The sequence below is a fragment of the Akebia trifoliata genome, chromosome 5, assembly GCF_017979445.1.
Source record: "Akebia trifoliata isolate Shusen 1 chromosome 5, ASM1797944v1, whole genome shotgun sequence".
Classification (NCBI taxonomy): domain Eukaryota; kingdom Viridiplantae; phylum Streptophyta; class Magnoliopsida; order Ranunculales; family Lardizabalaceae; genus Akebia; species Akebia trifoliata.
The window spans coordinates 23,189,541-23,333,719 of record NC_141379.1 but is presented as its reverse complement, the minus strand read 5'-3'; the positions used below and the strand labels follow the sequence as shown (position 1 = coordinate 23,333,719).

Sequence of the window (144,179 nt, the reverse complement as noted above, 5' to 3'; positions counted from 1 at the left end):
TTTTGAGATGTACAATTCTCGAGATACAAGTTAAAAAATCAACGATTCTCTATGCATTACCAGATCAGTGCAGTGTTTAACAAATTCTCCACCTAAGGCAAAGTCAAAAAATTAACGAACGTGGACAATTCTTACATGAGTCGTGATGAATGCGTCTTGGTACGCGGCACCCCAAATAATTTTCATCGGGATACGCAGGAAAGAAGATGTGCTGTTCTGTGCCCTGTCAACGTCAGCCGCGTATCAAGATCGCGTGAATTCGTCATTATTCTTCTCACATTGATGATTTTTTTATCAATACAACAGTAAATTTTTACCACTCGTTCGCTAAGGATTCAAAATGACGCTCGACCCGCACAAGCAATGACAAATAAAGGTGAAAAATAGAAGAAAAAAAAAATGGAAAACCATGGACCTTTTGTTAATATATAATAATTCCAAGGGGTTTTTTGTAATTTCACTAAATAATAACCGTCCCCGTATAGGAATCCAGATTCCAGTAATCAAGCGTTACCTGTCTATCAAGGAGAAAAAAAAAAAATCAAAATCTCCGCCCCGATTTTCCTTGCAAACCACATCACCACCTCTCCCGTTTCGATCTAACGTTACTGTGAAATTCCGTGATCTTCATCCTCTGATCTTTCCCTTCTTCATGCATCCATTATTCTCCATCTCCACAGCTTCCAAACGACGCCGTTATCTCCATTAACGGAAATTCCCCTCAACATGCCAACTGTCAGATCCAATTCGGTCAATCGTAGTCGTCAATATTCTTCTCATTCAATCACATTCGATCCTAACAACAACAACAACAACAATGGCAGCAAGAGCTGCAACGGGAGCAACAGCAGCATCGATCATAGCCATCGGATTCAACGGATGGTAGTTCCACAGATGGGTTCCTTGTCTCAGTTACCATCTATGCACGAACATCAAATTTCTTTGGGAGATCATCGAGATGTGAAGATCAACGATTTAGTTGGTAATGGAATCTCTGGAATCCTCTATAAATGGGTGAATTACGGGAAAGGCTGGAGACCTCGATGGTTCGTGCTTCAAGATGGAGTTTTGTCCTATTTCAAGATCCACGGTCCAGATAAGATCGAACTCAATCAAGAAATCGAGAATGGTTCGAAAGTCATCGGTGAGGAATCGATTCGAAGAATCTCTCGTAACAAGAGTAGTCACCCCCAAATTCGTCGCAAACCCTTTGGTGAAGTTCACCTCAAGGTATGTTTCTTAATTCTATGTAAAAAAGGCGGTTTTTTGTTTTTTAATTTAATTTCATATATAATGTTATTAATTGATTTTAATTGCAAAATTATGTTAATTAATTCATTTTGTACGATAAGATCGATTTCTTATTCTCTTTAAAAGGGCAGTTTTTTTTTTTTGTTAATTTAATTTCATATATAATGTGATTGTATCTGAAAAAATATAATTTGCTTTCTTTAATTTAATTTCAGTTTTGTAAAATAAGATCTGTTTCTTATTCTCTTTAAAAAGGCAGTTTTTTTGTTTGTGTGTTAATTTAATTTCAGGTATAATGTGATTAATTGATTGTATCTGAAAAAATTCAATTTTTTGTCTTTAATTTAATTTCAAAAGTATTTTGACTACTTGATTAAATTTGTAAGATAAGGTCTATTTCTTATTCTCCATAAAAAGGCAGTTTCTTTGTTTGTAATTTAGTTTCAGATATAATTTTATTGTACAGAGTTTTTTATTTTTTTGTTATTATTATTATTTATTTTAAATTCAGCTTCAGATTCATTTTGATTGGTTAATATAGGTATCTTCGATCCGAGAGAGCAGATCAGACGACAAGAGATTCTCGGTCTTTACTGGAACAAAGAGGCTACATTTGAGGGCTGAGTCGCGGGAAGATCGAGTGGCGTGGATGGAAGCATTGCAGGCAATGAAGGACATCTTTCCACGGATGTCGAACTGTGAACTCCTAGCCTTGGCCGATAATGTCGTTGTCTCCACAGAGAAATTGAGGCAACGATTGTTGGATGAGGGAGTGAATGAGGAGGTGATCCACAGCAGTGAGCAGATCATGAGGAACGAGTTCTCGATGCTACAGAACCAATTATTGCTCCTCACTCAGAAACAATCTATCCTTATTGACACTCTACGGTATCTAGAGGTATTTATATGTCGATTCATAGATTACTGTCTGTTTGTTTGTTTCTTCTGTCTTATTCAATTTGTATACAATTTTGAAAATTTGTGACTTGGGCACCTCCTTATAAAATATATATGTTTATAATTGGGAAAGAGTGAGTCTTTGAGGTGGCTGTATTTAATTATAGCTTTCATTGAATCAACTAAAAGGCATTTTCCCTAAATTTAGTTATTAATAAAATCTATTTTTTTTTTAAATAAAATATAAATGTTTCAGAATGTATCGATATGTTTCGCTTCCATTCGATTTTTCTAATGACCGGAAACACCAAATGTGAATGGCATTTTGAATATTGGTTTTAGAAACAACTGCTCGAGTGAAACGATTGTGCTTTGGCTTGGGGTTGCACAAAAGTTTGCTTGAGATTACTTCGGGCCCTTCTTTGCTCATTTTGAGCGTGGGAACTTTTAATTTTTTTAAGTATAAATTTTATTTCGGAAAAAGAGAAGAATGTACAACAGGCAGTCGAGTTGACCGACTTAAGAACAAGAAAAAGAAACAAAGAAACAACCTCCCTCGAGCATACAAACTCCCATCTAAAAGAAAAAGTTCTTAAAAAAGAATACCCTTAAACTCAAAAAAGAGCTTAGTTCAACTTTTTAAGATTACAAAAAGAAGGGGGTCCCCTTTACATTGTTGAATCCAAATTAGTCGTTGAAGGTAGTCTACTTCTTTCTTTTCCATTTAATGCGTTGATTAAATAGCCTAATGTTACTTCTATGCTTAGTCATGTTATTAATCTTGGGATTGTTTGTTACACGTTACTACCAAGGTATTAAATTTCGATTTCAGTGTCCATTCCGGTTAGTCATGAAATGGAAATATTTTGATTAGTGTGGAAATGAATACAATTTTTGGAAATGATCGAAATATTGAAGAAATTTTCTTGAACCCATAGGAAATGATAAAATAAGCATTAAAACACACTCATCAAGTCATCAAAATACAATAAACTACTATAAGGAGTGTGATAAATTGCTAATGTTGAATCCAACATTATTATAATATTTCTTTTATTTTTTTATAAATTGCTAATGTATCCAACTAATTGAAACATGGTTGATTGTATGTGTGCTTATATAAATGTACTAATATGCTTAGAATATATTAAAACAAGATGATATGGATAACTAATTAATCATAATTTATATTAATGAATGAATGTTATATGCAATTTTTTTATTACTAAATACTATGTGTAATTTATAAGTTCTTTGTTAAAGCAATAATAAGTTTTTTCAAAAAAGAATAGTTCTGTTGAAATTTACTATTCATTGAAATATTTTGATCAAAATATTGCATTTTTATACCTAAGATTAGATAATTTCGGCCGAAATTCACCATTCATTGAAATATTTAGCAAATGAATAGTGATTTCCACTGAAATATATATACAAAAGTAAACTGTCAGTTAAATTTCATGCCGGAACTTGTGGAAATGGAAATATTTTGATATATTTCGTGGAAATATTTTGATATATTTCAAATTTAATACTATGATTACTACTATAGTGCCCTCTATTACATGACTTACTTCACAGACATTCCGGTGTACTATTATGCTAATTAGTTGGTACTAAAAGGCTAGTAAATGGTTCCTGATTGCTCTTTATTGATTTAATTGCTTGATGATTCCTGATGTTGTCCTATGATAACATACTTCATAGTTCATACCTCACGCTCATAGTAATTTAGTTTCATTCAATAGTTCCTTTCAAAAGAGCTAAATAAAGGATTTTGGCTTTCATACATTTTTTTTAATTTTCTTCTATTCTTGACTGATTGGACTTTGCCTTCGACCATTTAAAACTTTGATTTCCATAGTAAGAGCCGCTCATGTGGAATCTTGCCAATATTAGGATTCATCTCATTTTTATTCCAAAAATCTGTCTGTTTTAGTCTATTTATTCGTACCAACACATCTATCCTTTATAAAGTTACTACAAACAAAATCATCTCACTTCATAATGAATCCCATCTGTGCAGACTATGTTAGTTTCACTACTGATCTCTGACCTTTGTTATTATGTGGTTTACATCTCCATCTGAAAGCATTTAATGGTGTATCACATCCATGGCTATTAAACTGACTTTAACCCAGAATTCTTCTTTCTAATATGCTAAAAGCTACTACTTTCATACTATATTGTGTAGACAGAAAAAGTTGATTTGGAGAATACGCTTGTTGATGAGAGCCAAAGACAATCAAAGACGCATGGGACTTCCCCTAGATCAAGGCAAGACAAATATAGCGGTACGAAATCATGACTCTTCATTTATGGTTCAAGAAAATACTAGTTTTTTTGGTCAACATGACTATTTATGGTGCAGCATGCTTGCATCTGTTTGATATTAAGAGGAACCTTACAAAAAGGAACTATTTTGCCGAACCAAATCTTTGGGATAAGGCTTCCATGGTGATGATTAAAAAAAGGAAATATTTAAGTCAGGTTTGGTTGTGGTTCTTTTATTTTCCCAGTCCTAGAAAATTACTTTTTATCTGAATTTGAAAGTCTAATGAGATAGGTCACAGGCCAATATTCCTTTTGTTTGTGAATTTGTAAGGATTCAAATAGATGCTAATTTCTTTTTCGGTACAATAGATTTAAAACAATTAATATGTTTATGTCCCAGCTTTTATGGCCTCACCTTTAGGGTGTTTGATTGAGTCTAATAGTCTACTTCTTGATACTTTGGCTTTTCCTATCCATTTTGATAATGTATGAAAATCCATTCCTTCTTGATCAAAAGGAATTCCTAGGGATCCAACAAACGAATTAATAAGAACGATGCAAGCAACAAGAATAGCATACAACACTAGCAACTGCAGTGGAATTGCCTGTTTTTTTTTATGTGCAAAGATAGTTTCCAAGAGAAAAAATAGATACAAAGCAAGGTGGTTGAGAGTTGAGACTACCTTTTTCTCTTTTTGATAAGTAAGTGAGACAACCTACTATAATGAAATTACATACAAGGTGAAACAAGATATACATATATATCAAAAGCAATTGAAGAAAATCTCTAACTTCCACCATTCAACACAATCCCACCTAACAAACTAAAACCTCGGAAAAATAAACCTGGAAATCTTTAATAAAGAAGATTGATGTACTACCGGTGCTTTAATTTTATCATAAGCTAGTTTTAGTTTGATTAATTTTTGAGGTTTTGAGTGAAATTTCAGGTCTTTCTTCGGATGCTCAACTTTCTTCTCAATTTGTTGATGTTGGCTTTTGCTAGAAAATCTCTCAAAGTAGAGAAGTCGCAGGACTGATCATATTTATTATATGTTCCAATCTTTCTTCATTTGTGTGTTTCAGCAAATCTTATTCTTTGTTACATTTTTTTCTAGATGGAAGTGCAAGCGAATCAGATGATGACAACGAAAGAAACGATGCTGCAGAGGAAGAAACAGATGACGATGATAACACCTTTTTTGATACACGAGATTTTCTCTCATCAAGTTCATTTAGAAGCAGTGAGTCTGAATTTCGGAGATCATCTTTTGATTCTGATGACGAAGAGCTTTACACAATTGATTCTGAGAATGGTATTGATGATTTCATAAAAGATGTCGGGGTTAACTATTCTTATGTTAGGCGGCGTAAGAAATTGCCTGACCCAATTGAAAAAGAGAAGGGTGTCAGCCTCTGGTCAATGATTAAAGATAACATTGGGAAAGATCTCACCAAAGTCTGTCTTCCTGTTTACTTCAATGAGCCCCTATCTTCTTTACAAAAATGTTTTGAAGATCTGGAGTACTCTTTCCTTATCGACAGAGCATATGAATGGGGTAAAAGGGTAAGTTTGTAATAAGATATTGATGGCATTTGTTTTCCTGTACATAGTACTAATATTAAAATATTTCTATTTCCATGAGGCTCAACAAAAATTTTAATTGACAATTCTTTTTTGTATATATTTTGGTGGAAAGGATGACTTATTTGAAGAAATATTTTGATGAATAATATATTCCGAAATAATCAAAATTAAGGTATAAAAGGTGATTGAAGTATTCTTCGTTGAAAAAATCATCCAAAAAATATTGATAGCATTTTTAAAAATCACAAAGAATATAGTTTACTTGAAGAAAGGACTTGTAAATTACACATAATATTCATTTATTAGTAGATATGAATTATGATTAGTTAGGAACTTTTTTATGTATACTAAGCATATTAGCGTTTTATAAAAGCATTCACATACAATCGTCCACATTTGAATTAGTTGGATGTATCATTAATTTATTTTGTACACATTTGAAATATCTTTACTATTATAATGAGAGAAGGCAGAGTATATTGTAGACACCAACCAAATTCGTAGTAGTTAAAAAAATTAAATTCCAAAAACACCCCCACATTAAATAAATTATTATAATGAAAGAAGGGTGAGCATTGTCGACGCAAATCCATGTTACTTAAATTTCAAATTACAAAAATACCCTTGCTTAACATTAAATGGCACGTGTTATAATACTAGAATATTTATATGAAATTTCCAAAATAACCTTTGAATAATTATAAAGACAATTATACCCATGTAGGAATCCTAAATTTTGCAGATCATGTGGAAACGCACACCACCCATTAGTAAAATATAAAAAAATGTGAATTTAGTACTTAATGTTTGTTCATTAAAACAAGTGTTTTACATATTAAGGTTTATGTAGTATGTGGCAATATTAGTCTCATTTTATGTAAAACATAATTGTTTTTGGTTGATAGGCTCTTAGATCTCATGCTAACATGTAGTGTAATGATATTGATCTTCTTTTCCACTCTTCTTATGGTTTATTATGGTATGAAGTGTGTTTTTATATCTATTTTATCATTACCCAAAATTTCAATGAAAATTTCCTCAACATTTATATATTTTTCACAACATTTCAATCATCTCCAGAAAAATTGTATTAATTTCCACACGAATCAAAATACGTCCATGAAATATTTCCATTTCCAAGTTTGACGGATATACTAGAACAAAAAATAAATGCCTTTCCTGCTTATCAAGTTAATCATTGTTATCCTATTTGGGGAGGATGTAAGAATTTAATGTCACCATTTTGGATCAATTTGATGATAAAGTTTACTGTCATTGGAAGCACAAGGGATAAACCGAGTGAAGAATAGCACTCACCGAGAAACCTAGAGGATGTGCTTTCGAACTCGAGGGTATTAATGTAACCTGGACTCGAGGATTTTTAATTTCATGAATTGGTATTTTAGGAATTTAAATTAATAGGTTTAGTTTTTTCATTTTAATAAATTAAGGAGTAGGATTTAATTGGTCAATCTAATGGTTAGGATTGTCCTTGGATTAGGCTTTTCTATAGAAACTCATTGCAATAGGAAGCATTTTTGTCATTTTGATATTTGGTATTTCCCTAAGAAAAGATCTAGGTGATCCCTCTTTGTAGGGTTCCTAGAATAATTGTATAGTCTGTTGAGGAGTCTAGACTCGATCACCACGCCATGTTGCATTCATTCTTTCACTAGTCATCTGTGATTGAAGATTCCTGCGTTTATCATATCATCTTGTCTCCTGTTGGGAGTGCCCATCACTATCATTGTTCCATTAATATTATTGTTACCATTTTCCCTATCATTGCTCTCTATTATTTTTATTTTCATTTTCACTGTGAAGTCTGTTTACCGTTGATACCATCTCAAAGCAACACGTTCTTTCTAGGGGCAACTTTTCTTTAGTGAAGTGGAAAGTTGTTATCAACTCTGTCGTGCTAGACTCCCATATAGTCGTTGATACTAGGAAGCTATGTAACAATGACATCAAAATGTGGGCTGATGTCTAACATGATGCCTTCAAGAAGCTTGAGACATCAATGCATCCATGCAAATTTATTGTTGTATATTATGATGTTTTAGCTATATTTAACTGGAAAGTTTTTACAAAATGTTACCAAGGAAACAAAATAGATAATACAAGTAGATTATAATATTAAACAATTATGGTTTTTGTTAACAACTAGTAAATTAATGCATGGAGGACAAACACACTAGCTCGCTTTTCAAGTCCTTATTTATAAAGATCACAATATAAATTGCTAATGTTGCAGTCCCTAGCCACAAACCGACATCCACCTAGTTGAACATATGAGTACTTTTATCAAAATAACATGCTGTGTTTGCCTTGCTGTTCTGAATAGCTGCTTTTCTCTCGTGATGTAGATTAAAGCACCACTCCCTTCATCAGCATCTATAAATTAGCTCAATTTGTTTAATATGCATTTCTTTATCAACTTCTTATCAACCTGTTGATATACTTTGGTAGGGTAATAGCCTTATGAGGATTCTTAATGTAGCAGCATTTGCTGTATCGGCATATGCTTCTACTGATGGAAGAAATTGCAAGCCGTTCAATCCACTTTTGGGGGAGACATATGAGGCTGAATACCCAGACAAAGGCCTTCGTTTTTTCTCAGAGAAGGTTTCATCTTTAAGCTAAATACTTTGTTTCAAATTATGTCAATCTAATATATTTTGTACGTTTCAACATGCCAAACATTCTTGTTTACCCAAAATATGCAAGAACCTGCTTTGTGCAATTGACTGCTTAAATTTCTTGAACTAATAAAATAATCTACATATGCAGTTGTGGATTGTTTGGGGTATCATTGTGCTTGTAGAGTGGTTTCTTGTATTATTTCTAGCTTTTTACTAAGCAATAAATTATTTGAATTATGGAACTCATGTCCTATTGGGGCATGTATTGTGAAAATCAGATCTGAACCTTTATTATTATTGAGTTCTACAAAGGAAATTTAGATATGAAAACCAAAAGAAGTGGAATAAGTTTGGCTCATAATGAATTTATTCTACTATCAAAGTTTTCTATAAGCATAATGAAGCCATTCTGATATCGGTGATGCTAAGAATGGCTAGGAAATTTAGAAAAAGGTGTCATTCATATGATGAACAGCATCTCTTAGAAGACTAAATTGACAACTGGTATCCGCAGGGATTAATCTGACTGCCAAAGGGTGTGGGGATACCCTTTTGCATAAAAAAAAGAATAAACCTGTAAAAATCTATTGGACTTATTTCCAATGCACAATACCTTAGAACAAGCTCCCTTAACTTCCGCACGAGGAACCCTAGGGTTCAGATTTCTCAAATAATGTACTCTCATTTATTTACCATAAGGCAGAAGCATGAAATAAGTGGAAATGTTCTTCAGTGGGTTGGGACAAGAAAAAGGGCCATTGTGCAGTGACTTACCATTTGGTTTGTTTATCCTCTGATAGTTGCCCTTCAGTAGTTGTTGTTCGTCTTTTTTCTTATACATTATAGCATGAATTATTCAGACAGCTAGAATAAATGTTTTCATGGATGTGTCATTTCATTTCACTCTTTTCCTGTTATCTCGTTAAATTTGTTGATATTAATAAACATTTTAAGGTTTCTTTTATTCTGGGGCAGGTCAGTCATCATCCCATGATTGTTGCATGTCACTGTGAGGGAAGGGGATGGAAATTTTGGGCAGATAGTAATTTAAAAAGCAAGTTCTGGGGTCGATCAATTCAGCTCGATCCTGTTGGTGTTCTAACCATTGAGTTTGATGATGGAGAAGTTTTTCAATGGAGCAAGGTATGAACAAAATGATTGAGATCACTAAATTAATTTCTCGATATGATAGCTGAACAATGGACTCTTCCATCAGGTCACAACGTCCATTTACAACCTTATATTGGGAAAGCTTTATTGCGATCACTATGGTACAATGCGTATACAAGGAAATCGTGAATACTCATGTAAGCTAAAGTTCAAGGAGCAGTCAATCATAGACAGAAATCCACATCAGGTGCCCCTACTTTTCTGATCTTGTAAATCCTATTTGTTTCCATAGTAATTGGTGAATAGAGCTCTTTTTATTCACATAAAAAAGTGCTTGATTACTTGGTGCTGCTCTGTTGTCACTATTGCAATAAAATTGTATTCCTCATAATTACTTGATAGGTTAGGAAGTTAGAGTAAGATTTATGGAAGCAGATCTCCAAATTCTCAGCCCTCTTACTTTTATTCTTATCTCTTACATCTCTAAGTTTAGAAGAGGACTGAGAAGCAATGCCAGGAAATGCATTTCATGCAAGAGGTGGCTTTTTTGGGAATGTTTTTGGGAAATGGATGGCCTTGGTTTCTTAAAAGTTGAAATGTGTGAAAAAACATGTTGGAAATGCAGGTGAAATGCTTTAGGGATATGCTTTAAAAAAAAAAGCTTGAGAAACAGGTCTACTTAGCAGACTTCACGTGCTTCCTTTGCATTTCTTACGTTTCCCCAAGTGTTTCCCTTTTTTATTTTGATAAGTCCCAAGTGTTTCCCCTTTGCCACATTGAGTAAAATGTTTAGGGGCCATTTTCTGTACCCACTTTTTCTCTTGGGCAATAATTAGAAGTTTACAATCTTCTCTTTTCTTGGGAAATCTGACTGCACTTGCTATTCTGTTATTTATTGTACACCGGGCAGTCAAGATTGTGTCATTGTGTTTGATTTCACTGCAACATTAATTTCTTTTTAATTTATCATGTACTGTAAAAATTTTAACTTTAAATCAAAGGACTAATGGTTTATTCGCTGGTCAATGATATGCTATTTGTATTGCATAGTACTTGCAATATCCATTGGTCTTTCACATTGAATTGTTCAATAAGTTTATCTTGGGTGGGTCCCCTGTTACTTGCCTTTGCACTGGCTTGTAGACTTATCGAGTGAAACAAAAGCTTCATTAAAATCCAAAATATGAGTGAGTCCTCAAGCCTTTCTTTTTTTCATTTTTATACTTTGGAGGTATTGTCACGGCCATTGATATTAATATAAAGATTCCAATGCATTGTTTTGTTACTGGATCTTCACTTAGATTTGAGATTGGACAATGTAAACTTGACAGAGATACTAATACAAGGGTACCAACATTGATTTTTTTCCCCAGATTAACTGGGATCCTTAATTCCTAAAACAAGGATAAGGAAGGCATTTGTACCAAAGCGATCACTTATACTCTCATAGGCCACACATATTCATTAATGCTAGACATGATTTATGCATTAAAAAAACCTCAAAATTTCTTATTCCTTATTATCTCATCATGATCATCATTGTCGTCATCATCATCAGCACTTCGAGAATGTTTATATCTTTGGATGTTCTCATGTAGTGATCAGCTGAAACTATGGGTAATGATTCACAAAGATGTATACCTATTAGAATTTTATTCTTTCTTTCTTAGGAGTAAAATGGAGCCTGTTTGGGTCTTGGCTTGATTTAGATGTGGGGTGGTTGAAAATGTTAGACAACCCCTCATGCTTTGGTGAATATTTAAGATACCCCCTGCATTTAAAAACTGATGAGAACTAACAATGTAATACCTATGTCGAGAATTCAAGTATTTTATACGTCATTTAGTCTAATCCTTTGTAGGAATTACTCGTATAACGAACTTGCAAAATTGATGTGTATTGCAAAGAGATTTGTTCTTTTTGCATCACCTTAATTGTTGTTTGAGACAGTTTCATTTTTTTCTCCAAGAGATTTTTAACCTTGATTATGACAGATGTAGCTGTGGTGCAGGTACAAGGTATAGTTCAAGATAAGAAGGGAAAAACAGTGGCAACTCTATTAGGAAAATGGGATGAGAGCATGCATTTTGTAAACGGAGACTATTCTGCAAAGGGTAAAGGATCAGAATTGTCCGATGCCCATTTACTTTGGAAGCGAAGCAAGCCATCCAAATTCCCGACAAGATATAACCTGACTCGCTTCGCAACGACACTAAACGAGCTCACCCCTGGATTAAAGGTGATGAGTTTAATAGGGGACTTCCAACTCAAAGACCATCTTCTTCTTGTGTAAGTTACCTCTCTTTATTTGTCAATATTAACATTAATTTTATATGCAGGAAAAGTTGCCACCAACAGATTCAAGGCTCAGACCCGACCAGAGATGCCTAGAGAATGGGGAGTACGAGATGGCAAATTCAGAGAAGTTACGGCTAGAGCAGAGGCAGCGGCAGGTGAATTAGCATCCCATAATATTAGTGATATTCTATTGCCACATCGACTTTTGCTAATGCCAACCCCAATTCATATGTAAATCACCAAATAAATAGCACACATCTTGTGTTGGCATTAGTAAAAGTTGGTGTGGCAATAGAAGCTCTCTAATGTTATTTGGCTACCTATCCTTGTTCGTGTGTGTGTGTGTGTGTGCGCGCGTGTTATTATTCATTTCTCCATGAAAAATTATGTAATAGAGCTAATGTGAATGCAGTCGCGAAAGATGCAAGAGAGCGGTTGGAAGCCTAAGTGGTTTGCCAAAGATAAAGAAACCGATGCTTATCGCTACATTGGTGGATACTGGGAAGCTAGGGAACGGGGAAATTGGGAATCCTGCCCTGATATCTTTGGCCAAGTCCCTACAGATCAATCGTCAGACTGAAAAATGTTTGTTTCAATTTTTGTTCTCTTATAACCATTCATTTTCTTTCTATTTCATTCTTTTTAGTAACTGATTGAGCGCTCTCACCATTTCCGAGCTGTTGAGATCCAACATGGTTGACGAGCATGCAATTAATGAAATTTCTATTGTTCCTTTTCTCTCTTGCAATAATCATGTTTAATGCATGGAACCTTGTGAGAATAGAAAATTACCTATATTGCCACACCAACTTTTATGCACCAAATAATGAAATTAAAGATGATTTTGGATGGACATAGTCACTCTATTTTTTAACTTACTGATCCTTTTTTTTCGCATTATTTTGTTCTCGATGCTGCTTCAATTTTGGGTTTCTAATCAGGTGAAATGTGTGGGCGGTGCGTGCCACCGTGGATTAGTCCCTATCAGATATGATTGGAAGTACGGATCGGGCCAGACCCGGTTACGGTCCAATCCGCTGTCAACAGCAATACCATGTCTTAGAAAAAAAAGACTTAACATGATCAGAATCCAAATTATTCACATAGGCATGGGGGATGTGACCTAATCTTTGGCCTGAGTTTTAAAACCTTCAAGGTCAGAACCCAAGTTAATCATATAAGCAAAAGTGGTACCTTCTGATGATTGCTATCCTAACAATCAGCGCAGAATTAGCTTCTCATTGTACAGAACAAGTTATCGAGCTCCTCCCACCACTCCCTATTAAGTTATAAGTATTCGATCAGACGGTGATGATGCATTCATATTCTTTGGAGAAACTATACCTAATTAACTGGTTTGAATTGGTTCAGTATAATGATTTCTGATATTATATACTAAAATTGTATGGTTATAATTGGAAATGATGTTTTGTGATTGTAGCATCTATTAATTCAGTTTGTAATAAAAATTAGTTATCTTTTATGTTTACCCTTAACCCCATCCCCATCCCATTTGGGAGGATTTGGTTCATTCGAGTCAAATTAAGTTAATCACCACTCATGGTTTTAAAACTTATCAAAGACTCAATCGTAGAGACAATCCACTATAACGACTTGTTTAAGATCCAAGATGACCATATCTTCAAAACTTGACCAAGTCAACTATAAAAAATTAAATGCTTGTATTTTAAAATAATATATTGTGATAGATAGATTCAACCAAACCAAAATCGAATACCCCAGTTCCAGATCCCTTTTTAGTGGAACCGATTAGAGCCAGGTCAAAAATAAAACCGAACCGATAAGAAAGTTGTTAGGTTCTATCCAATGGGTACCTGGAACCGATTTATTTTATCATTTTTTTTTCATTCTATAAATGATTTAAGGTATTTTTTATTTCAAAAATAAATGTATGTTATATAAAATTCTTCAATTTTTTTTATAAATTATCAATTGAAACTTAATATGAGTTACTTTTCTAAAAAATTATTACTTTTAACAAAAAAAAAAATTTTTACTTTTGAAAAAAATAATTAATTTGTATCTTAAGTATAACAAATTAAACTAAGTTAACAATTTTGTTGATAATATGTTAATTTTTTTTTATAATGATTTAAAATACGTTTTTTGTCATTCAATTCTTGAGAATTGGAACCAATAGGAACCCGTGATTTTCGGTGGTTCTGATTCCGGTTCTATTTATTTTGGAACCGAATTTGGAACTGACAAGAACCAGAACCAAACTAATATGATGGTTATGGTTCTAAGTCCTTAGGAACCGACCCATTAACACCCCTAGTGATAGATCAGTTATAAAACCATTGAGATCATGTGTTTTTTTTAAAGAAACATTTTCCTTCTTTGATAAGATTTAAGCCTTACTAAGGGTCATTTTGTTCAAATGGATTACCATATCAGCAATCCAGCAACATAAAACTCAAGTTTATTTGAAAATCTTAGATCCAAAAATCAAAAATCAAAAATCAACAAAATCAAAAATCAATTTCTTTTAAGCTTGATCTAAGGTTTTGAAAATGAATAACTACCGAACTTGCACATAACCCTAAAACTTAAAATTGAAATTCGACAGTGAAAAATAACTTTTTTTTTTATTTTATTCTTTTCAAAGTTCGTATAATTTTATCATCTACAACCCTAAAGCATAGGATCATGTTTTTGGATGCCACAAGGTGAGCCCAAGGAGCTTTAGTGAGGGTAAAATCCTTACCAACCTAGTAAGGCTAGTTGGACTTTTTTTTAAATATTTTATGAGTCATACTTCATGAGTTATCGGATCTAGATTCTTGACCTTACAACTTACAGAAGAGTCATGATTTTCTAATGCCCCCCTTTGACACACGCCCCCTGATGTGGCATGGGTTAGAACCACAGATTTTCCCCTTGGCATACACAATTGTACATTCCCATAAATATGTGCAATTGTGTATCTCGAGAAAAATATATATGGTTCTAGCACATGCCATGTCAAGGGACTTATGTCACCGAGGGGGGGGGGGAGGGGGCTTTAGAAAATCATTCTTGTTTATAAAAATAGATTTTAATGATTCTTCATGAGGATTGAGACAAGGCAATAAATGTATTTAAAAACCACGTCACTGATCTGATCCCAAAAGCCCGTTCTTTTAGGCCTTGTTTGATATAGTTGTCAAAATTTGTTGTCTACTGTAAGAAGTTATTGTCAGAAATAGCTGTAAAAAGTTGAAACACTGAAAATTTTATTTGATATAGTCTTGTAAAAGTGTTGTGCTGTTTATCAGAATATGGTAAATATTGTTTGATACAGCTGCTGGATTCTGTTGTATTAGGGTAAATTGACCAAAATACCCTTAATGTTGATAATGCACCTAGAATACACCAAAAATGACTAGAATACCCTTATAAATATATAATTACACTAAATATATATAAATATAATAAATTTATATTAAAAATTTATAAAAATAATTATTTTAATTTAAACAAACTTATAATTCTATAGAAATTTTGGCAGCATCTCCTTCTAAAAATGAACATATGAAATTTTCCTGATAAAGAAAATACTTGCATAATTAATGCACCCAAAATGCATCAAAAATCAATTATTACAAGAGTCAGACTGAATCGAAATGTTGCACATTGCAAGAAATCAGGGTTACTGGAGACAAAGATACGTTAAACCAGCAACAATCAATCCCTACAAGTTACTTTTTGTTCACTAGAAAAAAATTATTTACAAACATACAATTGCGTACACTTAATCCAATGACATGACACTCCACATATAATGGCTAAGGAAATATATCCAAACAATGAGAATTACTCAACATCATGATTTTGTACACCTAATCTCAATTACTAGGTAGCATCCACTTTCTCACGGATCATATATCTTGTAAAGACATATTCTTTTGTATCTTTTTTACTAACTCCATCCATATCATTTTAGGCCATTATCTTATCCTTGAAGAATAGTCACTTGATATTGTGTTTCATTGATATTCTCATGTGCCTTGGCAGTGAGAATGTCACACTACAGCTAAGTTCCAAGAGAGAACAAAAACAGAAGAAGGAGAAAGTAATAATTATATAGGTAAGTCTAAATCAAAGTGTTGCACACTGCAAGAAATCAAGGTCATTGGAAGCAAGGATATGTTAATCCAACATGTATCGCCCTACAAGAAATCAGGTTCATTGGAAACAAAGATATGCTAATCCAATGGAGATCAATCCCTTAAGTTATTTTTTTTCTACAAAAATATAAGGTATTCATACCTTAAGATTACAAGAAGGGGGCATGGGGTAGTAAGAGAGCATCACAAAACCCAATGGCCATGAAAACCAATAAAATTCCTTGCAAATCATGCATTCTCACACCAATCTAATGCCTAAGGTCAATATAAACTTTATTATGGAAAAGAATAGAAAAGCGCTCTCCATTAAAACAATAATATCACATAGGACTCATTGATAACCACTCCTGTGCACTATCACAAAATTTTCCAAAATTTTGACAAATTCACCATACAAAGGACCAACTAAGCCTATCATTGTCTACAATTTTTATCCTTCTTCTTCTTCCAAAATCTTTAGAAAAAAAATCTTTTATTCTTATTTCCAAAATAAGAATCTTGATTTTTCCACAAAATTCCATTGCCTTTGAACTCTTACTTTAGTGTAAAATTTTACCTTAAAGCTCAATCTTTTATCTTCTTCGACCTTCATATTACAAGACAAGATAAGTTATTAGAGACGTTGAAGCTGATGCATTTTTGGGAAGAAACCCAAAAACATCACTTGTATAATCCCCTAAATTTTCCCAAAGTTTTTAATACCAAAATGACCCCCATCAAGTAATTGCCTAATCCAAACTTGATTACTATGATTCAGTTCTTTTCCATCCTCCACATTTCCCAATCGGTAGCTGCTCCAATGCCAAATATTTATAATTCGAATTCAACTAATGTAACTAAATATCAGTAATTTATATATACGAATCAATCATGATTTTAATAGCAATAAACCAGCAACACAACCTGTAATAACAACCACAAAACCTAAGCCCTTATAAATCAAATTCAACCTAAAAATCCAAGTATACCTTCAGGAAGCTTTCGCAATCGAATCATATTCAATTTGATTCAAGCTATATTAGGATTTCAATTTTATTTTTCCCAATTCGAATTTGAAATCCAACGGATATTACAAACTACATCAAAATATCAGGTATTCGATTAGATTATCGAAACCCAATAATATTCAATTATAAATTTATAAATTAGATTATCGAATACCTGATAATATTTGATTCGATTTATAATAAACAAAATTATAAATTTATAAATTAGATTATCGAATACTTGATAACATTCGATTCGATTTATAAAAAAAAAATTATAATTTTTTTTATTTATAAAATTATCACTTAGATTATCGAATACACGATAACATTCGATTCAATTTATAATAATAAAAATTATAAATTTATAAATTTATAAATTACATTATCGAATACCCAATAACATTCGATTATTAATCAACCAAAACCCTTGATTTTGAAGATGAAAATCAAAGGTTTATTTGGCTTAGGTTGAGGAGAGAGAGATGATACCTGAACGATTGTCACAGGTGTGCTGTGTGAGGCTCTGTCGAGAACAACTATGTGTTGTGTGAGGTGTTGTCGAGAAGAGAAGAGAGACCTGTGTCGAGAAGAAGAGAGAGAGAAAGAAAGAGTTGTGCATGTTTGAGCTTTTGTCGACAGCGAAGGAAAGAAGAGAGAGAGAATGTTCCGTCGACAAAGAAGAGAAGATTGGGGGCATTTACGTCTTTTTGCCTGAACCATTTTTTGGTGTTTGCTTCTCTCGTAAACACAAAAAAAAAAGTGGGTCTGAAGAGCTTCTCATATTTGTGTTTAAAAAGCAGATTTTTGAAGTAGCTTTTTTTATCAAACGGTGATTATGGATGAAAACTCAAATTTTCCACTCAAATGCAATAAAAACTGCATTTAAAAACGGTATCAAACAACTGCTTAGCGTTTTGTTTTTCTAAAGAGTCGTGATGAATGCATGTTGGTTTTGATATACGATTGACATGGAAAAGACACAAAATCATAGATCTTTTTCATCGGGATACATGAAAAAGATGTGTGGTTCTATGCTCTTGCCACGTAAGTTGCATATCAAAATCAACGTGCATTCATCATTATTCTTCTTCAAAATCCCAACTTCACCCTAAAATCCAACCTAGATTCGAAACTGTTACATACCTACTTAGATCGGATCACAAAATAATAAAAAAGAAGAAAAAGATTGAAATTGATCTCGTTCGAGGGAGATTGGACCTCCTAAGCCACCAATTCGAGATGGTGAATCTCCAAATCCCAAGGGACTTTTTAATAATAATAATTATCTTCATATTTTCATTAATCTAATAATGAATTTAAATACAAAGAAATACTATCTTAACTACCCACTTATCTAAATTACCTACTCTCCTATTCATTCAAGTAACTATCCCATAATCATAATTCCATAAATCCTACACAATTCGTAACTACTCTTCCTTATTATTTAAGATAAGATTCTTTGACTAATTGAAACTCTAAAACAATTAAAATAAAAAACATCAGGATGCATCAAATCTTGATACAAGATAATAATTTCTAGGCACATACATAAAACCCAGCGAATTGTGCAACTTCGCTTCCCCCAGTCGTCTTCTTCACTCTCTCTGCCAATCACACCCTAACCACATCGAACATGTTCTTCGTCTTATCCAATTGAACACCAACTCGTCGGCAATTTGCTTCTTCGAATGGTCCAAGAGTTTTCTTTCAGAGTCTCAACCTCACCACACTCTCTAATCTTTCTGCAGCTTGGCCCATTTACTACTCTCTCATCGAATGTTTGATTCCACAAGACAAGTCATTGATTGGATGATCTGAGTGTTAGAAATTTCAGATTCGTTTCTCTGCATTTTCTTAGGGTTTTGGTACGTATCGTTTGAACCCTAATATAATTTATAGCTTATTAATTTGAATGCCACTTTTGTGTGAAAATGATGATAAGTCTGTACAGATTTTCGTTAGAATGTCGGGATTGGGGGCTTTGGCATCATCTTTTGCATGCTCAACATTGTAGAATTTGGTTGTTTATTTGGGTCGAATTGATTTGATTTTGAAATATTAATCGCTTCTAACTTCATTTCCTTGGTTTTAGAAGTAGGTTCTAAGCCAAATATGGTAACATTCAGTATGTTGATCAATGCATATTTTAGAGGGTAAATTGGATGTAGCACTTGGGATTTATAAAATATTGATGTAGAAGGGGATTGTAAGGTATTGGTATTGATGGTTTTTCTTAGGTGGGACTTATGGAGGAGGGACATGGTCTTTGGGGGTTCTTTTATATTGCTTGGTCCCAATTAGTGGTTCCTTCCTTCTTGAATCTAGTGATAGTAGCATATGAGCAACTTTTTTCGTGGTGTTCTCTGCGGAAAATGCTCCGATGATCAAGTCGACAGGTGATTTGTTAGAATTTTGATTTAGAAGAATGAAAATTGTGTACTTTTGTCTTTGAAAATTGTCTGTTTATAGTCTTGGGGTCTCTAGTTGTAGCACACACTAGTTTATGTATATCGTACATAGGAGGACAATGTATGCCAACATTTTAGTTTCATTACCATGATCACAAAATGCTAGTTCACATATTATCTCGGTTAGTATATGAGTCTTGTTAGTGGGTTATTGTTTTGTTAACTTATATAGCGTGAGATGGAATGACCTTAGCAAATCATTATATGTGTGGAGTGATTTGATTTGTTGTTCTTAGTGTTAATTGTCTTAGTAAACAACATACAATGTGATTAGCCCGTCTTTTTTTGGTAGATGGGCCCATACTATTTTTTTAAGAAGGCCTTTCTCCCTGGACCATATTCTAAATCCTAATTCAGGTTCGACTCTTTTTTTTTCTATCTCTCACTGTCTCTTCTCAATGACCTTAGATCAAGGAATTAAGTTGGATGTGGTGATTTTCAATCCGATTATGGATGACTATGTGAGATGTGGAGATGTACAAGAGGAAATTGAGGTATGAAGAAGAATGTTAGATGATGAAGTTTCACATAATGTGGTTACTTACACCAATCTTACAAATTGGTTGTGTCAAAAGGGTTGAATTCTCGAGGTTTATGGGGTCTTTTGTATGAATCGTATCTTTTGTCTTATAACAGTCTCCAAGGTTTAAAATCTCATCTTGAGGCAATCTTTTGATTAAGGGAAAAATTGATACTATCTCAACCATTACATTCTCAAAACATTCAATGTTTTGAGGTGAATGTTTCATATTGATCTTGGCTGATACCGATGCTATGGGATGATACTTTTCGATTTGAGATGATATTTTGTACCATGATAGTAGTCTTATTTAAGGCTTTTGTGGTTTGAGAAATTTGAGAGATGGGTTTGGGTTATACAAGTACATGGTGACAAAGGTTGTGTTTTGCTGATGTTGTTTAAGTTGTGCTTATAATTGATCTCAACAAGGGAGGTAGGATGGGTGATGTTCATGCATTCTTTTTAAAGGCGTTGAAGAGGGGTTTGCAACCTAGTTTCATTACTTCTAAGTTCTAATTTGAATTAATCGACGGTTGGTGTAGAAGTAAAAGAATGAGAGGTGTGCTAAACATGTATAAAAAAGGAGACAAACCCTTGTTGTAGTTAAATACATTATGCTTATCAAGGGTGTTACAGATCAATGTGTATTGGTTGAAGCATTGGCTCTTTTCTTCCAAATGATAAAAAAGGCCTCTTGATGTTGTAACATATTATATTTTCCTTGCTGGTTATGCAAGCAAAACAATCTTATGTTTGGATCATGGATGTTCTAGCTAATTATACAAAATGGAGCTTTTCCTGACATTGCCATTTACAACGTTCTCATTGATTGTCTTTCCAAGGAAGGTCATATCCCATGTGGAAAATGCATCCAATATGCTCTAGTGAGTAGCTTAAGGTAACCCATAACTTGATATGGTAATGTACAACACAATGATATGTGTCGACTGTTATGAAAAATAAATTGATAAGACAATTTGTATTTGTGGGTGAGAAAGAAAACGGAGTTGGACTTAAACATGATGGCATAGGGAGAACGGATCTCTCGACAATGTCAAGATGACGAGCCCCTTTGCTGGTAAAGAGAAGGCAAACACGTAAGGTAACATTTATAAAATTGGTCAATGTTAAGATTGAGAAGTTTAATCACCACATGCGTATAATGATTTGTTGAGGTCATTTCACCCCACGTTTTACAGGCTAACAAGACAATAGTCTATAAATAAGATTTGCAAATTAATTAAGATCACATGCAACTTAAAAATACATTATCTTTATGGTAAATTTATTTTTTATGTTGTCATACGTCGTCCTCTTACAAATGATATGTCTAAACCAACATGTGTTACAATTAGAGATCTTAAAGCTATAAATAGAAAATATCAAAGGTAAAGGTACATAATTTTTACGAATCTAAGTCTAAATTTTGCTGAATTATCTATTGATTTGATTGTGGGAGCATTTTTCTTAGGAAGCACCACTAGCTCAAGAGTTCAAGTGCTTTCTCTAATAAGAAAGGTAGACCAACAAGGATGAAATCATTAAGGTTGTGTTTGTTTCCCTCACTGTACTATCCAAACCAAGGTGTAAGATACGCCATCCATAATCTACATTTGTGTGTCACATTATCTATATTTAACTAAAAGAGCGGGTTCCACACATGAATAACGCAAACAAGAAAACCCAAAAATGGGAATCCCACCAAAAAGTTGGGATATTCTCCTCTCCCATGTCTCTTTCATCACCTCTACTTAGGTGAAAAGACTAGAGTCTGACTAGCCTAAGTAAGGATTTCACCCTTACTAAGGGTCCTTGGGCTCACCTATGGCATTCAAAAACATGATCCAATGCTTCAGGGCTGTACAAGAGAATCCTATAAACTCTGAAAAATAAAATTTCAAAGAAAATTTATTTTTACCAATGAATTTTAATTTTAAGTATGGGGAAGGGAATAAGTCTTGATGTAGTAGTTTATGGTATTGTTATTGATGGATTTTGTAAGGTGGGACCTACGAAAGAAGGGGGGCATGGTCTTTGCGTGATCTTTGTCTTAGGTAGAGGTTCCTTTCTTATTGGATCTAGTGTTAATAGTATAAGAAAAATAAATTTGTGGTGTTTCTTCTAGAAAACACTCCAATGATTTAGTCAGTAGGCAATTCTTCAAAATGTTGGCTTAAGACAGTGAAAATTACGTATCTCTTCCTTTGAACGTTATCTATTTATAGATATTGGGTCTTTAGTTGTAGCACATGTTAGTTTGGGTATATTATTCACAGGGGAATGACATATGACAGGATGGAAGTTCAATTATCTTGGTAATCATGAAAATGCCAACTCGCATATTATCTTAGTCAGTGTTTGAGTCTGGTTAGTGGGTTATTGTTTTGTTAGATTATAGAGTGGGATGAGATGACATTAACAAATCAATTTGTGTGTGGAGTGGGTTGTTTTTTTTGTTCCTAGTGTTAGTTGCCTTTGTAGATGGAATACGAGGTGTTAGTTGCCTTTTTTTGATAGACGGGTTCGTCGTCCTGTCTCTATTGGAAGATACTTTCTCTTTGTACCATATTATAAATCCTACTCTTGGAGGTCTTGATTCGGCTTCTTCTTTATTCCTACAATCTTATCTTGATAGTCCTGGATCAAGGGATTTAGATGTGATGGTTTTTCGTTCAACTATGGATGGGTATGTGAGACATGGAGATGTACGAGGTTCAATTGAGGTATAAGAAAGAATGTTAGGGGATGTACATTTTACTCGTGACTCGAAAATCAAACCGAAATTGGATCAAAGATGTTCGGGTTTGGACCGAATCAAACCTATGAAAAATAGGTTCGAGTTCGGTTTTACCCCCCTAAGACTGGACTGAATTCGCTTTGAGAATCGTTACCCTAGATCGAACCCAGTCCGTTATTCTAGATCGAACCCGGACCGACCCAAGACCAAAAACCGATTCTTTTGGGTAAATTTCGGGTTCGATTTGGGTAAACTCGTTTTTTAATATATTTATTTAACTTTATAAAAAGTGGGTTTAAGAAGTGTTGAACTAAGGACTTTTAATACAAATGGAGACAAACCATAGTTCCTTACCAACAAGTCAAGATGCTTATTGTGTTAAGCTTTTTAATTATTAATATTATAATAATTTTGATTTATAAACATACATATAAGTTATATTATATATATATAAACTACAAATGACTATATAACTTATATATATATATATATAGAAAAAATTATTTTTATAATTATATAAACTATAAACTATATAACTTATAAATATACACTTACATAACTTATAAATTACAAATAACTATTTAACTTATATATATTGATAGAACTTAGATATATTTATATAAATAATTTATTTTTGTAATTCTGTAAAATATACACCTATATAATATATATTTATAGGGTCCCTATCCGTGGCCAACAGTTTGGCAAACATTTTGGCAAACACTTTTTCAAAACATGGGTTAGAGGTCTTGGAATGGGCTGATTTTTGGTGAGGATGATCTCTACGGTGAGGAGATCATCCTCACCAAAAATCAGCTCATTCCAAAACTTCTAGCCCCATTTTACAAGTTGAAAAATCGTGAACCGTCCATTTTTTGTAAACCATTTTTGATGAGGTTAGAAGTTTTGGAATGGGCTGATTTTTGGTGATGATGATCTCCTCACCATAGAGATCATCCTCACCAAAAATCAGCCCATTCCAAGACCTCTAACCCATGTTTTGAAAAATGTGTTTGCCAAAATGTTTGCCAAACTGTTGGCCATTGAACGCTACTCATATTTATATAACTTAGATATATTTATATAAATACTTTATTTTTGTAATTATATAAAATATAAAGTATATTGAGATAGAATTCTTCCATCTGTACTAAATGTTGATTTTGAAATCATAGTAGATACAATAATCGTTAGTAGATCACGTGCCATTATAGATAATATGCGATAATGCATATTATAACTTTGTCACCATTTTAGAACATTTAATGACTCATCCCCAATTTCTATGAGATCAAAATCCAAATAACGTTGTAATTTGGATGTTGAACAATTATTATTATAAGTCATAGGTGCTTTTGATAAAAGGTTAAGAAAAGTTGTTTTTGCATCAAAAGATGATAATGCTACATTTTGAGGTATATTAGTATTATTATTTAAATCATATTTATTTTAATAAATCTTAAAAAGTTTAAATAATTCTTTTTTAATTTTTTGTATTTCAATTTCAGCATTAAAGTTAACCACTTAAATTAAAAATAAGTTCTAAAACTTTAGTTTTAAATTTAAGGTCCATAATTGAAGCAAATGCTAAGTCATGTGGAATAGTTTTTCAATATTTATTAAATTTATTATTCATTTGTGTTACATTATTATTATTCAAATTAAAATTTAAAAATTCTTTAATTTGGGCTAATTGCTCACAAAATTCGGCGGATGTAACATATTTTTATCTCGAAAAAGCTTTTGTAATTTCAGCAAGACTTTGAAAATAATTACAAATATTAGATGTATTTTCCCAATCACTTTCTTTTAATTGCGTTTCACTACGTGTCTTCTAAAAATCATTTTATTGGATTTTTATAATGAATCGTGTGTTGCATGTAATACGTGGAATTCCATCGATGTGGCGCGTCTAATGATAATCTAGTTGGTGGTAAATCAAATAATACACAATATTCATCAAATTGTTTTTGTTTAATGTGATACTTTTATAGTACTAATAATTTCTCCAATATTTTCAAAAACACTATTTATACATTGAATACCATCTTGTACAATTAAATTTAAAATATGCGTCGCACAACAAATATGTAATAATTTTTTTTTAAATTTGTTCGTCAAATAGAATATCTTTAAGGCAAGTTACGACATTATTATTACTACTTGCATTATCTAAGGTAATTGTAAATATTTTATTACTAATTTCATAATCTAATAAAATATTTTGCAAAATTTCAAAAATTACTAAATAGGTATGTTTTGCATTTAATAAAGAAAAATATATAATTCTTTTATGTAATTTTCAATTTTCATCTATAAAATATGTCGCAACACGTATATGGTATATCTTGAATTGAAGTCCATAAATCAGAAGTTAAGCATATTTTACTAGGTATATTTTGTAATAAAATTTTAATTTCTATTTTTTTATTTTTAAACATTTTCATTACATCTCTTTAATGTATTTCTAGAAATACTTTCAAAATTAGGAAAATATGTTTTTTGAATAAATTTTTTATAATTTTTTTTTTCAATTACAAGAAATGCCATTTCTTCTATAATAAAAAATTTAACGGTTTCCCATCGCGCCCTTTCAGCATCATACGGCTATGTGTTTATGTTGTCGGTGGTTGATCGACTAAGTAATTTTGACAAATATCGGGTTCTCTTCTTGGACATGCATTTTTTATGTGTTTATTCATTGTGCTCGTTCCATTAGATGTACTGGAATAAGTTAGAATTTTTTCACAATAATTACATTTTATTTTTTCTGTTTTACTTTCGTCCGGGTTTACAACATCTGTTAAGGTAAAATGTTGCCATGCCTCGGATCGAAATCTTTTCGATTTTTTTGGGAGATTAGGATTAGAGGGTTCCAGATCATTACTACCCCTCGTAAGTAAATGAATTAAAATCAAAATTTTGATAATCATTAAGATTTTGAAAATCATCAATATTAATATTTTGAAAATCCATTATATAAAAATTAATACTAAAATTAAAATTAATAGAGGTTGATTAGACTTCACTTGGAAGTAGAGAAAAAATAAAAAGGGGAGAAGCTTAATATAATAATATTAAGAAAAAAAAATTAGAAGCACTACACCTTATGTTGAAAATTTTGATTTTGATTGGTTGATCGTGTCATGTGTTGATTTGATTGATTGATCTTGTCACGTAAAAGAAATTCTTAATCACTTGAAGAAGACTTAGTCTTGATCACTTGATAAAGATTTGATCACTTTGATGATGATTTGATCTTGATCTTATCATGTAGAAGAATATTGATCACTTGATGATCAAATTAATTGAGAATAAATCTCAATTTAATAAAAATGTTAGAGAATTTAGTACAAAATTGTAAAAATAAATTAAAGATATTGAGAGACTTAGAGAATTTTGAGAGAATTTGGAGTAGTGAGAAATGAAATTCATTTTTGGGTATTTATAAAAATAATCCCAACGGTTTAAAAATAGTAATAATTTCGTTGGGGGGGGGGGTTACAAAAATTTCAATTTTTTTTTTAACCTTTTTTTTCAAATAATTGAGTTTTGGGTTGGCCGTTGAAGGGGGTAACGGTAAAAATTTGAAATTTTTTGAAATATGTTTATAAATCAGATTTATTATAATATATTAATAGTTAAAAAATTTAACACAAAAGCTATGCTTGATGGTAAGCAATGGTGGTTTGTCTTCATTAGGTCCTTGGTTCAACTCCTCCTAAAGTCACTTTTTATAAAGTTAAACAAATATATAAAAAAAAATGGGTTTACCCAAATCGAACCCGAACATGAACCTGAAATTTACCCGAAAGAATCGGTTTGGTCTAGGTTCAGTTTCAACATTTGGAATTAGAACCCAGATCGACATATTTCGGGTTGGGTTTGGTTTCAACCCTACCCAGACCGAACCCGAAAATTCAGTTCGGTCCAGTTCGGGTTTACTCGAATGTAAATCCTTATCTGATGTGTTTACTTACACTAATCTTATAAATGGGTTGTGTCAAAAGGGTTGGATTCTTGAGGTTTGTGCTATCTTTTGTATGAACTTTATATTTTAATTTATACCAAGTAGTCTCCAAGGTTTAAAATCTCATCTTGAGGAAATGCTTCGGTTGAGAAAAATAGTATATGTCTCGATCGATACATTCTCGAAACATTCAATGTTTTGTATTAATCTCAATTGCTGTAGGTGCTATCGGCCGACACATTCCGATACGAGATGATATTTTGAACCATGGTAATAGTCTTATTGATGTCTTTTGTTGTTTGGAAATTTGAGAGATGGTTTGGGTTTATGAGTATATGGTGACAAAGGGTTGTGTTAGTTTTGTTGTTTATAAAAGGATCTCACCAAGGAAGGTAGGATAGATGGTGTTCATACATTTTTGTAAAGGTGGTGAAGAGAAGTTTGGAATCCCATTTTGTTACTTTTAATACATTAATTGACGGTTGGTGTAGAATTAGAAGAATAAGAGGTGCACTAAAAGTGTATCAAAAAGAAAAAAAACATAGCCCTCATGTTGTTACCTACATGTGCTTATCAAGGTTTTGCAGATCATGAGTATTTGATGAAGCATTGGATCTATTCTTCCAGATGATAAAAAGGGGCCTCTTAATATTGTAAAACATTGCACTATCTTTGTTGGGTTATGCAAGCAAAAGAATATTTCTTTTTATAAGTACAAGCAAAATAGTCTTATGTCCGGATTATGGATGTTCAAGCTTATTATCTTAAATGGAGCTCTTCCTAACATTGTTTTTTCTAGTGTTCTCATTGATTATCTTTCCAAGGATGGTCATGTGGAAAATGCATTCAATATTTTTCAGTAAGTAACATAATGTGCCTTAGAATTTGATATTGTAGTGTACTACACAATGATGTGTATTGATTATTGTAAGAAAGAAACTGGCTATTTGTATGTATGGGCGATAGAGCAAACCAAGTCTGATTTGGAGTTGGGCTCATAGAGGACTGTATAGGGAGAAAGAACTTACCATCAATGTTAGGATAGTGGGTACTTTCTTTAGTAGAGAGCAGGCAAGCACGTGGAATATCTTTTACAAAGGCAATCAATACTAAGATTGAGAACCTAACCACCCAACGTGTAATGATTTGTTGAAGTCATCCCATCCCACGTACTTCAGGTTGACAAGATAATAGTCTACTAGTTAGATTTGCTCACTGACCAAGAGTTCATGTGACTTGATATGCCTTGATCTTCATGACAAAGAGGCTCCCATACTGTCATATGTCGTCCTCCCACAACTGATATGCCCAAACTAGCATGCATTACAAGCAAGAATATCAAGTCTATAAATATGAAATAATCGAAGGTAAAGGTAGGTAAATTTATGAACCTAAGTCTAAACTCTGTTGGATTGTCTATTGATTTGATCTTTAGAATTGTTTTTGTAACAACATTTCTCCAAACATTGTCAATTGTAACCTCATTGATTATCTTTGTGAAGGGGGTCAAGTGAAGGATGCATCACTTGCATTTTATTGTGTTGTAGAAAGAGGGTTTGTGGCATATGAATGGTTGTGCAAAGTTGGAATCATAACTAAAGCACGATGTTGCACTTAATGGTTTTATACTAAATGCTTGCCAAGTATCATCTTAAAGAGGGACATAGAAAAGTCGTGCAAACTCAACTAGATGCTCTAGGAAGTTGTTTTTACAAATGACTACTTTACTTCCTTGATAGATGGTTACGTGTATCGAGATTGTCACGATGATTAATAGTTTTCTAGTCTTCCCATATATTTTACCTCATCTTGATGAAAATGTTGATTGAAATTTGTAAATTGGCATTGTAGATGAAAAAAATAAATTTATAATTTTGAGACTCACCGATTTGTTCGCAAAGTCCCTTTCTTTTAAAAAGTGAAATTAAAACACGAACTCATAATCGACTTCTTCACCCTAAAATCAAACATAGATTTGAAACTCTAGCGAATAACTTTGCTTTACTTCCCCTAGTCGTGTTCCCACTCTCTCTACCAATCACACCCTAACCACGAAGAACATGTTCGTCGTCTTCTCCTACCAAACCCCAAATGGGTAATTTGCTTGTTCGAATGGTCCAAGAATTTTTTTTAAGAGTCCTAACCTTACCATACTTTCTAATCTTTCTATAGCTTGGCCCGTTTACTACCCTCCCATCGAATGTTTATCCCAAGACAAGTCATTGATCAAAGGATCTGAGTGTTCAGAATTTCAGATTTGCTTCTCTGCATTTTCTGAGAATTTTGGTATGTATCGTTTGAACCTTAACATAATTTATAGCCTTGGTGTCATCGTTTGCATGCTCAACATTGAAGAATTTGGTAGTTTATTTGGGTCGAATTGATTTGGTTGTGGAAATTTTTTGAGAATTATGGATTTATCAAAAAAGGTGAGTAGAAAAGTGTTTGTATGTTCATCAAGCGGTGATTGTGAAAGGCCTCACATTGAATGTTGTTTCGTGTAATAAAATTTTAAGTGGTCTTTGTAAGGGCAAATCATATTTGAGTATCTTTTGATTTCCTTTCCTTGACTGTAAATAGGCCTGAAGCCAAATATTGTTACATTCATTATGTTTATCAATGTGTATTGTAAGAGAAGGGGGGGGGGGGGGGGGGGGAATTGAATGATACACTTGAGATTATAAAATAATGATGGAGAAGGGAATATCTCTTGATAAACTCATTTATGGTATTGTTATTGATGGTTTTTGTTAGGTGGGATATATGGAGGGACATGGTCTTTGGGGTTTATTTTATTTTGGGGTTTATTTTATATGCTTGGTCCCATGTAGTGGTTCCTTCCTTTTTAGATATAGTGATAATAGTATAAGAACAACTTCTTTCGTGGTGTTTTCTGCCGAAAATGCTTCAACGATCAAGTCAATAGGAAATTTGACAAAATTTTGGTTTAGAAGAGTGAAAATTGCATACCTTTTCTTTTGTGCTTTATATTTTTGTAGACTCTAGGCCTTTGATTGTAGCACACGATAAATAGTATGACATTAAATGGTAGTATGGTAGTTTCATTATCATGATCACGAAATTTGCATATTGTTTCAGTTAGTGTACGAGTCTGATTAGTGAGTTACTGTCTTGTCAAATTATATAACATGAGATTGGATGACCTTAGCAAATCATTTTGTGAAGAGATTTGTTTTTTCGTTCTAAGTGTTAGTTGTCTTTGTAAACAAGATACAGTGTGATCAACTTATCTTCTTCAGGTAGTTTAGGTCGAGATTAAGTTGGATGGGGAGGTTTTCAATTCAATTATGTATGAATATGTGAGGCATGGAGATGTGCAAGGGAAAATCATCTTGAGGTAATCTTTCAGTCAAGGTAAAAGTTGATACTGTCTCAACCAATACATTGTAAAAACACTAGAAACCTTGAATGTTTGAAGGTCAATGTTTCGTATTGATCTCGGTTGATACCGATGCTATCGGCTGATACATTTTGATAGGAGACTATATTTTGAACCATGGTGGTAGCCTCATTGATGGCTTTTGTAGTTCAGGAAATTTGAGAGATGAGTTTGGCTTCTACAAGTACATGATAAGGTTGTGTTTTGCTAATGTTGTTTATGTTTATGTTGTGCTTATAACAAGGAAGGTAGAATGGGTGATATTCATAGTTTCTTTTTAAAAATGGTGGAGAGGGGTTTGGAACCTAGTTTCGTTACTTTTAGTACATTAATTGACTGTTGGTATAGTATTAAAAGATTAATGGGCGCACTAAAAGTGTATAAAAAAATAGTCCCAGGTTTAGTTACTTACATTATGCTTATCAAGGGGTGTTGGATGAAGCATTGACCCTCCACTTCCAAATGATAAAAATGAGCCTCTCTTATATGTTGTAACATATTGCACTCTCCTTGTTGAGTTATGCAAGCAAAAGGATCTTATGTCCGAATTATGGATGTTCAAGGGAATTCTTCAAAATGAAGCTCTTCTTGAAATTGCAATTTACAATGTTTCCATTGATTGTCTTTTCAAGGAAGGCCATGTGGAAAATGCATCCAACATGTTCCAGTGAGTAACATAATGTGCCTCACAATTTGATGTTGTAATGCACAACACAATGATGAGTGTTGCCTATTGTGTGAAAAAAATTGATAAGGCTATTCGTATTTGGGGGCGATAGAGAAAACAGAGTTGGACTCAAACAGGTTGGCATGTGGAGGAAGGACCTCCTGTCAATGTTAGGATGGTGGGCCATTTCTTGTAGAGAGCAGACAAACACACTAGGTATCATTTACAAAGGTAATTGATGTTAAGATCAAGTAACCTAATCATCTCATGCGCGCGATGATTTGTTAAGGCCATCTCACCTCACCCTATACGGGCTGACAAGACATAATCTATTAACCAGGTTTGCAAACTGATTGAGAGTGCATGTGACTTGGCATTACGTGATTTTTATGGTAAAAAAAACTTTCATGCTTCATGTGTTTTCCTCTTACAAATAATATGTCCAAATTATCAATCGTTACAACTAGGGATCCTAAGCCTATAAAGAGGAAACAAGCGAAGGTGAAGGTACACAATTTTTACAAATCCAATTTTAAATTTTGTCGGATTTTTTATTGATTTAATCGTCGAAGTATTTTCACAGGAGACATCGTGACCTCAAGAGTTCAAGTTTTGCCTCCAAGAGGAATGGTAGACCAAAAGGGATGAAATCATCAAAAGATCCCATAGTATTTAGGAGGATTTGAAATGCAAAGGGATCCAACCCTACATAATTACTTTCGCTATCTTGGTTGATGCTTTTTGCAAAGAAGGTATAATGGAGGATGCGGTTAGCTCTCTCTTGAATGTTGGAGGGTCCCGCACCTAATATGGTCACATGTAGTTGTCTTCGATATGGTTACTTCATATCTCAAAATATTTAGAACACCATTGAACTTCTTAAAGAGACTTAAGAGCAACATTACTCCAAACAGTGTCAATTATTATATCCTCGTTGTCATTGATTGTCTTTACAAAGGGGGTTGAATATGTTTTATACAACCACCAAGTTAGGATTCATGAATAAGTTGGCAAAGGAAAAAATTCGGTACAATCTAAAGAAAAAAAATATGAAAGAAATTGTGCTAGGCTTAAGTCTGTAATTGTCCATACTAGGTGATGTTCTCATATTATATCACCAAATCTCATATTAAACCATAATAATAAATCACCAAACCTCCATATAGATATCATCCTTGCATCCAAAACAATTAAACATAAGTCCACAACAAATTCAAGGTTGATATTATTCAAAATATAAAAATATTCATGTCATCCTCATTATCTAATGTTTCATCAATAATATGATCACAATCATCTTTATCGTCATCTTCTCTTATTAGTGCTACAATTGCAAAATTCATTTAATTTGATTCAATCTTTAAAGTCCGTGATTAAAGCATGAAGTTTGTAAAAGTCGTGATTAAAGCACGAAGTTTGTAAAAGTCGTGATTAAATTGATGAAGGAAAAATTCACAATTTAATCATCGACTTTTTCAATAATTTGGCGAACTTGGTGAGTATGGTTTTATACTAAGAATGCTTGGCAAATATCATCTTAAAGAGGGATATAGAAAAGTTGTGCAAACAGAACCAAGGGATCTAGGGACAAGATTTTTACCAGATGACCTTTTTAATTTCCTTGATAGATGGTACCTTGACGAGATATATTGCGATGATTGATTGTCGACTATTCTTCTTATGTATTTTACCCTATTTTGATGAAGGTGTTGATTGATTCAAATTGTTTAAATTATCATTGTAGATTAAAAAAATTAAATTTTTGAGTTCAAATCCAATTTAGTTGATTGTTTATAATAATTTTTTTTAATATGTGTAAGTGTGATAAGCGGGGTATAATAATTGTTTTTTATATTTTGTTTCACGAGTTTGAAGTTTGATATTACAATTATGTATGTTTACTATGCCTAATGTTCAAGAGCGTAATAATGGACTCTTGAGTTGAAGTGGATGAGTTGGGTTTTCGAAGGCTCAGTTGAAACTTGATTCTGTTGGAGTATTAGATATATGATAAAATATCTGTTGTGAGGTTTATAAAAATCTCAAAAATTAAGATGCTTTTAATTTGCTTTTCCTTTTGTTGGGTTTTAGTAAGGATATGTTTGATTGCACGAAAAATTAGGGAGAAATTGAAGTTCCGTGGAAAATGACAATTTTCTAGTGTTGGATGTGTTAAAAACTCTAAATTTGCATAGAAAACGATTTGTCAACACCCCCAATTTTCCTTCATTAACGACAAATCATTTTCTTACCCCTCTCCCCCTTGGAAAATGATTTGCTAGCACATGGCAAATCAAATAAAATTAATATTTATTTTATAAATAAAGTTAAACAAAATAAAAAGGAATTTTAGCTAAAAATTCCACAAGTTTGTTTTGTTAAACAAACGGCATTGGTTTGATCTTACTTTAGCAAATCGAAAACTTTGCTATAGTAAACATAATTTCATCCAAAAGTACTTGCATGCACGTTTTTTTTTTTTTTCTTTTCTTCTCTCTTTCTCTCCATACGAATAATTTTTTCTCTGTGTTCTTTTACCAACCAAAAAAGAAAAAAGAGCGTTTTTGTACATCGTCTTCTCCATGATGCCATTGCCTCTTTGAAATCTCGTCATTGCCAATCAAAACTCATCGTTGCCGCGCGTCTTCAACCTCTTCGATTTTCAATTCATCGAAACACCACAAAGTCATCTATTTGGTAAGTTTCTCTTTGTCCTAACCCTCTTCAATTAATTTCTTCGCTCAGTCGAATTGAACTCGATGGATGACTTATGTTTATTCTTAAAGAAAACTTCTTATTTTCTCAAATACGTATTGATGTAGGACATCTACAATTCTAAGTAGTTTTTTAATTATATTAGGATTTATTTCTGTTTCTAGTTCTAGTAGGATTGATATTTCATAGTTATGTTCGGAGTACAATTCCTTGTTAGTTTCTAATTTGTTTTAAATTTGTTTTTATTATTTAGATTATAATTAGAAGTGCTTAGAAGTGTCTAATTTGAGTTCTACTAGGATTAGAAAGTTAGTATTATACTATATATAGGTTTATGAATGTTAATTTTTGGTATTTTAGTAGGATTCGAAGTTGTTATGATGAAATTATCTATGTAAGGAGCTCCAAATCCGAAAATCAATCAATCAATTTAATTATCTTTTCTCTTTTAATTACTTTTTAGTTTTATGCTTTATTTTTTTTCAAGTTATTGTTTGTCTATCAATTGAATCTATTGATTCAAATTGATTTTGAGTGTTCCATTGAACCCAACCTATCAAATCTATTGATTCACACGTTTCGGCTACGTCACGTATCCATGAAATCTAAACTTTGGAGAAATCCGAAATTTTAATGGCAATAATATGGTCTTTTTGACCTTGGAGAAATCTTAAATTTGAATTGTTGAACTTGAGATGCCAATTAATGCATTCTTATAATGGTTGGTGATTTTTTATTTCCTTAACCTTTCATCTCTATTATAGCCTTGCGTTAGGGCTGTGTGATCGAATTAGTTCCATTTAAGCTGCATATCAATGTTTCCATCACATTCTGCTTCCCAATGTCATATGTTGTAGCCTCAATGGAAAAATTGGCAAACATACCATCCTTGGACACTTCGAGACCTTCCAGACAGGGAATGGAAATGGATTATTGGATGGAAAAGTTAATGTCTTTAGTGTTCCTTCTAATCATTTTTATTAGTGTTCCTTAGTTTGTATTGCTGATATTTGTCTCATTAAGCAAGAAAGATACTGATCTGGGTTCCTTGACCAGTTTGTATTTCTTAACATTATTTCCTTAAATGGTTACACATTTCAGCCCAATTCTTTATAGTTGCTAGTAGATGGAAAATAGACGCAAAGGCACACTTTATGGATGGATGTCCTGACTCGCTCAATTTGGATCATTAGTCAAGTAGGAGTTATCTATAAAACAAGTGGCATATTTAAGTTCATTGTACGTTGTATTCAATAGTGTGTTGATGCAAACTTGTAGATGAATTCGTTTACTTTTTTGTAGTATCAAAGTTGAGTTATTTTTTATGTACATGTATTGGCGCTCCCATTGATTGTATTTTTTCTCCTGTTTAACATCTGACAATCATTGATATACTCTAAAGATTTTGTTGTACAGGGTCGTGAAGAATGATCAATTCATGGCATTGATCTCACGTTGTAGATTCGACAACTTCTATTGCTTTTCTTAAAGAGACAATTGATTAGTTAGCTTCTCTTCTAAAATGATTGCATTGATTGGCATCTTAAATAAATGATCTGATGAAGGTTATAATAGAGATAAAATGTTAAAGAAAATAAAAATAAAAAATCACCAACCATGAGAATGCATTGATAGGCATCTCAAGTTCAACAATTAAAATTTCGGATTTCTCCAAGGTCAACGAGACCATATTGTTGCCATTGAAATATTTTGATTTCTCCAAGGCTTGGGTTTCATGGATACGTACTTAGGAAAATAAGAGGTTTTCTTTAAGAATAAACTTCGGTCATCCATCGAGTTCAGTTCGACCGAGTCGAAGAAATTGATTGAAGAGGGTTAGGATAGAGAAATTTACCGAGTAAATGACGACTTTGTGGGGGTTTCAATGGATTGAAGATCGACGAGGTTGAAGATGCGACAACAACGAGTTTTGATCGGCAATGGAGAGAACAAAAGAAAAAAAAATGTGCGTGCAAGGGACAAGGGTATTTTTGAGTGAAATTGTGTTTTTACTGTAGTAAAGTTTTTAATTTGCTATATTAAGATCAAACTAATGCCGTTTGTTTAACAAAACAAACTTATGGAAGTTTTTGCTAAAATTCCCAATAAAAAAGCACAAAAAAATGAAATCAAACAAAATAGTAATTTTATTTATAAAATAAAATTTTAAATTGTTAAAATTTAATTATTTTTATAAAAAAATGTAATTATCTAAATCAAATCTTTTTTTTTTGTATGTAAAATTTTTATTGAATAATCAATTGTTTTATAAATAAAGTTTGAGAGTTGCTTTGGCATCCCAAATTTTAATGATTGCAACCCAAATAAAAAAAGAAAATAACAAGTAAAAGTTGGGTTGCCAAAAGAAACTATCTCATTATTTGCTAGATTTGATCTATTTTTTTGGTTTAGGATTTATATGAGCCTAATCATAATTGTAAACAACTACTAAAATTGTTTGAACGAGTGTTATAATGTTGAGCTTATAATTTGAGCCAAACCTTTGTAATGTTTGAACAATGTGTTTTAATCTTTAATTGGGGTGATAAATACTTTAAGAAATTGGGGTGGAATAATTAAAACATAAGGTGCCAATCGTAGCTCTTTAAAAAAAATTTTGGGTGCGAATATTAGTTCTCTAATAATTAAAGAAATTGGGGTGTAATAATTCAAATCTTTCCTAAAAAAATGATTTTTTCATTATTATTTTTATATAATTATCACAAAAGTCAAATTAAAATAATTTTTTTATTTTTTTATTTTTTTATTTTTTTAAGCAATTCAAACAACAAAAATAATTTTCACAAAATTTTCCATGTGCCAAAACAATAGAAAGGGATTTGCCAACTAATATTTTCCTTACAATTAAACTCGCCCTAAATTATAAAGGTCATTTTGCTTGGTTAGTCAATAGAGGTGGTGGTTGAACCAAGAGCATGGTTTCATTTTCTTCTTATTCCTTTTTTTTTCTTTTTCTTTTTCTGATAAAAAGTGGAGTTTTGCGTTAAATTACTAACTAGTTGGGCAAAATGCATGGATTTTGTCTTCTTTTTATTTTAACATTACTAAATTATGAAATGGTGCAAGGACGAAAATACTCAAACCCTCCATGAGGGATTTTAGTCCATACTTTTGTTGTGAAACTATTAACCCCTCCTTTTAGACGCTTTCAATCAAATACTAACTATTAAACATGTAATTTATTTGCTTCTTATTGAATTGGATATAATTTAAAGTGGGGTTATTTCTATCTACTGTTTGTGATTGTGTAGTTTGGTTTTGGGTTGTCGAAAATTTTAATTTAGGGTGTTGAATAATGGTTGTGACCATATTGAGGGTGATAGTGTGAGGATGATGGCATGATTTTTCTAGTGGTTGTATCATGTTGTGTTAATATAGCATATATTGTGGTACCAAGTTGGCTTGTGCTTATTGACATGATTTTTCAAGTAGATTTTGAATAATGCATTTCAGTTGGATAATCCAAAAGCAGCCCAGCTAGCACTTGGGATTTATTAAATAATGATGGGGAAGGGAATAACTTGTTTATGATATTATTATTGATGCCTTTTTTAAGGTGAGATTTTTTGAGTAAGGACATGGTCTTTGGGATATCTTTGTCCTAGGCAGAGGTTCTTTCCTTTTTGGATCTAGTGACAATAATATAAGACATGGACTTTTGGAGTAGGGACATGGTCTTTGGGATATCTTTGTCTTAGTTAGAGGCTCTTTCCTATTTGGATTTAGTGATAATAGTATAGGAACAACTTCGTTCATGGTGTTACGTGTAGAAAACACTCTGACGATCAAGTCGATAGGCAATTCAACAAATTTTTGGCTTAGAATAGTAAAAATTGCATCTTTACCTTCTAACGCTACTTATTTATAGATTTTTAATATTTGGTTGTAACACACGTTAGTTTGGGTATATCATTTGCAGGGGGATAACATATTAAAGGGTGGAAGTTTTGTTCTCATGATGGTAACGAAATCTAGTTCGCTTATTATCTCGGTTAGTATGCGAGTTTGATTTGTGAGTTACTATCTTGTCGATTATAAAGTGAGGGATGGGATGCTTTTAGCAAATCATTTTTCATGTGAAGTGAGAGTTGATTTTTGGTTCATAGTGTTTGTTGCCTTTGTAGACATAATAAAATGTGATCAATTGCCTTTTTTTGGTAGACGGTCCAGTCAATATATCATTGGAAGATCATTTATCCTTGTACTATAATATAAATCTTGTTCTCTGTCCTAGTTCGGTTCCTTTTTGTCTATCCCCTATAGTCTTCTATTGGTAGCCTTAGATCAAGGGATTTAGATGTGGTGATTTTCAGTTTGATTATGGATGACTGTGTGAGACTGGGGATGTACAAAGGGCAATGGAGGTATAATGTTAGAGGAATAAGTGAGGAATAAGTCTCATCTAATGTGGTTACTTAACCAATCTTAAAAATGGGTTGTGTCAAATGGGTTAGATTCTCAAGGTTTGTGGGGTCTTTTTTTATTAACTTTATATTTTGACTTATAGTAGATTCCAAGGTTTAAAATCTCGTCTTGAGGCAATGTTCTGGTTAAGAGAAAAACAATATTTGTCTCGACCAATACATTCTTGAAACATTCAAATGCTTTGTATTGATCTCGACCCAACACATTTCGATGTGAAATGATATTTTGGACTGTGTTAGTAGTCTCGTTGATGGCTTTTGTAGTTCGGAAATTTGAGAGATTGTTTCGGGTTATATGAGTACATGGTGACAACAAAGGGCTGTGTTGTTGATGTTGTCATTTATGAAGAATCTCAAAGGTGATGCTCATACATTCTTTTTAAAGGCGGTGAAGACGAGTTTGAAATCCAATTTTGTTACTTCAATACATTAGTTGACGGTGTAGAATTAAAAGCATAGGAAGCACACTAAAAGTGTACCAAAAAGGAAAAAAAAACATGGCCCTTGATGTAGTTACCTACATTGTGCTTATCAAGAGTATTGTAGATCACTAGGTATTGGATGAAATATTGACTCTTTTCTTCCAAATGATAAAAGGGATTTCTTACCATTGTAATGTATTGCACTCTCCTTGTTGGGTTATGCAAGCAAAAGAATCTTATGTGCATGTTATGGATGTGCAATCTAATTCCCCAAAAACAGAGCTTGTCCTAACGTTGCCATTTACAATGTTCTCATTGGTTATTTTTCCAAAGAAGACCATGTGGAGAATGTATCCAACATGTTCCAGTAACATAATATGCCTCAAAACTTGATATTGTAGTGCAACACAATGATGTGTGTCTACTAATGTGCGAAAAAACTAATAAGGCTATTCATGTGTAGGTGATAGAGAAAATAAAGCTGGATATGGAGTTGGACTTAGAAGGGATAGTATGAAGAGAAAAGACTTCTTGTCAATATCAAGATAGTAGGCCCTTTTGTTGGCAAAAAGCAAGTGAACACATGAGGTATCGTTTACAAAGGCAATCAATGTTATGATTGAAAAAACTAACCACCTCATGTATATAATGAATTGTTGAGGTTATCTCATCCCATGCGCTACAACTTGACAAGACGTTAACCTACTATTTAGGTTTGTACATTTACCAAGCTCTCAAGCAAATTGACATGTGTGATCTTCATGGCAAAAACTATTCCATGCTGTCATGTATCGCGTTCCTGCAAATGATAGTCCAAAGTAGTATGCATTATAACCAAAGATCCTAAGTCTATAAATAGGAATTAAAGGCAAACGTATGTTATCTTTATAAACCTAAGCTTAAACTCCGTCGAATTGCCTATTGACTTGATTGTTAGAGTGTTTTTTACAGGAAACACCACGAGCTCAAGGGTTTAAGTGTTGTCTCCAATAGGAAGGGTAAAAAAATTGGTTTGACTCAACAACAGATTGCGTAGTATTTATGAGGATTTGAAATACAAAGGGTTCCAACCCAACGTAATTACTTTCAGTTTCATGATTGATTCTTTTTGTAAAGAAGGAAGAATGGAGGACGCGGATAGATTAATCCTGGATGTTGGATAAGGGTTCCACACCTAATTTGGTCACATATGTTTTTCTGCTAATATGGTTCAAATCTCAAAATATCTAAGAGCACCTTTGAACTTTATGGAGACACTTAAGAACAACATTTCTCCAAACATTGTCAATAATTGTGTTCTCATTTATGTTCTATGCAAAGGGGGCTGTATGGAGGAAGAGCCACTTGCTTTTAATTGTGCTATAGACTGAGGGTTATTACATGATGTTGTGGCATATGCATGGACTATGCAAGGTTGGAATAGTAGTTGTCTAACTGAAGCACAATGCTATTTGAACAAATGGTGGCTGATGGTGTCACACCTAATGATTTTATACTAAGAATGCTCACCAAATATCATCTTAAAGAGGGACATAGAAAAGCTATGAAAACTCAACTAGAGGCTCTAGTATGTATCTTTTTTACTATATGAATTTTTTACTTGATAGATCGTACCTTTCACGAGATATGGTGACGATAATTGATTTTACGTTAGTCTTTCAATGTATTTTATCTCTTCTTGATGAAAATGTTGGTTCAAATTTTGTAAACCATCGTTGTAGATTAAAAAAATAAAATTTATTAAGTTCAAATCCAAATTAGTTGACTGTGTATGGTAATATAGTTTGGTGGTATGATAATTATTTTTTATATTTGTTTCACGAGTTTGAAGGTTGATATTATAGTTATCTATGTTTATTATGCCTAATGTTCAAAAGAATGATAATGGGCTTCACCTAAGTTGCATTGACTCGAAGGCTCAGTTGAAACATGATTCTGTTGATATGTTACATAAATGATAACATATTTGGCATGTGATTAATAAAAAAACTTCAAAAATCCAGGGGCCTTTACTTTGCTTCTCCGTTTGTTGAGTTTTACCATATTATAAAGGTCATTTGCTTGGTCAATCAACAGATGTACTGGTTGATCCAAGGGCTTGAGTTTCATCTTTTTTTTTTTTTCTTTTGGTTTTATAAAAACTATAGTTTTGTTTTGAATTGATAACTAGTAAGGCAAAAAAACATGGTGTATGTCTTCTCTTTCTTGTAAAATTACTTTAGTGATGAAATGGTGTTGGGAGCAAAATACTCCAACCCTCCACCTTTTAGAAGTTGAACCATTGACCCACCTTTTAGATGCGCTCTTAATCAAATACTAACCAGAAAAATATAATTTGTTTTGTTTTTGATGAATATTGTATAATTTGAACTTGTCCTACTTCTTTCTTTCCTTCTTTGCTTGAAGTTTGGTTTTAGGTCGTTGAAATTTATAATTGGGGGTGCTTGTAGTTCTAGGTTAGCTTGTGCTTATCGACAGATTTTTCAAGTAGATCTTGTAAAATGCATTACAGTAGGACAATCCAGAAGCAGACCAATTGGGGGTGCTTGTAGTTCTAGGTTAGCTTGTGCTTATCGATAAAATTTTCAAATAGATCTTGTAAAATGCATTACAGTTGGACAATCCAGAAGCAGACCAATTAACACTTGGGATTTATAATTCTATTTAGATAATTTTTCTTTATGGAAAAATAACACTTGGGATTTATAAAATAATCATGGGGAAGGGAATAACTCTTGAAATAATTTTTTTTGGTATTTTTATTAATGGTTTTTGTGAGGTGGGACTTGTGGAGGAAGGACGGTTTTTGGGGCATATTTGCCTTAGGTAGAGGCTCCTTATTGGATATAGTGACAATAGTACGAGAACAACTTTGGTTTTAGTATTTCCCATAGAAAATACTTCAACGATCAAGTCAATAGGCGATTCTTTATAATGTTGTCTTAAGATAGTGAAAATTGCATATCTTTTCTTTCAAACCTTAACTATTTATAGATCTCGGGTCTTTAGTTGTAGCACATGTTAGTTTGAGTATATCATTTGCAAGAGGATTACATGTAGCATGATCCTAGTTTCATTTTCATGACAATCATGGAATGCCAATTTGCATATTATTGTGGTTAGTGTGTGAGTTTGGTTAGTAGGTTACTATTTTATCAGCTTATAGAGTGTGGGATGGGATGATCTTAACAAATCATTTTGCGTGTGGAGTGAGTTGATTTTTGGTTCTTATTGTCAATTGCCTTTGTAAACGGGATACAATGTACAACACAATGATGTGTGTTGGCTGTTGTGAGAAAGAAGTTGGTAAGGCTATTCATATACATGGGTGATAGAGTAAACGAAGTCAGATTTAGAGTTGGACTCAGATGGGATGGTATACTTCTCATCAATGTCAGGATGGTGGGATCTTTTTTTAGTATAGAGCAAGTGGGCACATGAAGTACCTTTACAAAGGTAATCAATGCTAAGATTGAGAACCCCCACATGCAATGATTTGTTGAGGTCATCTTATCCCACGCACTACAGTTGAGAAGATAATAGTGTATTAGTTATTTTTGCACACTAATCGAGAGCGTACATTACTTGACATGCTATGATCTTCATGTCAAAAAAGGTTTCCATACTATCATGTGTTGCCATCCTACAAATGATATGTCCAAACTAGTGTGCCTTGCAAGAAGGGACGCTAAGTCTATAAATAGGAAATAATTGAAGGTAAATGTACGCAATTTTTATGAACATAAGTCTAAACTCCGTCAAGTTGTCTATTGACTTCATCTTCAGAGTGTTTTTTATAGGAAACACTGCAAGCTCCCGGGTTCAAGTGTTTTTCCAAGATGAAGTTTAGAGCAAAAGAGATCAAATCATCAAAAGAATCCATAGTATTTATGAGGATATGAAATTCAAAGGGATCCAATTCAACATAATTAATTTCACTATCCTGATTGATGCTTTTTGTAAAGAAGGTAGAATGGAGGGTGCGGTTTACTCTTGGATGTTGGAGAAGTATACCACACGTAATGTGGTCACATATAGCTATTTGATTTATGGTTTCTTCCAAATCTCAAAATATCTAGAGCACCTTTGAATTTCATGAAGAGACACTTAAGAGCAACAAAATTTTCCTAACATTGTAAATTATTGTGTCCCCATTGTCATTGATTTCTTGGCAAAGGGGGGCGATTGGAATGCTACTTGCTTTTCATTTTGCTATAGATAGAGGGATGTTACTTGTTGTGGCATACGCAAGTTTGGAAGAGTAATTGAAGCACGATGCTATAAAGACCAGATGGTGGCTGATGGTGTCTCGCTTCATGGTTTTTATGCTAAGAGTGTTTTCCAAATATCATCTTAAAGAGGGGCATATAAAAGTTGTGCAAACTCAACCAGAGGCTCCAGGAAGAAGCTTTTTACCAGATGAGTTCTTTACTTGATAGATGCTGCATCTTACAAGATATGGTCACGATGATTGATAGTTTGCCAGTCTTCCCATATATTTTACCTCATATGCAATGGATTATATATATATATATAGGACACGTTTGGTTGCCAAGTCCTAACCAAAGTGTTTTGTCCTATATGAGCTAAAATTTTCGGATGATCTCTATGGTAAGATCATCGTCACAAAAAATCACCAATTCTGAAACTTCCAACCCCAGTTTATAAGTTGAAGAATCGTGGACTGTCAGTTTTTACCGTTAGTTTATAAACCACTTTTGATGGGGTTAGAAGTTTCGGAATGGGCTGATATTTGTGAGGATGATCTCCTCACCATAAAGATCATCCTCACAGAAAATCAGCACATTCCAAAACTTCTAGCCCATATAAGACAAAAAAATTTGACCATATATTTATATAACCCATGCATAAGAGGCGAATTGTTAACTAGTAACGCAAAATGCATGGATTTTTTCTTTTTATTTTAAAATTACTTAGTCATGGAATGGTGCAGGGGACCAAAATACTCTAACCCTCCATGAGGGATATTAGTTCAAACTTTTACTGTTAACCATTAACTGATCCATTTAGATGCTCAAACACTTTTACTTTAACCCATAAACCCATCTGGTTAGATGCTCTCAATCAAAGACTATATTAAAAATATAATTTGTTTGGTTCTTGTTGAATCTGGTATAATTTAAAGTGGTGTTATTGCCGTTTGTGCTTGTTGTTTGGTTTTAGGTTGTCAAAATTTATAATTTAGGGTGTTTTGTTTGTTATAATATTGAGCTTGAAAGTATGAGGACGATGACATGATTTTTTAAGTAAAGTATCATGTTGTGGTAATATAGTATACATTGCAGTATTAGGTAGGCTTTTGTTTATTGACATGTTTTTACAAGCAGATTCTAAAAAATGCATTACAGTCGGATAACACAGACAAAGACCACTTAACATGATCAGGAAAGACTTCTACTATAAAATATAAAAAAACAAAAAACAAAAAGGAAAGACTTCAAAAATATGAAATTAAATCTGAATGCATTCGTAAAATTGTAGTAGAAGACCCCATAGATGATAAACTAAGAGAAAGTTGATTGAAGATAGCGAAGATAATTGATTAAGATGGTTTGATCACAACATCCTTGCTTCGATGATGATGAATCTTTACCAAGGTAGCATTTCCATTTCTGCCCGACAAGTAACACTGGAAGCATGAAGAGCAATTCCATTAATCTCAGTGCTTTGATAGCCAAAAACATGTGGTATCGAAACCATAAAAGAACCCTCCAGGTGAAGTACATCTCTGGTCGAAATGTGTGATTCTGAGGTATGTCCTGTTTTAGCTTTTAAGCTGGTAGAGTATGATTTCAACAGAAAGCAGTGGGGACAAATGCAAGGTAATATCGTAACTCAATGATGAGTTGCTTGGGACAACCAAGAAGCTGGATTCGATCACTGTCGAGGTAGCAGTTTCTTTCATGAAGGTCAGACTATTTCACGTACACTGCTTGTGTCTTCATGGTTGGGAATTATCGGTACATTCTACAATTCCAAATACAGGACCATACAGGTGTAACAGCATTCGAGAAATGTGGTGATGAAATCATGGGTGTTTCAGTGAAGGATTTGTATTATTTGAAATATTGAACTATAAGGAGGGTTTCTCTTTATTCAAGTTGAAAGTGTGATGAGAGATCCTGGTGCTTTTCCTTGGAGGGTGGCACATGTTGTTCTGTACTCTCGAATGGATATCAAAATTTGGGAATCAAATGAGGTACACCTGTGTTGAACTCTCTGATAGCGCAAAGGCTCATTGGGTATGGGGTCATACCTTTTATGTAATGGCTGTGGTGGTAATATTGGCCTCAAAACTCCAAGAAATTGCCCTAGAATCATTAGCAGACAGGGACATCCAATGGGTGTATATATATATATATTTTCCTGGAGCAGGTGCTGGTGGTGCCTCTGATATGAGTCTTACGAATGCCATCAAAGTGAGCATTGAACCCAAGATACACTGTATTTCTGCAGTATACATGTATGTTAATATCTTACTTGGTAATCTCTAGGCTTCTGAACCCTGTACAAAGAAGTCCATGATCTGTCTGTGCTAAATCTCAGGATTAGCTTTTATTAATCATGGGTATGATCGAGATTTAAAATCTGGTCTCTAGACCGACTCCAGGAAATAAATCGAAAGGGTGGTGTGTCAAGACCATCTCAAAACATTTCATGTTTTGGGGTCAATGTTTTGTTTCAGTCTTGGCCACAAAAGTTTGGGTTGTTATGCTTGAGTAGAGTTTTGAGTTTGGAGCACTAGTGGATCTTCCGTACCAGTAATTTGAGCTTAGTTTTGATTATGGTTTCATATGGAGACCCTCCCCCACCACTGTGTGCCCGTTGTTTGTACGAGAATTCCTTATTGTTTAGGGGGTAATTTGATCAACCGAGGAGCATAGAACCAACAGCCTGCCTTGAGCGGACTTTTAACAAGGTTAGCCATCTCTTGGATTGGACTTGTGGCAGGTACAGGTGTCTCAGTTTTTGTCACCACTCCCCTTGCTGTAGTAGCTACATAGCTTGGAGCAATTGTGGTGGTCATAGCCACTCGCATCACAGTTTTATGGCTATTAAGGGCATAACTGTATATCATTTCATTAGTTAGGACAAATCAGAAAGTCTACTTTGAGATGGTTCCATGGAAATTCATTTACTCTTATAATGGTAAATTTATTTTCTTTGTAATTCATGTGTAAGAAATTTATTATTCATACATATAATGCCGTGGAGTACCACTTTTTTTTCTTCATAAAATGGATAAATATTGTAGAACATCAGGAACACAATTGATGGTTGGCATGGAAGATTTTTTGTCCTAACTCCTTATAAACCTGAAATGGTCATAGTTGATTTGTGCAAGATCCTATATCCGTACATGATTACGTTGTGATAAACTTTACTAAGCTTTAATTAGAAGGATACACATACAACCGCATATGTATCAAAGGTAGGGCTAGTATTGGAATGCAAAAAAAAAGGAGACGTCTCAGGACTTCTTAGAAATCATGAGCAATGGTTGCCCCAAGAAAATCTCTATATAAGAGGGCAATATTCCCAATTAAAAGGTAGAAGAAGGAATTACTTATCTTAATCCATTTTTACTTCCTAGTTTGTGTATGATTTGACTAGGGCCCATTGGTGTGTATGAGCGGTACAAAACATGAAAACATTGTATATCAAAATTATATAACCAATCACATATCTAGTGGGAGAGGACTGGGATGATCTTTTGCACAATTCTCCAATATGTGCTAACCGATGCTCACATGCCGATTACTTTACCTGGAAGGAAAAAAAAAAAAAAAAACTTTAATCCGGTGAGAGTCATGAAAAATAATTTGTCCCCAAACTCATTTTTTAGCCCTGGTCAAAATTTGAGGTTTACTAAGATATCGTGTATTTGAATATCCTTAATGGACCTATCATGGTTCAAATCACTTACAATGTGCTTTGGGGTAAAAATATTAATATCTTATGATCTCATGAATGTTAAAACTAGTTGGCCATAATATATAATGATCACATTTATTACAAATTTTGTACATTGAAAAATGTTGCCCACATACCCAAATAAGGATCAATCCTTATGTAGTTCATGGATAAAAAGGGTTGTCTCAAAATACAATCGACTTGGATGGGACAATAATATTAACAAGGAAAAATTACTAAAAGGGCCCTGGTCGAGGGATTTTTTTCTATATAGTCCCTAAGTTTTGGGCTGTCTCTTGATAGTCCATTTAGTAAAATTTTCTTTTCTTAATAGTCCTTGGACCCCATCTCAGATTTATAATGTCCTTGAAATGCCCAAACTACCCTTCTCTTATCTTCTTCACTTAGTTAGATTTTCCATTGGCAATTGCAATCTTTTCCAACAATCTTCGATCATCAATGATGAATAAAGAATGATATTCTCTTAATTTTGAACATTTAGAAATATTTTTATTTATTTATTTTGATATTTTATTAAAAAAATGAAGAACGAAGTTGAGATTCTAAATTTTTATGTTTACATTATAACTTTTGATTTGTAACTATGATATATGTATTTTGGGTATTTCGAGGAGATTTACCAAGTATGAAAGTAACAAAAACGAAAAATAAGCAAATTTGGTTCACATTATAGTGTTGAGTTCACCATTTTTTATTGTCAAACTCACCACTTAGCATCGAGTTCACCACTTTTTTTTTTGGGTCTACTATATCATTTAATTACTTGGCATGGAACTCACCACTTAGCGTCGACTTCACTACTTTTTATTGTCTAGTTCAACATTTAATTACTTAGTGTCGAACTCAATACTTAGTATCAAACTCACCACTTAATGTCAAGTTCACCAATTTTTATTGTCTAGTTCAACATTTAATTATTATTGGGCTTGCCAAAAATTAAATGTTGAACTAGACAATAAAATGTATGTGATCGAGATTTTTTTGTTTTTTTTTTAATCGGGTTTGATACTAGATAAATCTCTTCTAAATACTCAAAATGCATAAATTATTGTTGCAAATCAAACATCATAGCCTAATCATAAAAAAATTAGAATCCCAGTTTTGTTCTTCATTTTTATATGAATCATAAACATAAATTAAAAATACATTTAAATGTTTAAAATTAAGATAATATCATTCTTCATTCATTTGTCATTCATGATCAAAGATCGTCGGAAGTGATCACAATTCCCATTAGAAAATCTTACTATGTGAAGAAGATGGGAAAAAAGTAGTTTGAGTATTTTAGAGACATTATAAACGCAAGATGAAGCCTAAGGAGTATTAAGAAAAGAAAATTTTACTAATCCGTCCAATTTTTCCTATTAACAATAATTAGAGAGAACATTGAAAAGTTTTACATGCCCCCATCAAAGAGAGATTTAACAAAAATCTTGATGTTTTTTTCTACTTACTGGTATTGATCTATATAGACATTAACAAAAAATATTCTTATCTTTATTTTTTAAGAAAAATACTAACAATGCTATACTTGTCCGTAACTGTTTACACATTTAACTAGCCAAAAGGGCAAATTGATTAATCTTGAAACATATTTATCCCATCATATTTGAATAATATTTTGAGTCTTTGGACCCCAAACCAAACTACCATTTACATTTTCTCTCCAAAAGTTGACTCAAATGTCTCTGAACCTTACTTTTCCAACTTGGCTATATGTTTTGGATAAGATTCTACAGTACCATTTATTCTAAAATGATCATAATATCCCTATTTGCAACTTATTGAGAGAAAATGACCACTATTTCTACTACATTGGTACAAATAACCAAGATGCCCTGTTTGCAATCGAAGAACTGGTTCTCTCCTACTTTATTGGTGTTCATTGTGGATCAAAATATTTATAAATTTATAAAATAAAATAAAAAATCATAAAATTCTAAACCCAAACTTGGGTTTTGTGCAGGAACAAAAAATATTGGCTTCCTAGGGATTAGCAAAGTTATTAAATTAAGGCAATCAGATCCGTTCTAATCTAATCCAATCTGTAAACCCAGGTGGAAAACATAGAAGGATCGGCCACCTTGTCTGACCCCCCACCCCCTGCTCTCTCTAAGTGGTTTGATCAGCTTGGCCAACCCCTCTATTTGATCCCACAAGGTGGTTCGACCTCCTTGGCTGACCCTTCTATTAATCCCTTTAGGTGGTTTGATCTCCATGGCCGACCCCTCTATTAATCCCTAAAGGTGGTTCGACCTCCTTGGTTGATCCTTCTATTTGCTTCCTCAAGATGGTTCAACTTCCATGACTAACCCCTCTATTAATCCCTCAAGGTTGTTCGACCTCCTTGGTCGTCCCTTCTTTTTGCTCCTCCAAGATAGTTCGGCCTCCTTGGCGGACCCCTCTACTTGTTTTCTCAAGATGTTTCAGCCTCCTTGGCCGACCCCTCTATATGTTCTCTTAAGGTGGTTTGCCTCCTTGGTCGACCCTTCTCCTCTCCGTGTTACATCTAGGTGGTTCGGCCTCCCTATGAGAGTCAACCCATCGTTCTTATATCATAAGTGGTTTAGTCTCTCCCTCTCTCAAACACTTAAACTAATTCGACCAAGTTTTAGCAATAGTAGCATCTACCTTCTACTACTACTACTGCTACTGCCAAGTTTTGTCAGCAGCAATAGTTGCTACAACCTAGTGACACTACTATTAGTACTACCACTACTATTACTACCACTTCTCCTACTTCGAAATTACTCTAAGGAGATTGATACACTAAGGGAATTGTGTAAAGCTACCCAAATAGCAACACAACAAGGTACTACAACTAGTCATCGTCTCAAATAAAATTACCCAAGTAGCAAAGGTCACTACAACACGTTTTACTGCCAAGGTAAAACATACATGGGGCCCAAAACAACAAACACAAAACTAAACTGAGTCAACCTAGGGAACTGAATAGTCATCAAGTTGAAGCAGTTACACAATTAAGGCAACACCTCATGTAAGTTACAAGAACCACGAGGAGTGGGTTTTCATTATCATCAAAGCATCATGGGCTTTTATTACCATAAATGTTAGACAACATGGTGGAGCGGTTACAACTAAATTTACTACCTCCATTAAAGATCCCTCTTATAAATAAGGAAATATCTCCCACTCAAACCTAAGGCACAAGCTACACAAAATTATCTAACAATTATTATCTTCTCTTTTCTCTACAATTTTCATCAATTACTAATTTGATTGTCAGAGGCTCTTTGGTCGATATCACAAGGGTGTCTTTTCAGGTGAAAGTCGACGGAAAAATGATCTAAAATGGGCAGAAAGAAGCTATCATACATGATGCATGATGTGTTCCTTAAGGAAATTAGTTGTACATTTTAGAAGGATCATTACACGAGCAAATTATTAGGAAACTTCACGGCAATGGTGGTTGACCGCTATTACTGGCCAAAGATGCACAAGGATGTGGAGAAGTTGGTTAGGAGGTGTCAAATTTGCCAATTTGGTGAAGGATATTCACATAACACTGGTTTGTACACTCCATTACCAACACCAGAAGCTCCTTAGGTTCATATTAGCATGAATTTTGTGTCACTTACAAAGGGGCACAATTGTTGTGGTGGACCGCATCTCTAAGATGACGCATTTCCTTTCATGTTAAAGTATTCTAGCACATGTCATTCACAAATAGATGGTTAAACAGAGGCAGTCAACTGAAGCTTGGGTAACATGTTGAGATGCCTTGTTGAGAGTGGTGTGAAGATGTGGGATTCCAACATATACCACAAGCTGAGTTGTTTTAAAATAATTCAGTGAACAAGACTATAAAGAAGACACCCTTCAAAGCGGCTTATGGACTCAAGCCTCAACATGTTCTTGATCTAGTAATGTAACCTTAAGAAGCTAGAGTAAGTAATGATGGAAATACTTTTGCAGCTCATATCAAAGAAGTTCATGAGGTGGTGAAGGCGGCAATCAATGCTAGCTTCTTAAGGTTGCAATATGGAAAGACTTTTGCAGATCATATCAAAAAGTCCATGAGATTGTAAAGGCAACGATCAATGCTAGTAATGAGTCATATGCAACAACAGCCAACCAACTTTGACAAGCAAAGGATTTTGCAGAAGGTGACATGGTGTTAGTACATTGAGGCAAAATAAATTTCCTAAGGACACCTACCATAAGTTGGAGTCAAAGAAGTTTGGACCATTTAAGTGTTGAAGAAAATTAGCTCAAATTTTTATATGTTAGAGTTGCCACCAGATTGCAAATTAGCCATATCTTCAATGTATCTGACTGTATTCATTTGAGAGGTTTGATGGAGAAGCAATTTCAATAACTGTTCAGGTTGAAGAACTTTCAAAGGCATAATCAGATGTCTTTGAAGATGTATTAGACATCAAAGAGGGATAGCCAATACATGTGTATTTTAATGAAATGGTTAGGCAAATTGACAAATGAAATTGAATGGATTGTCAAGAAGGATCTAAGGAAGATTGATCTTAGGATACATGCTAAAGTTGTGAAGACTTTCTTGTCGAAGTCGAGTTATTTCCAACCTAGAAGGATTGATGTAGGAGCATCCAAGAATTGTATAAAAGCCAAGCATACATACTAGTAGGCTTAGTTTGGGTTCTAGTTAACTTGGATTTTTAGTTTTAATATTTTTATTATATTTCTTAAATATTTTATGTTTTATGCTAGTTTTATAGATAGTAGTTATACTCCTAGTCTTTTTAAAATAGCCATGTGCCTGTCAATTGAGTTTTTAAGTAGCTTGAAGGATTATGATCAAAAGGTTAATCGTGTATTCAAGGGCTAGGATGCTAGAACTGTTATAATCCTAATATAAATATTTTATTATGAGTCTTACAATCAGTTTTTTTTTTAGTATTTTCGCCAAAAATCCGATTGTGAACTCGTTTTTGAGCGTCTTTTACCATAAAAACTCATATTTTCTTGTCCTGACCCTTTTGATTTTATTGCTTTCTTATCACGTTTTTCTGTTAATTTATTGTTGAAATTTTATCAGAAGTGAATTATTGATCAAAACAATAATATATCACAGTTTTATGCTTTTCATTTGCACCAAATATAACAACTTTGTCAATAACATGGAACGTTTCACGACTCAATTACAATGGCAACGAGCTAATCTATTGACCATCCTTTCAACATGTTCTCATTTTTTCTCAATTATTTCACATACTTCCTCATAGATAAGCCCCAATGTCACCTCTAATGTCTTTGAGTCAGAGCTTAGAGGGAGCCAACATAGGTCAAAAGGGTGTGGAATAGGTTATGACATACTTTGAGGATTCCCTCTCCTTGAGGGATCCTATGTTCTAGTGCTATACCATTGAGATACGATAACAATAGTGTTCTTATGGACGATCAAAAAGATGTTGGACATATTTCTCTATCAATTTACACATCGAGATCCCCATTTTGATCTTTTCGATCCAAGTCTTCTTCTGTACTTCCAGCTAGTGGTGTGATACTGTAGACACCTTATTTTTGCACTCGCCTGATTAATCAACTCGTCAACCCGATTGCAACGGTTCCCAATGATGGATTGATGTAGGAGCATCCAAGAATTGTATAAAAGCCAAGCATACCTACTAGTAGGCTTAGTTTGGGTTCTAGTTAACTTGGATTTTTAGTTTTAATATTTTTATTATATTTCTTAAATATTTTATGTTTTATGCTAGTTTTATAGATAGTAGTTATACTCCTAGTCTTTTTAAAATAGCCATGTGCCTGTCAATTGAGTTTTTAAGTAGCTTGAAGGATTATGATCAAAAGGTTAATCGTGTATTCAAGGGCTAGGATGCTAGAACTGTTATAATCCTAATATAAATATTTTATTATGAGTCTTACAATCAGTTTTTTTTTAGTATTTTCGCCAAAAATCCGATTGTGAACTCGTTTTTGAGCGTCTTTTACCATAAAAACTCATATTTTCTTGTCCTGACCCTTTTGATTTTATTGCTTTCTTATCACGTTTTTCTGTTAATTTATTGTTGAAATTTTATCAGAAGTGAATTATTGATCAAAACAATAATATATCACAGTTTTATGCTTTTCATTTGCACCAAATATAACAACTTTGTCAATAACATGGAACGTTTCACGACTCAATTACAATGGCAACGAGCTAATCTATTGACCATCCTTTCAACATGTTCTCATTTTTTCTCAATTATTTCACATACTTCCTCATAGATAAGCCCCAATGTCACCTCTAATGTCTTTGAGTCAGAGCTTAGAGGGAGCCAACATAGGTCAAAAGGGTGTGGAATAGGTTATGACATACTTTGAGGATTCCCTCTCCTTGAGGGATCCTATGTTCTAGTGCTATACCATTGAGATACGATAACAATAGTGTTCTTATGGACGATCAAAAAGATGTTGGACATATTTCTCTATCAATTTACACATCGAGATTCCCATTTTGATCTTTTCGATCCAAGTCTTCTTCTGTACTTCCAGCTAGTGGTGTGATACTGTAGACACCTTATTTTTGCACTCGCCTGATTAATCAACTCGTCAACCCGATTGCAACGGTTCCCAATGATGGATGATTATTCCAATACTTTATTTGTTACTAGATATGTTTCAAAAATTCGGATGAGATATCTTGAACTAACAAAACTATAGAAACCACGCTACACTAGGAAAATATAACTCCAACAATATAAAAATTATCATCTTACAGAAAAAAGAAGTTTCACGGTAAAAATCACCAAAAAATGACCAAATTACCAAAATCCCCTAACATTAAAACATCCCTAGAGACTACATTACGCTTAGGAAAACTCTTTCAAATACATAAAACAACAAATTTAAACTAAATAAATCATTTTACCAATTTTTACAAAATTCAACAAAATTACGAAAATACCCCTCATAAAGTTCACGATCATTTCGCACAAAAATTTTCATAAATGATACAAAACAATATTCCCATTGAATTCCTTACGAAAAATCGATTTTAAAATATCCTAGAACATCAAAAATCGATTTAAAACGCAAAAAGTCCTCTCCGAGGGTAAAATGATAATTTTATAATTTCAATAATTAAAAATTCTAAAATTAAAAGTCAAGATCTTAAAGTCAATCAAGTAAGACCAAAGTCAAGATCTTAAAGTCAATCAAGTAAGACTAAAGTCAAAATCTTAAAAGTCAATCAAGGGAGACTAAAAGTCAAAACCTTAATAGAATTCTAATTAAATAATAACTCTATTTAAAACAATCCTAATTAAAATATAATTCTATCTAAAACAATTATAATTAAACAATAACTCTTTCTAAAAGAATTATAATTAAACACTAACTTTATCAAAATAAGCACTTAAAAAAATCTATAAATAGGGGTTCCTACAACATATTTTCGTATGAAAAAATAAATCCTAGAAAAAATAGGTCAAGGAGCCTCCCCAATTTCCCCAAAACCCTAATTTTGAAGTCATAACTCCTTACCTAAGATTCATACCCCAACTTTAACTCAAAAAACACCCAAAAACCCTTCTAAAATACATTAGAATCCATAAAAAAAAATCAGAAAACTCACAGTCAAAAATCAGATCCGGCAACAAAACGAAGTAAGGAATACTGTATAAGAAGTTGTTCTATCAGATCTGAGAGAACAAAATCGTTGCGTTCGGAAAATATAATTATTTTTATTTATTTATTTTTTTAATATTATTATTTAGGTCTGGTTAGCAATGTAGTTTTATTTGGGAATTAGTAGAGATCGGCGTTTGCCGGGCAGGGTTGGTGCTTAACACCTTCCAACCCCGTAATTTGATCCTTGAACTCAGTAATTTTTTAAGTAGATTATTTGTTTTTATCCGTTTAGAGTCAATATTCGATTCCTATACCGTAATAACTAGGTGGCGACTCCCAAACCTCAAAGGTCAAAAGCGGATCCGCGCACCCCGCGGATCAAGGCGCTTTCAGATACCTATCAAAGAGTCTTCAGTCTTAAAGTTAGATTCACATTCTTGTTATGCTAGAATCAAATGAATTAAAGAAAAAATTCTTATACTTCTTTATAGATCTACTTTTACTTATTAGAAAGGTACATATTAATATCAATAGTTGTCAACTTTCAAGAATTTTGTGTTGATGTGATGTATTTTATCTTAAAAATGAGACTTGATAATATGACTCGTCAGGTAGCATACTCAATCAACTTCCTGACATGAAAAATTAAGAAACAACAAATTTGTACTTGTCCAGGATACACAATTGCACCTCCCCATAAAAAAGTGTATCTTGATAAAGTTGTGCATCCCAAGGTGTACAAATCTACGATTCTCGAATTTTTCCATGTCAAGGAGTCAATTGAGTATGCCATAGACTTAAAAAAAATAAAAAATAAAAAATAAAAAAATAATAATTTTCTTATTAATATAATAAGATTTCCAATTTTACTATGGGTCATTTTGCTTAAATGGATTACCACATCAACTATCCGATATCACAGCCCTCTAAGTTCATAAATAAATAAAAAAAGGTTTAAAAAAAAAAAAAAAAACAATGTCTATTGAGTTTGATCTAAGGTTTTAAAAATGGATGGCTACTAAATTTGCACATAACTCCCAAACCCAAAAATTGAAGTTCAAAGGTGAGAAATAATATTTTTTGAAGAAAATAAATCAAAATTCATAGAATTTTGCCTTCTACAAGCTTGAAGTGTCGAATGATTATTTTGGATGCAACAAATTGAGCCCAAGGACCCTTGGTAAGGGTGAAATCCTTAATAACTTAGTAAGGCTAGTTGAACTCAAAAGCAAAAGAGACGGAAAGAAAGAACTCGTCCTCGTTAAGGTATTCTAGGCTTTCTAAATTTGTGCAGTAGTGGGTATAAAAGTAATTTTCTTAAGAATAGAAGGGCATTACTAATATTCTAGGCTTTCTAAAAGAAAGCAATAGTGGGTATAAAAGTAATTTTCTAAAAATGGAAGGGCATTACTAAACTTAGGGCTCGTTAATAAAATATTACAACGAGGTTGCCCTTTTTATTGGTTTTATGAAATCTCGATGAAAATCCAATGATGTGGATTCTAGTTAGAATTTTTGTTTGAATGGGACACCACCATTTAATCGCCGTAATCTTTCGTGATAGGGTTTTCTATTGTTTGCTGCTCTTCCAAGGCTTATATAAAGCGCCCTCCATAATTTCTCTCATCCAATCCAAGAAGCAAAGGAAAGACTCACAGAGAGAGAGAGAGAGAGAGAGAGAGGCTAGGGTTTCTTCGTGACCTCATAATCAAGGTGAGAAGAAGATCAAATCCTCTTCTTGAGTCTACGCTAATCTTATCTGTTTCGATCTTTGATCTCTACGTTTTCTCGATCGGCATCTGGTGAATCTGATCCTTCTTTAAAAAAATTCTTTTTGGATTGATCGGTGTTTTGTTTCCTCTGATTTAGATATTATGTTTTTGTTCGATTCGATTGTTTTTCTTCTTTTTTGCTCTAGATCTGCTGGTGTTTATGTTTTTTATTCAAGTTCTAATTGTATTTGGATGTGTGAGTCTGATTTAACTATAGTCTTCGTTGGTTGAAGATCAGATCTGATATAATTGTTATAAGTTTTCCGATTCTTTAATTTGTTTTTGTGTTGATTTCGGATTATTGTAGTTCTTCCTATTTTGACCGAACATATGAGATGAAAGATTACTGTTGTTTATTAGTCAGGTTTAGTTTTGTTGAATCTGATTCATATTCGAAACAAAATTTGAAGTCGTCGGATATCCTTTGAAGATGGTTGGGTTTGAAAGCTGATTATGGTTTATTAGCTATGTTATGTTGAATCCGGTTAACATTTGAATCTAAATTTGAAGTTGTCGGATCTCTTATATTTGTATCGTCTGTAAGATGGTTGAGATTGAAATGTGACTGTTGTTTACTAGTTATGTTAAGTTTTGTTCAAACCAAACTGTCAGTTTTGAATGTTGTTTCTGCCTGGTATATATTAGTAAAATTGTATTAAATATCTCTTTGGAGTTCTGTGGATGTGGATTTAATTTCTTGAGGTCGTTTGTTCTGTTTAGACCTGTGACCATCGGTTGTTTTATTTGGATAGACTGAAAGGTCTCCATTGTCCATGTGTTGTGAGTCCATATTCGCTTGATTTAGAACTCCTTTCAGTTGAAATAAGGTATTTATTAGTAGAATAGAAACTAAGGGTCAGGTTCCGGTGACTTGTGAATAATGACTCATGAAAAAACTCGTGATCCCGACTGTGTAAACGGGAAATCCACTGGCTGTGATTTATCCTCAGCTAGCCATTGGATATGTCATATTGGAATAGATAGAAATCCCAACGGTTGGGTTTTTTGTTTACACGGTTGGGATCACGCATTTTCTCACGAGTCATTCTTTGTGAGTCACCCTATCCTGGCCCAATAAAGTAATTAGTTTTAATGTAGCTGAGATTAAAGAAAATATGAGAAATCATTGATATTGGGAGGCGAAAAGGGAATAAATCTTTATGAGGAAAAAAAAAGTTACCCTAATGCTGCAGTGTTTTAATGTCCCTTAACATGTGATTCGTAATGTTACTATGTATTTCTCTTATTGTAATAAACTAGTTTTTTCTTCGACACAATCTATAGAGCAAGTTTCGAACACATGTCAATTGTTCATTAATAATATCATTTATTGAAATATTTATGACGGAAACTGCATATTTGTTGAGCCCGAATTCATACGGGCAGGTTAGATTCCTTATAGACACGTTGTTCCTAAATATTCAGTAATATAATTTGTAACTTATTTTGCTATTTAATATCTATAAGCTCACAGTACCATGATTTTTCCTTAATTTTTTTTTCTTTTTTTTTCTTCTTCCTGGTAACAGCGTTGCCATTCGCTTTAGGAAGTTGCAGTGCCATCTATTATTTTATTAGCCAGATCGTCAAAGTGGAGGGCGTAAAGTGTGAAACTTCTTTTATGTCTGAACGGGCCCCTCTGTTTTTGGGATCTATTGGGTTGCTTGGTGAGTACTGTCCTACGTCAAGAAAAAAGAACGGACTCTTGTCTGAGAGAGTTGGCTGTATGCATTTGGTCCCACTTGGTGATTTCACTTGTTCTCGTGGTTGCAACTGGATGCAATCTTTTCCAATTACAAAGGATCAGTCATCTGATATCCAAGAAGGAATCATATTTTCAAAAGACTGTACTACATCCATCTACAACATCTGCCACTCCTGATATTTTCTGCTTCAGTGTTCCTCTCCTTTGAAATAAAAATGGCTTTACAGAACATAGGTGCTGGAAACAGAGATGATGCCTTTTATAGGTATAAGATGCCCAGGATGATAACTAAGATCGAAGGTCGAGGAAATGGCATCAAGACTAATGTGGTCAACATGACTGATATTGCAAAGGCCTTGGCAAGGCCTGCTTCTTATACCACAAAGTATTTCGGATGTGAACTTGGTGCCCAATCCAAGTTTGATGAGAAGACTGGAGTTTCACTTGTCAATGGGGCCCATGACACTTCTAAGCTTGCTGGACTCCTTGAGAACTTCATCAAGAAATATGTCCAATGCTATGGATGCGGGAATCCTGAGACGGAGATTATCATCACTAAAACACAGATGATCCATCTGAAATGCGCTGCTTGCGGTTTTGTGTCTGATGTGGACATGAGAGATAAGCTCACGTCATTCATAATCAAGAATCCACCTGAGCAAAAAAAAGGTTCAAAAGACAAGAAGGCGATGAGGAGAGCTGAAAAGGAACGGTTGAAGGAAGGAGAGGCTGCTGATGAGGAGATGAAGAAGATAAAGAAGGAGGTGAAGAAAAAGGGATCCACTGTTTCAAAGGATGGTACTAAGGGTGCCACAACCAAGAAAAAGGTTGTCCTCTCTGATGAGGATCGCTCTTCACCTGTTGGAAGTCAGGCCGATGAAACTGAATCTGCTGATGTTGATGATGATGATGATGATGATGATGTTCAATGGCAGACTGATACCTCGTTAGAGGCTGCTCGCCAACGTGTTCAAGAACAATTGAGTGCAGTCACGGCCGAGATGGTTGTGCTCTCCACTAATGAACCAGAGAAGGAAAAGTCGAAATCAACAAAAAAGGTAGTAGGGATTACCACCAAGAACAGTAATGGTACTTCAGAACCAAACAAGAAATTCGAGCCAAAGGAAGATGAGAATGGAACTGTGATTACTACTAGCACCCATGAAAGGCTAGTTGAGGAGATAAAAGGATATTTGAAGAAGTCCACTGCAAGTCAGCTTCATAATTTGTTGGGTTCACTAGATGGTTCTTTACAGGAGGTCATGAGTGCTCTATTTGAGGCTCTATTTGAGGGTGTGGAGAAAGGATTTGCAAAAGAAGTGGCGAAGAAGAAAAACTACCTTGCTACTGTTACTCAGGATGAGGGATCTCAGATACTTCTTCTGAGGGCCATCGAGGCCTTGTGTGTAAAATCGAGCCCAGAAGCAGTTAAGGAGGTAGCTTTGGTTCTGAAGGAGCTTTACGATGCCGATGTGTTGGAGGAAGAGTATATCGTACAGTGGTACAAAGAAGGTCTGGTCGGAGGCAACAAGAGCTCTGTCATCTGGAAGAATGTCAAGCCCTTTATTGAATGGCTCCAGAGTGCAGAGTCGGAAACAGAAGAAGAATGATGATGATAGGGTTGGTGAGAGAGCTCTACTACAGTAAGGTACGCTTTTCTTGCCTAGAAAGTGTTTTGTGGCTGCTGCAGGGGGGGTATTAATCATTAGGAATAATAATGTGGTCAGTCCGGGGTTCCGTCTTGTGTTGTGTCTGTGTGTTGTGGTGTAAACGAGTAATTTGAAATAGTGGTGATAGTAATAGTAGTAGTAGTAGTCGTTGTCGTCGTGGTCGTACAGGCATTTGTCCATGCCTGGAAAAATAGTAGAGAAATAATATAATTATCCATCTATCTGTGAAAGAGATGTTGCTCTTGAGTGTCATTGATTGGTGTTTTAAGAATGGTTTGCTGTTTTATGAGATTTTATTTGGTGATATATGAATATTTGTATGAGATTATATTTTGGTGGTATGGATTTTGCAGAAACCTTCTGAGGAAAAGAAAAAAAAAAATTTCTTAAAGAGGCAATAACTTTTATAAGAAAATTGTGATTGATTGACCTTGAATTCATTTCACTGACATATAGTAGTTGTGAAAATAAACATTGGAAACTAGACATGGATCATGGGAAAAAATCTGGATTGGGTCCTATTATAACTGAATTGTGAAGAACATCAAAGCCGCTGTTTTGGTCCATGTTAAGATGTCCCTCAGGTTTCATATTAGAGATACACCCTTATTTAGGGTTTCTGTGGATATTAGAGAGATATCCCTATGTTTTCAAACTGCTTAGGGTTTTTGTTGATATTAGGGTCGTCTACTCTGAGAGAGACGAACTACCCACTAACAAATCACCATAATAAGGGTGCTAAGTGTATTGTTTATGAGATTGGACTAGAAAGAATATTTGAGGTTGAAGATGACGATTTGATTCATTGTCATTTGTTTTCTTATAATTATAATTATTAATAAAAGACTAAATAAATGCACAGTTGATGTTCAAAAGACTCGTCTTCTTGCCTGGCAGGAGTCAATTCCGTCATTCAATCAAATTGATTATTATCTCCAACAAGATAAAAGACCGTAAGTTCAAAAAGTTAACATACAGTCGTTGAAAACACTAATGGAATTCAAGTTGGATTTCTCTTTTATTTCTTGGAGAGCATGTCACAATCACCTAAAAAGCATGCTCCAAAAGTGCAATTGGGTTGATCCAATCTATTTATGCTGATTTCAACACTTTTCTTCCAAAATTGATTGACAATCTCTCAGACAAGACTGAGGTCAAGAGGTGTTCGTTAGTTTAAAAACATCCAGGGTATCTCAAATATTCACCAATCCCCAAAGGGTGAATGCCTGTAGTATCACATTATAAGGGTTGGTCTATTTGCACACACCAAAATGACCAATTGTACTTGCTTACTTGTGATACTCACCTTTATCTTCAAGATAACTATCTACACATACTTAATAAATGTACCTCTCTTTCTCTTTCTCTCTCTCTCTCTCTCATTTTTTTTTTTTTTTCTTCTTTGCATCTAGAAAGATTTCAATAAGGATTTTAAACTTTGATCTTATTTATTTTTTTAATCTTATTCATATGAAAAAGTTTTATTCGGTAAGTACCTATCGAATCTTTTTTGTAAGATTCGATAAAATTCGATAGGTAAGATTTGGTAGGTACCTATGAAATTTATTTTGTAACATTCAGTAGGTAACTACCAATTCAATTTCATAATATTCGGTAAGTATCAATCTATTTGGTAATATTTAGTAGTTACTTGTTGAATTTGCTAAAATAAGTTCAGTTGAACCTATTGAACAAATTCTATAAAAAGTCTCCTCCTTTGATTCAAAATTATTGTTTTGAAGTTTTAATACTGATTTTGCCATCTTCCTTGATGATTAAAAACAAAATAGTAAAAGAAATTTCAAGATTCAAAATTGTGGTTTGAGATTTTAATAGTGATTTTGCTATCTTCTTAGATGATTAAATGCTAAAAAGTTTTTAAAAAAAATAAGATAACTTGAAAAAAAAAACCTTAAAACTTAATCTCCATTAATTCAACATCTCACAAAACTTTGAACAAAATGAAAAATAAGTGAGAAGGAGGAAGAAATGAAGAAGTCGATTTGGGATTTTTTTTATTCGGTAGGTGGTGGTGTGTGCAATAAGCCAAAATAAAAGGGTAATTTTTTTTTATTTTTTATTTTTACAAAAGTCACTTGAGTGGGTGCAAATGACCATTTTGGTGTGTGCAAGTAGACCGACTCGCCTAGTAAGATTTAGGAGCACTATCCATGGAGAATAAAAAGCTCCATAATTTCAATGCTCACATCTGGAAGACTTGCGTGGGAAACTTTGCACAAATCCCAACTATCGATTCTTGGGTTTATTACTTCCCTTAAGGTTGTTCCGATCACTTCCCATCCCCTTTTGATTTCTCTATTTTCTTGACCAAACTTTGGTTTTCTGTCGAATCTTTTATGTTCTACCCTTCACAAATCCAATCACTAATAAGGTTTGTAATGCCTTAAAATTTTAAACATGCATCTCGAGGAAATCATATGTCAACAAATAGGAGAACTTTTGAAGTTGGAATTTTTTTAAATCGATTACACCATTAGATCCGCACTAAAAAAGTAGTCAAATAGAATATAAGATCGCGAAAATCGGGGTTCAAGAAATAAACTTTTAATTAAAACAAAATAAATCAAATAATGACTATTAAATCCTTTTAACATTATAAATACTAGGACCCACGAAAACTTCCAGAATTAGTCATCTATTTCTTACATTCTCTTCTTTTAAAAGAAAATCCTAGAGAAACCTTAACCTCCCTCCATCTTCAATCTAGGTTTTCAACTAATTCAAGCTTCCGTTCGACATCGGCATAGAAGAAAAAAATGATCAAATCGTCACAACCTTCAAAAAGATATAACAAGTTAAAAATGTTAACACATGATACGTAACTTGCTGGAGATATTCTGTGTTCTTGAAACAAATATTCTAAATCTAGAAAATAGATTATAGAAAGTGTAGATTGGAAAGAACTTATCGATTTTGATGTGATTCAGGCACAGAAGAGCGCTGCCCTTAAAATCAAATTCGCACCCCTTTAAGATGATATCCACAGTGCAAAAGGCTCCAACGGTTGATTCTCAAGATTCAACAGTCATAATCATGCTAGTCGTACACTTGAAAATAACATGTCTACAACGAATTCAATCGATCTAATATGAGCAACGAAAGATTTAGAGTAACTAAAACATTAGTGAAAAAGTGAGAGATCAGAATGTTATTTTGTGTCTTAACCTCTAGGGCACACTTCTCTAATATAGTGGAAAGCCCAACGGATTATTGGATTAAAAAAGATAAAGACGTTTAGGCCTTAAATGACTTGTTATTGAACGTTGGAGGATCCAAAAGGTCAACACACATTAATAAACGGCCAAAGAAGTCCAAACGGATTAATGGATTAAAGAACGAGATTTGCACTCCCCATGCGTGCATGTCACACTCGTACACACACATTAAGGTTTTTCGACGGGTTGGCCCCAAACACAATGGACTGCAATCTCATGATGCATTGGGCCCTCATGTGCACGTAAGGCCCACTCTCTTTCTCATCCACATTCAAGTAAGTAAGAAAGTGGGATCTTTTGTTAAGTAAACATCACTCTTTTATTTATCTGATGTGAGACTAAAATTTTGAAGAATTATCTCTACAATTCTCACAAACAAGAAAGTTAAGAGAATATTTGACTTTCAACTTATATAAAAAAAAAACACTTTTAACTTATGTTTCAAGAATTGAGGAAATCTCTACACTTTACAAATACCATTCAAGAGGTCTTGGGTTCAAATCTTGTCCCCAACAAAACATAAGAATAGATTACATGATAAAATTATGAATTTTTTGAACAATTCCCCACAAATTCATAATTAAGGAAAAAAAGAAATGCTTCTCGTATAAAATGAAATACCAGATATCTAATGTGTAAAACCCCGAATTTTCAATTCGTATCTCGAGGAAAAATAAATAGTGTAATTTAAGAAAATCCTTAAAGTGGGACTTAGGGTAAAACTGTACGACCTTGTTTTGATCATTTTTAATAGAATCTGACCTCACCATTGGATTCAAAATGATCGAGAAACATACTTTAGCCTGTAAGCATGCTCAAATGCGAGTCTGAATATAAAAATTGCAAAATCCTCGATTACCGAGTCGGACAAGACTAAAATAGTGACTTTTTGCTAGAGCAAGAATTATTAAGATTAGATTATACAATTGGGTTCGTAAATAAAATTATTAAATATAGACTATTTATTTGTCATTTTTGGACATCAAAAAGTTAAATTATCGTCAGAAACGAAAACGACATCAAGTTTAAGGGCCACCTCAGATCAAAAATGTAAATTTTTGATAGAGACATAATTTGTAGAAATTGACTACACCATTAGATTCGGAACGAAAAATTAGGCGAAATAGAGTATTCATTCGTCATTTTTGGAGTCCGGACGGTTAAGTTATTGTCGATCAAAATAATTGACAAAATACCGAATTCGTCCCAAATTTTATATAAATAAAATTTTAAATTATTTGTTTTTAAAACTCATCTTCTCCAACCATCCAACAGCCAACGAAAATAAAAACGAAAAAAATTAGTTTTTCTTCGAATTTCAACCGCAGATCTACGACAAACGGTTCATCGTCGTCGACCGACGCAGAAGAGAGAAATGTTCGCAGCTTCATTCTCTACAAAACCCACCCAAATTCCTTCCATTTTCTCTTCTTTTTCACCTCGTATCGTCAAAAATCAGTTGTACGTATATACGGAAATTTTGAAATTTAGACCTCAGCTTTCATCCGTTTTGGGGTCAAACCGTCTTCCGACGTAGAAGGGAGAAATGTTCGCAGCCTCGACATCTACAAAACCCACCCACCCTTTCTTCGTTTCACTTTCTATTTCACCCGATATCGTCAAAAATCAGCCGTATTTATATACGAAAATTTTGAAAACTTCGACCTCGGATTTCATCCGTTTCGGGGTCAAACCGTCCTCCGCTGCAAAAGGGAGAAAGAACGACCACATCGAGATCTTTGAAACCACCAGGTCGGTTTCAAAAATCAGTTGCTACAAAGTTTGGTTTGTCTCGATTTCCGTATCGATCACCTCGATTTCCGCGCACACGCCTCGATCCTTTCGCCTAGAGATAGTAAGGAACCTTCAATTTCTATTAATAATCATAAATTGTGAAAATTGCATTTAGGATTTTATCAGAAAAATTTAGATGTATTTCTAAAATATAGAATTCTTTTGTTATTTTAAAAATTCACGCCAGAAATTGCATGTTTGATATGTTTAATTGTATTTTTAACAAATTATACGTGGGTAGGGTATTTTAACAGGTTATTTCAATAAATTGGGTCTTGTGCACTGCTTGGACCCCGTTTTGGTTTGAGTTTTGTATTTTTTCAATGTTATTGATAAAAATAAATTTCATAGTTGAAAAATGTGATTTAATATTCAATGAACTCATATTGAGTTGATAAATATCAGAAAATGGATATTTTATTGAAGAGATTGAAAATTGTAAAAATCGGAAAAAGGGTATGAAACGGTAAAATGTCAGAGTCACACCCGAGGGGTAATGTTTACATTTTACGTTGTTGTGTTGTATGCAGGTTGGTGAACAGATATCCAAGGATAATATTGTTGGTTGCATGTTTATTTACTTTCTGTTAGCGCGAGGCGCTGTTTACGTTTCAGTTATGTTATTTATTTTAGGCCGGGTGGCCACACTTGCATGGTAGGGAACTGGATATCTATTCTCAACCGTGTATTGTTAATTTCTCTTTTGTTTTCAAATGAAAATAATATATATAAGTAGCTATTTTGTGAGCTGTTAAAGAGTTTGTGAATGCTTGAAGGGATAGTGCATCATATCATCCGGAGTGGTGTACTATCCTGGGATGTACAGTAGGGATCACCAAACTCATACGTGGTATGGGACGCGTATGAGAGTGGAGTCACAACTGGAATCTGGGTTTATTCCTCTCTATCTTTACCAGTGAACTTGTAATGTAAAGGTGGTCGTATACGAATGGTTTATATATTTGGGTATCACATGTATGCCTGATAGGCATAGACGAAGATGATTGGTCAGTGATCACTAACAATCTATAGTAGTCGAACGTTCTGACACATCGAAAAGAGACCCATTGCTTACGGTCACGTCAAACGGCCAGCCTGAGCCGGATAAATAGTCAACCAAACGTGGTAAGTGCAGCGACCGGCCACAAAATCAAGAACTATAAGCCGGAGAGAAATTGTAACATCATGTCCCGACTGGGAGCGATCTAGTCGTGAATCCCAACACTCTAATTCCAATACTCCACCATTGTGTATTATGTATCTGTTGTTTTACTATTATATGTAAAATGAAATGCATGTTTAATATTTCAATTTGATCAATTAGATTTGTACATAAAGAAAATGGTATAGTGAGTACTCTTGATTGATGTAATATTAGTTTTAAAATATTTTGTTGCTCATCCCTAGTTATATGTACCAGTTAATCGTAGTTTCTTCTGTAAAATTTTGTTTATTTTAAGATGATTCAATATGCTTATTCGTTCATGTTAGGAGGGGTTATTGGCAGAAATTGTTTGTTTCCCTACTGGGTAACCATTGTTACTCACCCTTTCCTTCTCTATTAATCAGAGTTCGTCACCTGGTAAGTACTAGGGCTATACCCCCTAGTGGTGTCAATTCCCCAGGTAGTTTTATGGATTCTGTCTTGAGTGTTAGGATTTCTGTTAGAGTGAGAAATTTTGTATAATCCTGTATTCTGGTTATTCTTCCGCATTCTGATCTTTCGTACGTTATTAAACGTATATAAGCTTCCGCTAGTATTATATTTTGTATATGTATGCAGGATTGTATATCGTTTATCAGGTGCAGGTTGAACGCCTTGGAATGCTAACATAAATAGAGGAAACCATGTCGAAATTTCGAGGTGCTACATAATACCTCGAGATCTGACATGGGGATTTGTGTTAGCGTTCGGCGGGGCGCCACAGATGGTATCAGAACATAGTATTAGATCTGTATGGGATACTGATATGCCATGTTTTGAAGAGTTGGCTTATACCACAGATATTAGAGCGATAATCATAAAGTGTCACTAGGAATTCTGTATCCGAGCTCATTAGTAATTCCGTATTGGAATTATGAGTTTATCTGTGTCTAGATGTCTATACAGCCTAGTAAGCCTAGGATAGGATTCTAGGTTTGTTCTGTTAGTAATGGAAATGGAGTCCATTACTAAGTTTCAGGCTGCAGTAGTAATTCTTGGTTGCGTAAGAGCAGTTTTGGCCTTCTTCTGACAAGTGCCTTAATACGGATGAACATAAGCGAGAGGAGTGGACGAGGCAGAGGTCGAAACGCAATAGAGACAAAACAAGTTTTGATCAGACCACTGACCTAATAACACAACTAATGTCATTAATGAGACAGATGGCTAAGTCTCATATCAAGTTTAGAGAGGAAATATGAATAATACAACCATCACCACCTCGAAGACAAATGGAAGGAAGGCAATTGGTATTTAATAAGAGAAATAATTATGAAACTAGCAAATTCATAGGAAAAATAACCATACGTGAGGTGTGATATTATAGACATACCAACTCAATGGATGAAAGAATTTTATAAGAAACAACATATACTACTAAATCAGTTGAAAAGAAGAGTTGTGATATATTACGAATGTGGTAAATTGGGATATAAAGGAGAACAATGTTCAGGCTAATATCAATCGATTAAGGATGCGTGCCTCAAAAAAATGCTAGACAAACCAATTGAAGGAACAATAAGGCCACCAGATTTAAATAAAGTTGATATTCGTGCCATCCCGAACAGACAAGACTAGCGATCGGAAATGAGAGATGGTACAAGACTTACCACGATTGTAAGGCACACCACTAAATCCAAGAAATGAGGAAGCGCTGGACTTCTTCATAAAAGGGAAATAATATTCCACCTTAGAGACCATTACCACAAGGTCGTGCCTTTGAAGAATAAGAGAATTCCCCAACCCAAATGACAAGTAAATCTAAGGATGTGGTTGTAGGATTTTCAACGATTACGTCTATCATGATTTGGGAACTTTTTCGATCTCATTGAGGTCAATAGGTGGGTTTTGAAGACCTGAAAGATTTTAAGTACCATGTAGTGCTCGAGAGATCAGTGGGTGACAGTGACTACATTCCAATTGGACGGGGATGCCAGTTATTAGTAACGTTTTGAGATGAATGTATAGAAAGATGGATCATTTGAGTGGGTAGACTTCGAGAGGATGTTTCTCGATAGATTTATATCCAAGACTGCTCGAGAAATCAAGCACTAAGAGTTTTTGAGGGTAGTGCAAGATAATCTATCGATTACAGACTATGGTATGATGTTCAGTAGGTTGTCACGATATGCACCCAAGCTATCTTGACAGATCTATAAAAGGCCCGTAGATTCTTTAGAGGACTATAACCCTATGTAAGGGTCAGGAGGTCAATGATTGAGACTATCAATTATAAAAATGCGATGAGTCGAACTTAGAGGGTAGAGCGAGGGGAGATGGAGATACAGACCTCCAATGGGCAAATTAGTCAACCTTAGATTTTTTTCTTCCCAAATCAGATCCAGCCAAGAGGCCAATGTATTCGAGGCAAATATTCCCTTCATCAGTGTATCCACAATATAAAACTCCTCTAGTACCAAGTTGTAGAGTTCTCCCATCACTGAGTTATAAAGTAGCTGGAATTCCAAAGACGCCAACAAGGCAAAATGAACCAACAAGGCAAGTTCAGAGCATGCAGGCTCCAGTTACCAACTACCTATACCACAAAAACCTACGAAGCCAAGATCGTTGACATGTTACGTATGTGATCAAGTGGGATAAATCAAGAGAAAATGTCATCTATCACAAGTGAGAGTAAGGGTTATGACCTAGGAGAAAGTACCTGTCTCCAACGAAGTTTTGGAAGGTACAGTTTCTAATTATAATATTAGAACGTGGAGTTTTACTCAATATTGGTTTCTCAAGATTATATAATTCTGTGAAGAGTTTGCACACTTGCTAGAGCTAGAAACAACTGACACAGGTCAAGTAATGAAATTATTAATACCATTGGGAGGCCTTGCGAAGAAAGTTAAGATTTTTGGAAGATCATTTAAGGACTTGCAAAATAGGTATTAGAATAATTGTAAAGTGTGAAAAGACAAGTGCAATTTGTAAGGCTAGTGAAGTGACTATGTAGAAAGTGAAAATATGTGTGATGTGGGGAAGATAAAGTTAAATGAATAAGGTTTAATTGATATTACAATGATATTTAAGTAGTATCTAGTAGGAGTTGTAATTTTGGGGGTACAGTAAGAAAGTGTTTGTCTTGCAGAATGATTCTACCACCGCAACTCGAGCAAGCCTTCAAGATGTTCAACGTGTCCATGTTGAAGGAGTATTTGCCAGATCCTTCACACGTGGTTAATTTGCAAGATAATTTATTGGATGTGTTTAAAGAAGAAATGTAGTATCATTCTATTTTGTCAGTTTCGTCTCAACTAGTTAACTCCGACTGATTTCTAATTGTAGATTCGTCAAGTGCTGTTCAATTGGTACGTTAGTCTTTATATCAATAGTTTAGTCAATTACTCGTATATTACGCTAGTAGATAAGCAGGTGTTTCTTGTATATCCTTCATGTCGAGAGCTACTTCCTCGAATATCAACACAGGAAGTTGCGTATCTTTCCTTTTGATTGAAGATGGCTTAACTTTGGGAGGCCTAACGATTAAACTATTAGATAAATCAGCTCTTACTTTACGACTTGAATCGATTCTTCTCCTTTGAAAAGATAGATCATCTTTTCCCTTTTATCTTTCTATCATCGGTGTCGGTTCTAACTCTTCTTTTGCCTTCTCTTTTCACGATTGCCTTCCAGTAGAAGAATTCATTATTATCATTCTCGTTACGTGATCAATGCTTTTTACAGATAATTGTTCACTTCGAGACTTCGATCGTGGCTCCTTTTCACTCCTCGAAACGAAAGCGCTATAAGTAAAGATTATGATTCCGTAGAACCAGTGGCTACCACCTACCTATGCCCACATCCATCCTAAAGAAATTTAGTAGAGTATAAGTTAGGAAGTGGGTCGATGTGAAATATGAGAAAGAATAATCTTGTGACAATGTTGCATTAATGGTGACTTAATGGAACTGTGAGAAAATAGATGTAGGATTTATCCCATCGAGTAAGATTTTAAATTATAAAGGTTATGACAGAGGTTTTGAGGAAATATCGCAATAAGTAGAAAATGTAATATTGAATTGAATATAAAGATAGTGGTGTGTTTACGGTAAGACTATGTATTGAGGAGTAATATTCATAACAAGTATGAGTAAAACATAACAGACGGTGTAATTGATAAGAGAAATAAAGATAAAGAATAGAGAAGAGACATTGGTGGGGAAATGATACAAGGTAAATTGACTGTTATCTTAGGGTTATACATATAATGAATTAGTTGGAGTATGAGTTGAATTAGAGTGATTAATTAATGAATGTATTGGGTTGACGGAATATGGGAGACATAAGGTTATGAATTATAAATGAGATTGCCTTGGGACCAAGAATAGATGATAATCAAAAATATGTATTATTCATTATACATGATGTGTTAGTATGATGATGATGAAGTTTAATAAGGTATGATTTCAATTTCGAGGACGAAATTTTTATTAAGGGGGGGAGAATGTAAAACCCCGAATTTTCAATTTGTATCTCGAGGAAAAATAAATAGTGTAATTTAAGAAAATCCTGAAAATGGGACTTAGGGTAAAACTGTACGACCTTGTTTTGATCATTTTTAATAGAATCTGACCTCACCATTGGATTCAAAATGATCAAAAAACATACTTTAGCCTGTAAACATGCTCAAATGCGAGTCCGAATATAAAAGTTGTAAAATCCTCGATTACTAGGTCGGACAAGGCTAAAATAGTAACTTTTTGCTAGAGTAAGAATTCTTAAGATTAGATTATACCATTGGGTTCGTAACGAAAAATTATTGAATATAGACTATTTATTTATCATTTTTGGAGACCAGAAAGTTAAATTATCGTCAAAAACGAAAACGACAGCAAGTTTAAGGGTCACCTCAGGTCAAAAATGTAAATTTTTGATAGAGACATAATTTATAGAAATTGACTACACCATTAGATTCAGAACGAAAAATTAGGCGAAATAGAGTATTCATTCGTCATTTTTGGAGTCCGGACGGTCAAGTTATCGTCGATCAAAACAATTGACAAAATACCGAATTCGTCCCAAATTTTATATAAATAAAATTTTAAAACTCATCTTCTCCAACCATCCAACAGCCAACGAAAATAAAAACGAAAAAAATTAGTTTTTCTTCGAATTTCAACCGCAGATCTACGCAAACGGTTCATCGTCGTCGACCGACGCAGAAGAGAGAAATGTTCGTAGCTTCATTCTCTACAAAATCCACCCAAATTCCTTCCGTTTTCTCTTCTTTTTCACCTCATATCGTCAAAAATCAGCCGTACGTATATACGGAAATTTTAAAATTTAGACCTCAGATTTCATCCGTTTTGGGGTCAAACCGTCTTCCGACGTAGAAGGGAGAAACGTTCGCAGCCTCGACATCTACAAAACCCACCCACCCTTTCTTCGTTTCACTTTCTATTTCACCCGATATCGTCAAAAATCAACCGTATTTATATACGAAAATTTTGAAAACTTCGACCTCGGATTTCATCCGTTTCGGGGTCAAACCGTCCTCCGCCGCAGAAGGGAGAAATGACGATCACATCGAGATCTTCAAAACCACTAGGTCGGTTTCAAAAATCAGTTGCTTTAATGTGATTGATAAAAATAAATTTCATAGTTGAAAAATGTGATTTAATATTCAATGAACTCATATTGAGTTGATGAATATCAGAAAATGGATATTTTATTGAAGAGATTGAAAATTTTAAAAATCGGAAAAAGGGTATGAAACGGTAAAATGTCAGAGTCACACCCGAGGGGTGATGTCTGCATTTTACGTTGTTGTGTTGTATGCAGGTTGGTGAACAGATATTCAGGGATAATATTGTTGGTTGCATGTTTATTTACTTTCTGTTAGCGTGAGGCGCTGTTTACGTTTCAGTTATGTTATTTATTTTAGGCCGGGTGGCCACACTTGCATGGTAGGAAACTGGATATCTATTCTCAACCTTGTATTGTTAATTTCTCTTTTATTTTCAAATGAAAATAATATATATAAGTAGCTATTTTGTGAGCTGTTAAAGAGTTTGTGAATGCCTGAAGGGATAGTGCATCATATCATCCGGAGTGGTGTACTATCCTGGGATGTACAGTAGGGACCACCAAACTCATACGTGGTATAGGACGCGTATGAGAGTGGAGTCACAACTGGAATCTGGGTTTATTCCTCTCTATCTTTACCAGTGAACTTGTAATGTAAAGGTGGTCGTATACGAATGGTTTGTATATTTAGGAATCACATGTATGCCTGATAGGCATAGACGAAGATGATTGGTCAGTGATCACTAACAATCTATAGTAGTCGAACGTTCTGACACATCGAAAAGAGACCCATTGCTTACGGTCATGTCAAACGGCCACCCTGAGCCGGATAAATAGTCAACCAAACGTGGTAAGTGCAGCGACCGGCCACAAAATCAGGAACTAAAAGCCAGAGAGAAATTGTAACATCATGTCCCGATTGGGAGCGATCTAGTCGTGAATCCCAACACTCTAATTCTAATACTCCACCATTGTGTATTATGTATCTGTTGTTTTACTATGATATATAAAATGAAATGCATGTTTAATATTTCCATTTGATCAATTAGATTTGTACATAAAGAAAATGGTATAGTGAGTACTCTTAATTGATGTAATGTTAGTTTTAAAATATTTTGTTGCTCATCCCTAGTTATATGTACCAGTTAATCGTAGTTTCTTCTGTAAAATTTTATATATTTTAAAATGATTCAGTATGCTTATTCGTTCATGTTAGGAGGGGTTATTGGCAGAAATTGTTTGTTTCCCTATTGGGTAACCATTGTTACTCACCCTTTCCTTCTCTATTTTTTTAGTTTCAGATTAAGAGTTTGGCGAGGCAAGTATAGAGTACGAATGAGGATCATCTGGTTGGTCAGATAGACAATCAAAGTTCGTCACCTGGTAAGTACTAGGGCTATACCCCCTAGTGGTGTCAATTCCCCAGGTAGTTTTATGGATTCTGTCTTGAGTGTTAGGATTTCTGTTAGAGTGAGAAATTTTGTATAATCCTGCATGCTGGTTATTCTTCCGCACTCTGATTTTTCGTACGTTATTAGACGTATATAAGCTTCCGCTAGTATTATATTTTGTATATGTATGCAGGATTGTATGTTATTTATCAGGTGCAGGTTGAACGCCTTGGAATGCTAACATAAATAGAGGAAACCATGCCGAAATTTCGAGGTGTTACATAATACCTCGAGATCTGACATGGGGATTTGTGTTAGCGTTCGGCGGGGTACCACATTCATATTAGTAAGTCTATCAAGTGTGTTTTATGACTATTATACACGACCCAAAAAGGCTATGGACTTTATTAAGAATTTTTATTTTTCCTTAACACGTCATAGATACACACTACTTAACACCATAAGAAAAAGATAGAAAGTTTGTTAACTTTTTTTCACTAGTACTTCACCAATTAGGTCAATGACTTGTTATTACCCATTAATCTACTTCTTATGATCTCTATTCATGTAGATTGGGTTTCCATCGCATACTAATTATTTACATAGGCATTAATCTCATTTTCCTCGATGATTTACTCACTAACCCTCCAGTTAGTAATTTTGTTAACGGATCTGCTAAGTTACTTTCTAACCTCACAAAGTCAATAGCAGTTATTCTATCAATTAATAGTTGCTTTGTAAAATCCTGAGTTTTTAATTCGTATCTCGAGAAAAAATAAATAATGGAATTTTAATAAAATCTTGAAAGTGGGACTTAGGGATAAAACTTTAGAATGTTTCTGATTATTTTTAATGGAATCTGACCTCACCATTGGATTTAAAATGATTGTAAAACATACTTTACCCTATAAGCACGCTCAAATGCAAGTTCGAACAGAAAAGTTACAAAATCCTCGATTATCGAGTAGGATCAGGCTAAAATAATGACTTTTTTATTAGAGAAAAAATTGTTAAGATTCGATCATACCATTGGGTTTTTAACGAAAAATTATTGAATATGGACTACTTATTTGTCATTTTTGGACCACAAAAAGTCAAATTATCGTCAAAAACAAAAACGACATCAATTTTAGGGTCACATCGGGCTAAAAATATAAATTTTTGTTAGAGATAGAATTTGTAAAAATTGACCATACCATTAGATCTGGAACGAAAAATTAGGTGAAATAGAGTATTCATTCATCACTTTTGGAGTCCGGACGGCCAAGTTATCATCGATCGAAACAATAGATGAAATACCGATTTCGTCCCAAGACTTTACATAAATAAATTTTTTAATTTTTTTCATTATTCATCTTCAAAAGCCATTCAAAAACCAGCCAATGGTTTATTTAAAAAAAATTATTTTTCCTTCAACTTTTCAACTCAGATTCGTCGCAAACGGCTCGTCGTTGACTTCCGACGCAAAAAAGGAGAAACATTCGCAGCCTCGTTCTCTACAAAACCCACTTAATTTCCTTCTGTTTTCTTTTTTTTTTCACCCCGTATCATCAAAAAATAGCCGTATATATATATGGGAGTTTCGTAACTTCGACCTCGGATTTCATCCGTTTCGGGATCAAACCATCCTCCGTCGCAGAAGGGAGAAAGAACGAAGGCGTCGTGATCTTCGAAATCACCGGGTTAAATTCGAAAATCAACCGTCTTGAAGTTTGAATTGTCTCGATTTCTATGTCGATCACTTCGATTTCTACGCATGTGTTTCAATTCTTTCGCCTAGAGATAGTAAGGAACTCTCAATCTCTATTAGTAATCGTAGATTATGAAAATTGCATTTAGGATTTTATTAAAAATTTGTGATGTGCTTCTAAAAATAAAGAATTCAATTGATTATTTCAAATTTACGCTAGAACTTGCATATTTGATATTTTTTATTGTATTTTATAATAAATTATACGTGGGTAGGATATTTCACTTGGTTATTTTCGTCAGTTGGGTCATGTGCACCGGTCGGACCCCATTTTGATTTAAGTTTTGTATTTTTTCAATTTTATTGATAAAAATGAATTTCATAGTTGGAAAAATGATTTAATATTCAATGAACTTATATTGAGTTGATAAATATCAAAAAGTGGATATTTTGTTGGAGAGATTGAAAACTGTAAAAATTGGAAAAAGAGAAAAAGGGTATGAAACGATAAAATGTCATAATCACACCCGAGGGGTGATGTCTGCATTTTACATCTGAAAAGATGGGATGTCACACCTCGTGCACGTGTCAAACTAGGCCCGTGATCAGTTGGGATAGCGGTGTGGTAGTAGTGCTACACATGGCAGGCTTCATTAGCTGACACGTGTTTGCGAGTAGGAAATACGGCTAAGGAGTGATGTTTGCATTTTACATTGTGTGTTGTGTATAGGTTGGTGAACGGATATCCAGGGATAATGATTGGTTGCATATTTATTTACTTTCTATTAGCGCGAGGCGCTATTTAATTTTTCCTTCCATTATTTATTTTAGGCCGGGTGGTCATAGTTGCATGGTAGAAAACTGGATATCTATTTTCAACCTTGTATTGTTAATTTCCCTTTTATTTTCAAATGAAAATTATATAAATAGATATATATGTAGCTATTTTGTGAGCTGTAAAGAGTCTATGAATGCCTGAAGGGATAATGCGTCATATCATCCGGAGTGGTGTACTATTCTGGGATGTACAGTAGGGACTACCAAGCTCATACGTGGTATGGGACGCGTATTAGAGTGGAGTCACAACTGGAATCCGGGTTCATTCCTCTCTATCTTTACCAGTGAACTTGTTATGTAAAGGTGGTCGTATATGAATGGTTTGTATATTTGGGAATCACATGCACGCCTGATAGGCATAGACGAAGATGATTAGTCAGTGATCACTAACAATCTATAGTATTTGAACGTTCTGATACATCGAAAAGAGACTTATTGTTTACGGTCATGTCAAACGGCCAGCCTGAGCTGGATAAATGGTCAACCAAGTATGGTAAGTGCAGTGACCAGCTACAAAATCAAGAACTAAAAGCCAATAAGGAATATGAAACATCATGTTCCGACTGGAAGTGATCCTGTCGGGAATCCCAACTCTCTAATTCCACTACTCCACCATTATGTATTATGTATATGTTGTCTTATTTTGATATATAAAATGAAATGCATGTTTAATGTTTTCAATTGATTAATTAGGTTTGTATATAAAGAAAATGTTATAGTAAGTACTGTTGATTGATGTAATGTCAGTTTTAAAATGTTTAGTTGTTTATCCCTGATTATATGTACCAGTTTATCGTAGTTTTTTCTGTAAAATCTTGTATTGTTAAAATGATTCAATATGCTTATTCGTTCATGTTAGGAGGGGTTATTGACAGAAATTGTTTATTTTCCTTACTGGGTAACTATTGTTACTCACCCTTTCCTTCATATTTTTTTAGTTTTAGAGCCTGTAGTTGATGAGGCAGGCGTAAAACCAGCGAGTGGGGACCATCTGGTGGGTCAGATAGACGACCAGAGTCCATTACTTGGTGAGTACTGGGGTTATTACCCCTAGTGGTGTCAGTTAGACCAAAAGTACTATAGATTTTGTTTTGAGTGTTAGGACTTTTGTTAAAGTGAGAAATTTTTGTATAATCCCCTGTATAAATTTCTTTTTCCGCATTCTGAGCTATCCTGCGTTATTAGATGTATATAGGCTTCGCTAGTATTCTATTTTGTATATATATATATATATATATATATATATATGCTGGATTGTATGTCGTTTATCAGGTGCAGGTTGAACGTCTTGGAATGCTAACATAAACAGAGGAGACCATGCTGAAATTTCGAGGTGCCACCTTGTGCCTCAAGATCTGATATGGGGCTTTGTGTTAGCATTTAGCGGGGCGCCACATGCCTGACCACATTATGTCTAAGATATATGTGTCTATTCTTACCATTATATACTTATATATATATATATATATATATATATATATATATATATATTATATATATATATATATATATATATATATATATATATATATATATATATGGGGACGGTTCGAGGGACATGCTGAAAACCAATTGAGAAACTGATTTCTTTTTCCGCATTCTGAGCTATCCTACGTTATTAAATGTATATAGGCTTTTGCTAGTATTCTATTTTGTATATATATATATAATATATATATATATATATATATATATATATATATATATATATATATATATATGCTGGATTGTATGTCGTTTATCAGGTGCAGGTTGAACGTCTTGGAATACTAAGATAAACAGAGGAGACCATGCTGAAATTTCGAGGTGCCACCTTGTGCCTCAAGATCTGACATGGGGCTTTGTGTTAGCATTTAGCGGGGCGCCACATGCCTGACCACATTATGTCTAAGATATATGTGTCTATCTTACCATTATATACTTAATATATATATATATATATCTATATATATATATATATATATATATATATATATATATATGGGGACGGTTCGAGGGACGTGCTGAAAATCAATTGAGAAACTGATGTTTATCATTCGTTGGATTTAGTTAATCTGACGGTTGAAAACGCGTCCCTCGTCAAATCCAATCTAATGATAAAGACTTTATCTATTTTTATAAGACTCCCTCATTTTTTGGTTTATTTCTAACTAAATCCAATCCAACAAAATTGCAAAATGAAATCTCTTTCTGTTTCCCTCTCACTCGACATATAACTTCGTTTTCTTCGATAAACTTCGCCCTTTGAGCCCTTCAACAGGAAATCCTTAAAACTGAATGGGGATAACTCTCTCTTCCCTCTCTCTCGATCTGTGGAAGATTCAAGGGACGTCTCTCTTTCTCTCTCTCTCGATCGCCTTCTCTCTATTGACGGTTTCAAAGGGATTGGCCACCTCAAGGGACGTCTCTCTCTCTCTCTCTCTCGATCGCCTTCTCTCGATGTATATCAGTAGAAATGAGTTGAACCACTTGAAACTTATTGATCTATATGGATTGGCCACCTCAAGCCACAAAAGTCATCTTGGATTGGAAGTTGACATATGGACACCTTAAGCCACAAAAGCCATCGCAGAACTATGTTCCAAAAATATATGGTGTTGCTAGGGGTCTTCAATTGCAGTTTCATCTCATCATGCTTCTTGCTGATGTTATTGATGTTATATTGAACACAATGAGAGAACTTAATTGTTATTGTATTTAGGTGCACAGACGCAAAGGACAACTTGTTTAATTGTTGGGACCATTATTTTGAATTTTCTTAGGTTTTGATGCTTTTCAACATAGGAAAACAATGAAATTAGTTGCCTTTTTTCTTTTTTACTTGATTACTTTTTCTCTTTGGGTCTTTATTGAGTAATTGTGGTAATCTTTTTTGTTTATATAATTATTTCTTGCATAAAATTAAAAAATAATTGTTTGTAGATATTGAAAAAGAGCGAGTGTATGCATTGAAAGGATTTTTTTTATTTATTTGATATTCACAAGAAATATTTTTGAGAGCTGAAAATATATCTGATTGTTTCTCATACCATTTTGTTCTGATTGTTGACTATATTTTGATATCCAAAATGTTCGATGCTTTTGTGTCAATTCCCTTATTATTTATATTTGAAAGATCTATTACTCTGCATTGCATGACAAATGCCTATAATTGGGTTGTTGTTTTCCTTGAATTCCATTGTATTAAGAGTATGATTTACTAATAGGATGGAAGTTCATTATTTGGTTTTCTTTATCGATATTTATAGTTGGAGTGTTGGGGTAGTTGTAAAACTGTATTTGGCTGGAGTCAAATCCAGCAAGTTGGGCCCTTTGGTTGGGTCATTTTAGAATTAGTTTCCTTGTGATCACAAGTCAGGGTATGAGATTCAATTTCCGATTGATTTTAATTTTAGATCTTGTATGACCCTTTTGTCATCTTGAAGAGTGTATGAGGCAACTTGCTTAACATAATTCAATGGTCAGTGATGAAGTTAACATTCCTTTGGATGGAGGGTTAGTAGGTTGGGTGAGGTCCAAGGATGCTTATCACTAATGTGGACGTGTATACCATTCCAAGAGAGGTGAACCATTTGACAATTAACAACTAGTAGCCATGAATTTACAGATTAAACAAGCTAATATCCTTTTTCCTACCTGGCACCATTACAACACCATTTAGAATGAAGTCGGTACAAAAAAAAAATACTGAAATCCAAAGTGGAGATGTTATAATCAGATCAAAGCTATAACAAGGTGACCTTGTTTTGGAAGGTTTGGGATCGTCGGGGAGGCCAGTGCTTACGTCTCAAAATTTTTTTGAATCCATCATACCTAGTCAGTCCATAGGGATTCATGCAGTCCAATTCGGCTTCTTGTTTTAGCCTCGCCCCAAATCAGAGAATCAATTGTGGAGTCCATGTTCCGAACCAACCCTTTTCTTCCTTCCCGAGGGAGACATTTCCAAAGAAAATGCTGCGAGATTAACTCATGAATGGTGCCGTGTAGGTCTTGGCCCCAAATCAGATAAGGTCTTCACCCTCTCTCGAGCATGGAATCCACATATCTTCGTTCTGCATCATAGTGAATCTGCACATGCTTCTCAACCTTCACACACACGCACAAAATGCAAAAATAGATTAGCAGAATATTGTGTAGACTCGGTACTCAAGGCCTACTTGACTTTTAACCCCTAAATATGACAGTTCCCATCACATTGCAAATTAAAAATGAATAATTAACTAAGCAGTGTTTTAAGAGGATCAGACTTCAGAAAGTTTATAAGAAAGTACATACAGAATAGGATTGGACAATCTAAAGTCTAAACCATTACCAAATAGTAGACTCGCATTCACCGCATGCTCAAGAAAAACAGTCGTTATAATCTAACGCACCCATCATAGAACCGCAAATCATTTGCTTCGAGATACACAAGAAAAAAGATTTATGATTCTGCGTATCCTTAGACAAATGATCTACTATTCTGTGATGAGCGCGTAGGAGAACGTATGTCAAAGGGGGTGTATCAGAAAATCATTATTCATAAAAGTAGTGTTTGATCTCTGCTCACAAAGGCTAATAATATTGATATTGAAAATTAATTCAAAGTTAAATTCTATCATAATTTACTGCTAATCCCTTTGGTTTCACATATAAAGGAATAAAGACAAACTACTAACAAAGAGAAAAGCAGGTCATCTAAAGAAAAGGTTCCCAATAACACCAAATTATGAGTCATCACAAAAGAAAAGACATTAAAATTATAAATAAAACCCCCAAACTATAAGTCATCTTCTAAAGACATTTAATAAACCCAGTGTGTCCTGTTGATAGAAGCAACAGATACCACCAAAAAAAAAAAATTTGTAAAGCATCTCTGTGATCAGATAAATACTTATAATAATGTATCATGAATGACAGAAGTTCTAGTTGCAATGGAATTACAAATGATGAATCGGTTGAACAGCTGTTGGCGCCAAATCAATGCTTCTGCGTGGGAACCATAAGGTGATGCGCTTGTGATCGTGCCATTTGCTGCTACACATTCAATATCGTTAGTATTCAAATTAATTTCCTAATAGAGTATTATGTAAAATTAGCCTCCAATACATTGACTAACCATTTCAAGCATATTGTTGCACTGATTGCTTACCAAGTCTATTTTCTGTTCTGTAGCAAGAAAGTCATTTATCGGAGCGACGACGGAGTGGACCTCCAAAGTGTTGGATCATTACATAGTTCAATAACTAAAGAATCTTAGACAAGAGACCATGATCTTTCAAACAAAATATCATGAACACGTACCAGATTTTTTTCTCCTACTTGAGCAGTGGATGCTAAAAAAGTAACAACAACCACCAAGATATGGAGGAAATTTGTGGCTCGAACCTTAACAGGGTAAAATTGAAACCTACTTGGTTTTGTAAATAAAGATCAAAAGCTTAATACAACCAAAAATTTGCTTTTTCATTGTTCTGTCAAAATAAAGAAGCTCCATCTGATTGATACTAAGAGACATATCATCCTTCTACTAATCTAATAATGTAAAATAACATCCCAATTAAACCTACAAGCTTATGAAATCCTTCCTTGACTGAACATACAAGCTTATGGACTGTGCATGGTAGTTTCTACTTGAAAATGCATAAAATTTTCCAAACAGCCATCAAACAATTCATCTGGAAACAACTCAGAACCTAATAACAACAATGTCACAAAAATAGATAAACTCTTCTACGAGAAAGAGACAGAGAGAGACGTCCATTGAGTCTTCTACAAATCGAGAGAGAGGGAAGAGAGAGCTATCCCCATTCAATTTTTAGGGTTTCCTCTTGAAGGGCTCGAAGGGCGAAGTTTATCGAAGGAAACGAAGGGTTATCAATCGAGTGAGAAGGAAACTGAGAGAGATTTCATTCTGCAATTTCGTTGGATTGGATTTAGTTAAATAAAGCAAAAAATGAGGGAGTCTTATAAAAATAGATAAAGTCTTTGTCAGTAGATTAGATTTGACGAGGGACACGTTTTCAGCCGTCGGATTAATTAAATCCAATGAATGACAAACATCAGTTTCTCAATCAGTTTTCAGCATGTCCCTCGAACCGTCCCCTATATATATATATATATATATGTAGACACCCCATTTTTGCATCCGCCTGATTAATCAACTTGTCAACCCGATCGCAAGATTCCCAATGATGGATGTGTATTCCGTTGCTTTATTTTGTTACCAGATGTGTTTCAGAAATCCGGATGAGGTATCTCGAACTGACAAAACCTTAGAAACCCGCTACGCTAGGAAAACACAACCCCAGAAACATAGAAATCATCATCTTGCAGACCAAAAAGAAGCTTTACGATAAAAATCACTAAAAATTGATCAAATTACCAAAATACCCCTGACATCAAAACAACCCTAGAGCCTACGTTACGCCTAGGAAAACTCTCTCGAACACATAAAATAACAAATTAAAACCAAATAGATCATTTCACCAATTTTAACAGAATTTGACCAAAATTACGAAAAATGCCCCTCATAAAGTTCACAATCATTTCACATAAAAATTTTCATAAATGACCAAACCAATATTTTCATTGAATTCCTTACGAAAAATCGATTCTAAAACATCCTAGAACATTAAAAACCAACTACTAAACGTGAAAAGTCCTCTCCGGGGGCCAAAACGGTAATTTCATAATTTTCATAATTAAAAAATTCGAAATTAATAAATAAAACATTAAATAATTAAATTTAAACATTAATGAAATTAATTTAAAATTTTGAACCTAAAAAATCGATCAATCGGGCTCTCAGGCAAAATTGTTGAGGGTTCGTGGGATATTTCTTTAAGGACCCCTCCATTTGGGGGTCCAAAGAATTAAAGAAATAATGGAAGAGGGTTATCCAAAAATCAAAGTAAATCAAGCAAGACTAAGGTCAAGGTATTAAAGTCGATCAAGTAAGACTGAAGTCAAAATTAAAGTCAATTAAGCAAGACTGAAGTCAAGATATTAAAAGTCAATCAATTAAGACTAAAGTCAAAACATTAAAAGTCAATCAAATAAGACCAAAAGTCATAATAGAGATCTAATTAAATAATAACTCTATCTAATAGAGTTCTAACTAAAAAACAATTCTACCTAAAACAATTTGAATTAAAACAAATTCTAACTAAAACAATTCTAATTAAAACACAATTCTACCTAAAACAATTTTAACTAAAACACAATTCTAATTAAAAGATCTCTAATTAAACACTAACTCTATCCAAATCAACCCCTAAAAACATCTATAAATAGAGGTGCTCACACCCTATTTTCGTATTAAATCATAAACCCTAGGAGAGTAGGTCTAGAAGCTCCCCTAGCCCCCCATAAACCCTAGTTTTGGAGCCCCAACTCCTTAGCTAACATCCCTCTTCAATTTTAGTCTAGAAATCACCCAAAAGCCTTCTTTAAAACATCCCCAAATCCGCAACGAACTTGAAGATTTCAGATTCAAAAACAAGGAGATACCTTGCCTCGGAGTCCGAAGTCAAATCGAAGTCAAACAGGAAAACAGAACGAAGCAAGGGAGCACGGTACAAGGAGTTCTTTTTGTCAGATCTGAGGGAACCAAGTCCTTGCCATCGGAAAGGTAAACCTTTTATTTTTATTTATTTTCTATCTAGGTTTTAGCAATGTAATTTACTTGGGAATTTAGTAGAGACCGGCTTTGGCCGGGCGGGTTGGTGGTGCCTAACACCTTCCAACCCCGTAACTTGATCCCCGAATTCAATGTTTTTGGTTTTAGATTAGTTTTTATCCGTTTAGAGTCATTGATCGGTTCCTAGACCGTAATAACTAGGTGGCGACTCCCAAACCTCAAGGGTCAAAAGTGGATCCGCGCACCCCGCGGATCGAAGGCGCTTTCAATATATATATGATTTTTAACCTTAGTTATATAACTTGACTATCACAGTGAATAAATATTGATGGCATTAGTTTCTCCCATAAAAGAATACCTATCAATAGATTTCTCAGTCGTTCAGCCTCAGTTCCCAACTAACTCTAATTCCATTGTAGATTTAGCCATATATGTCTGCTTGGATGATTTACAAAAGAAACCTCCTCCACCTAATGTGAAATATAACCACTAGTGGACTTGAATTCTTCAGATTCTAAGATCTAATTCGCATCACTATACCTTTTTAACATATTTGGGCTTCCATTAAAATGTATGCCCATGTCCATGGTTCCTCTCAAATATCTGAGAATTCTTACTAAATGTTGTCCAATGGTCTTTATTAGGATTACTAGTATACCTACTTAACACCCCACAACAAAAGTTATATCTAGACGAGTACAATTCATTAACTACATCAAACTTTCTATTATATTAACATATTCCTTTTGTGATACACTATCACCTCTATTCTTTTTTAACTTCATGTTCGGATTTAAAGGAGTCAAAACAGGTACACTCTAAAGTACCCAAACTTCTTTAAATTTTTTTTCTACTTAATGGCTTTGAAACAATACAAATCCTTCATTTTTCCTTGCTATTTTAATCCCTAACATGACATCAACTTCTCCTAAATCTTTTATCTCAAATTTTGATTTTAGGAAAGATTTAGTTTCATCAACTATTTTTAGATTTGTTATTAAAATTAACATATCGTCTACGTACAAGCAAATGATTGCACCAGTCTTATCACTAAATTTGCTATATACGCATTTATCACAATCATTGAAAATATATCCACTAGACTTTAACACATAATCGAACTTCTTATGCCATTGTTTAGGTACTTATTTTAGTCTATATAATGACGTTAGTAACCTACACACTTTGTTCTCTTGACCATCAACCACACACCATTCGAGTAGTTCCATATAAATTTCTTCTTTTAAATCACTATTTAAGAATGTCGTTTTGATATCAATTTGCTGAACAACTAGTTTGTAAAACTCTAACAGTAGTCATCCTAGTGATTGGAAAGTACAAGTCAAAGTAATCTATCCCTTCCTTCTATTTAAAGCCTTTGGCAACCAACCTTGTTTTAAACTTATCTATCGATCCATCTGACCTTAACTTCTTTGTAAATACCCATTTGCATCTAATAGGTTTGGTACATTTGGGTAATTCGACCAATTCCTAAGTATGATTTAACATGATTGACTCTAATTCACTGTTAATGACTTCTTTAAAAAAAAACATCATCAAGAGATGTCACCGCTTCTTGATAAGATCATCATCTACTAAATAAGTATATAAATCATCTCCTAGATTGGTTTCTTTTCTAATTTTTCCACTTCTTTTAAGTTTTATTTCTTCTACAACCTCACTAGGATGTATCTCTTCAAGAATTGGTTTTTCACCTTTTTCACATTTTTTCCTTTGTCACTAGAGCTTAAAAAAGTTTTAATCTTCATTGGGAAAATATCTTCAAAAATTCAACATCCCTAATTTCAATGATGTCATTACTATCAACATCATCTTCATTAGATCTTAAGGTTAATAATATATATGAAGTAATATTTTCAGAGTATTCTAAAAATGCACAATTAACTATTTTAGGTCTTATCTTTCATTTTTTTGGTTTCTGAGAGTCCTATCTTACATAGACAACCCCACACTTTTAGGTAACTTAAGTTAGGTGCATAACCTTTCCAAAATTCCTAAGGAATTTTTCCTAATTTTCTATAAGGAATTTTATTAGTAATGTGACATGCAATCAAAATAACTTTTCTCTACAAATTACTAGGCATTCCAAAGTTTATATGTAATTGTAGACACCCCAATTTGAATGGGCCCCTCACTCGAAAGGGCAAAAAAATACTAGTTTTTCAACAAAATTTGTTAACGAGCCACAAAGGCCCAAATCATTAAAAAGCAACATTTTGATCAAATCGAGGTCCCTAAGACCCCCTATGGGCCTAGTGGGCCCACCCAAAAAGATTTGGTGTACCCCCATCTTCACTTCTTCGCTTTCAAAACCAAAAATATCGGATTTCAATAAAAGTCGCCAACGGGCTTAAAAAGCCCAATTTGCCAACACGTGGCATTTTGATTAATCTAATGATTCTAAAATTTCCTAAAAAGATAAAAAATTGTAAAATGAGACTTGAGATACCCATCCTTTCATAACCTTCACCGTTCCGCTCCCAAATCGAAAAATACCTCAAATCCATTTAAAGCTCACAAACCCTCAACTTTCCAAAATCAATTTCTCACCTTACCCCTAACCTAAATTCAATCCCATATCGCTTAAAACCATACAACCCATTCACCTTCAAAAATCCAATCTAAAATGACCCCAACCAACTCCTAAATTCCAAAAACCTTTCATAACCCAAGCCCAATACACTAAAAAGCCCACAAATCATTATCCATATCCAATCCATAACCCATAACTTATTAACCACAACCCACATCAACCAATCATCATTTTGATCACCAAAGATGACACATGTCATCACCCCCTCTCACCTCCCTCATCTAATCACCTACCTCCATCACTTTTCTCTAAACATTCATCTATCCACATCATCTCTCTCCACAAATCACTTCAACCCATACCCTACCTAACTTACCCACCTCACCCTTCTCTAACACCATCAACCACCCATATCACAACCCATACCCTAACTTATCATTTTTCTCTAATCACTCCACCAACTCACATCACAACCTACACCTCCCCTCATCATTTCTTACAAAAATCTATTCTCCTAAACCTAACAAATACTCCTCCTCTTCAATCAAACACCTACCCTCACCAATCAATTCATCTAATCACCCCATCTCCCCATCTTTTTTAACACATGTCATCATCTCATTAACCCTCCCAAAAACTCAAACATCTAATCCCTTACACCCCCTTACACAACCTATTTTCCTAAATCTAAATACCTTACCTCCTCAACTAACCCAATACTCAATCAAATACTTAACACCTTACACCCCCCATTCTCTCAATCACACATCACCCATCTCATCTCACCAACACTCCACTCAAATGGATTGGGTAAGATCTAAATCATTTAGATCCAAACACAACTCACTTACCTTCATTACATAACTACCCTCATTCCATCCATAAATTTCATACCCCTCACCCTTAAAACCTATGTCATTCTCTACTCTCCCAAGAATTCATCCCATCATATCCCTAAAAAATCCTTCCAACACCTATAAATACCTCCCTCCATTCCCCAAAAATGGTTATCAAGTCTTACCAACTCTCCCCTACCAAATCTCATACAAGAAAAAATCTTCTGTAAACTATCTTCTTCTGCTACTCTCATACTCCCATATATTCTAAAATTTTTTACGTTATCATAAGTTACTAAGGAATCAACTCAAGAAGACATAGAAGAAGAAGAAGAAGAAGAAGGAAGAAAAGAAAAGCAACCTTGAAGCTTCAAGGTGGGTCAAATGATCAATACCTCCCTCTATCTCTCTACCCTCTCCTCATCCCTCTTCTATTATCCCCTCATCTCTTTATTTTATTTTTAAATGGACTTAGGATGAATGCTTCCCCTCCCCTAATTCCGATAAATCGAACTTCAGTTCGGTTGAAAGTATAGGGGTTGTAATCCCTTTTAATACAAAACCAATTTTAATCCCAAAAATTATTTTGAGGTAATTAGATTCGGACCCTTCTCAATCCATGAGAATAGACCCCTATCCATTAGCCAACACTTTTCAAAAGTATGGCATGTAAAGGCTACAATTCTATATGAGTCATCACCCTCAATGCAATGTTCCATATAGTCTAGCCGACATTAAATCCCTACTTAGAGAACAAGCCCCCGACACATGGCACTTTATTTTGTTTACAATTTTATTAAAAAATGACCGAGTTGTGTTGAGGTTACTGTCACTTGACGGGGAGAAAAGGGTGCCTAACACCTTTCTTTTTCTTTAAACGAGCCGCTTACCCCGATCTCAAGGTTTGATTAGTACCTTATCCATCGTGAATCATTAAACACCAAAATGTCACTTTTTCGAAAAAAAATGTATATCAGGTGACCATTCACACTCTCTTACAATATGAAGGTGGCGACTCCAAACCTTAGTAGGTGTGGTATTCGTAATCGAGAACCACAAATCTACAGTAATGCATTTAACATTTTCTTAAGAGATCTATTCTTCCTTTCTGTTATTCCATTTGATTCAGGTGAGTATGGAGGCCTGACTTCATGTATAATGTCATTTTGTTCACAAAATTGACTAAGGAGATTATAATCATATTCTCCTTTTCTATCAAATCGTAATCTCTTAATCTTCCTATTTAACTGATTTTCTATTTCATTTTTATATTTCAAATACATATCTTCTACTTCATTTTTACTTCTAAGAAGATAGACTCCTGTAAATCTAGAATAATCATCTATAAAAGTAATGTAATACTTTTTACTTTTTCTAGACTCAAAATTTCTAAAATCTCCAAGATCACTATGAATAAGAGTAAGAAGTTCCGAAGAAATTCTTGATATACTAAAGTGTAGTTTATGTGTAAATTTTGATTTTACACAAATCTCACATTTATCTAATTCCTTAATTTCTAAATTGGGTAAAATACTCAAATTCTTCAATTTTTTTAATTTTCCTATACTGGTGTGACCTAGTGTAGCACGCCATAAAGAAATTGACTCAACATGGTAACTAGAAAATGATGCATTTTCAGTCATAACATTGAGTACAAACAAACCCCCATTACAATATCATTTCCTAGAAATACCCCATTTTTGGTTGACACAAGTTTGTTCGACTCAAGCACAAGCTTTATTCCAGTTTTGTTCAAAAAGAGATCTAGATACAAGATTTCTTCTAATGGTAGGAACATGTAGAACATCTGTAGGTGCTAGTGTCTTCCCAGAATTCAACTTGATAATCACTTTGCCGTTTTTAGCAACCAAAGATGTCTTCAAATCTCCTAAATAGACCACTTCATTTCCCACAAGATTATAAGAGGTAAACATATCATTGTTTTGACATACGTGCTTCATAACACCAGTGTCAATAGCCTACTCCTTAGAGTTTTCCACAAGGCTGACTTCTGAGAGAACTGCAACTATCTTCTTATCATCTATTTTTGTTAGATTCACATGGTTCCTTTTCAATTTTAAATTGACCTTCCTAAATTTGCACTCAGATGCATGATAACCAGGTTTATCACACACGAAATAACTACCTTTTGGCTTCTTGAAGCCAATAATGTTCTTTATAGTCCCTCTTTTTTGAACTCCTTCTTAGGTTTGGACCTAGATGGTTGATGGTCTCCTTCTACAAGATTGGCTTTAGTGACATACTGTTTTACCTTACCATTTTTTTTCTCATTCTACTCGTGTCTTCTATATTAATGTGAACAATAAGATTTTCGAATGACTTTTCTTTCTTTTTCTGTCTCAAATTGGTATTGTATTCATTCCAATTCTCAAGGAGTTTCTCGATAAGAGACAATACTACAAATTGTTTAAGCAATTTAATGCCTTCATGGGTTAATTTGTGAACAATATTCTAAAATTCATTCATTTGGTCCATAATTGATTTTCCATCAACTATTACAAACTCTAAAAAATTTTCACTATATATTTTTTAACCCCTACATTTTCAATTACATATTTTTTTTAAAGCCCCCCATAATTCTCTTGATGTCTCATACATATAGTAAATGTCATACAAGGTAATTATAAGACAAGATAAAATGTAATTTTTACAAAACCATCTATTTTGTTCCAGTTTTGTAGGTAGGGATATGTTTCTATTGATTTTTTTTCCTTCAAAACAAATAAAACATTTAGGACTTAAAGGAAGAACAACATTTTAGGCTCCATCTTTGATAAAATTTTCTGTTATGTGAGCACCACTCTTGTATTTATCTGATGTAAGACTAAAATTTGGAAGAGTTGTCTTTACAATTATCACAAATAAGAAAGTTAAAAGAATCTTTGACTTTTAGCTTATACAAAAAAGGGAAAAACTTATGTTTCAACAATTAAGGAAATCTCTACACTTTACAAATAATACTCAAGAGGTCTTGAGTTCAAACCTTGTCCCCAACAAAACATATAAAACATAAGAATATTTTACATGATAAAATTATGAATTTTTTCAATAGAACCTTCAACCTAACTCGATCTTCCTTGTGCTTCGTAGAATTTTTAGCTTTCAAGGTAGGAAACTTTTGGACCTCCTATAGTCTTAGTTTTGATTTGCATTGCAAATTTAATTTTAAAAATCTAATATTATTTTCATTAAAGTTAGGATAAAAGATATTTTGAAAAGATCATGCTTTTAAATGTATTATTTGATGTTCCATAATGAATCTTTATCTCTTTTTAATGCTCTTGTTGAGTTTTTAGTTGCAGAAAAACTTTTAGATACTCCTAATAGTCATAGTTTTCAATGCATCGTAACTTTTAATTTTAAAATCTTGTATGTTTTATTTTAAATTAGAAAAATATTAATTTATTACAAAATAATGTTTAGAATTGTTTGTTTAGTGTATTTTCTTATTGAATCGATTTGAAAAATTATTATTGAAGAGTATTGATAGATTTGGGAAAAATAGTCGAAGGAGATAACAAATCCCCTTTGCTCGGTCAACCCATCTCGATCGACCGACCTTTTGTCCCATAAAGAACTTGAGGATGAGAAACTTTCAAATTCAGTCGACCCAATACGCTTATTCGATTGACTAAACTACCTCGTTCAACCAATCTTATGTAAAAAGCTCCAATTCAATTTGTTTTCAACACAATTTTTTGCCACCAACTGGTACACTTTTCAACACCTTAGTTTCATTAAAAATATTTAAGTAAAAGTTTTTCATATAGTTTAAGTTATTTAATGAAAATAAGGGATTACCCCTATTTGAAAAAAAATATAGGAATGGTTTAAAAATCCAAATTTCAACAAATAAAAATATAATTTTTAGGTTCAAGAACAAAATGAAATTTTCGATGTTTTTGTTAGATGTTTGACTCCCAACTTTTTGGACATTTCGTTCAAACTAAGTTTTAAAAATTACATAATGTCAAATCTCCTATTTAAGACTTTCCTATTCAAAAATACGTTTCAATTTGAAGAACTTCGAAATTTTACTTTTTCAACACTAAGCCAAATTTTTACCATTTTTTCACAACTTTAACCAACCTTCAATGGTTTTGTACGAATTACCTATATAAACTATCTTTGCCACTTTTGATCATTATCTTCAAATTCTTTTATAAAATGAGTATTGATACTTGAATTTATTGAAAAATTTACTTTTATTTCTTCAAAGAATTTACAAAAATTAGTTTGAGTTGAGAAAGAAAATGTTTTGAATTATTGAAATTCAAAAAGATCGCATTGTAGGTGCGACGTCTTTTATTTTATTTAAAAAAAAAGTCTAGACTCTCATTGTTTACGTGTAGTGGCGAGGGAATATCTGAGTATTGATTTACTTTCTATTATCGCAAGGCGATTGTTGCATATTTATTTATGATTCTGTTATCACGAGGCAATGAGTACTATTTTATTTTTACGGGTTGGGCCATTGCACGCTAGGAAGTTGGATGTCCATTCTATATACTTGTATGTTTCATTTTATTTTCAAAATAAAAGATATCTATATGTAGTTATTTTTTGATCCATTAAAGAATTTGTGAAAGCATTAAGGGATAGTTTGTCATATCACGTCTGGAGTAACATATCATCCTAGGATAAACAATTGTGATGGTTAACTTCTATGTAGTATGGGATGCATAGGGGAGTAGCATTACTACTAAGATCTAGGAGTTTCATCTTTATTTTTACCGAGGAACTAATGTAAAGTAACTGTGAAAAGTGTAGAGATGTTTTAGGGAACCATATTAAGATGAAGATGATTAGTCAATAATCATTAATAGTCTAGTAGTAGTCGAACATATTGACACTTCGTGAAAGGACTTGTACCTTATAGTCACAATCAACGACAAACCTGAATTGGAAAAATTGTCACCCTAGTGTGTTAAGTGTAGCAATCAGCCACTAAATCAATAACTAACGATGAAGTTCCACATCGGTGAAGTTTGAAACATATTTGGATCCTGACTGGAAAATATCCAGTTGCAGTTCTTACGCTCTTGACAAACACACTGCCATTGTTTGTACTTATTGAATCTACTTTATTTTAATTTATAAAATCTGAATTTTATTTTGTTAACTATTTTAAATAGTGATTGTAGTTATAATTCTAACATGTTTACTTTAAGATTAAAAATTATTTCATTAAAAGTTGAAGAACGAGATTTTAAAGTTGAATATTCACAGGTTGATGAAAGGAGTTATTTATTTTCTAAAATGACTTACATTTTGTTTTGAAATGTCTCCTAAGGTTTTGAAGCTCTATATTTTATTTATTATTTTAAAAATAGAGCTAGTAAGTTGACAGATGATATAGATATTTATTACTCTTTAGTTATTGTTTATTTCATAAATTTTATGTTATGTGACATGATTTGCGGTTATTTAAGTATAGGATGATTTAACCATTTTGTTATTGTTTACACGGGAAAACTTCTATATCTTTTCAAAATATTTTAGAATGATTTTTCCCATCTTTTTAGGTGACTGTTAATTTGAAATATTTGTTACCTGTTGGGCAACTCCCTTATTACTCACCTTATCATTTACTCTTTTAGTTTTAACAGATTTCGAAGTTAGTCTTGAGGAATAAATTTTAAATTAGCACTTGTAATTCATTACTGGTGAGTTGTAGCCCTCGTTTACTTAAGGATATTTTAGGATTTAGTTATTTGTTTCATTTTGTTAATGATGTATATTTGGAATATTATAAGTGAATCATAGATTAGAATTGAGGTTGTTTTCGCACTCTGATATTCTTTATATATATTTTTTCCATTGCCATATTTATGTTGATATCACATTTTGGAAGAGTTTTTAGTATCTCAGATTCTAGCGTAAAATCATGGGGATTCGTGCTGAAATTTGGGGGTGCCATAAGGTTTTTGCTAAGATCCATCTTGAACCTAAAACTTTAATGACAGGGGAGAAAAGTTAGAGAAAATTGTATCGTTCGTGAAGATCCTCGCACCTAATGATGCAAACAGTGGTGGTGAATTCTCGACCCTGAGATTCTTTATCGATTCGATCTTTCTACAATTGAATTACAAGTGTTGGGTTTGTTGATACAAAATCACCACATTTCTTTTGTTTCTTGAAGTTGATGGGCTTTACCACTTATGTGGGGTATTTTGCTTTCATTAGCTTATGGGAAATAAAATGGGGTCCATAGATGGTTTTTATTGTCCATAAAAAGGGATTTCTCTGAAAGGGGGGTTTTATTTTTTGTAGAGTGTAAGAAAGCATTGAGTCTCTATGTGTATTTTTCTTCTTTTGTAAAACCTAGAAGCTCAAGGTTCTCGAGGGTGATCTTTCATATTATTGTTATAGGTTTGTGACAATGGAAGTAGGACTGAAATTTTTTGTTTAGGTTCTTACTAGAGTTAGGTGTAGAGATTTCATGGATTTCACTGTAGTATTGGAGGTTAGACCTCAATTGTTGTAATTTTTTCCTTGATTAGTGCATTTTTATTTGTTGACTTGCGCATAGATGTAACTCCATTGTGAGTGAACCATGTAAATCTTATGTTGTAGTTATTTTTCTTTTCTCTATTATCTTTATTGTTACTTGCATTTTCTTTGCAACACATTCTTAGGGTTTGGTTGCTGGAATTAAATAATTTGTTGTTAAAAGGGATTAATTTCAATAATCAATTTTATGTGTGTGGCTTGGAATCTAGCCACAACAAGTAGTATCAAAGCATCCGAGTTGTGTATGCAAGGCGTTTAATAAATTGCTTGTAAGATATTTTTTGCAAAAAAAAAACAAAGTGGCGAGTACTCATTTTGAGGTGGAGAAATTTGATAGGAAAAATGATTTTGAATTGTTGAAGAAAGAAACCAATAAAGTTGAAGAGTTTACAATCAAATTTATGGAAAATGAAGTGTTCATGGCTCAAAGTAATCCCATTTTATTTATTTATTATCAAAATTGGATTTTTGATTGTAGTGCTACGCATCACATATGCCCCTATCGATTTTGGTTTAGTTCATATGAACTGTGTAAAGGTGATTCGGTGTCGATAGGAAATAACTCAAGTAGCAAAATGTTTGGGGTTGGCATGATAAGATTGAGAATGTTTTAGGAGATGGTGAGAATACTTGAAGGTGTTAGACATGTACTGTTGAAAAAGAGTTTGATTTCTCTTTCTGAATTAGACTCAAATGGCTAAAATTTCACTGGGCAAGGTAGAGTTCTCAAAATTGCCAAAAGAGCATTGGTTGTCATTAAAGGTGTCCGAGTTGACAATTTATACAAGTTAATTGGAGAAATGATGGTTAGAGATGCAAAAATGGTAGGAAAAAAAATGATAACTTCTCAATTTGGTTGTGGCATTGTAGGTTGGGCCACATGAGTAAAGAAGGCGTGATGCAGTTGACAAAGGTGGAAATCAATGAGAACTTAATGGATATGATAACGAATTTCAAATAGAGAAGTTGGAGAGGAACTTGAATTTTTTAGGTTTCATGGCAATGTAAGTTTGGTGGTTTGGTAATGACATGCAAGTGATTTTCTATCAAGGTAGAGACGGTTGGGTTTGGTGATATAAAATCTCTGCATTTCTTTTGTTTCTTAAGGTTGATAGGCTTTACCACTTATGTAGGGTGTAGCGCCCACCTTATCTCTCTCTCTGTTTGGGCATTGAGCCTTTCGGTTGAGCCTAACTCCTCTTTAAGATAGGGTCATACCCCATCCAGAGTTTAGTTAAAAAGGGGGTTGTTAAGTATACTATGTAATTGATAGAGTCACCATTGTTCAGGTTTGAGGGATGTGAACAATCACCCATTAATTGAGATGACTCTCAATTTGGTCTGCGTGATCCAGAGATGTGGGTATGCGATTCGATTGAAAAAAGGGAAGGTGTTAGGCACCCCTATCCCCCGTCCTAAGGGGTGACTACTTTATATTTGCTTTGAATAATATCTCATGTTTTGCTTTGCAAATTTGATGGTTTGGGTGGTGAACGAGTGAGATTCGAATTGAATCGTAGTTTCTACATGGGAAAGTGGGTTAATCAAAGTGATCTCGATTGATTGATATGGACTGGGAAAATTTTCGAAGCGGTCCCTAGTCATTTTGTTTGGTCATTCTGAGTGCGTAATGCACAAGGTAGTATTCTAAATTACTCCACCAGAGTAAGAACTAAAACTAGAACTCGTACTAAGAACTCTAACTTATAACTTAAATAAATTATTTATTTACAAATTTGTACATGTGTGCTCAACAAACGATCGAGCAGAACTTCACTATGGTTATACTTTTTAGAATCAGGATTTCGACAATGCTTCTGGAGTATTGGATGAAGTGGGATCGAGAATCGAGCAGAGATTCAATAGTGTCGGGAGAAAGTAGGAAATGGATTAGTTGAATTGGGCCGGATTTCATTAGTATATAAAAAAAATGGGAAATGGTTTGGTCAATTCAGATAGGGTTTTGACTGTGGATAATGGATGAAGGATGGGATGAAATGGTTAGGGTTTTGGGTTCATCAGGTCATCGAAAGATTGAAAAGTAGCAAGAAAGTAGGTGAGAGCTCAAGTCAAAGAAATAATGATCTTAGGGTTTGAAGGTGTGTTGAAATGAGGGGGAGTACCCTTTTTATAGGACAACATAAACTGACCTTGAATCTCGTTCGGTGAGTTGTCTTGTCAACGACATGTTTGCATGCATGCTAAGGGTAGTTTGGGGTGATTGGGATGTCAATTTGGACTAGCCAAACCGATCTTGCAAGTCGATCTGAGCAGTTAATGGTTGACCTTGGGAGTGGTTGGAAAGTTGATTTGGTGGGTAGAGTGGGCTTAAAAGGCCCAATAGATTTGTTGGTGGGACCATTAGGGTTTTGGGAAGCTTCGAGACGATTTCAGAAACTTGAGAAACTCCTAGTTTCTGAGAAAGTTGGGGAATGGTACAAAGATTTTCGAGAACGGTTTTTAGGGTTTGAGAAGGCTGTGGGAAAGTTTAGAAAAGGTTCTAGGCCTTCGAAAGGGTCAGGAATATATCTGAGAAAAGTTTTAGGTTTTCAATTTTGGACGAAGTTTCAGTGTCGAGGTTTTTGGGAGGATTTAAGATTAGGTTTAGGGGTTCTGGGAAGTGTTTTAGGGAGTGGAGTTTTGGCTTCTTCTCTGCTTTTGGACCTCATCGGAGAATTGTAACCCTACCGAAATGCTACCACTTTGTACACACACACACACAAAAAAAAAAAAAAAAAAAACCAAGTACGTAATTTTGGGGTGTCTATAGCTACCCATTTTTCGAGAGTTTCTTGCGACGAATCAAAAAGTTTCTTAATAATATGAAATTATTCACTTTTAGTCGTTCGCCAATCATGCTTGATAGGCTACTGCAATGGCCATTGCATAGTTTGGTTTGTAGGATATATGTGGTCAAACCCCGAGCTTCGACATTTACCCAGAATTCTACCATCCAATTATTGAGCTCTGAAGGGTTGCCTTCAATGCATCAGCATCAATGCATGGAAAAAAACTTGTTTTAAGGTCCCAAGAGGTTGCCCTTGAGATTGACACTTAGATCAAGTTGTGATGGGGGTGTGATACTTTGAAGGGGTGTAATACGTTGCGATAGCTTTCTTAAGTTTGATCTTGAATTGGCTTTGTCTTGAAGAACTGGTACCTTGAAGACAAAAACCATTGTTATAGATTTTGTCACAATTATGAACTGCCCCCTTTATTAATATATTTATTTTTAAATAATTATGATTTTTATTATAAAATATAATAATAAAGTTCAAATTCAATAATTATTCAACAATGATTCAATTCGAATACATTAGGAAAATATTCGTAGAAAACCTAAAACACTTTATGAAATATACAAAATAATTTTGTGATTTCTTATGAAAATCCATCAACTTCAATCCCTCTAAAAAAACCTATTTGGTTCTTGGGATTTAAATGTTGAAAATAAAATTTTAAGGGTAAAATGGTAAAAAATGTTATAACATTCTTAATTGAAGATTTTATAAATTTCTGAAAAAAAAAAAATCCGGAGAATTTAGTGTCTATAGAAAAGGTAAAAATATTTAAATTATTAAAAAACTATATTAAATCAAAAGTTTTAAAAAAAAAAAAAAAAAAAAATCCATTTTCAAAACATATCAACGAGTCATCTAGAAACTCAGAAGTAGAGACAGTGGTGAGTGGTGACTCACCCGAGTCATGTCGGTCTCGGATAATTTTAAAACCATGCTCGGCAGTTGGCAAAGGTGTTTTAGCGGTTGGAGGGTCGGAGCTGTGTAGTAATTGAATTGTTAGTTTAGGATTCTTAACGTCAATAAAGTCTTTCATTTGTTCTTCAATGGCTGTTGCCTTCTCGACTCACTCTCTCTCGTTCGCTCCTCAAATTATTGCTTTTCGAAAACCCTCCAAAACCCTAGAACTCAAATTATCAACCTTCTCAAGCATCCAACAATGTCATCTTCAATCCAAATCCAATCTAGGGTTTCGAATCGTTCCTCGTTGCTTTAAATCCTCTCTTAGAATTGATGATGACCAAGACTCTGAACCAGAGGTACGTTCTCGTTTCTCCTTCTCTCTAGCAATTTAAGTTCTTTGAATTTTATGTGTTTTGTTTGTGAAATTAACTGTGGAACATTGTATGTTTTTGAATTTATGCTCTCTTATTGAAGCCTGGAAGCAAACTCCCCACAAAAACAAAAACAATGTGCAAAACATTTATTTATTTATTTTAATTTTTGGATTATATTAGATGGTCCAACAATCAAGAGAATCCAATTGATGCAGATTAGATGGATTCTTGATTAGTAGTATTTGGGAATAATACTTCCTGAAATTGTTTCACTTGGTGCTTCCTGGACCCGCTTGATGACCATGCACCCTTTGATTCTTGGTTGTGCCAGTCCTTTGAGATATCCACTCCCTTTTGTTTTGTAAATATGCGGTTTTAATATCCAGACTATTAAAACAAAGCGAGAAAATAATCCCCTCATTTATTCTTGATTGTGGGAGCAATATTAGACATCAATTCCCTTTTTCTTTTTTGGTTTGAAAAATATGTGGTTTTAAGATATAAAGTTTCAGAAAAAATGAAGAAAATGTGGGATTTTCTTTCCTTTGAAGGAAGGGTTGGTTTTGTAATTGTGAGGAGTGTTTGATTGGAAAGAGGAGGAAGATATTCTTGCCATCATTTTTAGCATTAAAGCTTTATTATTCTAATGGTCATCTTTATTTGCTGATTGTCGGGATTTGTTTTTTGAGTTCATTATTACTTTATATATATATAATTATTTTATTTTATTTTATTTTTGGGAGGGGAGGGGAGGGGAGGGGGGGGGGGGGGTCGAGATTAGTTTTTATTCTGCTTTTTTTATTTTCTGTAGAGCGTAAGCAGGTTATCATTGTTTTCTTTTTCCATGTATTTCCTTCTGTTCTGGTCTTTGATATAATAGTTCATTAAATGATTTGTAGAGTACTGTCTTGTGATTTTTTTTTTCTATATATATCAGACAAAGTATTTATCTTGTTCTGTATCATAATTGTGAAGTATAACAAATTTCTTTAGACAAGTGACAGGGAAGATTATAGTGAGATTAAATCAGAAGGCAAAGTGGGTCAGAATATATCCAATATGAAGACCCTCATTGAGGTTTATAAGGAGGCTGTTCTGGATGGGGACACAGATACTGTTTCCAATATAGAGGCAATGATATACATTATGGAAAATGAGAAGAATAAATTGGTCAAGAAGGTTGCTGAATTAACAGCAGATATAGCTTCTGGTAAAGAAAATCATATTCGAGTGCAAGCGGATTTCGAAAATTTTAGAAAACGGTCAGAAAAGGATCGGCTTACATTGACATCTAATGGTCAGCGAGAAGTGATTGAGAGCCTTTTGTCAATAGTAGACAATTTTGAGAAGGCCAAGCAACAGGTTGTACCAGAAACAGAAAAGGGGAAAAAGATTGATGCAAGCTATCAGGGTATATACAAGCAATTTGTGGAGACCTTGAGAAGCTTACGTGTTTCTGTTGTAGAAACTGTGGGCAAGCCTTTTGATCCATCTGTAAGTAGAACCTTTTAGTACTTGCTTCAGTTCCATGTTTTCATTCGTCTGTTTTCTCCGCTGTTGCTGACTTACGTTTGAAAGTTAAAAGTTAGTTTCATTTATTTTAGATGGGGTTGTTTGTTAGTCACTTATTTTCTTGATATATCTACCTCACCCTTAGTGTTTTGGTTAAGCTTAAATTAGGGACTCACTAAATTTGGTAATTACCTAAGAAAAGAGAAACCTTTCACTTTAAATGTTTTTATAGAACCATTACAACTATAAAAGGTGGAAAGGTGTCTCTAACATTGATCAAACTTGTGGAGTTTGTTAAGTGTTTTGGTTAAGCTTTTGGTAATTATCTAAGAAAGGAGAAACCTTTCACTTGTTAGTATTTTTGTGCCCATACAAGTCAATTATATTTTGAGACTATTTACTTGTAATCCATGAACTAAGTAAGGCTTGATCATATTTGATATAGCCTAAAATTTATAATAAAAATAAAATGATTATGCGATCATTATATTATGGGTAACTAGTTTTGACATTCATTAGATATGAATGTTTTGTTTTGAGGCAACATTGTAAGTGATTTTGGACCATAGTAGATCTATGGAGGAAATCCAAAAATACCAGATCCTTGTAAACCTCGAATTTTGACCAAGGTTAGGAAATGAGTTTGTGGACAACTCATTTTTTATGGCTCTCACATGTACGATGATTCTTTCTATGGATTCGAGTTTTTTCCATCAAGGCTAAGTAGTCTCATTGGCATATGAATATGTGTTAGCACATATTGGAGAACCGTGCAGAAGATCATCTCAATTTTCTTCCACTAGATATACATAGTTTTGACGCCATTAAATGAAGTTATTGATATTTTTCTATGTATTTACACTGATCCTTTGACCTGATGATTATATGAATTCTATGAGCTTTAATTATGAACTTTCGATTCGTTAAAAGCTTGAGGTTTTCATTGACCAATATACTAGACGTTTTGGGGATCTAGTTGATCTCATGAGAATATCATGATGATATTAATATGGGATTCCATAGGATGGCCATCCCAAGACTTCCCACATCTTGAATCATTTTAATATTTGGATGAATAAATAAAGATGCTAGCCGGTGAGATTTTGATCAAATGATTTTTAAAATATTATATATGTTATATTATATTTTGAAAATAATTTTAAAATATTTTTGTGTCGTCTATTATGAATTAAATGATTAAGATGGTGGAAAAACTCTTGATGATCTGGATGATTTAATAAGATACTTGAGTGATGTGGAAGGATCACGATGTGATTACATGTATGGGTTGAATTAATTTTTCAGTATACTATGTACCGGTTATGGGACATAGTACAATGGCGCGATGGTGTTTGTGTGATAGCACTGGGTATTGGTACATACACTCAAGTGTTACTTTTGTGTGATTCCACCCCAGAGCTTATATTTATTGATGCATGTGGGAGTTCTCCCATAAAGAAGAATAAGAGATGCAGTTATTTAATATAGCCTTGATAGTTAGTCTTTAGTAACAGGCCTCATGCATGTCTCTCACTAAAAGTAACACTTGGGTGTCTTTAGTAACAGGTTAGGTTATTCCATAAAATAAAATAAAAAAATTGAAAATCAAATGCATTCATTTGTACGGGACAGTTTACAAAAAGTAAATGTAAAATCCCATTGTTAATGGATAAAAATTTATAAGAGAAACTTATTCATTAAATAAAATAAATTTAAAAGTTATTGAAATGACTTGTGCATGTATTTACACACAAAATTTCTTATTAAATATAATTGGTTGTAATCTTTATTATAAATACAAAAAACCTCATTCATGCATCCATGCAAATCCTTTATTAAACGAATTGTATTCGAATTATAGCATGCAAGCATGATGTTGACTCTCCCTTTAATGAAATCACGTTTTTCATGTGCATGCATGTAAGGAGTTTTGTTTATTAAATAATATCAACTTTAAAGTATTTATAAAAAGAGAATTTAATTCTCAATCTCGAACTAGTATAAATAGTGGATTTACCTATTCAAAAAATAACAACTCAAGCAATAATAACTCATTCTCTATAATCTCTTAGTTTTCTTTAAATGTTTTAATTGTTGAGTACACCCATAAGTACTCGATGCATTAAAATTTGGGATATTTGGGGTGAAGATCTAGGAGTCCAGAATTGTGAAAGCAATTGTGGTTTTTGTACTTTTTTTTTATCAGATTTAGATTTGATTATCGACAGATATAATCACGAGGTATGATTTACTAATTTTTTTATTTTTATTTTATACTAACTTATATTATGTAGATTAAGAATCTTCGACTCGATCCGCGACGCATGTAGTATCGCCTACATCACTTTAAATGTTTTTATAGAACATTAGAGCTATAAATTGTGGAAAAGTGTCTCTAACATTGGTCAAATTTGGGGATCTACAGACATTTACTCACCATTTTTTTTTTACAAGTCAAAGATCTTTATTGAACTAAACTTGTTTGAGGTGACCATAAAAAGGTACCCAAAAAAAAAAAAAATGAGAAAAGAATGAAAAAGAAAGAAAACCCCTAAATTACACTTCAATGCTACACACCCAACCCCATTTTGTTATGAAATCTTCAAAGCCCCCATTCGATTCTTGGAAGACCTTGCTCCAAAGAAAAATAGACCCCAAGATTGAGAAGAAAATTTCTTCCATGGAAGTCTCCTTTCCCTTGAAAGTCCTAAAGTTTCTCTTTTTCTGAATCTCCCAACAAATCACAAACAACGTCGAACTCCAAAGTTTTCTCTTAAAGGCCAAAAAACCCACTCCAAAGACTAACCACCCAGCAACTAAATTATGAAAACTCTTCGGAGCACATCAAGAAACTCCAAAGAGGCCCAAGAAATGAGACCAAATCTCAGAAGCCATCTTGCAATGAAGAAATAGATGGTCCACATACTCGTCATCCTCCTTACAAAGGCCACAAAAATTTATCGAAATGATTCCCCTCTTCATAACATTGTCCAACATCAAAATTTGCCTATAAATTACTCTTGGAATTGATTATGTCACAATAATTGCATTGACGCAAAATAGAAGATGGCACATGGGAAAGTCATAACCAAATAGACCTTCAACCCTGATTGTCTCTACCATGATTATGACCCTTTAAGAATTGTGTCCTTATGTAGCACCAAACGTTGGATCAACAACAGTCTCAATTTTGATAATCGTATTACTCATATTCTTGAGGATGTTGGGCAACATGTGAACTACCACCAAAGAGCAAAATATGTGTTAAGCATGTGCTTAAATAATACATACTATAGGCTACAACATTTGACATTCACTCATCTTTATATTCTTTCTTTTTTAAAACTTTGTTTGAATAAAAGACTCTTGTTACCAACTATTATAACATAAATGATTAAATGATATTCTAATGTGTTTAGTATAATCTTATATATGTGCATTAGTTGTACCTAAGTTTATCTATGTTTTTAACATATTACCCAAATATTACCTTCATTTTTTCACAAAAAATGAAATTATGAATGATTGTGACTCGTAGATAAATTTATTTTCTACTAAGGAATGCGCATCATCTTTAATTTAGATGTTTTTGAATAGTTTATGGTATTAACTATCTATTAGTCAATTTATAACATTAGCAAAGTTTTCTTTTATTTTTAAAGTGCTTTTTAAAAAATGAAAAAAAAAATCTCTATGTTATAGAGCAAAAAAGCTATCATCATCAAAAATAGCAATAGTAATAGTTGTAGCAACAATAGCAAAGGCTCGTCCCAACGACGTGGGGCCAGTTAAATGAATTATGTTCCTCCATTCTACTTTACTTGAAGCCAAGTATTTTGTTTTCAAGAGTGGGTTCATATATACTTTCATTGTCTCCATCCACGTTCTTTTGGGTCTTTCTTGCTCTTTCAAGATCTTAAATTTGAATATTTATTCTAATTGGGACTGTTATTGTCACACCCTAAAAATTTTGAACCTTAACCCGATCCATGACCCGGTTCAAGATCCTAATTTAAGGGTATGAGAAGAAACAAGAACCATTGAATCATATCAACTAAATATAAAAAAAAAAGAATTAAAACAAACAGAAACCAATGCTTATCAAAATTGAGAACATCATCCTAGAACCCAATCAAAATGACAACTGTAGTTATACTTTTTAGGTACTTATTACAGTCAACCTAGATATAACAAAATAAAATAAAATAATTCTAAATTTAAATCCTAAAGAAACTAAACAACTAATTAAAATAATTAAACTATCTCCACTGCTGATTCTGGATCGCCCAACTCCAATTTCAATGCTTATTATTTGAATAGTTTTTCTGACAAAATCGGTAAGCTAAAGCTTGCAAAATAGTCAACACTATACTAGCATCTATGCATACATACATACAAATAAAAAGAAATATATGATCATGTTATTATCAAGTAACCAAGTAATTCCAAAACAATCAATGCATGCAATGCTGATCAATTTTCCCACCGACTTGGCCATAACCATCATCAACAATTTTTCCAATAGTTCGATCAAACTCTCTATTCCAAAACAATCAATGCATGCAATGATGACTAATTTTCACACCTACTTGGCTGTAATCATTATCTCCGATTTTCCCAACAATTCGGTCAAACTCTTTGTTCCAAAACGCGGAACCTTTCTTGAGGGTCGTTCACCCAAGGATTCCTGACTTGCTCAATTCATCATTCCAAAGCGTGTCCATGATTATACAATTTCACATTCATCTTCTAAAAGAACATTCCATGCAGTTTGAATACAAACATTATCAAGACAATCGAATATTTATCACCAAAATCTACCAAAATATTTATATTCATGCTTTCGAAATACTAAAATACATGTAAAACATAAAAAAATACAGAAATATTTAGTTTTTTTTTTGTAAATATATTATCAAGTATATTTTACAAAAATCAGCAACTTCTTTAGTTGCTGTATTTCTTTTTTTTTTTTTTTTTTGGACATTACACAATCTATCCGATCCAGTTTTTGGCGTCCCCTATTTTTCTTAAAACTAAAGAGAGAGGGGTATAGGAGCAAGGTTATTAGGGGGCTGTGGTGAGGATATTGTTCAAATGCACTGTTAACTGCACATCCAGCCTCTATTCAGCAATTACAACAAAAAATCTGGGCAAAACCCTTCATTGAATCTTCCATTCAGAGAGAAAACTGTGAAGAGGTAAATTTTTTTCTTAATTTTAATTCCACATAATTTATTGTGTTTCCTAGTAGAGACAACCAAGTAGATAAATTCTTAGCCATCCTATCTTGAAAGCAATCCAAAATGTAATGGGTTGGACTTTCAAGCAGCAGTAGTTATGGGACACACCTGAGTAGCACACTTTTGAGCTCCGACTTTTGTAGATGCACTGTATCTTGAACTATAAAAAACATTTGCACATGGTGGGGTCGACAAGGTACAACTGTTGCTTGTGCACCCGCAAGTAATCGAGGGTAGAAAAAATGTAGTACTTGTTACGTGAACTTCCATATGGAAACATAATACTTATAAGACGGGGCCTAAATGGCATGTGGGGAAAATAGAGAATATGGGAAAGTGCATGACAAGGGTTTTGTGAAAAAAGTTATTGGGTTATAATTGTTTAAGTTTATCATACATATGATTTAATATTTAGCTAATATGTACTTATTTCTTTAGGGAAGAAGGTCAAGGTGGGTATTGACCTAAATGGTCTAGAATTAGGGTTGTAGGTTAATTAAGGAGTATAGAAATAAATCGTAAAGATCTTAGGTGAGCTCTGAAATTCACGGCTTAGGTTTTAGGGAAATCGTGAGTTAGAGGTAATCAAGAGTTACTCGATAGAGAGAAGATTTGGTTGCCCTATGGGGTTGTTAAGAGCAAAAGTTTTATATTAATGATATTTGAAATCACTAACTGATTCATAGTAGAGGGTTTTCTAAATAAAACAGCAAAAATAATTAAGAGAGAAGAAGAAACACATAATTTCAGTTAGAATCACTCAAACTAAACCTAGGCCTCACTCCAAGGATTTGAAGCTTCAGACCTCTCAAGGACTAGAAAGTGACATAAGATCCTAAGCAACCCATAATTTAAGCTAGAATCACTTTAGCATCAACCTAGGCCCCACAACTTGAGAAATTTTCTATATCGAGAAAGTTACTATTTCCTGAATCAACCATGAAGTGCTAATAAAAGTCAAATTAATGAATAAATGATGATTCTAGGCTATTACCAAAATATTAAATTGAGTGCTCCTAAAACTGACAACTTCCACAAGCTTAGGGTCTCAATCTCTTGCTTATATTTGAATGTATATGATGAATTTCCATGATGACAATTATTGTTTTAGGGTGAAATGCTATATTCAACTATTCACAAAATTAATGTCAACTCTCAAGCAGTATTTCTTAATTGTACGAGATAAAGGATGGAGATCTTATATCTGTGGAGTGAATGTTGGTACTTTTGGATTATTGGGCTGAATATTTACAATAGTTAAATAGTTTCATGAATTTATAATATTTCATATGTAGTTTTCAGCAAGTTTAGAATCTTTGATTGGTAAATGCATGGGTCGCCTAATCATCATCGTTATAGATTTTCTGAAAAACTTTTATGTTTTCCTAATTTTTTTGTATTTTATTAATTGAAATTAATTTCGAAATACAAAAATAGTGCCATAATAAATAATTAACTGTTACATGTTGTTTCACTAATTTTGATGCCTTAGACCTTCCAAAAAAAAAATCTTGATGCCCTAGTTTGTTGCCTTCCGGATGCCAATTTTTCCCCACCAAAGTACTGTTTGTAAAACCGTATGCTTTATTGGCTAATGGCTCATTTGGGACAGTACAGTAGCTTTCATTGAAGTGCTTCTGTAGAATCATGATTGCATAATTGGTTGTTTGGTAAAAAGAAGCTTTTGTATAGGAGAGTGTGTTTGAATGACCATAACTCCCTTTAAATAACAAGTCGGGTTTAACATACATTATATCACTAGGTTTGGTTTCACAAGGCCAATATTTCTTACTAATTGCTAACTCATGGATCCCATTAATCAAAGAACACAAATAAAATTAAACTTTAGAACCATTAAAATTACAAAATGGGGATTTATTATCAATGGTAACGATGATGTTGTTACTTGAGAGAGTAGAGAAGATGGGGCTGCAACCCCTGATAGGCTGGGTTCTAACCGTTGGAGAAGATGTTGCTGTCAAAAGAGAGAGGCAGAAGCGATATGCAAACTCTTAAAACCATTGAAGATGATGGAAGCTAGATAAATTGTAAATTACACCATTGGAGATGATGTGTGGGGAAGGGGTTTTTAAAAGAGGTAACCAGTGAGGTATGTTTGCTTGGTTTGATTGATCCACTGTGATTTTTTGGATTACTATGTCTTTGAAGTCTGGGTAATTTTAAATAACTATGGTTAGGGTTTCAAGTATTAATTGGAACTTGAGAGGGATGGGTCATTCTTGTGTGCCAGGATAGGTGTTAGGACCTAACCTGATTATGAATCATTTAGTGTGATAATACTGATGACATGTCTTGATGAAATAGAAATTTCAAGTCTTTAAGTGTGATGCTATGTTAACCAATGAACAGATTGTATAATTTTATTTTCTGGTTCTGCTTTTCTGTGAGCTGTACAACTTTTCGATTGAAAAAGCACAAACATTTTTCTTGAATGATAGGTTTTTATTTTGTCTGGTTAATTTATTTGATTTCCTCTTTTGATGGTGAAGGTTCATGAGGCCATTGCACGCGAAGAGTCTCAAAAATTCAAGGAAGGAATAATTATTAAAGAAATTTGCCGTGGATTTATTCTTGGAGATAGACTTCTAAGACCAGCCAAAGTTAAAGTCTCTTCTGGTCCAGGTCGTAAGGCCCCAATTGCCACTGAGGAATCTATTGGACAGACCGCAGCCATGCTGGATTAGATGATGGCTCGGTGCCCAACTGGTAACATTTAAGTAGAATTCGAACTCTTATTACTCAATCATCATCATTTGCATGCCTTCGCATTATGGTCCTCTCTTTAGATGTTTCAAGCATTTGAACACCCTTATGAGCCAAATACCAAATCTTCACGTTCTGCACAAGTTGTACTTTGTGTCTAGACTATTAGGCTCTGAAAAATTCAGTTTTTCATGTAACCATGTATTGGCTTTCGTTGCCCATGAATACAGATAATACTACATACATACACACATGCATGGGTTCATGGTATGACCCTTCACTAGTCTGTGCTTTAATTTGGTCCAATTTCTGAGCAATTTAATTCTTACAAGGGAAAGCCCGGGTTTAGTGGAATTCGTTTGTATGAACCTTCATTTGGAAGAAAAACTCATTTTAGCTGCTCTCATTTCTGATTAAACCATGCAGAAATGCACCGGTGTCTAGAACCAAGTATTTGCCTTTCCTTTTAGACACAAAAGCTTGATATTGTCCTCTATAGCCTTGTGGAACACATTTTGGGCCAATTAATCCTACAATCAAAACTTTCGGTGGAACAATATGTAAATTATTAGCTTGATCCCTGATTTCTAGTTATTAGATTTGAGCATTTTTCATGGTTGATTCCCATCCAATTATTTTTACTGTACTATTTGAAATTAACTGCAAATTCTTATGACTAGATACGGGTTGGTTTCTGTGGGGTTTGATCTCTGATTTTACACACCATTTCATTTGCATCTTATTAACTTAATGTTCATTACCAAAAGTCCTCAAAACAATTTCAAATTACCATAGTTAGCAATTCAGAATATGACTAAAATTTGATATGAAAGATGTCGTGATAGCTTGGATTCGATGGATAAGAATTTGATACAAGAATATTTCATGTCATGGTTTTAACAATTATTAGACTCGTCTAAGTTACCGAGATGACTCATCTTAGGCATCTAAGTATCGATCACTGAAGAAGGAAAAGAGACAGGTGTGACTCTTTCGTATCAATGGCAATGGGTGCCGTCGGAAGTCCTCATTAAAAAAAAGTAACTTTTTATGATATTTGGATACCCTCTCTTATCTGTCTTCTTAAATAAGATATGATCCATCCACCACTTCATCTATCCATTTTAATCAGTCATGTATTTTATCACTTAATATAATATTTTTATAATTTAAAATGTTATCCCCTCTTTCTTTAACCATAAAATTCTATCTACTTCAACCTTCAAATTATTTTTCTCTTCAACCTTAAGTTTCTGTATACATTCTTCTTCTAGTAAAAGATGATTGAATTTTAGGGTTTTCTACCAGGGATTAAAGTGAGAGAAGACAATGGATTAAGATGGGTGGGTAGTTCAATAATTCAAAACTAACTTACCATTCAGGTTGAATGTATTCAACCAGGATCTGACTCAGGTCAAGGGACGTCAAATTATGTTTGACCCATTTTTTTATTTGGATTTACCACAAGTTTCCAAACCCGTTAAATTCTATTTTTGGATCACTCGGATTTCAGATCAAGTCTGACCCATGTTATGCCCTAGCTTTGGAGCTATCAAGATGTAAGTAAAAGTTTCACGAACACATACTTTTGTAGAATTAAGGTTTCAAATAACTCTAGCAAAGATGAAAACAACTAAAGGCCTTGTGATTGGATAATGTTCTGATAGAAGTAAGGAATGGATGGTAAGTTTTGGATTGTCCAAGCATATGAACCTATTCAATAATATTTTGACAACCTAATAGTACCTATAGAATTAAATTGGTAAGTATTGAAGTCATGATTTTAAATCTCATTCAAGATACAGACGACTTGTCTGATATGTCTCGATATCATCCACTAACGAGATGGATAGACAAGTCAAACGTATCAGATAAGATTTAAAATTATAATTCATTTTTCTCATTATTGAACGAGACGATTCAAAAGTATCAGAAAACTCATCTAAGACGAGTTAGTTTTGTTCATGGACGAGACGAGACATCAAAATGAGTTTTAAAACCATGATTGAGATAGAAAATATTATGAATAGAGATATTGATATAATTAAGGACATGTATGAGAATTAGTAATTATTATGATACCAAATGGAGAGGCGACGAATGAGTTTCTTGTACAACTGTTTACTTCAATGATCAACATGAAATTTGAATTCAGTGGGCGCGGATTCTTTGTGGTAGTTTTTTCCTGCAGTTCCCTGTAGTGGATTTTTGACGATTGAGGGATTGCCACATCACAGAGTTACAAAACTCCATCCATTAAAATATCATAATTCAACGATTGTCCATTTTCAAAGCCTCCTATAAGACTTAATTTTAATTTTCTTTTTCAATTTTCTTTTTCTAGATCTGATGTACATTATGATCCTTACATGGTTGAAGTATTAATTTTTCTTTTTAATGTGTGTGTCTCTCTCTCAAATTTTAAATTAACTACAAAGAATTGCAGGGAAATTGTAGTGCATAGGATCCGCTGCCAAATAAAGTAACTGAAATATTGGAGAACACGTCCCTTCATGTATGTTATTTGGTTTTCACCACATTATTAGTTTGTGAAACTGAAGTCAACAAAAAAAAAATAAAAATTATAATTATAAGGTGTTAGAACCATGGGCTTAGAATACATGAATCAAGATAGATTAACTTGGAGTGAGTTTAATATTGACACCCAAGAAAATGAATATCTAGAGTGTGTGGGATCCATGAATACTAATCAAATTAAAAGGACAAAATACTATTACAAGACAACAATGTGACTAGTACGCTTTATAGAGCTAAATGTTGGGTGGTTAATAAGCATCATATTGATAAATTGAGTGTGATAGATACGAGGTATTAAAATGGATGAATGAAAATGTTATCAGTTTAGAAATAAATTAAGAGAAAGTTGATTGAGATGTTTTGAACATGTTTAATGAAAATTGATTACATACTCAATTAGAAGGAATATTAAAGTTGAAAGTTCTAAAAGAGCGAGAAGAAGATATAGAAAAACATAAATTGAAATAATGAAATTGTTTGTTTTTTCTATTTTGAGAAAGTTGTGGGATTTGAATATGAGATATTCTTCGAGGAGTTTTCTGAAACTAATAGGGGATTCTTTTATGGTGCCAGCTAGATAGTTTAGTTGATCAAATAAAGTTGTGATCTCAAGAAAGGAGTATCACTCAATTACTAAGGATGATCCAACACAGATAAGTTATACTGCTAATGGAACATCTAGACTGTAAATTCTTTCAGGCATATTCCTTTCATAAATCCAATCGCATTTTGTCATTGGTGTCTTGCTTGCAATTAGTAGCGTACAAAATATATGAAACTTGTGGCTCACAACTTGCTAGTACAATTGAAGAAAAATATTCTTTTAAATTAATGGTTATAATTTTATCTAAAATAAACTTATACCACATGCACTTTACTAGTAAATAAAAAGGGTGAGCACGACAATAACAAGGGAGAGTTAAAAGTAATGACCATTAAGCTCCATCTAGGACCTTTATGTAATTTTTTTTCCTATATCTTTACTATTATAACAAGAGAAGAGAAAGGGGCAGAGAAATGATTTGACACCAAATTTTAGATCCCACAAATGCTTCCATCTTTATATTTAAACATATATAATGTAATTTTGATAAATAAATATATATATATAAAATAAGAAAATTATAATCCATGATTATTTTTATTTATTTATTTATTAGAATGGTATCTGGGCCAACTTGCGCGTACCAACTTTTCCCTCATCCCCGAACAAGACTTGCGAAATAGGATTTTAATTCTACGATCCGTGACCACTGATATTAGTAGTCGGTGGGAATCAAACTTGAGATTACAGGGGGAGTACACCCCTTGATCCCGAAGTGCTAACACTCGGCCACCCATCTGGTGGTTATTACAATTTCAAAATTATAAAAATATCAATTTTACCATATGATATTAAAAAATCAAATTTGCAAGATAAGCCCTTTTTATAAATGTGATGCCTGCCAGCTCCTACATAGATGACATATATTTATATTACTAAAATCAATTATAATTAAAAAAAAAAAAAAAAATCAATCGATTTAATTTCTTAAATCATGATGATGTGGTGGTGCGTTGGTGGAACTTGGAATAGAATTTGACAGAAAGGGAAAGAAAGAAAATAACCTCATAAAAGAATATATAATAAAAATAAACGTGTCATAACTCTATTGAATGCTGAAACAACAGCGAAGAAGCACTCTCTTTCTCTGATTTTTAAACAGAAAATTCGGACTCAATACTTTCTCAAATCTCACCAACATTTCTAGGGTTTTGTTTACGATCTCTGCAACTTTCATGGAAGCTTCGCATTCAGCTTCAACCCGACCAACCTTCCGCTATTTCTATTGCAATTGTTTCAGACGCTGTTGTCACTGTTTCTGTTGTTGTTATTGTTGTTCTCAGCCTTAGGGTTTTCTTCGTTTTTCTACTCTTCTGTTATGGATCAGTCTCATCTGCAATCGAATCTCTCTTTAGGGTTCAACTCCCACTCTTCTTCTGCTCCTCGGACACCAATATCTGACGATTCAATTTCTCTTCAAATCAATTCGAGCTTCCGTGATCCCTCGCTTTCGATTCCATCAATTCCGTTACAATTGCTTGAACAACAGCCTGAGAATCAGAGAGATGAAGACACAGTGACAGATAGAGAGAAGGGGAATGAAGACCACGACGAAGAACATAGGGACGATGAAGAATTCAGCATTTTAGGTCACCCCATGTGCTTGAAAAGGCGAAGAGATGGAGAATCTTCATCTTCGTCTTCATGGACATCATTGAAAAGAGCTTCTTCGATTGAATCCTCGCTTGAAATTAGGAGAGCTGCGGTCCGCAATTGGGGGAATCAACCGCTTTGTGTTGCTGATCCAGATATCCATGAAATAATGGAGAAGGAGAAACATCGACAGTTCAAAGGAATTGAGCTGATCGCCTCCGAAAATTTTGTCTGCCAAGCTGTAATGGAAGCCCTTGGCAGCCATTTGACGAACAAGTACTCGGAAGGAATGCCCGGTGCAAGATATTACAGTGGTAACCAGTACATCGATCAGATTGAGCTTCTTTGCTGCAAGAGAGCTTTAGAAGCTTTTCATCTCGACTCTGATAATTGGGGTGTAAATGTTCAGCCATACTCGTGTACATCTGCGAATTTTGCAGTTTACACTGGTCTTCTCCTTCCTAGCGATCGTATTATGGGTTTGGATACACCGTCAGGAGGGCACTTGAGTCATGGGTACTATACACCGAGCGGAAAGAAGGTTTCTGGAGCAGCTATTTTCTTTGAGAGTCTCCCTTATAAGGTGAACCCACAAACAGGGTACATTGATTATGATAAGCTTGAGGAGAGAGCACTTGATTTTCGTCCCAAGATATTGATTTGTGGTGGGAGCTCGTACCCTCGGGAGTGGGATTATGCAAGGATCAGGCAGATTGCAGATAAATGTGGATCATTTTTAATGTGTGACATGGCTCATATTAGTGGTCTTGTTGCGGCGAAGGTGTGATTATTTTTTTTTGTTTGTGCTGTTTTGTTCATATCTGAATTCTTAAGATATTTTCTTCATTTGGTTAGGGTTATTTACAAATTTTTGAATTTTAAATCTAGAGATAAATTTCTTTGAGCTTGGACCTACAAAACATGCCTTGGAGCTTTGATGCTTTGAAGATTTCTATATAGTGATGTCTCAAAGGTTAAAACTAAAGAGGAAATACTTGAAATCTTGATTTCAAATTTTAGTTGCCATTGGAAGTAATATCCTATGAGCTATAATAGGCTACCAAACTGGCAACGTATCCATTGGGCTCAGGGCTCTTCCAATATTTTATGAAGCATTTAAGGGGATTTTTTTCATTATATCTTTCATCTGTTTTGCCTGCATATCATTTTACTGATATGTTGTGTAACCAATGTTTCATCCAACAATGCCTCATTCTCGAAGGTGCACCTTGAGTTCATTTACTTTTGGTTTACTATGCAATTTTTTTAGTTTCCCGGATCCCAATTATAAGTTCTTGTTGACTGTGACTCATAAGAACCAAGCTATTTATTGTTTTAACGCTGTTTGCATTGTCTTGTGCCAAATATTTCTGTATGATTCAAGTGCTGTAAAATATTGATGATGTAGGAGTTATTTGCTCCGCGCTAAATTGAATCACTTATTTCAATAAACTATGTGGGCATACAAGAGGAGAAATAAGATGAGTTCTACAAGAGGACTACAATAATATTAGGATTTTTAATCTATGATTTTGTAATTAGTTGGATTAGTTTTATTTTTTATTTTTTAACAATGAGGGCAAAGTGATGAATGCTTGATCCCCAGGGATGGAGTGGTTACTGTCTGTTAGTGGGGCTTTAGTACGTTTGTTGTGAGGTCTCTTATCTCGATATTTTTGGTGTATTCGAATTGATTTCATTTATGGGTGAGCTTCGTCGAAGATTAGTAGTCTGCAAGCTAAAGACAAACCTTTGAGAGGATTCTCGGAGGGAGAGATGATTCCTTTTTTTTATCACTGAAAGCAGAGTGGAGTTCTCGATGCATGCCTCTATGCTTTTAGGAACCTTCTCTTGGTTGAGGTATGTGGTAGTGCAAGCTATAAGAGGTCTATGTTTAACCCTTCTGTCATCAGGAAGTTTAGGGAAGGTGGAATTGTGAAAATAGTTGAAAGGAAAACTTAATGTGCCAATGAAAAATGTAATACTAATGCTACAGAAACCTTTTGAAAGGTCTTGTGCATTGTGGCTCTGTTTATGACATAATTATCCTCTTTCAAGAGAACATTTTCAAAATTATCTTGTGTAAAACTTTTATAATACATGAAAAGTCATAAACTTCATTTACTCCTTGCATAAGGTTCTAATATGTATAACAAGGCTTATCTATGCATGTCCCATGAAGAGCCAAGTAGCATGATCATCTCATTACGTGCGCTTTTCTTTCATAGAAATCTCAATGGACTTTTGAGGACCCTTGGATCATTCTATTCCTAGGAGCTTGAGAGGTCGAAGGAGCTTAAAGTATCTTTTAGGTGAGCCATCCATCTAGAGCATCATAATGGACTATTGAGCCCATTATCATTTTTGGACATCCTAAGACACCAAATTAATGGAGATAAAAAATAGAAGCCTTTTAGAAGTGCGTTAGCAAGAAAAAAACACAAATTTTGAAAAAGTAAAAAATGGGAGTTCCCAAAATAGTGAACGTCAATGATCAAAGGTGCAAAGCTCCAAAAAATTGAGACCCAATGGAATCTCTCCCCAATGTTTTCCTATCTGAAGGGTTTCAGATCACCAATAATTGTTAAAATGTAGGTTTCTTCAACCAAGGAATTCTTAGGCCTTAAAAACATGACTAGAACTTTTTAGGTGTAGTGAGAGCTATGTGTGAATCCGAAGCATCTAGGGTACATGATTCTAAAGATCAAAATTCAAAACAAACTACAAATTATCTCACACAAGGATTTAAAATGAAACACCTCTTAAATTCATTAATACTTGAAATGTTAACTACTAAGCATACATGATATGCTAAGTGAAAACATACATCTAACACATGAAAATGGTGGATTAAAAACTTTATAATGAAGCTCTCAATACATGGTTATCATACTCATGAGGTCACAAAAGGATAGGGCAAGAACCTTCTATCTAACCCTTACCAAATTTCTAGAAGAACGTAGTGTCTCTAGTATTACAAAAGACAAAAGAAGAGAGAGAAAAGATGCGAACTTCAATGGAGTTTTACGTTGGTTGATGAGGATTCCTTTACAATGGCTCCCACATGAGGTTTTCTAATTTTCGACTGGACTTGTGCTCTCCAAATTTATATTAGGGAAGCACAATGGCCTCAATTTGCAACCATTCATGGAACGACTGCATGGAGCAACATCTATATATATATAAGTCAGGATCCCTTGACTCGTGAAAAAAACAGATGATACAAATCATTTAAACACAAAATCCAATGGTTGAGATTTATCCTCGATATAAGTGTATTCGAGATATGTATTAATACTGTTAACACAAAATCCAACTGTTGGATTTTGAATCTAAACAGTTGGGATTATGTTTTTTTTTCATGAGCCATTCTTCTTGCGTCAACGGATATATATATATATATATATATCCTTGATAAGCTCCTTAGGAAGGGTAGGTCAAGTGTTTGAAACCCCATGAAGTAATGAATTCCTTGGGGCCACCTTCAGGATCCAGTTGACCCTCGATTCAACCAGTTGCAAACTTGCACATAGGACTTTCTGAGGGGGCGGTGTGTGTGACCATGGGATTAGTCTCACCCAAAGGGTGGGGATACCCCCAATAAGCAAAATATATTCATTTATTTGGGAGGCATCCTGAATGAAGTTTTCATCCAGCAACTCGGAACATTGCTGCATATATTGCTATTCAAAGCATGCACACTTTTTAGCTTAATTTTTTAATTTTAATTTTCCAAGAAGTCTTTTATTGAAGAAAACAAGAAAAAATTTCTTACATATTTTGGTTGTAGGAGGCCCTTCGCTGATTGAAGAAATTTGGTTCACCTGACTAGAATGACCTTATTTAAAGTCATTTTTCGTTATTGTTTGTGCATTTGTATGTTCATACTGACATCTGGATTAACAGGTCAAGTTTCTCATGCATAAGATATTTTGATGTGTTTTTAAGAAAGTATTCTTGTTTGTGCCCATTCCCCTGCAGCACAGTTCTTTTTACTGAAATTGCGTGTTATTGTTACTGAAGAAACGTTCTATGTCAACATTGGTTGGAAAGTTAACTTTGTCTTATTGTTTGGATGGTTCTATTTGCAGGTATGCATAAGCCCCTTCGATTATTGTGACATTGTTACCTCAACAACTCACAAAAGTCTTCGGGGTCCTAGGGGAGGTATAATTTTTTATAGGAAAGGTGTAAAGCCAGGGAAGCGAGGGAACAACCAGTATGACTTCGAAGAAAGGATAAACTTTGCTGTTTTTCCATCACTGCAAGGTGGACCTCATAATAACCACATTGCAGCTCTTGCCATAGCCTTAAAACAAGTGGCTACTCCTGAGTACAGAGCATATATGCAACAAGTGAAAAAAAATGCTCAGGCTTTAGCATCTGCTTTGCTAAGAAAAAAATGTCGATTGGTCACTGGAGGTACTGACAACCATTTGGTGCTTTGGGATCTCAGAAATCTGGGCTTAACGGGTATTCTATGCTTCTTCTAAATTTGCTTACATGGATTTATTGTTCTTTTCGCATTGATACATTGAAACAACTTTGCTGCTCGTCTTGTTTCTATGTATTGATTATTGTATCAAATGAAATTTTTTTAACAAAGTAAAATACAAGACAAAACTAGGAGTTTGAGACGACTTAACAAGCTTGAGAAAGAGGAAAAAGCTTATCTCAATACATTATAACCTATCTAAAAACTCACCTGCACAATCGTTAGAGGCCTAGAATTGTTTTTGATAATTATAAATTTTATTGAATCAGAAAGGAGGTTGAGATGGCCCCACCTTGTTTCATGACCAATTGATATCAACCTATCAAAACACATGATCCCACTTAAAAGCGAATTTCTCAAAAAATACAGCTTTAAATTCAATAAACATTTTACACCAAGAAATGACAACCCTAAAATGTCCAAGATCATCTCCTGAATTGTTACTCCTTCCCTTGAATTATTTTTCAGTTCCTTTCTTTCCAAATTCTCGAACAAACTGCAGAAGGTAATAATGGCCATAGAATGTATTTCCTATCGTCGAATACTGTTCTATGTTTGGTTTCAGGTACACCACAGTCCACATAATTGCAAAGGGAAGAGTCCATCCCAACCTAGTTCTAGTAGAAAATGTATGTGTACTAACTACTTACAAGATTGTGAGCTGACTTCAGAAGAAACCAATGTACGTATTTTTGGCCAAGGGGTGGTTTCATGGTTTAGGTCCCAGTTGTTAGGTTGGGTAAAGTATCATCTTGAAGCCTTAAAAAAAGAGAGGGAAATGGATCAGCACGGGCCTAAATCCATAGCTCTTGTGGCCCACAAACCAAACCTGAATGATCTAGGCCACAGATATGGTTGGGCACAGAAATTGATTTGGGCGTACGGGTAAGGGCTTGTCTCACGCTTTCGGGCCCTGGAAGTTGGGATCTTGTAACTGTTTAAAATGAAAGTTAGAATTATAGTTAGTTTTTTCCCATTGGTACACATTGGAAATGCTTCGAAAAATTCTGAAACAAATATAGGAACCTTGAAACATTGCATTTGATGCATAAATTATAGAGTTGCCATTGCCACGCCCACTTTTGTTAATGACACACCTAAAGTGGGCAAGTTTTTGGTGGTGCAATAGTAGCTCTCTAAATAATATTATCCCAGCCTTTTTTTTTCAGTAGTTTAAACTTTTATTAATTGAGAAGGGGGTGGTCGAGAAAACCAGCCTGGGTACTAGAAAGTACAAGAGATGCCAAAAAACAAAGGACACCTTACAAAGAGCACAGCAAATCTCAACTGAAAACAAATTCCTCAAAGAAGGCTTCTTTGAAATCAGGATCTAATTTACACCACTAAAACAAAACCCCAAGAGTTTGCAAAATCATCTCATGAACATTGCTATCCACGCCTTGGAAGGATCTCTGATTTCTCTCCTTCCAAGTACGCCAGCAAATGGCAAAAGAAAGAAGTGCCCAAAGTGTTCTTTTCCTACCCAAAAACACATTCTGACTCCAACCTTGAGACATACAAAACTGAACTTGGGAAGGCCCAGCTAATTTTGAGAAGTAACAAGAAGTCCCAGCCTTTTTTTATTTGATTGGATGAATCTTAGAAGTTACAAATTTTGTTTAATGGTTGTTTTAGTATCAAAACATGCATTTAGTACACTCAATAGGTTTTGTGAAACATTTGTTTTTAAATAGAAGATGTTTTCACGAAACATTCAACATTCCACAATCTGTTCAAGTATGTCACAAAACTGGAATGTTCTGCCGAAGAGTTCTGAAAGGGATCAAAGCTTTGAACCCGGGGTAGTCACATGTCACATTGTTTTTGTTGCATGACCTTTTCTTTTGCAATCTGTTTTTAACATGGGTCTGTGGACCCACATTGGTAAGAGATCATATTTTGTGAGGCTAATCTCATCGTGGTCATCCTCCTCTAAAAAATCAGTCCAACATGAAACTTCCAACACTACCAAATTCTGTGCTAAAAATAATTTTTCACACCATTTATTACAGCCACATGGAGATTATTTGAGGGCTGTTGTTGGTGATCATCCAGGCCAAAATTTATTCGTTTCTGAAACTTCTATTAATGTTTAGAGTCCACTCTCCACTGAAGAAAGCAAGGCATTGAGTCTCCTTAATCATTGCCTGTGATTCTGCAGGCCAATGTGATTTAGAAATGATGGAGCAGAAATGCAACGCTGAATGTCCTCAATACAAACCTTTGTTGAAGAAAGCTTTACTTTTGGAGTGAACTATTAGAACTTCATGGTGATTCTGGACCTGGTTAGAAGCTTTAGAATGGACTGATTATTTGTGAGGATCTCCATGTTGAGGAGGTGATCAATTACCAAAAATCAGGGCTTGATGCATCTTCACGTAGGAACCAAATGTTTGAGTTTCCAGTGGATTGCCCAAAACATTAAGACCTTTGTGACAATCCTAACTTTCTGAATAGGACAATGTTACTGATAGGTGATCTAACTTTTCTAACAAGAGAACTTTTATTTTTATCAAACAGAGCAATTTATTTAGAGGGAAAAGCGTGGTCGAGATGACCAGCCCAAGGAGAAAATTACACAGCATGGAAATTACACACCTTCCCCCACCTTAAATTCTTTAAGTATATTTGCCCCCCAAAATCGCAATTCTAGAAAAGATTGCTCCTTGCTCCAAAAAATTTGATTGTTCCTTTCTTTCCATAAGATCCAGCAAACAACAAACTTTGTGAGACTCCAAAGAATTTTTCATGGAAGCCAAAAAGGAGATCCCCTACGACAGCCAAGTATGAAAAAGAGTTCTGACCGAGAAAGGAGAGCACCCAACCAATCTGAATAGAGCTAAGAAATGGACCCAAGTCCTCTGCGCAACTATACAATAGAAGAGAGTATGCTCCGCCGACTCCCCATTCACCTTGGCACATAAAGCGAAATTATAACCCAAAACTCGCTCCTAATGATCTGATCCAATGGTGCAATCTTCACCAAAGCCGCCAATCAAATGAAGATAGAAACCTTAGACATGGAACCTTGCCATCATAAAATCCTGTGCTTGAGTTGTAGCTTTTATCATATGTAAAGTTTGCATGCAGGCTTTTCCTAACCTTCGTTTTTCTTTCTACAGGCAAGAAGTATGAGAAAGTATGTGAGATGTGCCACATTACTCTTAATAAAAGTGCCATATTTGGTGATAATGGTGCAATTTCTCCTGGAGGTGTGAGGATTGGTATGTAAAGGTCTTTATTACCTTTTGGGACGGAAGTGTTTAAGGGGTATGATGGTGGAAAAGTGTATTTGTTTTGGTAATTTTCCTTCTGTATGTTTTTTTCAGGTACTCCTGCCATGACAACTAGAGGTTGTCTAGAGGCTGATTTCGAGACAATTGCCGACTTTCTCCTAAGGGCAGCACAGATAGCATATATTGTGCAGAGGGAAAATGGGAAGTTTCAGAAAGATTTCCTTCAGGGTCTCCAGGAAAACAAGGATATTGTTGAGCTCCAGAACCGTGTTGAAAATTTTGCTTCCCAGTTTGCAATGCCAGGATTTGACATTTGAATGTATTAAAGAGGAAACCTAAGGACTTTTCATGATCCAGTTTTTGGACTGAGCAGTCCACAAACGGTGACTTATCCAAATTCTCATCCTTATTTCCCCATTACATCCTCAGTAAAATATGGAAGATCGCTTACTGTTTAGTTTGGGATCTGTTGTTTTCTAAAAAGTTGACACTTGGGAATCATCTTATATTTTTTTTTTGGGTATGGCGACTGTGGGCCAAATTCAGTGTCATTCCCCCACTGGCGGAGTAGAGTTTGTAAAAAATTATACTTGATCATTTGTTCTTTTTATTCGATATATTGAAATAAATGGATTTGTGGAGTTACTGCTGAAACTATAGGAGTTCAGTGTGTTTTGCATTCTTATTATGTAGCCAAAATATGGTGATATAACATGAAGTTTGTAGCTCTGGTTTCTAAATGAATTTTCTTGGTAAGCAAACACACGCCCATTGGATGACTGTTTGTCATGGATGGAGCCGCATTTTTCATGATGATTCTCCTGATGAAGATTTGCAGGTTTATTTTTTGCATCAGTGACCCTGGTGATCCAGTATTATAGTCTCTGGTGGTGCCAATCATGTTTTGGAAAGCTTCAGCTGAGACATTCCAGTTACACTTACACTTTAGATTGGGACGAAATATTGAATGTTTCGGTGTCTGAAGATTTTGGTTGAGACAATCTAGGGTTTTCTTCTAACCAGAACATTGACTCGACAAGATTTTAAACTCTGGTGCCAGTGATTGGACTCCATTGTCATCGTCATTATTTACTCCTTGAATATTGAGGTCACTATTATTTTCTTGGTATCAAGAAAGAATGAATTTAGATGGGCTTGTCTAGCTGTTTGATTTTGGGCATTTCTGGTGGTTGTGCGAAGCAGGACCTACTACTCTTACTGGTCCAAGAGAGCTAAAAGTGAGTACCGAGGGGTTGGGGGAGCTAAATTGGTTGTTTCTATAATGCGGGTGAAGTCGAATAACCTAACGTCCGTAGGAGAGGCAGGAGTTTATTTATACCAATAGGTTGCATTTGGTGGAATGTTGAGGTTTACATGGGACTTTTTACCCTGCACACAATAGTAGTTAGTTGCAAGTGTGGAGTCATAAAACACAGTCTGGATCTTGTTGCGGTACTAATGGAAAAGAAATTGAGGATGCTTTTAGGTCTTGTGCGTATGAAGGGAAGAGGGTATATAATTTCTTATAAATACAATTGATTTCTTAATGAGCAATATTTTGGTTGTGTAGATTAACAAAATCTTTGTTTTGCTCTGGTTATTAGATGGTTTAAACCATATTTGATATTGGATGGACCATTAATTAATTATTTAACTGATTACATAATCTTGTTTCTGAATCCTCAAGTGGATTAATTGCCAAATTTGCATGATAACTAAAATGGTTAAGATCACTTATTGTTCATGATTTTTTTTGGGTGGGGTGTTTATGTTTAGCATTGGTGGTGCTAGGCATAATGTCACAAAAGCATTTATTTGGGGGGAATTTTTAGTAGAGAGAGAGAGAGTAGCGTAGAGTTTCTGACATCCTCTTCTCATTCCTTCACAGATGGAATGATTTTTAGTTTACTAGAACAACATAAGGACTATGAAAAAAGGTGTACCCTAATGATTACAAGTGCACCCAAAGGCCCCAACATAATAAAAGCATGAAAAAAGAGAGGAAATTTTCAGCATTATTCCTTTTTTTTCTTCTAACAACAAAAAAAAAAAAAAAAAAACATAATCTCTTAATAATCTAAAAATTTTCATACATGTAACATGGATTTCTATGTAATTTCTCTATTCTTTAGTCCTTGTGTTCTACAAGGAAGAAACATCTTTCATTTTTTTTTTCATGATCTTTCCTTTTACAGGTAGAGAGAGAATTTTCATGAATAACTTTGGCTTTCTGATGAAGCTTCTACCTTAAGATTATTCCTTCTTGTCTTCCTCTTCTTAGAAATTAATATTATCTTCTCTAAATGCCAACATCACATTTTGTTTCCTTCAAGTTCACCCTTGTCTAAAATTCTCAACTGTAACATCTGCAAAACAAATAGAAAACAAACCCAAAAAAAAAAAAAAACATAACCACTGCTCCCAAAAAAACAGATTCTGTTCCCTTCTATTAACCTTTCATCTCTAACTATGATTGACTGCAGATGTCCAAAAGCTTCTTTCTGCCTTCAACAATTTCATCAAAGAAATCATCAAGTTGCAGCACTATATTCTCAATTCCAGATTTCAATATCCCAAAACAACTCTTTAATTTCTCCAACCTTTCTCTAATCTCGATCTCTGATTCAAATTCAATCAATCCCATAGTAGACTTCCTCTCCAACTCTGATCTCAGCTCATCAATTCCAATCTTTGTTCTTATAAACTCGTATAGCAGAGTTCCCGGGTGCCCATCAATCTGGTTGATCTCAGTTGACACCCTTTGCTGCAATCTTGCTGTTGTTTCCATAAATTTTGATCCAAAAAACAAGGACCCATCATATTCTTCTTGTCGAAAACTTGAATTGGGCCAACAATAGACCAATCCAGAAAGCAAGATCATTAGAAGAAGTGAACTGATGTTCCTTGTTGCATGGAGAACTCCACTGAAACCATTGAATCCATTGAGTTTCAATTCGAAGGTAACCTTCTCATCGAACCAGAGTGAAAGGGATTGAATTTTGGTCTCAATTAAGGCCTTGTTCTCTTCCTCCAATCCTATAGCTTCTCTGTAGCATCCAGAAATCGTCCGAATAACCTGTATCAAGAATTAGAATTACTTCAATTAACTAAATGACAAGTAATACAATCAAGGATCAATTTTTTATTTTTTATTTTTTCAATTTTCAATGATTGTGATCGACCTGGCGACAGAATTGCCGGTTTGAATTGTGAGTATCATCAAGGGAAGAGACTCTATCGATCCATGAAGAATAGTAATTCTCCATGGTGGAGATGCCCGACTTGATTACAAAGCAAGCGTCCCAAAGTCTGCAGCTTTCATCCATGAATTCATCCAACCATTTCTCCCGGACAGGGAGATGGAGCTTTTGTACTAATATGATAAAATGGGAATGAAAAGATCGAAGAAGTGAGAGAACCCGTTGGAGGAATTGAATCGACATGAAGTTACTAGAGTAGAATGAACGTTCGAGATCGTCAATCTCTCTAGTGAGAAAGGAATAAAAGCCATTGACAGAGGTGGTTGATGAAGGATCCATCATAGAAATTAAGAAAATTTGATACAAAAGAGGAGAAGAAGAAGAAGATTGTGAAAGAATGGTTGGAAGCTATGATGGATGTGTCCTATAAGTGGGATAGAAAAGTAAGAAAAGATGATGGTGAAGAGGAAGATATTTATAAATTGAAAGAGGAAGAGAAATATCAGGAAGAAGAAGAAGGGAAGAGAGTGCCTTAAAAGATTAAGACTTATATGGGGAAATTTTGAAAAAGGATGGGTTGGGAGTATGATGGGTGTTCCCCATAGAGGGGAAAGAATGATTGAGGATTGGCCTTTGTTGTTTAGGGGGAGAGAAGAAAGGAAAGAAGAAGAAGAGTGACAAACAACAACAATTCAAACCCAAAGTGAAAAATATAAAAAACATGAAATCTTCATGTGGGTTCTCTCTTTTGATCATATTGTCTTTCTGTTTTTCATGTCTCTTACATCCTTCTCAAAGAGGTCTGCTACAAAGGAGCACATATGACACAAATGTTTCATTGTTTTAAGGGAGGAGAAATTAAAGAAAAAAAGCGGTAATTTTTTAGATACCCTTCTGGGTTTTGTGAATATTAGAGATGCCCCCGGATTTTCGAACTAATGACAAACACACCTTGACGTTGGTCTTTTATGAGAGACAAATAAAAAATGATCAAACACACCTTGTCTTCAATCTCAAGATTCTCTCTCTTTAACTATCAAAACATAAAAAATAAATTCTCTTTCTTTCAACATTCAGACAGATATAGGATTTTTGTTAAGTTGAAGACGATGAGTGATCTTCGTCAAAAATCAAGGATTTTAATAAGAGATTGAAAGTAATGAGTACTTTATAATTCCTCTCTCCTCCCCCTTCAAAAGGAAGAAAAAAAAAAAAAAACTGTCTTCTTGTCTTGGGTTCTTGGCAGGTACTTATGGAGATCAAGTTGACTCATTTGAGTTATCTCGAATCTTTGATGAGTTGGATTTCAACATTAATCTAAAATTGTGTAAAATTTTTTAAAGTAAGTATTTTTACATAATAAAAAAAAAAAAAATGCTACAATCACAAAATCTAGTCACAAAAATTTAATCATAAAAATTATTTTATGTATATGTAAACATCAAACCCATTCAAAACCTCAAATGAACTCAGTTGTTTTAATTAGTTAGTGAGTGAGATACTTGATTTAGAAATTTTTTTAAAACTAAAGAAATTTACCAATTCAATGATAAGAGAAATCAAAATTACCATGACAAACACACATTCGAAAACATTTACCAAATCCTGTTTTCTACTATTGTGGTAATTATTTATTTTTTAAAAGGGTAAAATAATAGGGGATAAAATGAGTATTTCTTAATATCAGGGTTATTAAGTACATGCTAAATAGCCTTCTAACCGTATAAAAAAGAACTTTTTTATCAAACGAGCCGTGATAATATAACTTGCCAGGTGGCATACTCAAATGACTCCATAACGTGACAAGTCCAGGTACCGTAGATTTGAACGCCTCGGGATACATGAATGCACTTTCCCGTAAAAAGTGTATCCTGAGGTGTACAGATCTATAGTTCCCAAACTTGTCCACGTTATGGAGTCATTTGAGCATGCCATCTTACAAGTAATATTATCAGGACTCTTATCAAAAACATGTTTCCACTAAGGGTATATTTGATTGTATGGAAAAATGGAAATGATGGAAAAGTTAGATTCATTGTTTGATGCTACTTTGAAAAAAATAAGAAGAAGAGGAAGAGGGAATGGGGATGTGGCGGTGGCGACGGTGGTGGCAGAGGTGAGGGAAGAAGAAGAAGAAAAGAGAGAGAGAATGTGACTAGCAATGGTGGTGATGGCGACGGTGATGGTAGCGACGAAAGTGATGGTGATGGTGGCGACAAAGACGGCGGTGATGACGACGACGGTGAGGTTGAGTGTGGTGGTGGTGGTGGGAAAGAAAAAGATCTGAGTGAAGAAGAAGATATTTTAGGAATGAAAATTTTAGATGGATTTCACCCTTTCATCCATATGGGAAAGTGAAATCCATGTTTTAATAGACTTTTTTTATTAGGGTGGAAAATGAATTTTCATGAAAAAATGCAATAAAACACATGGAAAAAAAATCATTTTCCACCCTAATTTTCACGTGCAAACAAACATACCCTAACTTTTTGAAATAGAGTCCAATTAATCCTACTAAGTTAGTAAAGATTACACCCTCACAAAAGGTCTATGGGCTCACCTTGTGGCATCAAAAACATACTTCAGAGCTTCAGGGGTGTAGAGAACAAAATTCTATGAACTTTGAAAAAAAATTCCTAAAACAAAATTTGTTTTTCATTGTTGAGTTTTAATTTTAAGTTTGAGAGTTATGCGGAAATTTGGTAACTGGTCATTTTCAAAAACTTTGATCAAACTTAAAAGAAATTGCTTTTTGAATTTTTTTTCTTTTTTATCTAAGCTTTTCCAAGAAACTTAGAGAGCTGTGGCGTTGGATTGTTGATGCGGTTATCCATTTAAGCGAAAAAAAACCCTTAGTAAGGTTTAAAATCTCATTAACTTAGTAAGTAAAATGTTTCTCTTTTAAATACTTTGGAATGTGTATTGTCTAGGTAAGTAAAATGATTTCAATGCATCATTTGGTAACTCACACTCAGAAAACTACGATTACAGGTTTGACCTGAAATACCTAAAATGTCCTTAGAATAATTGTGGCTGTCAATGTCAAACAATTTGCATGTCAAAACCACTTAGTTGTTCCCATATGTTTGTTTGTGTATTGGGTTGAAATAATTTTAGGGTGATTTGGAGACACTCCTCCACGTTTTGGTGAATATTTCAAGTACCCCCTATTTTTTGACAATGTTCCATCGACTTTGGTCTTCTTTTTACGATTAATGAAAAATAATTTGAATGCCCTCACCTTGAAGTTGTAAACACCTTGAAGTTGTAAACAATAACTAATTAACTATTACTCTCCCCCCCCCCCCCCCCCCAAAATCAGTTATCTTCAAGTTCTTCAACCTATATGGTAAATTACTTTTAATCTATTAAATCTCATATTCAATTCGTCATTTTCAACCTCATCTTATTCCTTGTAAAAAAAAAATTTTGACTTTTCTGTCCTAAATTTTAAAATTCTTTTCTTGTTCATGGGGTTCAAAGATTGTAGTAAATAGAATCTTAAGGTTCAAGAAGATAATAAAATAATAATAATAATAAAATTTAAAGTAGATGAAATCTTAAAGTTGAAGATTGCAGTAAAAAAAATTACCCAAATGGTTGAATTTGAATAGTATTGGGGTGAAAAATCAAGGGTCTTTTTGTTATACATTGAAGAAGATGGCATTCAAGTCATTTTTCATTGGTTTATTAGAGAAGACTGTGGTCAAGGGGAGCATGACATTTGTTTGGAAACTCAAGGGTAACTCCAATATTCATAAAAATGTAGAAGGGCATGTTTAAATTATCCAAAATTTGAAGGCTTTTGAATGAAACCCACATTATGGTTCTCTCCTTTTGACTGAGTTCCCTTTAGAATTGAGTGCTCATGGGCTTCTTCTTTTTTACTTTTTCCCCCTTTCTTGAGCAACAAACTTTGCTTCTTTATTTTTCTGAAATTTGTAAACTTTAGTTTTAAAGACCATGAAATGAATTGAATTGAATTGAATAGGAAGGCCATCTCTTAAGTTAAAACAATCATACCCCAATGAAGAAAACTCTTAATTGTTCCACATTAGGAGTAATTTTCACCAGAATCCCATAAAAACCACCAAAGTTATGTAGTACCCCTATTAAATAATGCTGCAATTTGGCAGGCCGGCCCGAGCACAACCCGATTGATGGGCGACCCTGGGTTGAGTTTGACTTGAGGGTTCTAGTAATCCAACTCATTCCGAACCCGAGGTTATATAATAATATAAAAATATTTTTTTTATATTAGTTATTTATTTTTAAAATATTTTTATTTAAGCTATAAATTTTTATTTATATTAATTGTATTCTTTGTTTTATATATACTAGTGGATGCTCGTGCTGCCTACGACACGTGCACATTTTCCTTATATGTTGAGACAATATCTCTCCATTAAGAAAAACAGATGATCATTTTAGCAACCCACAAAATCTAACGATTGGATTTTATTATAGGGATATGCATTATTATCATAAAATATCTATAAAAAATCTATCATCATAAAACATGCAATGTTATTTGATAATAATTATTTTTAAATTAATATTTTTTAGTTTTAATGGTTCTTAATTTTATGTAAATATCATTATAAAATAATATAAATTAATTAAATATTATAATATTATAATAATAATATTTTTACTATTTAATCTAAATACCATTAAAGGAATTTTCAGTAAGAATTTATCTTATATTTCTTTTGTTTTATGTTATTTGGTAATAATTATTTTTAATTTAATATTTTTTAGTTTTAATGATTGTTAATTTTATGTAAATATCATTATAAAATTATATATTATGAAATAGTATAAATTAATAAAATATTATAATATTACAATAATAACATTTTTCTATTTAATCTAAATTTCATTAATGGAATTTTCGTCAAAATAGGTAAAATTAAAATATCATGATCCCTAAATTCATTTTAGTTTTAAAAAATTGTCAAAGTATCCTCTAATCTTATCTTCAAAATTAACTTAATTTATATTTTAAAAAAGTCCTTACAAAACAAATAAGATTAGAATATTTTCAAGTTATATATATATATGGAGCTCACTTGTTTTTCTCAAGCCAAACTATTTCCTGAGTGGCGTGCAGCGATGGTCAATGAGTTCAATGCTCTTCTCAAGAATGGTGATGGGTCCCATTCAAGATTTTAGGATAGGTTCCACCTAAAGATTTCAAGATCTCTTAATCATTATTAGAATGAGGGTGTTTTAGAGAGAGAGAATGTGTGAGAGAGGTGGTCTTTTATTTGTTAAATCTCCAATGAAGAGGTGTCTTTTTAACTCTTATAGAGATAGTCTATCTTGAATAATTTAGCAAGATCTCAATTCTTACTAAGGGTCGTGAGCTCACATCTTTGTATCTAAAAACTTGGTCATGTGCTACATGATTGTAGAGAATGAAATTCTAAAAACTTCATAAAAAAACAAAAATGAAAATATTGCTTTCAATTGTTGAATCTTAATTTTAAGCTTTGGGAAATACGGTAGTCACCCATTTTCAACACCATGGATCAAGCTCAAAAAATATTATTTTTTTATTATTTTTAATCTTGTATTTTTAAATGAAATTTATAAGGTTATTGTGCTGGATTGTCAATGTAGTAATACATGTGAGCCCAACCACCTTTACTAAGATTTGAAATTTTATTAATGTAGTAAGGCATGTGTTTTCTCTATAGATTATAGAGAGATTTGCCGGGCAAACCTAATTGTTATTTGCATTTTTATTACAAAAACTCCCTTGGAGTTCTAACAATTCCAAGGGAACTTTACATTATGAAGTTTCTTACCCACCAAACCTCACTTTATCAAGTTTGTTGTCCAGCAAACCTTAGAGTGGGATCCACGTCAAAAAGTTAAAAAATAATATATTAATTAATAATTATTTAAAAAATTACAAATTTATCAAAAAAGTAATAGATCATGGTTGGACTACCAATTTTTAAGTTGAAGAAAATACCCCCATGAAAATCGGCGGTTGAACCGCCAATTTTTGCACTATTTATATACCTGCCCAATCTCCTATTATCTATTTTGGTCATTAAAGAAAATAAGTTCTGAGACTTCTTTTGTGAGTTTCCTTCTCTCCTATCCTTGTAAAATCTTGGGTTTTAGCTCCACTTACTTCCTTTTCTTCCTTTAAAGGAATGAAGATTTCAGTTAAACATGCAAAAACTTTTTTATTTGTTGAATAACAATTTATGGTTTCACTTGCACACTCTATTCTTTATTTGGATAAGTTTATATTTTTATTTTTTCCACCAGATTTAAATATGGATGGAAAAAAGAATTTACATGTGTTGGTCTTACAAGAAACCTAGTTATTTTGCGTCAGAATGTCTGAAGAGAGTTACATGCCCTAAATGTTATGTAAGGGTGATCGTTTCCTTTGTCGTCAAGTCAAATACACCGAATAAAAGTCGCCCATGCTAAAAATGTTTAAAAGAATGTGGGTAGTTAATATCTATCAACCAAATTGAGAAAGGGGAGACATCATCAACTAATCAATCAAAACTATTCAATATTGATGAGTTTACTTGTCTTTTTGGATAAATAACAAAAGTGGCATCGTCTGAGGATGTAAAAGTGAGGGTGAAAATGGATTTGACTACAACGTTTAAGAGATCTCATGAATAAATAATATAATTTAGGAATTTATGAATTTAGGAATTTTAGGTATTTTATTGTTGTTATATGTATTTAGGATGTTCCATTATTATCTAACTTATTGAATTTGAAGACAATATGAACTGAGGTGAAAAGAGCTCTTAATAGTTGATTTTTGTATTCAAACAAATTTAGTCACCAATATAAGTGGTTCAAATGACATGGTCCTAATGAGTTTCAAATTTGGAAAAATCACTCATGTTATTAGGTAGATAATTTAGATTATAGAGATATTAATATTATATTGCCAATGGCATTCTCTTTATTACGCCTTTTGACTGAAATCATTGACGGTCAAAGGTTTTATACTTGTAAGATTTGATAATTGGCGTCTTGATATCTATGTTTAGGAGATCCGAGAATCAAACCAAATTGAACTAAGGTTCGTTTGGGTTGATTCGATTCCATAGGGTAGTCGCTTTAAAAGAAAAACACTAGAGAAAGAGTCGGGTGAGAAGCTTACATTGAGTCTAAAGAAAGATTACATTAAAAACATACTAATAGAAGATAACATCTTCTTTTAGTTGCACTAAAAGAAGTGCGACTAACAATAATAGAAAACAACAGTTAAACAAGATAGAGCAATAGAAAAAGGATACCTAATCCTAAATACATATAATAATAGAAGTGCACCAACACCAATTACTAGGATACATAATCAGTATCGTTAGTATCACTTTCACTAGCCATATGATATGGTGAACATATATTATAATCATTTAGAATATGTTTTCGTTATTCGTTTGTAAGATTAGGTTAGACACTCAGTCTCTCATGTCGTATGTTGTGTAAATGCAGTCTTGCATTCTCTTCTTCAACGCGTTGAAGTGCTTGATCAAATGAAGACGATGTATTTTTCACTATCCATTTTGCTCTTTTTGAGCAATTTTTTCTTTGATATTACACATCTTTGTCCTAAGATAGGATGCTTCATTGAGTAGCCAAGGTCATTGTTTGTTTCGTTCGCATAAAAAATCTTCACTTGATTTGATGGTTTGTAGGTATTCCCTTATATAAGTACGAGTTGCATCCTCTGAGCTATCTTTTGAGTTTTATGTCATATCATCTGAGTAACTCTCTTCATTATTTGGAAGTTCGGTAACTTCAAAGTTTTCTAATGATTTATCATCTAAGTAGAGCTCTTCATTACTCGAAAGTTCGATATTTTTAGAGTTTTTATCACTACTAATATTAATATAAGTGTTGAAACTAGACATGTTTCAAAGGAGGAAGATGGACTGTATTTGAATATTTACTCCCATCTTTCTTATGTATAACCTATGTTTTTTAGTGTAAAAGTTAATGTAGTTGGCAGTGTTAAGTCTTATATAAAGTTGAACTAGTCAATCAAATTTGATGTAATTGTCAGTGTTAAGTCTAAATAAAGTTGAACCAGTCAATCAAAGTTGACGTTGTAGTTTTCAATGTTAAGTTTTATATAAAGCTAAATCAATCAATCATAGCGTTTGTAGATACGTAGGCTTTGGAACCTTTAGGGACATTTGAGCTCATCTACTTAGGTTTTGGAGTCGCCACCATTCAATTAAGGTGTGAATTAACACCATAAAATTGTTTTGAAATTCATTTTTTTTTTCTTATAGTGATTCTCATATCCAAATGGATAGGTAAAGGTCTACCCAGAATTCTAGGTAAAGGAGTTTGGTTAAGGGACAAAGAAGGTGTTTTGCATTTTATCCCTCTCATCCAAAGATAGTTACCAATATAACCATAAATGAAGCCTTTAAAACTACTTTTTTAGATTTTTGAAGATAAAGGAAATTAGAGAGAGATTTAAGAAAAATTGATTGATCAGGTCTAAAAAGTGGTTTCTAAAGCCATAATTACATAAAGTTTACGGGTAAACTACACACTAAATCCCCTTATTAGATATAATTCATTATTAGTCCATAATAATTGTTGCTTTCCATAAAATGATATACTTTGTGAAGTAATTACTGTTATTTTCATGTAACAAGAAAAAATCGTAAATTTTGAAAAAGTCACTACGATCAGGGATACGGACAAAGTCAATTGACTAAGACCCAACTTAATTAGACCCCACTTGGATTGCGGCGCCACAGTCAATGTGGGTGACACAATGAAGTCAATAAATCATAAATCGAGATTTGCATAGATGTTTTGTTGCTAAAGATGTTCTATATTGAATTAGGGTTTGGAAGTTTTTGTGTTTACAGAAGGATTCCGAACCCAAGAAACCCTAATCTGATCTTTATAAATAGGAGACCAGACCAGAGCTTAAGAGATATACGTAAATGTATATCTAGAATTTTAGAAAGTTTTATTTCTTATTTTTCTTTTAGCTTTTCTTTAAAGAAGAAGTTATAATCGAGGAGACTCTACCTGTTTCAGAATCAAGAACAATAAAGAAGACCTTTATTCTCTCATCTCTACTCTCTTTTTCTCTATTATATTATTTATTTATTATTCTTACGATGACCATTAGCTAAACTCTTTATTGTTCCCATAATAATCCCTTATTGTTTTATTGTGATACTCTTAAGTAAATATTAGCGGAAATAAAATTACTTATTCTACAATTTTGATGGTTTATTCTTTGATAAGTTCAAGATAAATTATACTTTACTGAGAACATTTAATATTTATCATATAATCTTGACTTAATACATTAATGACATAATTTGGAATTCCCTTTCTAATATAATCGTTTAATTTTTTTCATCTACAAACATTAGCTTTGTTTAGTGGATCGAGATAAATAGAGGACAACAAAAGTATTAGAAGAACTTATAATGGTGGATTAGACTGATCTAAACTTCTTCATAGTATTAAAAGTATTTTAGTATTTTCTTTTTAGATAGTTTATTCTCACAAATTATTTTTAAATTGGTTACATGAATCTAAATTGGATTTAAAGTAAAAAGAACATTGAATCAACATTGTCTTGGTGGATCGATCCTTACTTGCCAAGATCTATATTTTTATTCTTTATTTTATTGATAATCTACACCGGACAAATTGACATTTTTACCAAGGACAATGGTTTGATCTAATAATTTTATTAAAATTCCGATTCGAATTTTTGTGAATCAAAGTTTTATTTTTCAAAAAAATTCGAAAATAAATTCGCTGGATTCTTGAAGTTAGTACTAACAAAACCCTAAAATTTCATCGATTTTCATTAGAATTTTACTGCGACAAATTAGACAACTAGGGCGACGCGATCAAACCTTGAGATTCGTGTTTCAAATTTTTACAAAATCTTTTCTCAGACTGTAGGAACCAATGAGAAAATAATTTTTTGGAATGCTAACTTTAACTTCTCTTATGTTTTCAGCCAAAGGATAAGGGCAATGTGATTGAAAATTTTTATTCCACTACCTAGATCTGATTCCTTGATAAAGAAACATAGATTTTATTTTTGTTATTTCCTGTTTAGATTAGATTTGTAGTACGATTTTCTTTTACAAAGTTTTTTATTTTTAGAATTTAATTTTTAATTGATTAATCCAATTACGTTCGGATTGTAATAGATTTAGGGAAGGACGACAGTGAGACATAACTGTCTCGGCCACTTAGGTTCATACATCGAGATTAGTGTCGATGGTTTGAGTTAACTCAACTCACTCATCTCCAGCCTAGAATGGGAGGTAAGATTCAAAACCCCCACGTAACTCTTGTCAATGAGTTTTTGTATTGACTTTGGGTGAAAATAATTACACACTTCTGATTGCACATAGTAAAAAAGAGCACCCTTACGAGGATGACACAAATAAGATAAGAATCATATTTCATTACTGATCTCTTACTATTTACGAAATTGAATTCACAATAGGCCCAAAATTAATTAAAATTTAGTTAGACTTGACTTTAGGTCCCATCGAGTTCAATCGGCAAAGCTAATCCAAGTTGTCATAATTGTACTTCTTGATCAAGGTCGGCCTAAGCGAGATCCTACCCTACTGTACCCTATTGTACTAAGGGGATAGACTACGTCTATTCTAGACAAAGAGGTGATTTAAGAGTGTCTTTACTCTGCATTGTGTAGCACCTCTCATTTGAGAATTAAATAGGCTAACTATGATTTCATAGAGTTGGATTGGAATCTTAGATTATTCATTTAAAATAGTTAGGGGTTGTTTACTCTGTAGAACCCATAAAACACTGTGTGAAGTTCTCTATGTTTTCTGTGCGAATCCATAGTGTATTTGCTAAGTAAAAGTAAATATATAACCTTAAGTAGATTTTGCAACATCATGGAGTTTAAGAGAGAATCATGGATCTCGTGTGTCCTATGTGATAATTATGATCATTCTTCCAAGTGTTGTCGGAGTCTGCCCATGCTACATAAGCCAATATGCGTCGGTCTCAAAATTCTTATTAGATACCGACACCTAGTTCGTTCAACCAACCATACCACGTAGATAATTAGTTTCCTTTGAATACCATATCTTGTCATAACAAGTTCACTCAAGATAGTCACTTTGATAACTATGAAAATTTTTATATGCACGACATCTCGATGATGAATCTAACCATAATTCCCCAACTATCCTATGATTCTCAACATTTCTCTGAATATAGATATGTAAAGCCAGAGTCAACATTCAATCACTCATTTTTGTTATATCCTCCAACTTCATCATTAGAGTCTTTGATGACTGAGTTATTAAGTCAACAACAACAGCTCCATCATCAACAACAAGATATGGATCAAGCCTTAATCTACCTAGGAAAAATTGATCAATTCAAAAATGAGGATATCTCAATTTTTGAAAATCCACCATTCTTTCAAAATAACATTAGCGAACAATTGCATTCTTTTGAGGAATTTGAAGATTATCTATCAATGACTGGTAATACTTTATTGATTGAAGTCCAACTAGGACAATTAATAGTGTCTACAGAAGAAATAAAGAATGGTTATTTTTTAAATGAAATAACCCTCGAGAGCCCACCTATGTTCAAATTCCCAATGAACTAACCAATTGTATAAATTTGGCTAAAGAAACTGATTCACCATTAGAGGAGACTGTTGTTCAGGAGGAATCAAGGATCTACTATAATTTGTTAGTCACACCAATTCCAACCACTACCGATCCAACTTCATACCCCATCCAATCTATCATTTCATAAGATTGTATAGACCCAACTTGTCTTACAACTTCCATCTCTTAGGGAATACGATAGTTGAAAAGATGATCCAAATCTATATGCCTATCATTTGGGATAGGAAGTCGATCGTCATATCCGTAAAATTAGATGCGAGGAATATACTTAAGAATCGGACCTTTTAATAGGTCTGGCTGAAAATATTAAACTTAGTACTGCTTGAAAGGTAACCCTAAGTTTTTATTTTTTAATAATGAGTAGTGTAGTTAAGATTTCCTTTTTTGTAATTATAGGCTTCCACTTAAGACCTTAGTCTCATTTCTTTCTCTCAATTTGAACTCATCAAAAAGGAGTATAAGGGTAGAAAAGTTCATGAATATTTCTTTAAACAAATTTCTTGGCAAATTTATTTTCTTAGGATTTTCCAAAAAAGAAATTTTATATTTCTAAAAAAATTCCACTTAAAAATTCTCAAATCCTAATCTCTTTATCTTCTTTCCCAAGCCAACTCTCAACTAAACTAGTCAACCAACGTTACTAGGATCTGTAGACTGGTTATCATTTATTGATTGAATAGTAGAGACAAATGTTGGCCTATATTAAGGAGAAAAAGAAATGTGCAAGTGCATGAGCCACTGAGAGTTCAGATTCAGATTAGGATGAGTTTAATTCTTAGATTATGATATTTTTAATTTCTTAGTTATGTTGTTTTTAAATTCTTAGGTAGGATTTTTTTTATGCAAAATTATTTTGGACATTATCATTGTTAACTCTAAATCTTCTTAGATCAGTTGTAACAAGATTTTGCACATTAATGTCCAATCCGTTTAAGGTATGATTCTAACCTGTATCTTTATTTCCTTACTACTTGCATATTGAAAACAATATTTCATCTAGGTTTGGAGGTATTAGGTTAACTCAGAATTATATTGTTAATTTATTTCCAAGTTTAAAAAAAATATGAAAAAAATAGATAACACTTTTAAAATATTTTCTTCAAAATCTTTGTATGTATTATTTACATATGTATTTCAAATCTCAGGTTCATGTCCAAATTTTTTATCATACGCTCTTTTTGGTTATTCCTCTTTAAGAAAATCGTAAGAAGATTACTTTAAAAAATTCACGACACTTCTGATTGAGTTACTGGAAAAATAAGATTTTATGGAACAAAAGTCGACCTTATTCTCTATCTAGACTGTTAGGAGAAATCTAATCTACTAAACTATAACTTCCTTCTCATTTGGTTGACTAATTAGAAGAAAAACAAAACTGAGAGTGGTATAACTTGGACAGCAATCATATGATTAAACTAGGTACCTTGAAAAGGGCTACTTGCTTTTTAAAAAAGAACACCAGAAAGATAGTGATGTGTGGAGAAAATTGAAAAATAAAAAGTAAAAAAATGTCAAAAATCAAATCAAAGCAAAAAATACTTGAACTAAATAAATACAAAAATGAAAAGAGTCTTATGAGACCAAATAAAGTGTTTTCAATAATGTGAAAGCCGTCAATGGTAAAAAAGTGAGTAATTTAGAAGATCACAGATAAAGCTCCTTAGATGTATTAAAGTAAATATACACTCTTCTCGTAATCCTAAACGGGATGTTTAGTTTCAAGTTAAAACCTAAGTAGAACAGATCATTCTTAACAATCATGAGGTGAAATCTTATTCCTAAAAAAGATGTTGCTTTTAAAATAAAAAAAATTGCACATGTACTCAAGTTATTTTTGGAATTTTCTAAATTGAGGAATGAAAACTAAAACTTTATTCAAACGTAAATGACATTTGACTGATTTGTCAACTATCGTTATATTCTCCTTACATATCTTGATTTTGATTTTGATATTTCTGTAAAATATTGAAATTTTGTAGGTATATTCACTACAAACATTCACGAGTCAAACTCATCTATTAAGGGTAACTTATAGGTTTAAGAGCTTGCTGCATCTGTTAAATGTAGTCATGTAACCTACGAAAATGCTCTGTAATTTAGTTTTTTACTTTATTTTTGCTCAGGATTAGCAAAATCTAGATTTGGGGGTGTGATTAGGGTCTAAAAAATGATTTTTAAAGCCCTAATTACATTAACTTTACAGGTAAACTATACACCAAATACCCTTATTAGATATAATTCATTGTTTATCCATAATAATTGTTATTTTTCATAAAATGATATATTTTAGGAATTAATTACTGTTATTTTTGTATAATAGGAAAAAGTCGTAAAATTTCAAAAATAAATTTGAAAATTTGAAAAAGCCACTACGATCAAGGATTTGAACAAAGTCAACTAACCAAGACCAAGTCAATTAGGCACACTTGGACCGCGTTTCCCTAGTCAATGTGGGCGGCACGATGATGTCTATGAGTCAAACCTCGAGATTCTCATAATTTTTTTACGATTGAAGATGTTCTGTATTGAATTAAGGTTTGGAAGTTTTGTGTTTACAGAAGGGTTTCAAACCCTAGAAACCCTAATCTTATCTCTATAAATAGGAAACCAGACCAGAGATTAAGAGATATCTGTAAATGTATATCTAAAATTTTAAGAAGTTTTATTTCTTATTTTTCTTTTAGTTTTTGTTTTAAAAAAGAGTTATAATCGAGGAGACTACTGGTTTCAGATCAAGAGTAATAAAGAAGACCTTTATTCTCTCAACTCTACTATCTTTTTCTCTATTATATTTATTTTATTTACTGTTCTTGCGATGACCATTGACTAAACTCTCTATTAGATTAGTCGAGGAGGCCTAAACAAGTTTTTATCAATCTCTTTATTTTTCTCATAATAATGCCTTATCGTTTTATTGTGATACTCTTAAGTAAATATTATCGAAAATAATATTACTTGTTCTACAATTTTGATGGTTTATTCTTTGAAAAGTTCAAGATAAATCATACATCACTGAGAACATTTAATATTTATCCTATAATCTTGACTAAATACGTTAATCATATAATTTAGAATTCCCTTTAAAATATAACTGTTTATTTTTTTGATCCACAAATATTAACTTTTTTAATGGATCGAGATAAATAAAGGACAGTAAAAATATTAGAAGAACTTGTAATGGTGGATTAGATCGATTTAAACTTCTTCATAGTATTAAAAGCATTTTAGTATTTTTTTTTAGATAGTTTATTCTCGTAAATTATTTTTAAATTGGTTACCTGAATCTAAATCAGATTTGAAGTAAAAATAACATCGGATCAATGTTGTCTTTGTGGATCGATCCTTGTTTGCCAAGATTTACATTTTTGTTCTTTAATTCATTGTTAATTTTCACCGAACATCGACTATTGTTTTGTTTTGAAAAATAAGCAAATTAAGATGATGAGTAAGTCTCTACTAGAAGTAAGTGTTTGATGCTTTTTTTTGTAAGACAAAGACATTGGTGGGAATCCACTTGAATTCCACCAATTTAAACCTCAAAGCTTCAAAACAAGATTATGTACTCACTTGGGAGTAACTTTTTTATTGGTTTAGTCTTTAGGAAGTGTCCATAGATTAGACACCACTATCGAAAAGACTAGGGACCTTCATGCATGATTTATATTTCTTTTGAGGCTATGTTTTTGTTGGTTTAGAGAGTTAGGTGAGGATCTAAAAATATGATCACCTTTGACTTTTTACCCTTCTGTAGAGTAAAATGTGATGTGTATGTGTTTGGGGGGGGGGTGAATGTGTATGCACGGGATGGACTTAATAATAGAAAATTACCTCTTAAGAGGGTTTATTCTTTAGCACTATTACCATCAAATAAAGCAAAAGGAACCATTATTCTAGGGAATTTAGAATGCAAGAAAATAAAGTATCTATACTATGAATTTAAATTGCATAAGTAAAGACATTAAAGATAACCTATCCTAGTATTCTCAAGGAGCATATTGAGGATTTATTGAAAAGATCACCTCTAAAATGGATTACTCTCTACCCCAAGCCTCTAGTCTAAAGACTAGAGTTCTACATTATTAAATAAACATAAATGAAAGTTTGAAATTAAACAACTAAAATTAATAATGGGGAGGTGAAGATGGGAGATTATGGTAGAGCTTTTCCTACCATGTTTTTTTTTTTTTTTTTTTTGAGTTTTTCTTTTTAAGATAATTTGGACAAAATTTTGGTAAGATTTAGGAGTTTTGAGAAAGGATTTTGACAGAATTTTAGAACTTTAATTCTTCCTCTCATTTTCCTTAAAAGGGTCTCCTATTTATAAGACTTTGGAAGACCCTTAGGGGTAAACTTATCCTAAAATCTTGATTCTCCAAATATTTTAGAAAAAACCTTCATTGAAAATCATAAATTTCACCTTCTAACTTTGGCCTTGATGGTTTTTAACCTCTTATAGAGTCACACCAATCTTGATGATTAAGAAATAAGATAGTTTTTGCACCCAAAATTCTAGAGAATTCTTAGTGGGGTTAGAATGATCCCAGACCTTATGATTTGGGTTAATTGTGAGAGATTTATGTCAAATGACATGTAATTTGATGAAGGTTTTTTGTCATTTTTGGTATTTTTCTTAGGCTAGCTCTCTAACAAACTAGGGATATAAAGGTCTATGGGCACAAATTCTAAAGACTTCTTGAGATTGGATAAGATGGTCATAAGATTTAGAAAGTTGTCAATTTATCTTGAATGCCATGAAATCCTTTTGATATTTAAAAAAGATTAGAAGGGTAGAAGAGGGTTTTGACCCTAATGTGTCTCGACAAACCAAAGTTAGAAGAGGTAATTATGCTTGAGTGGGGACCAAGCAAGAACTTTGATCAAGTTTAGGAGAACAAGAGGATTACCAAAAGATCCTTGGTGGGGGGGGGGGAGAGAGAGAGAGAGATTTGGAAATTTAAAACATGAGTAGAAAAGAAATTAAAAAGGATTTTCTAGCAGAATAAGTCATTAAAAGATATGTTCAAAGAGTCGTTTTTTGTGGAGAATCTTGTGTATACATGGGCTCTCTAATTGAACTGGATGTACCCTACGTATAACCAAAAGGAATTATGTCTGACCATAATTGAGATAAGGCCAGTGTAATTTTAAGTATGCACGTCACAAAGGTAAGGTCAATACAAAAAATGACTTGGCCATATGATCTGTACAACCAGGCAAAGCTATGTTTGACCGTACAAGCCATATGGCCAAGCAAAATTTAATTTTTAATGATTAAAATTGATTGGTCCAAGTGGATTCCATTTTTGATTGAAATTTTCTAGATTTGATCCTCGATGCATGGATTCGAACGAGCTCTCGAGCTTGTTCGATCAAATTGGGGTGTCTACAGTGTTAATTAAGTCAATTAATGTTGATCTAGTTGTCAGTGTTAAGTCTTATATAAAATTGAACCAATCAATCAAAGTTGATGTAGTTGTCAGTATTGAGTTAGTCAAGTTGTGTTAAGTTTGAATAATAGTAATAATTTATATTTTTATATTTTGTGGATCAGGGTTAATTATGAGAGTTATAGTAAATGACTACTGAAATTGTTTGAATTAAAGAATGGGTTGTAATAAAATAACAAAAGGGTAAAAAAATGCAATAAAATAACTCAATATAATAATAATTACAACTAATGTCTACAATATTTCCCATGGGCACTCAACTCCCTCCATAATAACTCTCTAGCTTGCCTTCTCCTTACATTTCTTATTTTGATTGTTGTCGAGAAACATCTATGGGCTGCACAAGACCTAAGTACTTATCAGTGTGGATTTGAAATGACCAAGACAGTTGAATGACTCCAAAGAGGGATAAGATGGATGTGCATTGTGCGTAAATGTCAAAAGACATTGATAGTAATTTGGATCATGGATTGACATCGATGGTTACTGATGATAACTTTGATCATAAATCTGCGTCGATGGATACTGATGATATCGCATATCATATGTTGGTGTCAATGGATACTCATATTGATGTGGATCTACATCCGATGATGATGGACACTGATATGAAGATGTATGATGACCTGAATCATATGAAGGAATATAGACTCCTACTACAGCAATAGCTACATCCTCCTTAGTGATAGTTTCCTCAGCATGAACTCTCTGTTTACAACTACGTCAAATCGTACGTATCGGGACATCTAGGGGAGACTCATGTTGTATCAGTAGACGATGGGGGTAATGGTGGGTTCGATTTCAATACTTGATGTGACCTAATCTACAAAGTTCCCAACATCTCTAATAGATACATCTTGACAACCTAGTGTATGACGCATCTGCTCACAATGTGTCTCCATAGAATTTGCCTAAAGTAATATTATTATATTTTGATATTAAATATTATTTAATTAAATATGTATTAAAGAGTATTTACCTCCCGATAACATCTCTCCTTGTAGTACTAGGCTAGGTCTTCATTATATCTCATAGAGATATATTGTGGAACCTCGAAAATTTATAAGAATTATGAACTCGAAGACAACCATACAATAACATAAAATCCTCTAAAGGCTATTGTAGTAAAATAAAATATTATTTATAGATTGTTATCATGGATATTTTTCTATTAAGTATAAATACTAAATAAAAATTATAATTTAAATTTACCATTTAACTCTTTAGTCTCTATACCTCACTGGATGAGTCTCGTATATATTCATTCAATCGTTAATCGCATGTTTAGGGAGTCCAACTTGCCTCTTTTGCATATTCTAAAAAATCGATGGCAAAATAAGGATAATCTAGTGTAATTGAAATTATTTCATGTATCTATATGCTATATGAAACTTTATAAATCTTTAATAAGTGATGCACGATCAATGAAGACTATCTTCACATGTCGTAAAGTACATATGATAGAGCTCCATCAAGGAGAGTATTATAAATAACCATATAAGCTAAAAAAATATAAAAATTTATCAAAATACTAAAAAATTATAATAAATCACAATAAAATTTAAATTCTAACTTTTCTTACCATGTTAAATGTCAAAAGATCCATGTGTCCTATAAGACGATAAACTATGATGAGAGTCATTTTCATACTCTCTCCCTTCTGTAATCCATTGTAGTACCCATGGTAATCCAAGACCCATATCTAAGATAAACATAAACATAAAATAATAATTAGTATTTTAAATTAGTGTAAGAATAATGTACTATAATAAGAACCTGTAAAAGGGGTGTGCAACCCTGACGTTGAGTAATTGACTTATTTGCAAATTGTGATAATTAATTATACAAAAATGAAAGGACAACAGCTCCCCATGCATACTCTCTATTCTCCGGCAAATATTCAAAAACATATAGTAATTTTGTGGAAAGGATACTCATGAATGCATCACAGAAGCATGTACATCCACAAAGAGCCAATATATAAGTTATAGTGTAATAGACAACTTACAAAATAACTGATAAAACATTATTTTAAGATCTGTTTTAATAAATAATATAAGTAATATATTATATAAATAATAAATATTATCTTTGTTGGTGTAATTTGTTGATTTGGCTGGTGGGGTCTCGAATCCCTCCTACAATCATCTCAAAGAGATATCTCCATGTTTAACATTGATGTTCTACGGTTGAAATCTCAAACATCGAGCTACCAAATTCATAAAGTCTGACTTTCAACATGTGGTACGACCATAGGACATCCAATGATACGTAAACCTAGAATATGTAACGTATCCTCCAAAATGATAATCATCTTTCCAAATAGGAAATGAAACATGTTGGTTTGCGACTAACTTTGGGAGTGCATAACATAAGCATTGATTATGACGTAATCATCTGATCTGATGATAGTAGTCGAATCCAACATGTTCTACAAACGCTTCTTTGTCTTAATTAACGTCCACTTCTTAAACACAATTATCATTATAATGGATTTGTAAATCAGTATAGTCAACTTACATTAAATTCACGAGTCAGTTAAATTTAATAGAATAATTTTAAATAATATATATATAAGTAATATAATAAAATAAAATAATTTATCTACTTGACCAAGCCAAATATCATTAAAAATATGTTTTTGACTATCCAAGATAATTGACTCAGTCGTTGGTACCCCAAAAATATGTCCATCACTAACCACCATATCTATTAATAAACAACAATTATAAAAGTTAAATAAAAATTTATTATGTACTTATTGTATGATTACCAGTAGCACTACATGTATAACAATAATAATAAAAAAGAGAAGAAGAAAACATATTATAATAAAGCAAATAATATTTACAACATATTAGAACAAAAAAAATAGATACTATGTGATGCCCCGCCAAACGCTAACACAAAGCCCCATGTAAGATCTCAAGGCATAAGGTGACGCCTCGAAATTTCGGCATGGTCTCCTCTGTTTATGTTAGCATTCCAAGGCGATCAACCTACATCTGATAAACAACATACATTATCTTCCATATATACATACAAAATATAATACTAGCAAAAGCCTATATACATCTAATAACGTATGATAGAACAGAGTGCGGAAGAAGAAATTTATATATGGAATTATACAAAAATTCATCATTCTAACAAAAGTCCTAATGCTTAACACAAATCTATAATACTATTGGACAAATAGAGTATAACCCCACACTCACCAGGTGACGGACTCTGATTGTCTATCTGACCCACCAAATGATCATCACTTGTGCTCTATACCTACCTCGCCACGCTCTGAATTTGAAACTAAAAAAATAGAGAAGGAAATGGTGAGTAACAATGGTTACTCAGTAGGGAAACAAACAATTTCTGCCAATAACTTCTCCTAACATGAACGAATAACCATACTAAATCATTTTAACATATATAAAGTTTTACAAAAAAAGCTACGATTAACTGGTACATATAGTCAGGGATGAGCAACTAAACATTTTAAAACTCATATAACATTAATCAACAGTATTCACTATAACATTTTCTATTTATACAAATCTAATTGACCAAATGGAAATATTAAATATGTATTTCATTTTATATATCAAAATAAGGCAACAAATACATAATACATAATACACAATGGTGGAGTAGTGAATTAAAGAGTTGGGATTCACGACTAGATAACTCCCAGTCGGGACATGATGTTACAATTCCTTATTGACTTTTAGTTCCTAATTTTGTGGCCTGTCGCTGCACTTACCACGCTTAGTTGACCATTTATCCTGCTCAGGCTGACTGTTTAACGTGATCGTAAGCTATAGATTGTTAGTGATCACTAACTAATCATCTTCGTTTATGCCTTTCAGGCGTGCATGTGATTCTCAAATATACAAACCATTCGTATACGACCACCTTTACATTACAAGTTCACTGATAAAGATAGAGAGGAATAAACTTACATTCCAGTTGTGACTCCACTCTCATACGCATTCCATACCACATATGAGCTTGTTGGTCCCTACCGTACATCTCAAGATAGTATACCACTCCGAATGATATGACGCACTATCCTTTTAGGCATTCACGAACTCTTTAACAACTCACAAAATAGCTACATATATATTATTTTCATTTGAAAACAAAAGATAAATTAATAATACAAGGCTTAGAATAGATATTAAGTTTCCTATCATGCAATTGTGCTCACCTGACCTAAAATAAATAACAGAACGGAAAAGTAAACAGCGCATCGAGCTAACAAAAAGTAAATAAACATGCAACTAGTAACATTATCCATGGATATCCGTTCACCAACTTACACACAATACAACAATGTAAAATGCAGACATCACCCCTTGGGTGTGACTGACATTTTACCGTTTCATACCATTTTTCCTTTTTTCAATTTTTACAATTTTCAATCTCTCAAACAAAATATCCACTTTTTGATATTCATCAACTTAATATGAGTTCATTGAATATTAAATCATTTTTTCAACTATAAAATTTATTTTTATCAATAACATTGAAAAAGTACAAAACCTTATATCAAAATGGGGTCTGAGCAGTGCACAGGACCCAACTGACGGAAATAACCTGGTGAATTATCCTACCCACATATAATTTATTATAAAATACAATTAAAATATCAAATATGCAAATTCTGACGTGAATTTAAAATAAAAAAAAATTTATATTTTGAAAATATATAACAAATTTTCGATAAAATCCTAAATGCAATTTTCATAAATCTACGATTACCGATAGAGATTGAGAGTCCTTACTATCTCTGTGCGAAAGGATCGAAGCACGTGCGTAGAAATCAAGATGGTTGACACAAAAATCAAGGTGGAATGAACTTCAAGGAGGTTTTGAAGATCTCAACGTCGTTGTCCTTTCTCCCTTCTGCTACGGATGACGGTTTGACCCCAAAACAGATGAAATCCGAGGTCGAAGTTACGAAACCTTCATATATATATACGGTTGATTTTTGACGATACAGGATGAAAAAGGTGAGAAAACGGAAAGAACTTAGGTAGATTTTATAGAAAACGAGGTTGTAGACGTTTCTCCCTTCTACATCAACGGTCGAAGACGGACCGTTCGCAACGAATCGGAGTTTGAAAATTGGGAAGAAAATCAATTTTTAAAAAAAACTCATTGGCTGGTTTTTAGACGAATTTGGAAGATGAATAGTGTTTTTTTGTAATAAAAAAAATTATTTATATAAATGTGGGATAAAATCGGTATTTCTCTTATTGTTTCGTTCAACGATAACTTGACCGTCTAGACTCCAAAAGTGACGAATGAATATTTTATTTTGTCTAATTTTTCGTTCTGGATCTAATGGTGTGGTCAAATACTATAAATTATATCTCTAGAAAAAATTTACTTTTTTGGCCCAGTGGAACCT

General features: G+C 33.5%; 5 protein-coding genes and 2 long non-coding RNA genes across 8 annotated transcripts; 5 read left to right on the top strand and 2 right to left on the bottom strand.

Moving 5' to 3' along the window:
• Positions 1–509: 509 nt before the first annotated feature.
• Positions 510–12,798, top strand: LOC147401677 (oxysterol-binding protein-related protein 1C-like). Its single transcript, XM_086443038.1, has 10 exons — positions 510–1,230; positions 1,793–2,149; positions 4,343–4,442; positions 5,541–5,989; positions 8,480–8,635; positions 9,628–9,795; positions 9,869–10,009; positions 11,774–12,001; positions 12,102–12,215; positions 12,473–12,798. The coding sequence occupies exons 1-10, from the start codon at positions 727–729 to the stop codon at positions 12,638–12,640; spliced, it is 2,385 nt and encodes a 794-aa protein (XP_086299164.1). The 5' UTR covers positions 510–726; the 3' UTR covers positions 12,641–12,798.
• A 2,823-nt stretch (positions 12,799–15,621) lies between these two features.
• LOC147401676 (uncharacterized) lies at positions 15,622–17,987 on the bottom strand. Its single transcript, XR_015178225.1, has 2 exons — positions 17,669–17,987; positions 15,622–16,445 (listed from the first exon to the last, which is right to left on the bottom strand). It is a non-coding gene; the product is annotated as an uncharacterized LOC147401676 (long non-coding RNA).
• A 694-nt stretch (positions 17,988–18,681) lies between these two features.
• LOC147401675 (uncharacterized) lies at positions 18,682–45,717 on the top strand. Its single transcript, XR_015178634.1, has 2 exons — positions 18,682–19,047; positions 33,495–45,717. It is a non-coding gene; the product is annotated as an uncharacterized LOC147401675 (long non-coding RNA).
• A 9,897-nt stretch (positions 45,718–55,614) lies between these two features.
• Positions 55,615–59,539, top strand: LOC147401674 (eukaryotic translation initiation factor 5-like). Its single transcript, XM_086443037.1, has 2 exons — positions 55,615–55,764; positions 57,353–59,539. The coding sequence occupies exon 2, from the start codon at positions 57,744–57,746 to the stop codon at positions 59,136–59,138; it is 1,395 nt and encodes a 464-aa protein (XP_086299163.1). The 5' UTR covers positions 55,615–55,764; positions 57,353–57,743; the 3' UTR covers positions 59,139–59,539.
• Positions 59,540–96,180: 36,641 nt separating this feature from the next.
• Positions 96,181–106,592, top strand: LOC147401673 (uncharacterized). Of its 2 annotated transcripts, none has more exons than XM_086443035.1 (3): positions 96,181–96,481; positions 97,493–97,993; positions 105,765–106,592. In XM_086443035.1, the coding sequence occupies exons 1-3, from the start codon at positions 96,269–96,271 to the stop codon at positions 105,957–105,959; spliced, it is 909 nt and encodes a 302-aa protein (XP_086299161.1). In that variant the 5' UTR covers positions 96,181–96,268; the 3' UTR covers positions 105,960–106,592. The 2 variants fall into 2 exon arrangements, with proteins under 2 accessions (XP_086299161.1, XP_086299162.1); XM_086443036.1 differs by having other exon boundaries at positions 96,318–96,481; positions 97,504–97,993.
• A 3,562-nt stretch (positions 106,593–110,154) lies between these two features.
• Positions 110,155–119,098, top strand: LOC147401672 (serine hydroxymethyltransferase 7-like). Its single transcript, XM_086443033.1, has 4 exons — positions 110,155–111,494; positions 114,805–115,186; positions 118,331–118,432; positions 118,538–119,098. Exons 1-4 carry the CDS (start codon positions 110,439–110,441, stop codon positions 118,759–118,761), a joined length of 1,764 nt encoding a protein of 587 aa, XP_086299159.1. The 5' UTR covers positions 110,155–110,438; the 3' UTR covers positions 118,762–119,098.
• Positions 119,099–120,334: 1,236 nt separating this feature from the next.
• On the bottom strand, positions 120,335–122,468 carry LOC147401671 (uncharacterized). The gene is made up of 2 exons (XM_086443034.1): positions 121,627–122,468; positions 120,335–121,520 (listed from the first exon to the last, which is right to left on the bottom strand). The coding sequence occupies exons 1-2, from the start codon at positions 121,984–121,986 to the stop codon at positions 120,912–120,914; spliced, it is 969 nt and encodes a 322-aa protein (XP_086299160.1). The 5' UTR covers positions 121,987–122,468; the 3' UTR covers positions 120,335–120,911.
• Positions 122,469–144,179: the final 21,711 nt, after the last annotated feature.

Coding starts and splice junctions, on each gene's coding strand:
- LOC147401672 (XM_086443033.1), top strand. CDS start 110,439: ATGGATCAGTCTCATCTGCAATCGAATCTCTCTTTAGGGTTCAACTCC. Junction 111,495..114,804: donor GTGGTCTTGTTGCGGCGAAG/GTGTGATTATTT, acceptor TTCTATTTGCAG/GTATGCATAAGCCCCTTCGA. Junction 118,433..118,537: donor TCCTGGAGGTGTGAGGATTG/GTATGTAAAGGT, acceptor TGTTTTTTTCAG/GTACTCCTGCCATGACAACT.
- LOC147401673 (XM_086443035.1), top strand. CDS start 96,269: ATGGCTGTTGCCTTCTCGACTCACTCTCTCTCGTTCGCTCCTCAAATT. Junction 96,482..97,492: donor ACCAAGACTCTGAACCAGAG/GTACGTTCTCGT, acceptor AAATTTCTTTAG/ACAAGTGACAGGGAAGATTA. Junction 97,994..105,764: donor GCAAGCCTTTTGATCCATCT/GTAAGTAGAACC, acceptor TTGATGGTGAAG/GTTCATGAGGCCATTGCACG.
- LOC147401671 (XM_086443034.1), bottom strand. CDS start 121,986: ATGATGGATCCTTCATCAACCACCTCTGTCAATGGCTTTTATTCCTTT. Junction 121,521..121,626: donor ACCGGCAATTCTGTCGCCAG/GTCGATCACAAT, acceptor TTCTTGATACAG/GTTATTCGGACGATTTCTGG.
- LOC147401677 (XM_086443038.1), top strand. CDS start 727: ATGCCAACTGTCAGATCCAATTCGGTCAATCGTAGTCGTCAATATTCT. Junction 2,150..4,342: donor ACACTCTACGGTATCTAGAG/GTATTTATATGT, acceptor TATATTGTGTAG/ACAGAAAAAGTTGATTTGGA. Junction 10,010..11,773: donor TAGACAGAAATCCACATCAG/GTGCCCCTACTT, acceptor GCTGTGGTGCAG/GTACAAGGTATAGTTCAAGA.
- LOC147401674 (XM_086443037.1), top strand. CDS start 57,744: ATGGCTTTACAGAACATAGGTGCTGGAAACAGAGATGATGCCTTTTAT.